At 39.0% G+C, this 107,571-nt stretch overlaps 11 protein-coding genes and 2 non-coding genes across 18 annotated transcripts; 7 read left to right on the top strand and 6 right to left on the bottom strand.

The window, feature by feature from the left end:
- Positions 1-4,691: 4,691 nt before the first annotated feature.
- On the bottom strand, positions 4,692-7,450 carry LOC120728898 (gamma-gliadin-like). The gene is given in 11 exon segments (XM_040024163.1): positions 4,692-4,843; positions 4,985-5,068; positions 5,175-5,207; positions 6,102-6,224; positions 6,316-6,372; positions 6,502-6,593; positions 6,596-6,764; positions 6,902-6,949; positions 7,037-7,072; positions 7,160-7,225; positions 7,328-7,450. Coding segments are annotated over 10 exon segments (738 nt in total). The 5' UTR covers positions 7,220-7,225; positions 7,328-7,450; the 3' UTR covers positions 4,692-4,807.
- Positions 7,451-8,737: 1,287 nt separating this feature from the next.
- scpp9 (secretory calcium-binding phosphoprotein 9) lies at positions 8,738-10,170 on the bottom strand. The gene is made up of 8 exons (XM_040023627.1): positions 10,034-10,170; positions 9,936-9,950; positions 9,664-9,843; positions 9,487-9,570; positions 9,340-9,405; positions 9,201-9,266; positions 9,082-9,114; positions 8,738-8,970 (listed from the first exon to the last, which is right to left on the bottom strand). The coding sequence occupies exons 1-8, from the start codon at positions 10,076-10,078 to the stop codon at positions 8,911-8,913; spliced, it is 549 nt and encodes a 182-aa protein (XP_039879561.1). The 5' UTR covers positions 10,079-10,170; the 3' UTR covers positions 8,738-8,910.
- A 1,647-nt stretch (positions 10,171-11,817) lies between these two features.
- sparcl1 (SPARC-like 1) lies at positions 11,818-20,866 on the bottom strand. Its single transcript, XM_040024162.1, has 11 exons — positions 20,364-20,866; positions 19,239-19,294; positions 19,060-19,125; positions 17,920-18,957; positions 17,123-17,231; positions 16,298-16,419; positions 15,696-15,816; positions 15,456-15,592; positions 15,220-15,368; positions 13,832-13,980; positions 11,818-13,572 (listed from the first exon to the last, which is right to left on the bottom strand). Exons 1-11 carry the CDS (start codon positions 20,482-20,484, stop codon positions 13,544-13,546), a joined length of 2,097 nt encoding a protein of 698 aa, XP_039880096.1. The 5' UTR covers positions 20,485-20,866; the 3' UTR covers positions 11,818-13,543.
- Positions 20,867-27,075: 6,209 nt separating this feature from the next.
- On the top strand, positions 27,076-30,000 carry scpp1 (secretory calcium-binding phosphoprotein 1). The gene is made up of 9 exons (XM_040024161.1): positions 27,076-27,272; positions 27,523-27,577; positions 27,958-28,005; positions 28,577-28,630; positions 28,746-28,772; positions 28,881-28,979; positions 29,178-29,210; positions 29,295-29,354; positions 29,454-30,000. The coding sequence occupies exons 2-9, from the start codon at positions 27,524-27,526 to the stop codon at positions 29,886-29,888; spliced, it is 810 nt and encodes a 269-aa protein (XP_039880095.1). The 5' UTR covers positions 27,076-27,272; position 27,523; the 3' UTR covers positions 29,889-30,000.
- A 3,823-nt stretch (positions 30,001-33,823) lies between these two features.
- On the top strand, positions 33,824-33,897 carry trnai-aau. The gene has a single exon. It is a non-coding gene; the product is annotated as a tRNA-Ile (tRNA).
- A 1,406-nt stretch (positions 33,898-35,303) lies between these two features.
- On the bottom strand, positions 35,304-39,568 carry aptx (aprataxin). 3 transcript variants are annotated; one of them, XM_040024157.1, is made up of 7 exons: positions 39,401-39,558; positions 38,326-38,372; positions 37,926-38,204; positions 37,775-37,840; positions 37,456-37,682; positions 35,909-36,012; positions 35,304-35,800 (listed from the first exon to the last, which is right to left on the bottom strand). In XM_040024157.1, the coding sequence occupies exons 1-7, from the start codon at positions 39,528-39,530 to the stop codon at positions 35,652-35,654; spliced, it is 1,002 nt and encodes a 333-aa protein (XP_039880091.1). In that variant the 5' UTR covers positions 39,531-39,558; the 3' UTR covers positions 35,304-35,651. The 3 variants fall into 3 exon arrangements, with proteins under 3 accessions (XP_039880091.1, XP_039880092.1, XP_039880094.1); XM_040024158.1 differs by having other exon boundaries at positions 37,775-37,834; XM_040024160.1 differs by lacking the exon at positions 38,326-38,372 and having other exon boundaries at positions 37,926-38,087; positions 39,401-39,568.
- A 59-nt stretch (positions 39,569-39,627) lies between these two features.
- dnaja1 (DnaJ heat shock protein family (Hsp40) member A1) lies at positions 39,628-47,580 on the top strand. Of its 2 annotated transcripts, XM_040024156.1 has the most exons (9): positions 39,628-39,733; positions 41,011-41,157; positions 41,251-41,440; positions 42,698-42,802; positions 42,910-43,137; positions 43,234-43,348; positions 43,578-43,693; positions 44,269-44,369; positions 44,610-47,580. In XM_040024156.1, exons 2-9 carry the CDS (start codon positions 41,026-41,028, stop codon positions 44,841-44,843), a joined length of 1,221 nt encoding a protein of 406 aa, XP_039880090.1. In that variant the 5' UTR covers positions 39,628-39,733; positions 41,011-41,025; the 3' UTR covers positions 44,844-47,580. The 2 variants fall into 2 exon arrangements, with proteins under 2 accessions (XP_039880090.1, XP_039880089.1); XM_040024155.1 differs by having other exon boundaries at positions 41,011-41,440.
- Positions 47,581-48,605: 1,025 nt separating this feature from the next.
- On the bottom strand, positions 48,606-59,079 carry LOC120728893 (WD40 repeat-containing protein SMU1-like). The gene is made up of 12 exons (XM_040024154.1): positions 58,867-59,079; positions 57,606-57,816; positions 57,375-57,527; positions 57,178-57,294; positions 55,992-56,114; positions 54,569-54,688; positions 54,327-54,443; positions 54,059-54,186; positions 52,688-52,814; positions 52,381-52,542; positions 51,448-51,597; positions 48,606-49,737 (listed from the first exon to the last, which is right to left on the bottom strand). Exons 1-12 carry the CDS (start codon positions 58,890-58,892, stop codon positions 49,639-49,641), a joined length of 1,533 nt encoding a protein of 510 aa, XP_039880088.1. The 5' UTR covers positions 58,893-59,079; the 3' UTR covers positions 48,606-49,638.
- Positions 59,080-59,935: 856 nt separating this feature from the next.
- On the top strand, positions 59,936-60,017 carry trnas-cga. The gene has a single exon. It is a non-coding gene; the product is annotated as a tRNA-Ser (tRNA).
- Positions 60,018-60,300: 283 nt separating this feature from the next.
- LOC120728892 (perilipin-2-like) lies at positions 60,301-62,836 on the top strand. Of its 2 annotated transcripts, XM_040024152.1 has the most exons (6): positions 60,301-60,443; positions 60,603-60,807; positions 61,567-61,649; positions 61,753-61,966; positions 62,053-62,186; positions 62,462-62,836. In XM_040024152.1, the coding sequence occupies exons 1-6, from the start codon at positions 60,423-60,425 to the stop codon at positions 62,723-62,725; spliced, it is 921 nt and encodes a 306-aa protein (XP_039880086.1). In that variant the 5' UTR covers positions 60,301-60,422; the 3' UTR covers positions 62,726-62,836. The 2 variants fall into 2 exon arrangements, with proteins under 2 accessions (XP_039880086.1, XP_039880087.1); XM_040024153.1 differs by lacking the exon at positions 62,053-62,186 and having other exon boundaries at positions 62,462-62,726.
- Positions 62,837-66,416: 3,580 nt separating this feature from the next.
- rps6 (ribosomal protein S6) lies at positions 66,417-76,442 on the bottom strand. 2 transcript variants are annotated; one of them, XM_040024149.1, is made up of 6 exons: positions 70,816-70,899; positions 70,080-70,211; positions 69,508-69,718; positions 68,339-68,485; positions 67,000-67,157; positions 66,417-66,545 (listed from the first exon to the last, which is right to left on the bottom strand). In XM_040024149.1, the coding sequence occupies exons 1-6, from the start codon at positions 70,819-70,821 to the stop codon at positions 66,450-66,452; spliced, it is 750 nt and encodes a 249-aa protein (XP_039880083.1). In that variant the 5' UTR covers positions 70,822-70,899; the 3' UTR covers positions 66,417-66,449. The 2 variants fall into 2 exon arrangements, with proteins under 2 accessions (XP_039880083.1, XP_039880085.1); XM_040024151.1 differs by lacking the exons at positions 70,080-70,211; positions 70,816-70,899 and adding an exon at positions 76,432-76,442 and having other exon boundaries at positions 69,508-69,749.
- Positions 73,060-92,490, top strand: acer2 (alkaline ceramidase 2). The gene is made up of 6 exons (XM_040024147.1): positions 73,060-73,456; positions 73,875-73,989; positions 77,122-77,263; positions 78,335-78,472; positions 88,700-88,837; positions 90,010-92,490. Exons 1-6 carry the CDS (start codon positions 73,343-73,345, stop codon positions 90,191-90,193), a joined length of 831 nt encoding a protein of 276 aa, XP_039880081.1. The 5' UTR covers positions 73,060-73,342; the 3' UTR covers positions 90,194-92,490.
- Positions 92,491-94,489: 1,999 nt separating this feature from the next.
- LOC120728890 (tetraspanin-5) lies at positions 94,490-105,792 on the top strand. Its single transcript, XM_040024148.1, has 10 exons — positions 94,490-94,917; positions 97,510-97,560; positions 99,480-99,626; positions 99,723-99,893; positions 99,969-100,094; positions 101,503-101,550; positions 102,191-102,307; positions 102,389-102,450; positions 104,143-104,195; positions 104,282-105,792. Exons 1-9 carry the CDS (start codon positions 94,834-94,836, stop codon positions 104,153-104,155), a joined length of 819 nt encoding a protein of 272 aa, XP_039880082.1. The 5' UTR covers positions 94,490-94,833; the 3' UTR covers positions 104,156-104,195; positions 104,282-105,792.
- Positions 105,793-107,571: the final 1,779 nt, after the last annotated feature.

Genomic DNA, 107,571 nt, shown 5'->3' with positions numbered 1-107,571 from the left:
TTGCTTAAGAGACAATACTTTTTGTCCTTATTTGTTGAGAACATAATGTGAAAATGTGAAAAGGTGTAATATATTAAAGGTCATTCATTATGACTGGTACTTTTTACTAAGTTATTCTTGTTGTTTTGTTTTGTTTTAAATATCATCATTAAAATTATCATGTGAATATGTTGCACTTATTTTATATTCACCTGCATCAGAATAATGCATTTTCTTAGACTGAAATATGAACATAATGAAAAGATTACAGGATTTCAGGGAATTAATTGCCGTTATGAATCAAGCTAGTCAATCAAGTTTAAACAGTAAACCTACTTAGGTATTAGCAAACACCTTGTCAAACTGTAGTCGTAACTAAAACCACAGAGAAGACAATGGTAAGGCATTAAGTCCAAAATAGCAATTATTGTTTTACTGCAAGAGGGGCTGTTAGAATCATTAGGAAATATGTGTTTCTTAATATGTCTGATACAAGTATCAACACATGATATCACCAGATTGGCTTAAAAAATATTTTTGTATTTTACTTTGCTTGTTCTCATGTCTTTATTAAGCTTTTGCTTGTGCTCAATATTAAAGAATATATTAGATAATTAATGTTGCATTGGATATGCTGAAGATTGCAACAGTATGTTAAATTGTATTCATTATATTAGTTGATTTCACTTACCGTATTTTTCTGACCATAAGGCACACCGGCTTATAAGGCGTGCTGTCAATGAATGGGTCTGTTTTATACATAAGGCGTACTGGATTATAAGGCGCATTAAGCGAAACAAAACAGTCAGATAAGTCAAACTTTACTCAACTCATTCTTCTTGCTTTCTCCATTTCTGTACCATTGATTCATTAATGTTGAATTCTCTCACAGCTGCTCTATTCCCATGTTGTTGTAGTATATTAATGACTAACCTTGTATTGTGGATGGATTATCTCAGTTGTTCTCCTGACTGAAGTTTGGTCCATTTACAGCAGCGGTCCACAACCTTTTTTGCACCACGGACTGGTTTATGTCCAACAAGACTTTCATGAACTGGCCTTTAAGGTGTTGCAGCTAAATACAACAAAATAAAACCAGTACCAGCTAGTCCAACTTAGTAACCGCACAAACATCACTGCTGTTTAGTTTTCTCTCTTCATTTATGTTGGAAGTGATAGCAGAGCAGTACGTTTGAATTTTTTCAGAAATCTCTCAGTCAGAACATGCTATAGCATGTTTGGGTGGAAACTAGCAAGCTAACTTTCTGCTAACTTCTAGCTCCGTTAATTTAATAAATTCTGTTTTCATGGACACCTGGATGTTAAACTTAATTGTTACACCTGGTTAAGCAACAATGCTGATCATGATATTAAAGATTAAATAATTTAGACAGTTTTTAACTCTCAGTGGAGCTGCAGTGTTCGTTTGACTTTGGGACCTGAAGCAGACAGAGTTTTGGACCCAGATTACTCTGCGAGGCTCCTGACTACGGTAGCCGTAATGCTCCAACAATCCACCAAGTTGTGCGACTTTGTAGCTTACCAAAGTTTTTTGGACAGATTTTTGAGCGCCGTGTACCACATAAAATTGGTTCAAGGTCAGTAAGCACAACCAGAATTCATACATAAGGCACATCGATGTCGATTTTTGAGTCTGTGAAGGTTCTCAGTCATCCAGGACATCGTAGTCCAAGGAGCTTGGAAAGAAAAGTGTCTGGACTTCTTTAAGTTGCTTGAAGACGTTTTACCTCTAATCCAAGAAGCTTCTTTAGTTCTAGGGTCAAATGGTGGAGAGTCCCAGATTTAAGCCCTGTGGTAGTGTCCCCCTGTTAGGTCTGCACTCGCAGGCCTCGCTGACTCAGAGACTTATCCCCATGAATGAAGCAAGACACTCAGAGCTTAGTCCATTTTAACTTCCAAGAGAAGCCGGTCCGGTCAGGATCCAGAACTTCAAGCTCCTCAGCTGAGCTCAGCCCAGCGTCCCCTAGCAGCCTTTTATTCAGTGACAACAGCTACAGAAACACCCCATTGTAAAACCCATATGGTGTGTTGTAAAAGTTGCGAGCATGTGAGTGAATGTGTATGTGTGTGCGTGTGTATGTGTGTGTGTCTCTGTATACGTGACTTCCTGGTTAGAAATGTTTAACAACATCTCTAGTCATAAAAAAGGGTCATCTCTATCCTATAGAGCACCTTTGAGATGTGGTGGAATGGAAGATTCACATCACTGATGTGCAACCAAATGTGCGGTAATTTTGTGATGCTATCATGGCAGTGTGGACCAAATACTCTCAGGAATATTTCCAGCACTGTGTGGAATCTGCACCGTAAAGATTTAAAGCAGTTGTGAAGACAAAGGTAGGTCCAATTCATTACTAGGAAGCAATACCTAATAATGTATATTGTCCTTCACTTTAATTTTTTCTAAAACATATTAATGTTATATTGGGCTGTTACATTTTAATTGTTGGTGCAGTGCTGTCAAAGAAATTATTTTTAAAAAACTCATTTAACTTTTGGTTGTTTTTGTGGCGTCATCTTTAATGAGAGTCTTCTTAGTAAAAATACTCATACTCCTCTATGGGGAAACTTTGCCCCCTCCCCTTTCATCCGTCCTCCTGGCTTCAGAAAATAAATAAATCAGCATTACCAGGATAAACTGATCCTGGTTCATCCAGTTTATTGTGCATATTTTCTAGGACATACAGAGAACAGGCACCAGGAACCCTAAATCCAATGTAAGGTCTTCACAGCTACCTGATAGCTTGATAGTCTTATTAAGAGAAGTAGAAAATACTTCTAGTGTCTGATTCATCAACAGTATGGTGCAAAAAGACCTCACATAGCCCACAGAAAGGCTACATCTGTCAATCTGTGGAACCAGCAATGAATACAGGAAGTCTGGATCGGCTCTTTGTTGAAAAAGTCCAGTCTTTGATAATATGAGTATTACCCAGTAGTGCAGAGCTTGGATGAGGACGATGGGTGAGGGGACTCACCCAGTTCTAACTGCCTCTATCCTCAGGATGTCTACCCTGCCTTTTGTACTTTAATACAACTTATTAGTAATTCCATCACATATGAATGTTCAGTTACATATGAATTCATTTCCCTTGATGTTTCATTCATTTTATAGCATTTTACTTCAATTGTCTCAATCTCACATGAACATCCATTTATAACATGATACCTTTTTAACTAATTTAAAAGAGTACTTTTCCTCACTTTTTCTCTTCAAACCTCTGTGTTTATTAATCACAATAGCATTAGCTGTAGCTGTATGACTTAGTGAGGCTTTAGTCTAGTTAATGTTATCACCATGCTTCCTTGTTTAGTTGTAATTTCCAGTTTCCTGTGTAAGTCTGTCTTGTCCTCAATGCATGACTTTTAGTTATGCCCATGCCTCATCCTCCTTATGTTCCGTTCCTTTCCATCTCCCCAGTCTGTCATGTGTTTCATGTCTGTGTTTTTTTTCATGTCCTATTGTCAAGCTCATGTTGTCACAGTCTTCATCTCATTATGTTTCTTGTTTTATTTTAAGCAGTCTCATGTTTCCATGTTCAGTGTATTTAGTTTTGCTTCCCCTGTGGCGTCATGTTCATTTGTGTCAGCTGCGTTCCCCAGGTGTTCCCCTTTCCTCATTACCTTTCTGTGTATTTAGGTCCTCTGTTTCCCTTTGTTCAGTGTTGGGTCATTTGTTTATCTCGTCTCATGGCTATAGATTTTATGTCACTTCAGGTCTCAGGTTTTTCATGCTCCTGTTATGGTTTCCTCACGTCTTTGTTTTTGCATGCTCCTGTTCAGATTTATGTTCATGTTCATGTCTAGTTCTAACTGTTCCCATTTTAGGTTATCATTTATTCTTTGCCTCTGTTTGTCTTTGCCTTTGTTTTTGTTTTTTTCCTCTACCTCTAGCTTATTTTATTCAATTATACATGTCAAAATCAGACATTCTCTGAATGTTTCCTTAGTCATTTTGACCGAACACTAATAGCCTCAGACAAGATCTAGGCTGTGTGCCATGTTTGCATTCCCCACTGGTTCAAACAATCCCAGCCCAGAAACACACACACAGAAAAAAACAGTAAAAGGCCAGAAAGTCAGGTGTTAGAAACATTTCACTACTCAAACTGCATTTCTCATTAATCACATTAATCAGACTTACATTTTTATATATTTGATCAAGAATATAGACTATTTACATTTTGCAAAAGCACATAGATAAACTCTGTGATCGCACTCTTTAGTCATTTTGTACCTAAAAGGCTAGTTGATAAGTCCTTTCTCAGATGTAATGAAAGGTAAACCACTGCACTTCACTGTCTTGCGATCCCACCTTTCTCGACACCCCATAATGGTCCTAGTTGGATAAGCCATGGTGAAAATGGATAGATGGCATCTCACTGAATTAGTTCTCTTGTTCTCATGCTGCCATTCACCAAGGCTTTCTGTCACAATGTGCATCTTATCAAACAATTTTGCTATCTTAGACCTTAGACCTTAGAACAGAACCTGACTCAGAATTTACTGACTAATATTAACTATGTTGCTTGTTTTGCATTTTCCTTACAAAAAAGTTTGATTGTTAACTTTTTTTAAATCTTTGTTATTTGTGATATATTCAGAACATTATTCCTGCAATTCAAGCTTTTATTTCTGTGTACAACAATGAACTTTCTGACACAAATTTATCTGACAAACGTCTTTATTTAACATGGTATGAAAGCACTGGGGAAAAAAAACAGTAGAATTTCTGCAAGTTTCAGTCAGGCTGTGGCCAAATACAGAGTATCTCATTTGTTGCCTAATGATCTTACGGCTGTGACATCTAAGGCTCAAACAGGAATGGGAAGTTAACCTGGCCCTAGAGAAATTAGAAAAAGGTATATTACTGAAAATCAAATTTCCCAAATGACATCAATGAAGGACTCTATGAATATGCAACATGCATTAATTCCTGTGCATGTGAAGCCTTTAAAGGGTCTGTACTTGTATAAAATCATACCTCATCAACCCCAGGGCCAGATGCATCACCACGAGGATCAGGAGGAACTGTGGCAGACTCTTTCTTTGACCCCAGTGGCCATGTCTGTCACAGAGCAAAGTACAAACATGAAGCAGTTAAACAAAATGTCTTCTTTTTTTTTTTATTCTAATGTTTAATTTAGGTGAAATAAATAGCAGAGAACACTCACATGTTCTGTCTGTGGCTTTGGCTTGGAAGCCTGCTGAAATTAGATGATAAGCATAAACATTAGATTACAAGCTTCAAAAGTCATAGCAGAACATGCCATAAACAGTAATTAAGTAGCAGCATTATTTTTTTTTTAAATACCCATTAAACTGTCAATGAATTATATGCATCATTTGCATAAAAGTAGCAGGAAATGAGCTCTGCCATGAAACAAAATAAACTTACATAAGTTGCACTGATAAATAATTACATGTGTGAGTTGTCACCCAGCACTGAAGTGCTGATGTGCCACTGCGCTGGCATGAATTCAGCAGTTATCTGCTAAGACAGACTGACAGTGTGGTCAGTATGCCAGACAGCAGTCATTGCATAACAGCTAATGTACCCACACAGTCATGATTCATCTGCAGCTATGTTATTATCATCAAGCCTTGCCTTAGACTCATCATTGTCTGTAGGTCTTAAACTTCAAAGTAGTACAGATGCTTGGAGCAGCATTTTCCATCATTTTGGTTTGTTATACTAGCGGCTGTTTTTGCTGAATACATCTGTGCAAAGTCAGTAGAGTGAGAAGATGTGTTTGGTCTTATATCAGGTAAAAATGTTGGTCCAGTTTTCCCTAAGATGCTTATAGTAAGAGTAGAAACATTAGAATGATTTAAGTACAAGCAGACACTGCAATAGTTGTACACCCTTAATATCTGCATGTCCTTTTCCAGAGAAAACAATTTTATTATATTTATTTTAGATAGATAGATAGATAGATAGATAGATAGATATTGTATTATTTAATACTCTTGGTACTTTAACCTTTTTGCTACTGTCCTTACTGTCTTGGAGCAACTGTGACCACATAACTTCTCCTGGTTTTAATAAAATATTATTCCTCAAAATTTCTGTACTCCAGCTTGTATTTATCATGTCTGACCTGCAGAGGGAGCTGTGGTCTCTGTGTCGTTCTTTCCAGGTTCTGCTGACCGTTGTTGGGCTGCAGCCCTGCATTATTCCTCTGCTGGGGATAGCCATAAGCTGGTACAAAGTAAGGGAAACCCTGTGGACGACAGAAACAATTTAAATCTCCACTGAGCATGTAAATAAATGTATTAACTCTTGCAAAGAGGGCAGGATGTTTGATTTCATACCTGAGGCCTATGAAATTGAGGAAATCTGTAAGATGGATACTGAAACTGTGGAAACATCTGAAAATAAAAGTTTAAAAGGAATGGTTAATTTCTAATTTTTAGATGGAAAATAAATTTCAGCACATCCAATCACATCACAAATCAATGATAAAAACAGAAATGTGTTTTTAGCCTGCCATATTCTACCTGCATAGGGTTTTGTGCCTGCTGAGGAATGTTAGGATTGTTGGGGTCCGGTTGAGGTCCAAGCTGCTCTTGTTGACCGTTGGGGAAAACATGGGTGTAAACTGGTTTCCCTGGTTGGGGACCAGTAGTTGGGGTCCCTGTGGACCAAAAGGGCCTGCCACTTGAGGGTTTAAGTTCACCACCTGTGGGGTAAGCAGCACCTCAGGCTGCTGCTGCTGCAGCACAAACTGGGGCAATATTGAAGAGCCCTGCAGAAAGAGTGTCTGCTCATGTCAACATCAATGTTTTTGTTTGTTTTTTTTAATGCAGATATTTTAACATTTTACTGGAGAAGGCACAGAGTTAGTCAAGGCAACAAAGAGCTGCATGGTAATTGGCATCTCATAAGCACGATGCATACCTGCGCTTGTCCCATAGCTGCAAGAGCTAATGCATTCAGTCTCAGGATCTGAATATACAAGAAGAGCAGAATTATTATGACTAATGTTGTTTCTTTAGCTGCCCAACACATAGAAAGGCTTTAGAAGCTCATTACCTCATTGCTATTGCTCGCAATAATTCCAATCTGGACCTATTGTCAAAGAAACAGCTGTCAAAACATAAAATGTGATGTTTAACACAGCACTTTATGTAGATACACTATAAAGCTATAACTTACTGGCAGAGCAAAGCTTGTCCTAAACAGACAAATCAGCAGTAGAGCAGTGTGCAGCTTCATGATGTCCTGCAGTGTGTACAGACAAAAGTTTGCTGAGCATCATACAATCACATACATTTCACAAAGAATATATCCACAGAAGCAACGAGCACCAAAAGCTCATGTTACCTTTCCTCTGGTTCTGTGTCCTCTTTCTGCGTCTGCCTCCCGACCTTCTCTGCATCACGTTTAAATTCCTCCCATCTGAGCTGATATAGTCCACCACCGACCCATCCAAACAATATGCGGTCAGTGTGACAGACATTTCTCATGGCAACAGACTCAGACACTTACAACACAGAGCAGGTAAGTGTGTAATTAGGTGTAAGTCATGTCTCTAAATACCATGACACATTCTGTTTCAAGTTGTTAAAAAGAGTCCAAATAATCTCAGTTTAAAACTTTATGCAAATACAGAAATTACAAAATCACCAGAGCTGCATGTTGAGGTCATCACTGTAGCGTCCAGGTGTACTGTGTACATTCTTCACTTTGGTTCTGTGATCTCTTAAAGTAAGAAAAGCTTGTGTAAAGTGTAACACTGCATTGCATAATTATTATAATTCCAAAAGGAACTTTTGCATGTCATGAGAAAAAAAAGAAAAGCAGAAAGTTTGAGCATATATTCAAACATTTGTCACATCCCACTCAGTCTGATGTTGGCATCTAATTGGTGAATCGTTTGTACTAATGGTTGAGTGTACTCAGTGTTATGTTCACCAGGTTTCGCTTACACCAGCCATTATACCAGCCTATTTATTTATACATTGTGCTCACTAATATTTTTATTACAGTTAAAGAAGTCTTCAAATGTGCCTGGTGAAATCTCACATGTTAAAGTGTCCTTGGGAGAGATTCAGAACCCTAAATTTCCCCTCATGGACCCATTTCTGTGTGTGCACAGAATAAAAGTGGGTGTGAATATCACTTGTTTTGTAAAGAATTATATTAAAGCGCGACATAATTGCAATCCAATCCATTTGCATGGTTCAAATGGCTCCGTTTTATTCATTTGGCCACACCAGTGTGACTGTGAACAAACTTGCACAATCCTGAAAGTGAAGCAGCTTGCTTGAACTGAACCATCATCAGTTTTATGCGCACCTGTACATAATGCCAGTAACTAACACTTTTTTTATGCCACACCAGCACATCTTGTGTTCTAAGTTCTGGGAATTTGCTGATAGTGCAGAGACATAACTGTCTCTGTATGTCTGTAAAGCTGAAAAGCTGTAGGAGGAGCTGTTTGAAAAAACTTCAGAACTGCATCATGTTTGCTGTATCATGTGTGTTCACTCATTCTCCTTGACTTCAGTATATCTGTATTATCTTTATCAATGGAATTAGTGGCAAGTGGGTTGGTAGTCATTTTTGTTATTTTGATCTTTTTAAAAAATCTTATTTTATATTATTTTTGATAACATTTTATGGATGTCCGCTTCACTATCTATCTAGAGTTGTAGTTTTATGAAACATATATGTCCTTTAGATGGCAGCACAGATCCACTGATGGTCTACGGCATAAAACTCATACAAGACAAATTTTATTTAGAGTATGATTAATTTTATTAGAAAGTGAACACACTGTAACAAACCACTTTAACAAAAGTAATCAATTTATGAATAATCACAGGAGTTTACTTTTATTGTTATAATATTCAATATTTCTTGTAGATTCAATTCAAAGCTAATGTTACAGTAATGGTGTCAGCTTAAATATCCTTGTTGCAGGGTGCTGCTGTTGGTGATGCAGAAGGAGTGGAAGAAGGAATCTGAGAAAATAATAAGAGAAAAAATAGTAATTTTTCTAGCAGAATATGGTTTTTGCAAACTGTGAGTAACTTTTTAAAAAACTTTTTATGGTTTATTTTGCGCAGTCTCACCTTCACGGTGTTTTCCGCTTTTATAATCTGGCGCTGTGGAGTCACAGAGCAACATTTATCCAGTGTAGTTTTCATTCATATTGCACAGCCTTTGAGAAAAAAGATTCATTGTTTCCTACCCTGAATCTTCCGAGAGGATCAGGCTGAACTGGAAGCTGCTGTGGAGCAGCACCAGCAGGGTTCCCCTAAACAAAAACAGGAAATGTAACATTTCTGCAAACAATAACCACTGACACACTGAAGGTAAAGGTTGATTACCATCGCAGGTTGCTGAGGAGCATTCATTGGTGCCATTTGGGGTACTCCCATGAAAGGAACCTGGTACTAGAGAAGCAAGACAGATGATGCTCTTAAACCTGCAACAAGTTGTGTTGTTAACACCACAACAGTAAGTGCCTCACTAACCGCATTGACTGCAGGGACAGCAGGGAAGGGGTACACATTGCCGACCTGAGCTGGAACGACAAAAGCAGGAACTCGAGGAACAAACTGTGAGAAGGAAAAATAAGTGTTACTTAGATTCACTGCAAAATATCGGTGAAAAGTCACATTGTCGCTCAAACTTAAATCCAGTGGACTGACCTGAGCAAACTGGGGCTGCCCTATAACGCCTGCTCCGCCGCCAGCAACAATGGGTGGATTCAGACCACCAACCAGCATCCCAGGGTTTGCTCCATTTAAGAGTCCTCCATTTAAGAGTCCTCCATTTAAGAGTCCTCCATTCAACATCCCTGCATTCATAGCTGCCAGCAGCCTTGCAGTCTGCATGGAGCAGGAAAAAGACTTATTGCCTGTGGCCTAATTTCGATTATTGTGCAAAGTATGCATACATCCATAGTCTGACTGTAGCTTACCTTGCCTGCATTGACCTGAAATAAATTTAGATGAGATATACACATTAGTATAGATATATACACATATGGATAGATGGATAGATAGATTGACTACTCACATAGCTGAGGGTTGCTACAAATGCTGCGAAGAGAAAAAGCTTCATTTTGCACCTTGAATCGTGTAAAAACACACAGACCTTGCACGTTTTTGCTCTGGCTTCAACTGTTACGTGCCCAGAAAGCTGACAGTAACTCTCTGTTTCAAAGACGCCTTTTATCAGTCAAAGAGATTATTATGAGCCAGTTAGAGAGGAGAACACTGCCTTATTCACATGCTATATTTGTCACCTGCGTGTCATGGGAAGTTGCAATATGGCATCTATGGTTTCTCTACAATACAAGATTTAAAGAAATGTAATGCAGCAAAGTCCCTGTTTTCAAAGAAACTTCAGCCAGTTGACACACTGACATTGTTCTTGACAGAGCTGAGTGACCACAAAAAAATAACGCAGTGATTCATTGTCGCGGGAAGGGTTTCTAGAGGCTTCTGGAAGCTGACTTAAACCCAGCATGGACCTCGTTAATGTTGTGGGTTGTGGTTACAAGAGGCAAACAACTGACATCATAGTCATCAAGAGCTTTTGTAGATCACACTGTAAAAAATATGTGCATGTGTGTGTTTGTGTTCAGGCTTTACCCATTAAGCCTGAACAACAACATAATTGCAAGAAAATTCTAATTGTTTCTTAAACTGGAGTGTTTATTGAACCTTCTTTTTATTTTGAAAGAAATAAAATATCAATTTGCATGTATGAGTTTTAATTTGTATCATTTTTTGCTGCGTCCAGCATTTTTGTGCAATTTGTTGGTCACAGTTGATGTGTTTTAAACAAAAAGAAGTACAAATTTGGGTTTAGGGATTGTTTTTTTAAATCACGCTGATGATGTAGAGGTATCAGAACCACATGTATCTAAAAGAATACGTTATAGTGTTAAATTTAATCGAACATTTCACCTTTACTGTGTCAAGCTGCATGCAGACTGTTTATGAGAAGATGTTTGTGACTTCATGAAAACACCCGGGCATAAATGGCATCTTGTGATTTGATTCATGTCTAGAGGTATAAATGGCATGTTGCCTGCTGCTGTTTTATAATTAAAAGTTAAAATAAGTGCCTCAGACATGGCTGGGTGCCTTACTGTAATTTGTGATGACTTTATAACAGTGACAAACTTTTTATTTGCCCACCCACACGCCACACTCTCAACCAATGTACACACTCACTCACAGTGGCCCTCGGGAAATCAGTTAATCATTAATAAAATTCTGAAATTTAACAAGAAAATGAAAACAGAAAGCCTATAGCTTGTTTCACGAGCACATGTTCAGAGCCATTACATACATTACTGTTTGGTTGGATGGTTACTCTGTCATATACCAAAGCCGTCTGGGAATGTTTTTCCTTTTGCTGACTCTGCAGCTGACAGCAGACCAGGTAAACACCCTCTGTGGAAGTTTGGTCTGGAGCTAATTACACACTGTCATGCAGTTACAATTAAGAAACTATTTTTTTCTGTTTTCAGTTTTAAAGGACAAAAGGTTCTCTCTAATGCGAATGCAGTTGTTCATCTGATTTATATTATTTTAGGTACTGGTTTTTTTTTCCAAAAGAAAACAAGCTGTGCCAGGAATTTCATGCTGATGTGACGGATTTATGGTTTTCAAATGTTCAAGAGAGACCATCTGGAAGTAGCTTGAAGCTGTGTATTGTAAACAGAAGGCTGTGTGTATTTTTATCAGCCTCTTATATGAAAATAACAGCCATCAGATGGAGGCACACCCATGACCCTGCTGAATTTATTCAGTGTTTTGTTCAAGACAGACTTGACAGATTTGTTTTGTGCAATAGGAGTTCAATCATTTATTGGTCATTAGTTACAGTGATCTACAACAGTAAAGTGTCAACAGGTATTAAGGAGAACCACAATCAGTGTTTAGCAATGAATCTGTGAAAAATGCTTCGTCTCATTCCACTTGCTTCTCCTCAGTGTCTACCCCAGAGCATTCTTCCTCATCTTCAGCTGGCGTAGTCTTCATCACCGGAGACTGCGTCCTCCTGAGGCGAGCTGCGACTGACCGCCGAAACCTCAGCTTGCCGCTCGGCTTTGCAGCACCAACAACACCGCCCAAGGGTTGTGGGTTATTTGGCCCGACTGCTGACATCAGCTGCACTTGGCCAGGGGTCAACACAATATTCTGAGGCCCTCCGCCGACATTTCTCTGTGGCAGCACTGCAAACAGCCCACCTCCAGCTTGCTGCGTCCCTGGCCCTTGCAGATTCATGGTGGCTCCTCCTGCCTGGCCCATGAGAAAAGCTCCACCTTGTGGGAGAACTGCAACTGGAATTAGTTGTTGTGGTGGAGCCTGACCTACAGGGTTCCCAAGTGGCTGGATAAACAAAGTATTACCAACTTGGACTACTTGTGCCACAAAGGGCTGACCAGTCAGTGGAACCCCATTTTGAGCCCCAGCGTTTGCACCGTTGGCAGCTCCTGGTCCTCCATTGTTCTTCACTCCCCTATTGGCAAGTGCCTCAGCACTCCCTGAAGACACACCACTCTCCACCACGAGGGCCAGGCTCTGAAAGATAACCCACAGCATGCAGTACATGTTTTAGCTCAGTGCAAGCAGCAGATGATCAGCAGGTGAAGCGCCGCTTCTTTCTTTACTTATATAGAAGGCGTCAGACTCGGCGATCACCAGAAAAGGTCCAATCAGAATGCTTTATCTCATAAAAACGAGATGCCGTAATCATCATGACCAAGCAGCAGGTTATTTTTTGCTTTGTCGCCTTACAGCAGGCCATTATTTAGGATCAAGCGGCAAACCAAAATCAACTACCAGTGACTTGCATTCTTAAAAACCATTGTTGAAGAGCTATTCATCTCATGAAGTAACACAAACACACGCAAAAAAGAAAAGGAATGAAGAAAAGATATCAGAACATGAAATGATATTTACCAGAGTCTTTTTGTAGGAGACTTTATTTCAGCACAAACATCAATAAGCAACAGAGTTTACTGAAATATTCTGAAATTGTGAATTTCTTTGCTGTTTATTGCCTTTAGTTAGCAGTGTAAGGAAACATAATATATGAGGACAAACATGTACACATTTGCTACTAAGTAAGCCAATATAGGTGCTATTTTACATTTGCTAGTATCAAACAGGAATCTGCAATTGTCTGCTACTAATTGTGGTACTACCTGGCACTGTGTACTGCACAATGTTTTTTCTACCATCAAGCTGCAATAACTTTGCCCCAGTTTGGAATGCATTGTAGTAAAGATTTTGAACGCAGCCAGCAAAAAAATAACTACTTCTTTCTTCTAATAGACGGTTCTAGCAGCTCAGTCTAAATTACAGATCAGTGATTTAAATGTCCATGCTTAGCCTTACACAAAGCTTTGTTTATAGCGGGAGGTAACATGGGTTTGTTTCATCTGTACTTGTCAGAGCGTGTACTGTATCATTTTGAATAGACAGAACTTCAACAGCCAGATGTTCAAGCTACAACACTGGAGCAGCTTTTGCAAGCTTATGTAGTAGATGAGGAACAAAGCGAAGCTCAGAAAAGCAGGTTGGCATCCATGTCCTCTGCAGAGAGACAAGTTACAAAGAGTTAGAGTTTGCATTTAAATGATCAACTAACAGTACCAGAAAACATCAAATTCTGAACATATTTTAGAGCAACATGCTGGGTTTTCATCTTAAATCTTGGAAGATATATTCAGATTGGAGCATCACATTTCTGAAACCTCTACTATCTATGCAATTATATAGGCCTTGACCATGAACATACTACATCATTTATGGGAAGGTTTCTCACAAATATAAGAAACGATGAACCTCTCACCATTCCTGATATCAAAACAGGTGATCCACTCCTTAAATGATACCAGTTTGTCTTTGTCAGCATCGCACTCCTGAAAGAAGCGAGAGGTGCAGTGCTCCATTGGCACCAGGGGGACCCTGAGAGGGGCCAGCTCTGAGTGGGACAAAAACCTGTAGAGGAAAAAGAAATGTTTTTGATCACTGTGAGCAAACAGAGTGCGCAGGATGACTAAGTGTTTTCCTAACATACTAGTTATTGTTATTGTTGTTACAGGTCATTGAAGCCTTTAGACCAAAAATCGTTTGTGGGTCCTTGTTCTGGACTGAAAACTGAAGGACACCACTACATTTGAGATCTGTGCATGAAACTTTTAAAGAGCAGCTCACAACATATTTTTATAAGCTTGCTTTTAACTAGTAGATATTATTAATGTGTTTTAATAGTTGGGTTTTTGTTTGTTGATTGTTCTTGTGAAGCACTTTGCTATTCTTATCTAGACAGGTGCTATATGAATACTTTTGATTTGCTTTTGCTTACTTGTTACAGTTATTTTTGCCTATTCAATTTTTCCTCAGAAGTCAATGTGCCATATAATTGCAATAGCAATAAATTTAATAACGCTCTATATTAACAGTTGCTGCAGCTCCTGAAGCATTTGAAGTGTCGGAATGTGGAAATTTCAACATCGCTTGAAAAAACTGACCGCTAGCAACGTCCCTCTCACCAGTAGGCTAAGTGATTTTTAGCCAATTACAAGTTGAATCTGGTAGTTGGGGTTGTTAGCTAAGATACCGTCATTAAGAAGCAGTACAACTAATGTGTCTATGCAAGCTAATTTGTGATGTGCACCGCTGGCCTGGCCATTTATTTTTTAATGCACCTTCTCAGATTAATTCACTGCATGTCGTGCCCAGGGCTGGACTGGGACAAAAAATCGGCCCGGGCATTTTGACTAGAGACCGGCCCACCAGGTATTATAGGAAAAGCCATAAAGCCTTTGAATGAAAACAAACGCTGGCCAGTCCAGCTATGGTCGTGCCATCAGTTAACCCTTCCCAGGGTTGCCGACCCCTGGAGTAGGGGTTTACATATTCACCTGACATGTTCAAGGTCTCTGGTTAGAGACCATGAAGAGGCGCAAATACCCTTTGGTGTTGAAACAGGAAGGGTATCTGGTGGAAAAAGCTGCCAAATCAAGTGGTGCTATCTGTGGGGACCCCGTGTGAAAAGGGAGCAGCCAAAAGAAGCGTCTTCTTATAACTTTGTGATTAAGGATGTGTTTTTTACAGTCTGTCGGTCATCTGTGACATATATATCTTTCCATATTGTTCTATAACCAATAACTCCCCTAACTAGCTAGCTTTTTTTAAAGAAGATACTATATGCAAAACCAGTGTATAAAAATGTACCTATCAGATGGGTGCTGGTCCAGCTGAGCAAACTGCCAGTGTACTGGGTAGATGTACATGTTATAGTTCTTCTCAAAGTCCTGTGCGAGAAGCTCAACAGAGTGATTGCCTGCATGAAGGCGCCTCTCACTCTCAAAGATTTTCTTCACCTGAAGAATACAGGAGACCACACTTTGGCTGGTTTCAGTCACTTAAACACAGTAGTTGTAAAGAGCTGTTGGAGTAGTAAGCCTTACTCTGAAACGCTGTTTAGGAGTGAGGAAGCCAGGAGTTATGGAGTCATGTTCGTAGAGCTGGAGCAGCACGTTTTTGAGCCAATCTCTCATTCGTAGAGGAAACTGCACCCGCTCATTGTCCACACATGGAGGTATCACTGAGACAGAGAGGACAGGAAAAAAAGCATCAGATGTTTTAATTAGTTCTTTCTTCACCATACTAAATTATACAGTTTGAACAGTGTTTAAATACAGTCTCACATTTGCATGGCCCAGTGTAGTCTAGGTGAAGTCTGTGTCCTTTCTTAGTGCCCTCTAAGTTGCATTTAGTAGCAAAGAGTTCACATGATGTGTCATACGTTTTGTTGTCTGTCCCACAAACCTAAACAAAAACAAAAGTGTTTAAATAAATGAAGAGAGAAGATCAACTTTTAGCCACTGTCCTCGAAGAGTTTATGCAGGCAGGACTTGTGAGGAAAGGAAGACACAATACAAAGATAAAATTCCATATTTGTGGTTTACAGCTCACCTTCAGCCTACTATCAGACCCTTGACCTTCTCACAACAAGCAATCTGGGTCAAATAATATGAAAAGAAAACCTGCTGGCTCACCATAACAGGCAGGGTAGTTAGAGCTAATATTAAAACAAAAGTGTTCTCTGCTTTGTCTTTCAATTAGGTCAAAATGCCCACAATGACATCTGTACTTTTTCCTTTTTCTCCTCAATAAACAATATGAAAGCTTCACAAGGCTGCTGCAGACAAGTGTGTCACAACCACAGAGCATCACATAAAACGTATGAGCATAAATGAATAACAATATGTAAGTGTGACATTTCTTTTATAGGCATCAACATACTTACATAGTCAAACTCATTCACACTGGGAGGGCACTCTGACGGTTCTTGACACACACACCCTGGCTTATTGTCCGCATCAAGTTTGCATGTTTTTCCACGTTTGCAACGGAAGTTTTCACATGAATCTTTAAGAAAACACAAGCACCGGTTGGATCTCTGACCCATATTTCACTTGATTTCTAGAAACAGTGAGATAAATTATTTATTTTCCTAGCTTGTTTTAAAGTTTTTCTTGCAATAGAGCCCAGTACGCTACAATAAGCTCACATCATCCTCTACATTCCTTTAGTATAGAGTTGGTATAGCGATTAAATTCGACTTGATCTCTCTTATTCACTTTTAAGCCTGCAGAGCTGTGTTTTGGTAGTGACTGTGAAGCAGAGAGGCACTATTCATGCGGAAGTTTAAGCAAAATGATTCAGTCAGCAGATTCCCCGTGTGAGACTATTCGGATGGTGCATTAGTCAGTATATAGTGAATGCTGCTGCTGACCAGACACTCCGCAGTTCTATACTGTAAGAATAACACGTTATATGAACGATAACGTTAAATTTAAAACAATGTTAAATTTCCTTGAAGTGGAGCCTTTCACCAGCCTGTATTATTTACATTTATTTCTAGTCTTGTGTTAAATTAGAGATGTTGATAATTCCTTTTATCTTTATCATATCATGATAAAGATAAAATATCATATCATCTTTTGCTTACATAACTGTCAACTTACAGAAAGTATCTGGCTTTATTAATGGACCTAGAAATACCAGTAATCATGTCACAGAAGGCTAAGGAGGAAGCCTTCAACAGAAACAATCAACAGAAAAAAATAACCAGTAGGGGTTTCTGGGAGTTGTATGTCTCCGCCAAGAGAGGGCCTGGACCTTGGGTACAGTTCGGCTGCGGCTCTTATCTGCACCGGATTCACACCAACTAAAGGACCCTGGGAAAGTACAAAAAGACATGTAAAGGCAGACTCATGCATGTATAAAATCCTTCTCCTTTTCCTCCTCCTAGTACTAATAATATTAGTAATAACGTGAAGGTACTATAGAAAGAGAAAAAACAAAGGTCAAGTTGCCCCAATGAAAACTGCAATATCAGCTTTTTTGTAAACTTTGGGCTGATTAGTGCTGCTAAATGTTGCCAATGCTGTCAAAGGTTAGCCGTAAACTTGCAGAGAGCTTTAAAGGCCTTAAACTTGCAAGTGAAATCTTTTTTTTACTTGCACTGCACTGATCTCTAGCAGGCTAATTAGCTGGATCAGTTTCACAAATGAAAAAAAGCCCACTGACAGGGAGATATATCTCCTTTAACCACTTCAAGATATACACAGGTGATTTGTAGATGCAGTGTGCAGGGCAGATTATGTCCTCTGTTACCTCCTTACCAAAGAAATTACTCCAGCTTAAACTCAATAATTAATTTTAACTATCAGTTCTTAAAACATTTTCACTGTGGGCTGATTTTAAAATGGCACCAAGAGGGTTTGAGTCTAAACTTGTCTTCCTCTCTTTCTCTTTCCCTGCTTTCCTGTCTTTCTATCTTTATCCAATGATGCCTGAACGGCCAAAATAATAATAATGATAATCTACTGTAAAGAAAGAAAATATAGGTAATATAAGCATTACCCATTTTCCTGCCCTTCTCCTCTTTGTCTTTTGGTCTGTATTGTCAGTGCTGCTGCTCTCAGACTCAGGATCCTGTCGGCCCTCTTCTTGTCCGGGTTGTGTTTCCTCCCTGTCCGGAGAGTGCTTCCTTGACCTTTGGTTTTTCTTTTGCTTCCTCGTTTTTGCCTTAGTGTGACTTGCACCCACATTCTTACTCTTCTCTTCCTCCTTTCCAGATAGAGTGGCCCTCAATTCAAGCTCTGCATCGCCCTTTGGCTCTGGATGATCCACATTTGCTTCAGGTTCTTTCTTGGCGCTTACGTCTTGGTCTGAGGAATCTTTGTCCTGTGTCTGGTCAGACACCTCCTCGCTGTGTGCTGCCTCTGTGTTTTGCATGCCAGGTTCATAGTCATCAGCGATATTGGCCATTTCTTTCCCACTGGTTTCTTTCTCTCTGATGTCTGTTTTTGAAGTAGGCTTGGTGTCATCAGAGTGGGTTTTGTCGTTAGCTGACGCAGTCTGTAGAGGTTGTAGGAGGCTACTATCAGCAGCATAGTCCAGATCGACTGGAATCACTGATTCTGTGCTGCCATCTTCCTCTAGCAGTGCTTCAGTAGGCTCTTCCTTCCTTTCTGAATGAGTCATCTTCTGCACCTTCTCCTCTATCACATCTTCCACACTGTCTTCTTTCACTTCTTCCTCATCCAGCAAATGTTTCTTTGTCTCTGAATTCTCATCCAACTTCTCCTGATCCTCAGCGACCTCAACCACCTCACTAGACTCAACCTTGGCTTTGTCACCTTCTACTGCTTCCTCCTCCAGCTCTCTTACTTCAGCTTCATCTTCCTCTTCAGCCTCTTTCGTCAGGAGGTCTACCAGTTCTTCTTCACTCAACAGAACTGCAGTGCTTTTCTCTCGCTTTTCAGCCCTCTCTCCATCTTCCTTGTTAGCGTTGTCTTCGGAACTCAGTTCCTCGTCTTCCTGCTCCTGGCTGCTGGCCTCAAATGTGACTAGAGTGGGTAAGATCTTTGGCTTATTGGCTTCCACTGTGATAGCATCCTGAAGCAGGAGAAAAGGAAAATTATTTATCGACTGTATAAAATGACACGATACGTTTAGTATTAGAATTTAAAACTCTAGATGAAGAAGATGTTACTGTACCTTTTCTTTGGTTGTGTGCAAACTCTTATGCAACCCATGATGCTTTCCATGAGGTTTACTTTTCACCTGAAGATAATGAGAAACATCTGTAATATTTATTGTATGGTGAACACATTATCATATTGTCTTTGATCATTTTTACTCATTGATTTAAGAAGAAGAATATCTTTACTACTCACAGACAGAGCAAATGTTGCTGCCAGTAAGCAAAGGAATACTAAGCAGGCCTTCATACCTGTAAGATCAAAGTGAATCGTTTAAACCTTGGATAAATTGTCTAAAAATGGATAACATGTAAGTTTTTAGATTTTGAAACCACTGCAGAATTGAATATTTCAGAAAAATATTACACTAAAGGCTAAAAAGCTGTTCATAAGCTATCAGTACACTCTACTCTGGCTTCTCCATTTTCACAACAAAGATGTGAACTTGGCACATCTTTCAAAGTGGAAACAACTGAATGCATCTGTATGCTGCCAGCACATTCATGACGAGCAGAGCTGTGGGCCCAGCCTCCACTATCGCCAAGGTTACAGGCCTCTGATATGCACCTCGCTCTCAAAAGTCACATTCAGAGCTAAAGTAAACACCAGAAGCTACCAGACTGGAAAAATTTGACTAAGTCCACAAACTTTTTGTGTCTCTGGAGCCCAACGACAAAGATATTAATGGGTCTGTCTGGTAAAATAGCTCTCAGCACAGTTCTGAGATGTGAAAGTAATGCTGGGGAGAAGGTGTACACACCAAAGCGATAAATTAGTCTTTATACTTTGAATAATTTAAAAGTTACCAAAGACACTATTATAACTACTCTATTACATGATTGCTCCATCTTTAATAAAAATTAATAGACATTATAAAAACATTTAGATATGATATTTCTCTAAATTATATGCACCAAATTAGTACTTCCAAATATGGAGCACATATTAAATAGTGCCACCACTTTCTGCAAAAGTATCAAAGCATCGCCATCAATAGCTCACCAGCATAAAGCTGTGGCCCTAAGTAATCAAGCCAGCAGTCGCACATACAGCAAGCAATAGTTTAAATGCAGTAACTAGTTAGTGAACAAGATGAATGTCAAACACACATTACTGTTTTGCTATATATAAATGGAGTTGCAAAGCACTATTAATTCCAGCTATTTTATTGGTTCTTTTATTGCTGTAATTTCAATATGTGTGTCTGAAACAGGTCTGTCTTGTAAAGAAGACATTGAGCCTCAGTAGAACTAACTGTATAAATAAAGGTAAAATAAATGAGAAATGAAACTCTGTGTGTCACAGAAATTAGGATTTTACCTGAGGCTGGCAGTCGCAAGAAAAAGTATCCCGCAAAAACAGCAGCGTGCCTGTGCTGAACCTGTGAAGATGTCCTTTTGTATTTGAGACAGTGCACACTCTGTCCACACAAACTAAGCATTCAACACACACACACACACATACAGTTTTTTTTTCCAGGGTTTAGGATGCCACTGCTAACTTTGGGAGGGCCTTTGGGAAACAGAGATAAAGCGAGAGGCGGACAAAGGGATCCCACTCCCACACTGAGCTTCTGTTGGGCGATATACTTCAAAAAAATAGTGTGTCTGTTTCCCAAAAAATGAAAATAAGTTTAAAAAAGAACGCTCCAGGGTTCATAACAGATTTTGACAGGTTTCAATTTTTGTTACTGAAGATAATTTGCATGCATGTATAGAGGAGTTCAGGAGAGTGGGCAACAGAGTCTACAGCCATCTGTTAAACACTACTCTGTTATGGTTTGGGCAGCATTTCAGCCAGTGGTGTTGGGGATCTTGTAAAAATTAATTTATTTACAAGCACAGAAAAGTGCTGTCAGATTTTTGATCTACCATCCAGTACAATCTGGTTCATTTGTCAGCAAATGATCCCAAAAGCACTACTGCAGTAAAAGCATATCTGTATAGAAAAACATGCTGTAGAACACTGGACATATGGATTGTTCTCCCCAGAACCCAGACCTCAACATTACTGAAGCAGTGTGAGCTCATCCTGACAGAGAACAGAACAAAAGGCAGCCAACATCAAATAAAGAGCTTTGAATGTTCTTCATGAAGCCTGGAGTACTATTCCCAAAGACTGCTTAAAGAAATGACAAGAAAGGTTGTCTAAGAGAGTTTAGGCTCTTTTGAGGAATAAAGAGGGTCAAACCAAATATTGACTTTAACCCATTTAATCCCACAGGCAACAATTGTTGCCATTTTAACCCCCTATTACGTTAACAAAATTTATTATTTTGCAGTGAAAAATTTGGGATTAAATGGGTTAAAGCTTTTTAGAATTGTACAGACTCTGTTTTTGCAATGATTTTATCATCTACTGAAAAGCAGCACCAGTACAGGGCTTGGCATGATGCTGATCCTGAGAGAAGGGCTTCATATTCATATGTGTCCTGTCAGTAATGTTTCTTTGTTTGTCAGCTGTATTCATCCTTGATGACATCAGCCAACAGAAAATTCATTATCAAACTCAAACTTCAGATTTCCATATCAGTTAGACAGAAAACCTCAAATCCCTGGTGAATAGACTCAATTAACCAGGGGTGGGGAACTCCAGGCCTTGAGGGCCGATGACCTGCAGGTTTTGGGCTCGGATGCACCAGTTGTTCTCACTGAGGCCTCCCCACCAAATTTTAATTTCTCTTTTTCTATTAGAAGTGGTAAGAGAGGTGGTGGGACTGCATCTTTAGCCAACAACACACTCACCACCAAACAAATTTTATTTGATCATTTTACCACTTTTGAATTCCATGCTATTGTTTTCAGCAGCCCTCCAGTTTTATCTGTCACAATTTATAGACCACCTAAAGACAGCGCTGCTTTTATCAAGGAATTCTCAGAATTTTTAACAAACATACATTCAAAATATAACATGATAATTTTAACCGGTGATTTTAACCTGCACATAGATAATCCTTCTGACCCTGCAACAAAAGAATTCTTAAACATTCTTCACTGTTTGGATTTTATCCAGCACGTCACGCAGCCGACTCACAACAGAGGACACACTCTGGACCTGGTCATCACCCATGGGCTGTCCACCAGCGTGTCCTCTGTTGTTGACTTGGCTGTCTCTGACCACTACTGTGTGTTTTTTAACATCACCGGTTTTATTCAGCGGGAGACCTCGGTGCGAACTGTGAGGAGGCGCTATCTAACCTCTGAAGTGGCTGCAAATTTTACCAGGGTTTTAGTCAAATGCCCCCCTGTGATTTTACCTGCACCCTGCGATTTGATTTTTAGTTATTTTAACAGCAAACTGAAGAAAAGCCTTGACTCCGTTGCTCCACTCACCACCAAAAAGATTAACGTAAAACATGCATCACCCTGGAGAAACGAAGAAGTCAAAAAACTCAAAAGAAATTGCAGGGCAGCAGAAAGGAGATGGAGGAAAAATAAAAATAATATCAACCATCAAATATTTTCCGAGCAACTTAAAATGTACAATAATACATTAAGGAAGTCAAGAAATTCATACTTCGCCAAAATAATCAGTAATAACAAAAATAATCCCAAGGTCCTCTTTTCCACCATAGATCATTTATTTAACCCTGATTTTAAAAGCTCCAAAAGAACCCCCACAGACTCGCTCTGTGAGCAGTTTGCAGACCACTTCAGGGGAAAGATCAGCGCCATCAGATCTGATATTTTATCTAATCGCGATATGTTTGTAAAAACATCTGAGGGCTCGATTGTACCTGAGGAGACACTGGACAGCTTTGTCCTGGTTAATGCTGAGAACTTTCAGAAGGTTTTCTCCACAGTGAGACCCACCACATGTCTTTTAGATCCAATTCCTTCTTCACTCTTTAAAACACTTTATGGATTTTTTGAGGCTGAGCTTTTATACATGATGAATTGCTCTCTTCAGTTGGGTGTCTTCCCTGCTGCCTTTAAAACGGCGGTGGTGAGGCCCCTTCTGAAGAAGAGCAATTTGGATTGTAATGATTTTAATAACTACAGACCTGTATCCAACTTACCATTTTTAAGTAAAGTCTTAGAAAAACTTGTTTTTACTCAGATTACTGATTTTCTCAATGATAGACAGATCCTGGAGATATTCCAGTCTGGATTTAGGGTGAACCACAGCACAGAGACTGCTATCCTAAAGGTTTTAAATGATCTTAGATGTAACTGGGACGCCCAAAAGCTCTCAGTCCTGGTGCTACTGGATCTAAGCGCAGCCTTTGATACAGTAGACCACGCTATTCTTTTAAACAGACTGAAACACATGGTGGGCCTCTCTGGTGCTGTACACAACTGGTTCACTTCCTATCTCTCTGACAGATCTTTTATGGTGTGTATGGATACATGCTCCTCTAAGATCCATAAAATGACATGTGGTGTGCCTCAAGGGTCGGTTCTAGGCCCTGTACTTTTTAATTTGTATATGTTGCCTCTCGGCAGTGTCATCAGGAGGCATGGAGTGAACTTCCACAGTTACGCTGATGACACGCAGCTGTACATCTCCGTGTCTCCTGATGACACCAGACCAATGGATGCCCTTTTTAACTGTATCTTGGATATAAGATCTTGGATGGCAGAAAACTTTTTACAGCTTAACCAGGACAAAACTGAAGTTTTAATTGTCGGTCCTGAGGCTCAGAGAGAGAAACTCTTGTCTAAATTAGAGGCATTTTCACTATGTCCTTCGCTACAAGTGAAAAACCTGGGTGTTATTTTTGACTCTGAGCTTGGTTTTATCCCACATGTTAAACATGTAACCAAAATTGGATTTTATCATCTAAAAAATATAGCCAGAGTCCGCCCTATTCTCTCTCGGGCCAACACAGAGATGCTGATGCATGCTTTTATTACCAGTCGCATTGATTACTGTAATGCCCTGCTCTCTGGTCTTCCTAAGAAGAATATTTCAACTTTACAACTTTTGCAAAACTTGGCAGCTCGTGTGCTGACGAAGACCAGAGGGCGGGCCCACATTACACCGGTTTTAGAATCGCTGCACTGGCTCCCCGTGTGTTTCAGGATCGATTTTAAAGTTCTTTTATTGGTTTTTAAATGTCTTAATGGTCTTGGGCCTTATTATCTCTCAGATCTGCTTTTACCATACGAACCCTCGCGGACCCTGAGGTCCTCTGGTACTGGCCTTTTGATTGTCCCTAAAGTCAGGACACATACTCACGGAGAGGCAGCTTTTCAGTGGTATGGTCCTCGTCTGTGGAACAGCCTGCCGGAGGAGCTCAGGGCCGCAGAGAACGTACATGTTTTTAAGAACAGGCTCAAGACCCACCTTTTTAATTTAGCTTTTACTTAGCGTTTATTTATTTTTTATGCTTATTTATTCTATCCTGTTATTCTATTATTAATTTAGGATTTACCTAATATTTATTGATTTTATTCTTATTCATTTTTTAATCTTCTTACTCTATTTATATTTATATTTATATTGTATCCTGTTCTTATTTATTTTATCATTTTACCCTGTATATATCGTATTGCGTCATATCTCCAGTGTTTCCTCGGAGGGCGCTCTCTGCACCGGGGCTGTTATTGACCGTGGCTGCTGGGTCTCTGGGGTCCTCTCAGCCTGGTTGGGGGGCTCCTTGGCCTCCCTCCTGCTGTGTGCCCAGCCCGGAGGCTGCGGTCTGTGACCGGCTCCCGGTGCAGACGGCTCTCTGTTATAATGTTTCCTCACTTGGCTCATGCGAGCCCAGCCCAATTTTTACTCTTTAAGCGTGCGCGTGTGTGTATGTGTGTGTGGGTGGGGGTGGGGGGATATATGTGTATTGAGAGTGTGGGGAGTGCGTTGGAGGGTGGGGTGGGCTGCTTTTAACTATGTAAAGCACTTTGTGCTACATTTTTTCTGTATGAAAAGTGCTTTATAAATAAAGATTGATTGATTGATTGATTGATTGATATATTCTTGATCCAACACAGCTGATTTAAACGGCTAAATGACCTCCTCAGCATGTCTTAAAGTTCTCCAGAGGCCTGGTAATAAATTAATCATTTGATTCAGGTGTCTTGACCCAGGGTGATATCTAAAACCTGCAGGACACCGGCCCTTGAGGCCTAGAATCCCCCACCCCTGCAATAAACAAACACGCTTGTTCAGATGTGTAGTATTTCTTCGTTGACACATTTTTGTGTATTACACCGCTGACAAAATAATGAATTCAATTTTATTTATATAGATGTAAATCAGATGTTTACTTTCAGTTGAATATCTCAGCAATCATTGGAGCATTCATTGTGCTTTCTATTGAATGGATTTTGCACACTTTTGGGTATCCTGTGGAAACAATTGGATTAGTTAACAAACAAGTATAAGTGTAACAAAAAATGTACCCCTGATAATGGATGGATAAGCCTCATAATGAACATAATTTCTGTTGTTTGTGAAAATTTGAAAAAGTACTATGGGCAGGTTGTTTATGGCAGAATGGACCCAGTCCAAACCAACATGACCACATTGTTTTAGGACAGAAACAATATATACTTTTGGCCACTAGATGTCATAAAAACTAAAGTCTGTACTCTTAAAGAGGCTAAGAAACTGCAGTATAATGAGGGTAAATGATGAGAGTAGCAAGGACATGACAAAATCACTCAAAAAGTGCAGTTTTACCTTAATTAATTGATATTCAAAGAATCAACACACCAGCTTTAAACACAAGCCTCTTCATTGAAAAAATACACTGCTTTGTAACACTGTTCATCAAAGCTGGGAAGTACAAGCTTTGATTTATATTACATAATGTTGTAAATCTATCAGTCAATTCCACGAGGCATTGATGGAAATATGCTATCTTATTTTATACAATGCAGAGTAAAAAAATACACGATGTGGCATCAATCATGGTGTTGTTTTTAGTAAAATCATATTTCACTATTCATCACTAACTTGCATTACTGCACTGTTTTCCCTTAATTAGCAACTAATTCAAACATATTTAGGCAAAAAAAAATAGAAGAAAATGATTACACTGCACGCAGTCTCAAGGATCACACTGGTGATGCACCAGTGTGACAAATGCCTAGTTTCATTAAGAATATTAATACCACAGATGCATCCAACGCCTGTCTGACAAAGATAATTACATTATTAAACCTTAAGTAACGTTAAGGTGAACGTGCAGACACTGTTGACTGTCTGCGTATCACAACAAGCATCAATCATCTCCTCCTCCACTCCTACCCTGTGGTTTTGGTGGAGAGCGCTGGACTGGTGAACATTCAGTCTAATTACAGGTTTCTTTTGCTTAGCTGAAATCCAAAGTGAGGTTAAACAAGGAATTCTGAAAGCTTATTTTGGGCCTGGCCATATAAGTATATCCAGGAAGCGATTATATACCACAGGATGGAAATATATATAGAAGCCTTTACTTGTACATACTGTACATGCTTAATGTTCCAAAAACACAATTTCCAATAACATCATTTAGCAGTGAAGGCAAAATATGGTTTGTTCTTGTTTTAATAGACTGAATTAATATTGTACTTTGTCACAGTGTGCGTGTATATGTGTGGGCGTGTGTGTGTATCTGAAGTTAATCCATTTATGTGAAGTTTTTATAAAAGGCAGTGTTTAATTTTCTCAATTTAAACCAACCTTATATTGAAAACTTTATAGCCCTCGCACTTGTACTACTTGTAACCTGTTCCATGTAATCCATCATCTGACAAAAACAAAATTCCAAATAGAAAGGGAAGGAGGGGAAAAGGAAAAGAAAAAAAAAGTTTCACCGGAAACAAGCATGAAACTGTCTAGCCCTCTTTTCCTCTCTGAGTGGGTGAGTTTATTTTTTCAACAGGCCACAAACCCTATAGTTTAGTGAGTTAAATTATATTTCACTAAAGACGTGAGAGGGGGTGTAGGAAATTTTGTGACTGGATAAAAGAGCACACAGTATCTATGTGTGTGTGTGTGTGTGTACAATCATCATCACGCCACTGTGTGTTTTCTGAACTCCCTCTCCGGAACAAATACACCTTCGCATGACGACAAAAAAGACACATCCGGAAGGAAGTGATGCAATCACCTTAAATGAGAATACTTATATACAGTAGTCCTGGGAGTTCCCTCCAGCATATCCACACATCGTGATTTTACTTCAACTGCAAGCTTCCATTCGAGGTTCAGGACAGACTCCGGATTCTCCTGTTTGCTGCCTTATAGACTAAACGAGGAGCACCAGCTGCATCTTTTTTTATTATCTCTGAAACTGAGGTAGAGTAAATGATTATGTAGTATTATTATTATTACTTTTGATCACAACTCTTACTTTAGTGATCACAACTTTGAAAGTTTTGAATTGTCAGTTTGGTTTGTAGTAACTTAACATCTAGAAGTTTAAACCCAAGAGCAAATGGATGTGACCCTATTTTGGGGGGAGTTTCTTTTGCTAATGCACCATAGTAGTTACTCTTACACTGAACTGAACTTAATGAGAATAATAATTACATACTTTTTTTTACAGAATGAAGGTTCCCATCATTACATTTTGCCTGATTGGAGCAGTCTTTTCCAACCCGGTGAGTATGAAAGCAGAAAACAAAAATCAATTATTAAAAAGGTCTCAATTTTGAAAGATTTTTTCACCGTAATTTTTTTTTTACATAACTTTCAGATAGACGAAATATTCTCCCATCTTCCATGCTGTGTATTTTTGTTTATTTGAAAGTATTACTGAGGTTCAAGGACACGGTTACAACAAAAAAATCAATAATACTAGGTACAAATAAGCATAATGTTACTTGCTATTAGTAAAATAATAGGTGACATGGAACTAAAGCATGTCATAACTATATGTATTTTTAGAAATAATAATAATAATAATAATAATAATAATAATAATAATAATAATAATAAAGTGTCCATTAAATAACCATCTGTTCCATTTTCATTCTGACAGATTTTGCACACTGTTGTTTCAGTATCAAGCAAGGTTGCATCAAACTCAGTAAGTAGCATTTTCAAAACACAAATCATTTTTTAATATTTTTTCCCAAATGCTAAATCACAGTTGTATTAGACCTTGTTTCTGGTACTAGGAAAGAGAGAGAAAAAAGAAAGCAAATAATTCCATAATAATTCAAAGTTTAACTTAATAATTTAAAATTTCAAGTTTTGTTTTTATTTATAGATGTTTAAATTAGTAAGTTTAAATTTGGCAATGATTTTCTTTTCATATATTTGAGCTTCTGTACGTTTGAGTATATTTCAGGAACTATACATAAACTACTAAACTATATAGTCTGCCTGCAGTAAAGCTGAATTCCTTGAAGACAGTCAGCAGGAAAAGCTAACAATGGGCGTGGGTACTGGAAGTTTCTCCAGACCTCAAGATGATTCCCATTTCAGAAACTATTGTTTACTATACTTTATGTCTGCTTCCATTCCGGCAGTAATAGCTTGCCCAAGCAAGGGTTGACAAGAATGAAATCTAAATGAATGATGATTGTTGATGCGGCAGTTAAAGCATATAATTAAAATACATTTTTCTCTGTGCTTACTTTGTTTTGTTTACCCAGACTGAAAGTGTGTCTGTTTCACAATCGTCTGAAAATGACACCTCAGAGCTTCAGGTAATGTGTACATTTATTTCAGTAATGAGTAAATGGTTATTTTTCCTGACTCTTTCCATCACATTTGATTGCTGAGTTTCATCCACATGACTCTTTGTTCCTGTCTGTGTTGCAGAGCACAGAGGAAAACACCTCAAATCAGGTGAGTTATTTTGGTTCTGATATGTCTTCAGAAAACCTTCATCCTAACACACAGATCAAAATCATTTTTCTGTTTACTGAAAATGTCTCTGTTTTTTTTTATATACAGAGCTCAGAGTCAGAATCATTAGAATCCACAGACAACACATTGGAGGACACATCAGAGGACACTTCAGAGGACACTTCAGAGGACACATCAGAGGACACGGTGGGTCCTATTAGCAATCCGTGTAATATTTTACTGTTATCCTTCAACAAGGTTGCTATTTCCATTTCATAATCTTTAAAGCATTAGCAAATTGTTAGGATTTCTGGGTGTAACCTTGGATATCAGATGATACAAATGAATAAACCTGGAATAAATCTGATATTTGCATCCTTAAATGGGTTTCATTTCCACAAACAGACTTCAGAAGAGAGTGACAGTCAGTCGGATGAGGTAAGATGAAGTAAAACAACTTCTTTTACTTAGTGTATTATGTGTAGTACAGAATTACACTGTTTCTTCACCTCTGTTCCACAGATGGACTCCATGCCTGACACCAAAGATGATAGTATGGGCAGTGAAGAGAATGTCAGAAAGGTGCGATAAATCTTTTACGTTATCAAATTATTTCATTTAACCTGCTTAAGTAGAGGTTACAGTTAGTTAACACAGTGCTCTCTTTATTCACCGCTTTAGAGCTGGGTGCGAGTGTTTACAAATACAGTGAAAGCCCTTAGCGCAGAGGACAGCAATGAGCTGCCCAACACAAACCTGCTGGTGAACCCCACAGACAGCAGTGACAGCACCAGTGACAGCATAGAAACCACAACTGCCACCAATGACAGCAATGAAAGCAAAGACAGCTCCAGCAGCGAGAGCAGTGAGAGCAACGAGAGCAACGAGACCAAAGACAGCAGCGACAGCAGTGACACCAGCATGAGTACAGAGGACAGCAATGCCAGTGACAGCACCGAGCTGAAACAACTGAAAGCCAGGGACTGTGTGAATGGCACTCAGAGCTGCGAAAGTGAGGAGCGTTTCTTCCAGAGTGTAGGAGATGATGCTCATTTCTCAGTGGATAATCTGATGGTGCCAGATGAGGATGACAGGGAGTTAATGCTGCGAAGATGATGACATGCTCTTGTGCAGCCTCTCATTTCCCTCTATGAACTCTAGCACTATGACTAGCCTGAACACTTCAGGATGATAGATTTTGTTTTATAGATTGCTTTATGTTTATAATGACATAATGCTACATGCAGCTGATTTTTGTGTGAAAATTATCGAGGTGATATTATCCTAAGTGTTTACTTTGTTTTTATAATAATAAATAAATAATATAATCATGGATTTGGGGCTTGTGGTGTGTTGGCATACCATTTTAATCAAGGATTTATCCATCATGCAATTTTATAACAGGCCAATACATAAAACTGTACTCTCTACTTTTTAAAATATTTAGAAAATTATAGTAAAATACATATAATAACTGCCTTGCAAATTCATATTTTGCATGCACATTATGTAGCTTTTAAAATTACTAGAGATGGCACGATACCACTTTTTAATGTCCGATACCGATTCCGATATCATAAATTTGGATATCTGCCGATACCAATATGAATCCGATATAGCATATTCTGTAATCAATAAAACTGTTTTTTATAAATATCTTGCTGCATTTTGTATAAGTTCATACTCAAGTTTTAAAAAACGAGACTGAAGCTATTCTGTTATACCTGTATGCAAAAAATACACTCCACCCAAAACATTTTATAGTTCAGCAACACAGATCAATCTAATAAATTTAAACCTACACCATCCTCCCTATTCTGGTACTTACCTACCTAACTAATAGGGTTGCCAACTCCCAGCAAAAATATTAGGGAACCACCCCCCGCCCTTAATCGATGTAATCAACTTTAATTTAATGCAAGTGTAAAACAAATGCACAGAAATCAATTATTTTTCTACAATAATTAAATAGATTCAACATCTTTCTTCAACAGAATTGCAGACTGCACAGATGGTACCTTCCCAAAGGAAAAAATACTATAGCTTACTAGGGTGTATATTAGACTTATTAGTTACTATATACAATAATGGATTTCTATACATTTAATCAGATGACCAGTTTTGTTGTAAGATTCAGATAATTATTTATTCAAAGTTTTTAAATGACATAACAAAGAAAAATATTTCTTTGTGCCCCCCTTTCCGTTAATGCCCTACCTGGCCCCGACAAAACTTTGCTAGACCCGCCCCTGCACAGTTACCAGCTGTCAGCTACTTAGAAAAGGATCCTGGTGTTATTTGTCTCTCAGAAACAGTTCATAACTTCCCTTCAACTCATTCATGTCACCTAAAAGGTAAACCTGTTTCTCCATCACCTGCTCAGCTCTGATGATTCAGTAAGGACATCTCCTGGTTTCATCTTCATGTTTCCCTCTCACCGCAAACGGATATCATGACCAGCAGCTTTTACAGCCATGGCTCCAGCAAACCTCAGCTGATACTAGAAAGTAATATTAAATACGTTCTAACAACAGCTTATCAGGCAGCGGATAAACAACGTGCTGCTGTCGTTCATCCGCTGGGGTCCGTTCTTCGTACCTCGCTAAGTAAGTTAGCTGGATTTGATTGTTGACGATTTCGCGTGATCTTGGATTGTTCGGTTCCCGAAGCTCATCCGGGACTTGCTGTCATAGCAACAGAGCCGTAAGCGTAAACCTGCTCGGGAGCAGGCTTACTTTATGTAAACAGGATTAGATCGCGGCCACGCAGGTATGTCAGCTTCATTTATACGAAAGCAACAGCGATATTCCACCACTGTTTCACCATAAATAAATAACATCAATGTAACTAAAGATAATGCAGCACTTGATCCTTTTATTGATTTCACACAGATACATACAGGTCATATCCTAAAAAGGGGAAATGTACTATTAACATTCTATTACATGTAGTTGATTATTACAGATGTAATTCATATTTCAGAGTAGTAATTGCAAATTACTTCGTGTAATCAAGATGGGAGACCACGGCTATAAAAGCGAAGGTGGATTTGGGAAGCCTGTCGCAGCCATGTCCTGTCCGTTTACGCGAGCCACCCATTGCGGAAGGTGCAAGATTGATAAGGAGAGTCCTCAGAATCCAGCGTATATTGCGGGACAGACAGGATCCTTTAGCTCAGCGCGACAGTGTGCTCATTGAGAGATATCGATTTTCCCGTGAGGGTATTATTCACTTAACCAACTTGTTGACGAGGGGGTGCAGGACCACCACCTGTCTTTGTTTGCTCTGCCCTTTTCTTGGTTGCTGTTATGAACAAACAAACACATTATTTCAGGGTCTCTTTCCAAGAGACGAAAAGCAATATAAGTGATAAATATTACCATTCTGTGGAATATTCTTATATTTCACTTTTACTTGTTCCCATGTTCTAGTGGGTCCTGTTGTGGCTCTAATGTGAAAGGGGATATAATATAACATAATATAATATAATATAATGTAATATAATATTGGATAATATAGTGTGATATGAAATTACTTACGAGTTTAATTTGTCAGCAACTTTCTGCCAGCCCTCTCTCCTTGCTTTTGCAGCCTTTGCAGTGTTCCCTTGCGTTCTGATTAAACTCTGAAACTCCTGAAATCCCTCACTCAGGAGTTCTTGCTCTGCTGCCGAAAATTACCGAACGCGCTCCTTCGACATTTTCGCCGACCAATCAAAGGGTTGCCGATCAATGTTTCTACTATCGATGCGTAGCCCCTTTTACGACACCCAGTGATCTCACATTACTTCATCCAGCTGTACTAATCGTCAACAGCAGGTGTGTTCGGAGAACCGGATTAGCGAGCTCAGAGTTAGCGCGATGATTTGGTCTTGGATGTGTCATTTGATCTTGGATGTAGTAAGCGACGTACGAAGAACGGGCCCCTGGTCTCCTCTTTCTAGCGCAAAGTGGGCGATAAAAACAAACAAGATGGGACTTGCTGCAGAAGATCAGCTGATCATTGATCAGTTTCATGTTTGAAGTAATAACAGGAGAGGAAGGGGGAGTGAATGAGAGAAATAGATGCAACTGCGCTGCAAAGACAGAATAACTCCAGCTTTGTGTCTATTTTTTAATTCTAGCTGATGTAAGGGACAAATCGCTTCCTTTTCACCTCAAACTGGAACTCAAATGACCAGTCCAGCTGTGGCTCAATATATCAGTTGTTAAGCTTAACGTGGAGATACTATGCAAACATTCAGGGATGAACTTACACACTTGCTTTACTTCTCTGGGATAGTTTTCGCAGAGATGAAATGCTGCTGTTAGGAAGCACGTAGCAGCTCCAAATGCTCCAACAGACGCTGACAGGGCATACTGCTCCGATGTGCCGAGCTGGGTACGCCAAGTAGCGCGTTTTGTGATACTTCGGATGGGATTACATTTTTGATTTCTCTCTGATATCCGATCCAGTAATTTAAGTCAGTATCGGACAGATACCGATAGGTAATATCAGATCGGTCCATCTCTAAAAATTACAATTAGCTACTGAAAAATAGTGGCAGGACAGCTGAATAAACAAAGAATAAAAATTTTAAGCTGAGTGCACCTCTACAATAATACATTTTTAAGCAAAATGCTGTCCTGCATATTAGAGGTGGGCGAATTGATCCACATATTGATAGTATGAAAACAACTTTTTGTGTTTACTATCACGTCTCTTTTATTAATGGTCTATAACACATTTAAACCACAGGATTGTTACAGCCATTTAGAGGTCATTAAAATATGTTCCAAATTTGGCTAATGAATGCTGGTTAGGCTAATCTCACAGCCTAAATCACGAGGTACTGTTCTCCCCTACATAAACTCCCTTTATAGGTTAAAAGTATTGTTATTGGTATCGGATCACTAGCAAAGACAGCATTGTCGCAGAGTATTGCTGTTTATTACTGAGACTTCTTAAATGAAATACTAGCACATAATACTTGCCTTGTAGTCGAATGTGAAACTACGACGTGTGATATGTATGACTCTCTATATAAATGGTACTTTCTCATTCGCAGACGTGGCCGGTTAGCTCAGTTGGTTAGAGCGTGGTGCTAATAACGCCAAGGTCGCGGGTTCGATCCCCGTACGGGCCACTACAGCCTTTTTTGTTTAATTTATTTTTACATTTCTGTTGTACTGGTTGATGACGATATTACCCTAAAAATACTGAATATCGTGTGGAGAAGTAGTTCGTCATTAGACAAATCTTGAAAACTGTCGCGGCTTATATGAAAAGTCCCCACTAGATGGTACCAAATCTTCATGTTGTATTGTGTACTAATGCAAATTACGTTTTTATAATCTTTCTTGAGGAAAAGGGCGAAACCATATACAACAATCTGGAAAAACGCCAGGAAAAACAAATACAATATAAAATTTGATATACTGCACAGAATCAGTCACAAAGCATAGCGAAGACTAAAGGAAATTTCCAGTTGATTCACATTGTCCACCAGCAAAATATGTCTGCCAATGTCCAGGAGACAATTCACCCATATTTATGGTCTAAATATGTTCTCCTCACCGAGAAGGTCACCAATAATCTGTTTAATGACCATGTCAACATAACTGTCTGATTCAATATCATAGTACACCTGGTTTTCCATAATTTACTGAGATTTATGACAACAAACTGTGAGGCAAAAAGCGCTTTTGGGTTTTCTGGCAGACAGTTTAATTACAAATTTTATAAGATGGTAGTGAGACCTGCTATTATGTGTGGTTTGGGGGAAAAAAAGACAAGAGGTGGAGCTGAAGATGCTGAGATCATCGGACCAGGATGGGTGGGATTAGAAATGATCATCAGAGGGACAGCTCAGGTCGAACAGTCCAGAGAATCAAGGATCAGATGGTTTGGACATGTGCAGAGGAGGGAGATGTATTGTACAAAGCATGTTGAATATGGAGCTTCAAGGCAGGAGAACACGAAGGAAGGCCACAGAAGAGGTTCTTGAATGTAGTGAAGGAGGATATGCAAATGATTGGTGTGACTAGAGATACTGCGAGTGTGCGGGTGTAAAGAGGCTGTGCTCTGGTAATGGTTTAAACAGATTTCTCAATCACATAATTAGAATGAGAATCAAAATACGGAGACGTAGGTATTAGCAGTAGGTGGCTGAGCAAGCTTTAACTGTTATTTGCTAAAGGAGTACTGTAATAGCTGCAAAGAAAAAGTACAAAAAGTTCTCCCAAGTACCAATGTGTTATTTGACTGTCTGCTACTATTTCAACACATCAAAGCAGTACAGTTTTTTTTTCCAGCAAGCTATTTTTCCTTATATAAAAACCTGTAAGTTCGAAAGGTTTCTTTTATACTTTTTGAAACAAATGCTGATTTCTGTGGTAGCTGTGCCGGCTCTGAAAGCGAGTTAATGCATTCCCAGTACAATACATCGACAGCTTCCTTTGTTTTCTGTAAATCTGCATTAAAAATCAGTCTAAACTTGATGCACTGCAGGACTTAAAAGAGGCAACTTTAATTGAAAAGATATAGGCAGTATTTAGTTCTTAGAAAATATTTATTGCAAAATATTTTAACATGTTTGAAATGGTATTAACACTAAATGAAATCCATGACCTTGCATTACACTGATGGCATTTACCTTGAACGTTTTGTAGCTTGACACTCAATTTCCTATTAAACTGGAAAACCCTAAAAAGCTGAAAAAGCAACAAACATTGAAGACCTTTGGAATTTGTAATCAGGCCAATAATTATGGAACCTACAGGAACTTAACATTGTACAAAAGAATGAATCTATACTATAAAAAAAAAAAAAAAGTTAACATGAGATATGTGATCAATGAAAACCCAGAGCATGAGCATGAGTTACAGTCACATTGTTATCTCAGAAATGAGACTTCAGGTGTTCCTTCAGTGCCGGTATAGTGGGAAGCTCTTTGCGACACACGTGGCAGCGGAGAGGTAGCTTCAACAACTCACTGGTGCCTTCTTTCACAGTGACTTTTCCATCAGTTTCAAGCATCTGAATGACATCTGCAGGAAGAAAAACACAAAGTATTTTGAGTCCACAGTATAAATGATTTGCTCTAAAGCCAAATTATTTCTAAGCAGGTGTTAAAAATAAACTAGAACTGTTCTTACCCTTAGAGTCAATGAAGTAATCTGTTGTAAATGAGTTCCAATGCTTTTTGTTCTTTAAACAAGGTGAGTCAAAGTCTTGGCTGATCACGTGGAGGTGAACATGGCTGAAAGAGAGAACATTTCAAAGCCACATTAAAAACCTGTTTAAGATTAGAAAGTAAAGTCTGAAGCGTTTACATTTCAGATCTTAGCCACAAGATGGCAGCAGATGTCCAAAACAGCTTCTAGCTTCAAGTTTCGTGGCACTTTTATTCCAAAATAATGTGGGAAGAATCTAGACCAGGGGTACCCAATCTCAGTCCACGAGGGCCGGTGTCCCTGCAGGTTTTAGATCTCACCCTGGGTCAACACACCTGAATCACATGATTAGCTCATTACCAGGCCTCTGGAGAACTTCCAAGACATGTTGAGGAGGTAATTTATCCATTTAAATCAGCTGTGATGGATCAAGGACACATCTAAAACCTGCAGGGACACCGGCCCTCGTGGACTGGGATTGGGGACCCCTGATCTAGACACTCACACAGTATGTAGTAGTTATTTTAAGGTAATGATTGTTGTTTATGTGTCAGACGTTGGGACCACACTACAATTTATTAGATTCATTTTTTAAATACAATAATACATCTGCATCACATTTCTCTTTAATGGTTTTAAAGATGTTTTACATGTTCATATGAAAAATTAAAGCCAGATCAGAAGAACAGGATGAAACATTAAAAACGCAAATTTGAAAAATCAGAGCCTTTGTAAATGAAAACATAAAAAACAGACAAATAAAAGTAAACGTTCAATGCGGAAATGATGAGCAATTAAGGTTCATTTACACTAAGCGTAAACATGAAATGTACTTATTTTAAGCATAGAGAAGTTTGCACAGTTTTTTTTAAATTAACATTTATTCCCAGAAAGTTAGGATTCCCTTTCAAAATTGCTTCCAAATGTATTCTGTTGACGCTTTTGTTTTTTAGCTTATAACAACCACGTGATTGATTTCACAAGCTTTTGAGTCAGAATGAAAATCCTTAACCCTAACCTCTTAAAAGTCATTAACTTCAGAGCTTCTTTAACCTTGAGTACCACATTAACTGGAGCTCGGTGTCTACCTGGTAAACAAACAAACAAACAAAAAATGCTTACTTTGATTTTTAATTGACTTCGAACTGTCTTTCATTTCCTGAATTTCTCTCTACAATTTATTGGTCTTAATTTTTAGTTTATTCTGCCCTGTACTTCTTTATTTCATTCAGTCTTTGTTTTATTTTGCTGCTCTCTGAAGCACTTTTTAAGGTAGATTCTGAAAAATTCTCTATAAAACCAACAATTACTATCATTATTATCACTATTCTTATTCTAATTTAAAACTATATGTTTTTTGTTGTTTTTAATTGTTTGTTATAGCAGTCTCAATAAACACATCCACTAAAGCCTCATCAGTCAAATTGTAGTAAAAGGACCAAGTCTAAGCATATTACCTCCATATTTTTAGTTTAGTTTAGTTACTCTCCCAAGTTCACAAAATCATTTCATATAGTCTAAATTTTTACCTCATGCTTGGGATGGCGTGGTATCCCGTGCGGAACTGCACCGAACTACAATCTGGGCGCTGTTGAATCATTTGGTCAGCAACTTTCTGCATGTGTTTCACCAGATCACAGTGCTCAGTGCGCAAAGCCTTCAGGCTGGGAATTGACTGCCACGGGAGCACAAGCCAGTGGTGGCGAGCTTTGGGGTATTTATCTTTAATAACGACCACTTTATCATCCTTGTACACCTAGTTTAAAAAAGTTAAAAATTGGATATTAGAGACAAAATCCAGTTCTCCAGTCAACATCACATCGTGAGTCTCTTTTATAGAACGGCTACCTGCATCTTGGGGTCTTGCATTGATGTCTTAAGGCCTTGACTCCAGTGTCCAGCATTTTCCTGCAACCGATATTAGGGGACATGTTTCTTCTGGATAATGTATTCCTTCAAACTCAAAACATGAAAACAATCCAAACATTTTTTTTCTTACATTTGTTTTTGGGGAATCAGCGTGACTGACTGACACTGAGATCCTTTCTGTTTGTTTGTCTGTTTTCATACTCTGAGCGTCCCTCTGACTCTCTCGGTCCTCTGAAGTGGACTCTCGCTGCCTTTTTGTTCCACTTTGGCTGCCAGTGGGATCCTCTTTGAACTGTACAGTGTAGGGGTAAAGCTGATTGACAATATGAAGGTGCTGTCCAGGCTTTATTTTGACCTCACTGTCTTTACCGACCACCACGGAGTCTACAGAGGTGGGGTTTAAGCCCAGCTTTGGAATAAAAATGGGGATATAAAAGACAGATTGTAAGATTATATAGTAAAAAGTGGAAGATGGGAAAAAGTTTAACCTCTTTATAGATATTCAAATTATGAATGTGTAAGTATCTTACCTGTTTAACTTTGACATAACCTTTGTTGCATTCTGCTTTCAGCTCCACTGGTTGGAAAAGACATTTGCAAAAGTCACACTTTCCACATGTTAATGATAAAATCTTTGGGAAATTTATAATAGTTTAGAAAGTCAATTAAAAATGCTGTAAATGGGTTTGGGCTTCCTATGGGTCCTCCAGCTTCCTCCCACAGTCCAAAGATATACATGTTAGTGGTGATTCTAATATACCCATGGATGTGAGGCAGATACGCTGTTTGTAGTGTATAGTTTAATGTATGGTTTTGGCTTTGTGTGCTCAGTAAGACGCTTAATAAGTGCTTAACCTCAATATTACAGAAATGCATTCGGCCCTTCAGTTGATCCATCAACTATTAATCAAAGCCTCATCAGAAATGGTCTCACTGGAGAGGTGACAGTCATGAAAGAAAGAAGGGAAATGGGGAGAAAGGGTTTCAGTTCAGGTTGAGAACTGGAATGAAAAATCAAGGGCGACGGGTATTATGGCGTGTCAAATCCAAATTTAAACATTTTGGTTCAATTTGTTACTAATATGTAAGAAGGAGGTCAGGAGAAACACAACAGTAAATGTCTACAGGCATATGTAAAACACAGTGGAGGCTCGGTCTGCGTTTCAGCCAGTGTTGCTGAGATCTTATCAAAATTGATGGAATTATGAATGCAGAGAAGTACCATCACATTTTGATTCACCTTGCATCTGGAAAGCACCTGATTGGCAACAGCTAAATTTTTCAGCATCAGCTATCATCCTTGTTAAAGCAGTCTGTGATCACCTTGATTGAGAACGAAACAAAAGGCGGCCAACATCTAAAGAAGAGATTTGAATGTCATTCAAGAAGCCTGCAGTTCTCCAGGCTTCTTGAAGATCGCTTAAACAGATTACAAGAACACCTGCCTAAGAGAGCTCAGGCTGTGTTGACGTGGCCATAACCTTAGCGGTCATACAATACATCTCTTTTTTAATCTTTCTTTTTTATTTTGATAAAAAAAAAAAAAACTTCAATAGTTGATCTAATTGTTAACACTGCTAGTGTTTCAGACTGAGATGCTGTTACCTTGCTGCCGAGAGCATTTTTTGTCTTTGATGGTTGTTTCTGGCCCTCGCCCCAACACAACAGTCTGTAAATGAGGGAGCTGAATGGGTTTATGATTCCCCTCCTCGCTAATAAGCCAACAGAGTGGCATTTTATCATCGTTTGTCTTCGGCCTCGCAACCAGGGTTTCTGTTTCCAACAGTTCACGCTTGTTTGGGTGACTGGGGGCTCCGTCGCAGGAAATAAACGTCACCGGACGCGACTTTCATTTACGATAGAGGCGGGTTAGAAGAACCTTCTAGAAGAGTTGCTGTGAGCGGAGGTTGTGAGGCGACATCATTGTCTTCATATAAGGTTGGAAAACAGTAATTATCTGTTCACACGGTGTTTATCACAAGTGTCATGTGTATTTTTTGGTCGGTGTTTAAGTTGAGAAAACAACAAAGCTAACCTTTTTTTTTTTCCCTTAGCCGGGCTAAGTAGCTCAAATAGCCTCGTAGGGCCCGAGCAGCCCCAGTTTGTGCCCCTCATGTAACAGCATACATTTAACCACTGGATTATGTAAAACCTAAGTAACTGGAGATGTCTGAAAAGTACCAAAAGGAGCGTTCGACAACAGTACGAGTTGTTTTTTATTGATTTATAAACACCTCTGAAACCAACTGGATACAAACATCTTGTTCAAATATACTGTGATCTTTTATTCCCACTAATAAAAGATTACAAATAGTTGAGTCGCCAAGTTTTACTATCGCTTCTAAAACAAATATGGCAGCGTTGAGTAAACAAATTACTCAACGCCGGACAGAAAGTGAAGGCACTACTGGTCTTTGCTCCTTTTTACAACGGAAAAGGTCTTGTGTAGGACTTGCTAGTTATCTGACTGTTTTTAAAAGGGCTGGATTGAGGCTGTATTTGTGTGGTGCTGGTAACTGGTAGCTAATTCTTTGAATCCCCACCCCCACCCACCCCCCGTGAAGGGATTTAGTGACTCTGTTATGATAATAAGGAATAAGTTGCTGGTTTGGATCTACTTCACCCTTTAGAGTAGGGATGCCAGACTCGATTCACATTGTGAACTCCAGTTTGAGCTTGAGTGGGCCAGATTGGTGAAAGTAAAATAATAAAAATGCTGCTGTAGTGAAATCTGTCAGCAGGTCTTTTTAGGCTTAAAGAAATGTGTCAAATTAACAGAAAAGGTAAGTCATTGAGTGTCTGGCAATTATTTTGTTAACAGAAACTGTATTAGATGGTGAAAAAACAGGAACGTTTTTGTCATTTAGTTCGTTACTTACTACTCTGACGTACTATAAATGGCCATGAACGTATGAAAATACAATTAGAAGTCCAAAATTAACGTCTGTGTGCACATTTTCTAAAGCTCTCCGGAGGGCTAGGTTGAAGTCTTTGCTGGGCTGATTGTGGCCCACAAGCTTTATGTTTGAGTCATCACCTCCCATCTAATCACGAAGTATTTCCAGGTTGATAGTTTAGGGTGACAGTGGCCATGCAGATCACATGCAATGTCCTCTATGGTCACAAGATCTCAGCCCAGCTCAGCTCAGATTCACCAGAAGCTGAACATTTATGAACTTTATTTTATTTATGAATATTTTATTTATTTATTTCAGTTTCTCAAGGCAAATATGGTCAAAGAAACAGGTTTTTACGACACTTTGGGTGTGCCACCCAGCTCAACTCCAGATGAGCTGAAAAAGGCCTATCGCAAACTGGCTTTGAAATATCACCCTGATAAAAATCCCACAGAAGGAGAGAAGGTGTGTAGTATTTTCTTACTGTCATTAACATCAACAGGTGAGGCACACATGTCTTCTGACACAGTCTGTCTTCTCTTTTTTCTTTTCTTCAAGTTCAAGCAGATCTCACAGGCCTATGAGATTTTGTCAGATCCGAAGAAGAGAGAGATTTATGACCGGGGAGGTGAAAAGGCTATAAAAGAAGGAGGAACTGGCGGTGGAGGTGGTGGGGGCTTTGCATCACCCATGGATATCTTTGACTTGTTTTTTGGTGGAGGCAGCCGGATGCATAGAGAGCGAAAAGGTAGGCAAATTTTGAGAGGATATAGCAGTGAAATAATATGTAAAGCCATTTAGTTTGCCTGTGTTAAATATGTTCTCTGATGCAATGCGATATGAAAGAAAACTGGTTCTAAAGACTCAGACACAAAGAGTTTGAATCTGTTAAATCATACTGTGGCTTGGTGCTGTATGATCTTTAATACACCCCCACCCCTAATTGTGATGTAGAGTTTTTGTTTTTTTTACAAGTACACTTTTTTACACTAGAGGTCAGTCATGATACAGATAACACAGGTCTGCAACCTAAAAACTGCACGGGATTCTTTGACTGTTTCTTATAGATTTTTACTCACTGAAACCGGGGAAAATATTTTTAAAATTCAATCTCGTCATGTTTTCTTGCAAAACTCGTGTTTTTAGTGTAATTAAGCACACAATTTCCCCTTTTCAACTGAAATCTGGTATCCTATACTTGAGTCAAAAAAGCGTATCTAATAATGATGTCTTACATTCATTTAATATTTCTAAGAGTGAGACTCAAGAGAAATACAAATAGAAAATACGAGGAATTGAGTGAGGTAAGTGGAGGGTTATTTTCTTCATGGCGAAAGGTAGGGAATCTTTAAAAAATATGTTTAGTTAATTGTAATAAAACATTTTTAATTGAATTTTTCTTTTATCACTGTTGTGCTTTTTTTATGTAAACTCCTCATGTTTTGCAAAAACTCTGTACGTGATGGAGGGAAATGGAGATCGTTTTTGGATTCAGCACTCTAAAAACAATAACATTTACCAAAAATATCACATGCAGCTGAAAAATCTTTTTTTTTTTTTGGCAGACTTGTGTAATTGGCAGAGCCAGAGAATGCCAAGCAAACAAAGATTATCTCTGCACTTATAGTTCTAGCTGAGATAAAGTAGAACAGTCTTTAAAGGCTTGAAAGTTCATGCTCATACCGTAAGAGACCTGTTAGTCACGGGTACACTTGCCCCTAAAGCATGCCTGATTTATGCTCTGTTTTGCTCTAGATGGCTTTAGAATTACAAAGAGACAGTGTGAGAAATGCTTTCTGAAAAAATGCCTCACTCTTCGAACGTAGAGAGTGTGAATGTTTGAGTTTGGGGATTTTTTTTCTACTTATTACTGCATTTAAAATGTACAGCAAAATGATTGAATTATTGAAAGCTTGTCTTAGTGGTTTCTCTGGGAGACCTCTCAGGCTTAAGTGTTACTGCTGAAATCTGTGATATAACTAACTGCAATATTGTTGCCCCCCAGGGAAGAATATTGTTCATCAGATTACAGTGACACTAGAAGAGCTTTATAATGGAGCAACAAGAAAACTTGCTGTCCCAAAGAATACCATTTGTGACAGATGTGAAGGTATGTTTCTCTTAAAAAGTTGCTTAGATGTTAGTGAGATGTGCGTCACATCAGTCTGGTGCAAGTTATCTAACCAAACTGTTTCTCCTGCATTATTCATTTGGCAGGTCGTGGAGGTCGTAAAGGAGCGGTACAGGTGTGCATGTCTTGTCATGGCACAGGGATGCAAGTCCGCGTACACCAGTTACTTCCAGGTATGGTACAGCAGATGTCCACAGTGTGCCACAGCTGCCAAGGACAAGGAAAAAGAATCAGCCAAAAGGACCGCTGCAAAGCATGCGGAGGCCGGAAGATCCTACGACAGAAGAAGATCTTGGAGGTCCACATTGACAAAGGTGAGAGAAATGTAAAACTTTTTTTTGCGTCTGTTTGGTGTGCAAACAACGAAAACAGTAAACCTGTACATATGTTACCCGGTGACATTTACACAGGAATGAGAGATGGCCAGAAAATTGTTTTACATGGAGAGGGAGACCAGGAGCCGGGACTCGAGCCAGGCGACATCATCATTGTTTTAGATCAGCGAGACCATGCACAATTCACCAGGTAAAAAGAAGCCGCTCTTCAGTGTCTTTTTGTTGTTTTGAATGTTAACTAGGATGATAAACCAAAGTTGGTGCTTTACCATCACCCTCTCATCCTTTTGTGCAATAAAAAATAAAAGTAATTTCCATGTCCGTGCTGTAGGCTGACATTTGACTTTCTTTTTGCTTTTTTCTTTTTGTTTTTTTTTTGTTTGTTTTTTTGTTTGTTTTTTCCATTTTTGTCTAACTAGGAAAGGAGAGGACCTCATCATGTCCATGGAGTTGCAGCTGGTTGAGGCTTTATGTGGTTTCAAGAACCCCATTCAGACACTGGACAACAGAACTCTCCTCATCACATCACATCCAGGTAAATCAAAGTGGGAAATGCTTTTTGGGAGTTACTTTGATTGGCAACCAGATTAGTGTATGAAAATATTCTTAGCATCAGCAGGTTCAGGTCCATTTTTGTTTTTTGTTTTTTTTTATTGTTCTGCTTTAGAGGATATGAATGTATTATTGAAAAAATGCATCCAATGAATAACACATATTGAATTTAGAAACTGTCATAGCGCTTTTTAAAATAATTCCAGGTGATGTTTGAAAGATTTCTCTGTGAGATGTGAACCGTGTTTTAGATGTGTTGTGTCATTGTGATGTCCTCCTTTTCCAGAACAGTTAAAATCATTTTATTTGAAAAATATGAATAAACAGTGATGATTTTTTTTGTTTAGATTGACTTAATTTGTAATGGGCCTAATGTTATTGTCAGCCAAGCAAACCACATTTGGTGTGGCTTGTACTTCACAGTGAAACTAGGCCACCTTGTCAAGACCACTGGACCTCTACTGTACAGTAGTTAAAATAAACTACAAACTCATTCTTACTCAGTTAATTTATTTTGATGTTGTATATATTTGTTTGTTTGTTTTTTTTAAATTACAGGGGAGTTGATCAGGCCTGGCGACACTAAGTGTGTCCTGAATGAAGGGATGCCCACGTATCGCAGGCCGTTTGAGAAGGGGCGTCTCATTATTCACTTCTCGGTAAGAATCTCTTTGGCATTTATTGTTTATTTTGTTTTTGTTTTTTTTTTTAATGCCTTTGTCTTTTATATTTTTATGACTAAATTACGCATAAGTAAGCAAAGCAGCTGATGAGGCCCATATTTGCAAACATTGACACCATTAAAATAACATAAAGTGTTAGCATTTTTCTGCATTATAATATGCGTGTATGGTCTATTGTGGAGCTGCAACTGAATCTATTTACGGATGTTTCATTAGGTGGTGTTCCCAAAAGCTAATTTCCTCCCCGAACATAAGCTGAAGGAGCTGGAGCGCTATCTCCCAGAAAAGATGGATGCAGAGCAGCCAGACAGTATGGACGATGACCTCTACATCTATGCTGACCTGGAGGACTGTGACTTTGAGAACAGGAGAAGATACAGAAATGAGTGCTACTACATGGACGAAGACGACTACGCCACCACTGGTGGTGTTCAGTGCCAGACGTCTTAAGCAACAGCTGGCCTTTGTCTATTCCAGAAGCTTAGATCCTCATCTCCAATGCAAAGCACCTTTTTTTTGGTTATCTGTGCACTTTTAACTTTATTTTCCTTAAAAATCAATTAGTCTCTTTAGCTTGTTTGAAGTTGGTTCATAAAATGGTTTCCCAGTGCCCTGTGAATGTTAAAATTGCAGGACTTGAACTTAGATGCAGTTCAGTGGAATTCCTTTTCATCTAGGACCTTTTTTCTTTCTTTCTTCTTCTTCTTCTGTCATTCACACTGTGATTAAAGATGAGGGCTGGTATAACAGGCTTCAGGGAAAAGCGTGACGGCCTGCTTTTTGTGCAGTTACACTAAAACTGATGACAATAATAGGTAAATAACCTATATATCTATATAGAGAGAGAGAGAAATCTAAATCAGGCGTTGAAAACCACTTTTTGAAGACTCATCCATTTTTGGTGTCTGTAGCCCTTTCAGACATGAAATTTGTAACAGCGCTGAATCTGTCAGTCTCTTAAAGTAACAGCATACTGTCTTTCAGTCAATGTTCCTCATGCCTTCATTCAGACATCCCTGTGACTGTGACGGAGAGAGCCACGGTATGTGCACGATATCAGCTTTATTTGTAAAAGTCTTTGTATTTACGGGGACGTGCGTTGTCAGTATTGAATCTAGCAAAGTCTAATGACAATTGTCATTAAGAGCAAGGACATCATCCCCAACCCTTTTCACAGAGGCTAGAAAACTTTATCACAGAGGAAATTTTTCTCTCTGAGCAGTTTAGAAACTGAGCTGGTGTTTTGCGTTCTATAGTGAGCTGATCGGCCCACAGAGCTACAACAGAGACGTGCACGCTTGTAATAGTGTGGGTGTCTCTCTGTTGTGACTGCATGCAGTCAGCCAAATACACATATTTTCTGACCTAGTGCGTTTGCTGCTGTAACTTTAACTCTTTACCCTTTAAAGCCTACTAAGAGTAATCCTTGGAGTTCTTTTGTGAAGAGTGGTCACATTTCTGGTTACAGTACAGAATCACAGCGACACTTCAGAAAAACAGGAAACTATTTTAATGATTGTAAAACCACATCTTAATTGATATACAGTGAGATGTCAAAACTCGTTAAGGGAACATGTGAGGTCATCAGATGTCGTCTTTATGGGGGAAAGAGTTAATGAAAAAGCGATCAGAGTGCTGATTTATACAGCTCAGGCGTGTTTGTCTGAAAGGGGCTCACGAGGACCAGATGGTGGTGGAGGTGCTTGGAAACTTGATTTAAAACATTAAAGCTGTTGTACCCTTTCAAGGGCTATTTTTTCAGACTTTTTATGAAAAAACGTGTGACAGGTTTGAAATCAGTGTAGTCATGATTAAAACAGGGAAACGGGAAGTTCAAGCCACTTAATTTCCAACTAATGTTTGAGTTTAGCGTTTTGTTTAGTTTTTTCCTGAGCTGCAGTCAGTTGTCTGTGACGATGCCGCGCTCGTCTAGTATAGTGTAAGTGTGAGAGTGTGCAAAGGTATGTGCAATCACCTTATATTTTGAAAGGCTATTTATGATTCTTGTTATACTCATTTACATTTCATAATTCTTTTTTTTTTTTTTTTTTTAAACTAGAATAGGTTTACATGCTAATATTAAAAAAACTAAACACAACGTATTCTTCCGTGCCCCGCTCCATATTGCCGCTACGCCACAGTTCATCCTCTTCCTGAAATGCTCATCCTGAAAGGTCCAGCCTGCTCTGATTGGTCAGAAAAAGCTGTCTGTGGATTAAGTCTCAAGTTTCTCAGGAGCTGGGAGTGCATGAAGACTCCTGCATTCAATCATTGTGACAGTAACAGAACATTTTGTGTGCTTTGCCTATGACTGAGACATTTTAGAGACATTTCTTTCTGTGGAAAGAAGAGAATAACTTCCTTGTGGTCCTTCTCTTTCTTACCCGTGTGTGTTCCCTGACATTTTTTCCCTATCACTGGACCCGTTTTCATTTTATAAAACAAAGCATAAGCAGGGCTATTTTGAATAGGTATGATTTTTCTTTGGAAACAGTGGCATGGTTGTGGCAACATTGTACTCGAAAAGGTTTCTAATGTCTGCCTGTTTAGTTTTGTTGTGAGTTTAAAATCATTGGAAGACAATGAGATCAGACTCCAAAATCTAGAGTTTAAATGACAAATGAAACCAGATATTAATATTTTTCCATATTCCTTGTGAACCTTGTAAAAGCCAAAATGAGTAATGGGAGTTTATGGATGGGCTTTTAAAATAGATAAACCTGCAAACTTTATACCTCATTAAAGTGTCTGCCTGTTTGAAAGCCTTTTCATAACTTAACTTGAAGTTACTTGATAATGCAGTTTTATTTTTCTTTCTTTTATCTCAATGGTGTTTGCCTTGGATGTTGTAAAACGGTCATGCTCACAGAAGCAAGGGTCTCCTTAAATAATGTAAGTAGTTCTTGAATGCAGATGTGAATTTGAGCGCTCATAATGTAAGGGGATTTCAATGCAAAGAGTAATTCAAGTAAATGTTGCCAAGGTTTTAAATTAACTTGATGCATGTTTGGACCAGTGGTCTACTTGTTTGTGTTCATGTTTTCTAAATAAATGTGATTTAATGGTCTTTCTAAGTTTCTGTGTAAAAGTGCTTAATATCTTTTAGAAAATCTGTCTCTGCTGTTTTTCATTAAACTGGATTTTTATACCCAGATATTAAAATTCAGACACCCTGTTACAATCTAAACCACTGGCTCAAAGTATTTTTTTCCTCTTTCTCTGTACATCTCACACTCTAGTCATTATTCAGTTGGATAGAAATTAATATAAAAATAGGGGTTTTTTTTTTTCTAAAATTGAATATTTGCTGGGTTTTAATCTACAGTGACCATATATCGGGTACAGTTGCGATAGCATGCCCTTTTTTTCTCCCCAGTTCGAAGATTTTACATATGAGGGTTTTTTGTTTTGTTTTTTTTAATCTCCTGGTCCTTAGCGGGTTCTGAAATTAGGTAAATACAACCTTAAAATTCCAAATTATTTAACAAAAACTAAGACAAAACACAAAAATGGTGTGTGAAAGATGAGGTATACGCCATGATTCAGTAGTTTGTACAACCACATGTTGCAGCTTTGAGTCATTTGTTTATGCACAGCAGTCTCAATCAGGTTTTTATCCCTTCTGTTGTAGATTTGCTGCTGTGTTTAGGATCATTGTCCTGTTGCATGAAGTAATCTGAGGCAAGTTTGAGCTGCCTCACATTTGAATCTAGATATACAGAGGAGTTTATGGTTGACTCATTGACTGCAAGGTCCTGTACCATTATGTTGTTCATCATTTGTAGTTAATGTTAGAATGATTGTTATTATGTTTTGATATGCAAAACATTAGAACTGAAAGAGAATGTACTCTCTTTTTACTATATATATATATATAGTTAAACAGGGAAAAAAATGGATGATATTCTTTTGGACTTTGAAAATATTTTTTTCATCCGTTTCACAAAAATTTTGACTACAAGAACATGGCAACAAAAAGTGGCTTAGGAAGATATAATAGTTCATACTTTGTAATACAACTTACAAACCCATCGGGTTCAACAACCAATCCTGTTACTTCCAGTTTTATTAATTCTTCCACATCTGGAAACTTGTTAGTGCCGAGCAACAAAAGATTCAAATTGACTGTCCTTTAAAAAAAAAAAAATGCTGCAGATACAGTACTTGGATAAATTGCCACGTTGGGAACAAATCTAGCACTAAAGCGTATTATTATGAAATAACACAAACACCAGGTTTTTAATTTTATTATCATTTGTCATGTGGTTGGAGATGTTATGTACAGCATAATGAATATACCAAAAATAAATAATTCAGTTGCTAAACAATATCTCGCAGTGATAAATGACGACAGTACCAGGTAGTACGAACAGTTACCGCTAGAGGAAGTCTGTTGCAGGTACATTTACCCTATCTATGCACAGGAACATCAGACACAGGACAATAAATGTGTAAAATACATTTGTTGTTTACGCACAGGATACAGAATGTGTCACTGGAGCTCTGTACAGGGTTATCAGTCATCATGCATATTTTAAAGGACTACAAAAATTACTGTAGAGACACATGTAGGCAGTGCACTGAGGTAGCATGCAGGGAACGCAGAGAACAAATAAATCATGACATCAGAATCGTTATTTGGATAAAATCTAAAAATTAAGAATAAAAAACCATTATTATAAACCAAAGCAAATCAATCATATACCTGATATTGTTTGTTTATGCCCAAACAAGAGGCGATTTCTATTATAACTATTTTCACAACAGTTCACCATCATGCATTTTCATGTCTAATAAAGACAGAAGAGATGAAAATGGGGATTCAAACTGGTGAAGTTGGATTCATGAGGAAGAAGGTGTAAGTTATGGAGGACCTAAACAGCGTTGCAAATGCTAATGAATTACAAATAAATTACTCAAAATCAAAATATGGAAGGAAAAAACATGTTTAAAGTGCAGCTACTTTAGATTTTTTTTTTTGTTGAGAATTTGCTGAGTTAAAGAAAATCTGAATATTGGCATTCTTACCTTAAATTTTTCACAAGGAATTAAAAAAAAAGAAACCAACATACAGAATCCTTTAAAGTGGGGGGAAAAACTTTGATTGGTAAATTTATTTATAATTTAAAGGTGGTTTTTCATATTCATTGATTGTTTTTTCAAAGCATTTTTATGGCACAAATAGATTTTAATACACCATGTCAACAGTTGTGTAGGTCCTCCACAATATAATGCAGGTGACACTTTAAGGCTTCCATAGCCTCAGCAGACCGTCTTCACTGTACGTGGCAATCAGATTCTCATGTGGGTGGTGAGTGATGCCAATTACGTCTTTCTCGTGAACCTGTGAGTGCAGGGATGACAGATCAGCACACATTCTCCATCACCCATCAGTTGCTCCCACCCACCCCTTACCCTGTTATTGTTACTCAGCAGCAGTGACATAGCTAAACAATAACAACACTTAAAAAAAACTGCTGCGAAGATCGTGGAAATCATTTACAGTAATATAATGTCACTTTGATGCTACAGATGGGCAATTTTACACATTACTAGGTGATTTCTAGACATCAGTGTGCCAGGCCTGGTTGGAAACTAACAGAGATTTTGTGTATTAAGGTAAGATTGTGTGTTTAGACTGTGATTGATATGGATGTGTAATGGGTTTTTTCCTCTAGTGGATTGCCTAGGAACACCTTTAAAGTTTAGCCAGCATTATTACATCTGGCCAGCATTCACCTTAGACTAGTTGTGAAAATCCATTTCTCTAAATGTGCAGTAAGAAGAGTAAGTAATATGCAACAGAGCTGAATGCTTGTAACACCTCAAGAAAGGCAAAAAATAATTGTTAACAACTTGCAACAAGATGCACTGGCAAAGATGTGCAGCTATATTTTACGGTGACAAACAGTTTTAGGAGGTCACAGTAGAAACACTGAAATAACAGTGATAACTGGTTGAGACCAACAGCTGACAGTAGAGCAGGGCGATATGACCAAAAATATTTATCACGATATACATTTGAAAATTTGCGATAACGATATAACTGAGCCACCATCAATGTATTTTCATTTAAACAAGCAGCTGTTTTATATGTGCATTAAAGTTATATAAAAATGTAACAGTGCAAAATCCTTGCTGACAGTTTAACCAAAAGGCATTTCCAGTGGAAATTGGCCGACATATCCTCAGCATAACCATGTATAATATCCACAAAACTTAAAAAGAGGTTATACAAACACAATACGGTAATATTATGTTGAAGCACAGTACGTATCACTCCGCGAGGCTCCTGCCTACGATAGCCATAATGCACCGACAATCCATCAAGCGGTGCGGCTTCGTAGCTTAGCAAAGTCGTACTGAAACATTTGACAGATTTTCGAGCACCGTGTACGACATAAAATCGTTTCGAGGTCAGTAAACACAACCAGAGTTCATACATAAGGCACACGGGATTATAAGGGGCACTGTCGATTTTCAGAAAAATCAAAGGATTGATTTTAAGTGTGCCGTATTTTCCAAAAACACGGTAATAACGACGGCCCGCTAGCATGCTCTACCAAAAATAGTGCTTTGTTGTGTATCTGACGGACGAAAGCCAAACCAGTTCCACACCACTGAAGTTGCAGCATTTTTACAAACCAATTCTGATTCATCCTTTTCATTCAATGTTCTGCTTTCACCCTTCTCATTCTCCGTCGCCACCATGCTTTTTCCGCCATGTGCGTATGAAAACAAAGGCACTGCGCATGCGCGTTTTACCCATATTCTATGGCGATATTTCATTTTCTTATTGTTGCCCAACATTATACCGGTATTACCGTGAAAGGTATGATATGGCCCAGCCCTAGCTGACAGTATGCAGTAAAGCTCATTTTCTACACAGCATGTTTTGGACAGTAAGTAAATAAAAGTTTCAAGCTGCCAAATCTACTTTTTTGTAACCTAACATAGAAGCTTATTAGAGTGTAGACGAAAAACACTAGCAGCCCAAATTTTAATAGATGCAAAACAGTTTTAATAATAAGTGAATATTAGCAGCAGCACTTACAGTCAGCGTTTTCTCCAGCCTTCCTGTTGTATAGCTGAAGCAGTAGAGCACTAAGTCCTCCCCCACACAGTAAATCCACTCCCCGCGGGGTGACAGGGTGCAACACACAAAGTCTGCTCCTTTTCTGTCTGAACTGAAGGTCTTCACAGTCTGAGGAGATGAGAGAGAGAGATGTTAAGCTTCCACAAATATATTCAAGTGTGAATCTAAAACACCAACAAAAGGTTGAGATAAACAATACATTGTAAGTAACTTTGAAAATGCATTGTCTTTTCAGTTAAAAGAACCATATGGGGGTGATTGTTTTGGGGGGAACAAAACAATCACCTTCAACTTTACCTTCAATTCAGATTTGCTCATTCATTTTAAGGAGCTAATATGCAGGTTTTGTTACATTTTGACAAAGGCTAGAGAGTTTTTCTTGCATTTCCTGTCATAGACTAGTGGATTTGTCCACTAGAGATGTTATTCACTTTTTGCAAACTACTTTTCTGAAGTCTTCAATTGAGTGTGTAAGCCATCATCTGCTGCTTTGTAGTATATTTTACTGCTAAAAGTACCACAAATTACAAAATGAGATGTATTTGAAGCAAACTTAAAACTGCTAACGAAGATCATAAACGGATTAGGAAAGTGTTTACTGAGACCGAATAAGTCACCCCACACTGGCCATTAGAGAAAATGTAGGTTTATGACATCTCCACAGAGGAGCAGCATTTTTGTACTGTAAGTCAAACAACTATTGATAAGTCATCACCTTTAGTCATACAATTTTTTTTACAATTTTCTGATGACTAATTGAAAATTAATTAGTAGATGAAACAGTAATAATAACACTGTGTAATGCAGCTGTAATTGCATTAATAATAGCATAGCAAAGTCTCGTTCTTTAGATTTAAATGAGGTTCTATGAGAAGAGTAAGTTGCTCTCACCTGGCCACGCATGCTCATGACAACCACAGCGTTGGAGTGGTTACAAACCACAAAGTGCTCTGGATTTTGGGGGAGAGGGATCACGTTGTTGACGGGGACATCCAATGTCCTCGACAGACATTTAAAAGTGTGGATGCACTCACAGGATTTTGTGTTCCAAATCTGAACAATACAGGAGAAAAATCTCAGATTTTAGAGTAGCTCAGCACTTTCTCAGCTGTCGTGTGTAATGACACCAATCAGAACAGATCTGAATGACTTTCTAGAGTCTTCTGATGTGGCGCCACGCTGTTAATGCAAATTGTACCTTCACAGTGCCATCTGATGAGGCGCTGATGATGTGAAATCCATCTTGAGTGAAGAACACATCGTTTACGAATGATGAATGGCCATTTAACTCCTTTAGCGTCTTGCCTGACTTCAGCTCATGGACTCTGGAGATGACATTGTTGAGGAATTGATTGAGATAAAGGACACTGAAATGAATTAAAAGGGCATTGCTGAGTCATTTTAACAATCCCCTCTTCAACTCAAAGAGGGGATTTTACTCGACAGCGGATGAAATGTGCCAGCAGCTGATGTGCTATTTTTAGCTCCTCTGTGTGGCTGGGTGCAGATTTACTTAAACCGTGACAAAACGCATAATGCCTACTGATTCGCTTCCTGTCCTGCAGGACGATATATCATTTGTAAACAATCCACCCCGCGTGTGGAATTTCAAGCAGAGGAACACGTTGCAGCTTTGTGCCTGAGCACATGGTTCCTCGGCTACACCCACACAGCACATGTGCTTCCAACACTGCGGAGAGGCTCAGCCCACACCCCCAGGAGTCAGAAATAACATTCAGCTCCACAACGGTGATGGGGATTCAGTGCGTGCATGAGGGTGGGAGCGAAAGGAAGACATCTTTGTGCTTTGTAGGCACTGCGTATTTACAGGTGCACAATGTATGTGAACAACTGGCATCTTGCACTTTTAGTTGAGCATGTTTTTTTATGGCTTTTGGGGGGAAAAGTATGATTTCCAAACACAGATTTTGCAGCTAAAGTGGAAAAATGCAGAGTCACTGTAGGCACAATTTCCAAAATGTGCTCTAGCAGACAGTTTAGAAAGCATTAAAGGATTTAAACTGCCAATTCTACTTTTCAGTTTTTTGCTAATCAGCTGTGGGATGTAGAAAGAGACCGCTGCTTTCCTCCTGCTGAAGTGACGCCCATGTGTGCACCTTCAAAACTTTTGTGAATCATGTCTGAGGGCAGTCAGATCTCTCGCTTGCCTCCCACAGTAGATGAGGCAACTCTTGCCACAAGGCTCTCAATTTAAATGGTTTCCTCTTTGCTTTTGATATGTCTCTAAATGTTTTTTTGTTAATAAGAGCAGATTTTCTTTTTCATTTCATTTTTAAATTAGTACAATTTTAAGCTATTTGTGTGGAGGGCTTTACATCAACCACAAATATATTTTTAAATGTGAATATATTACTTATGTGAATACAGTCAGTGTTAACCCTGCAAATTTAAACTTATAATTTTAACAATGTTACATGTAAGTTATGTTAATAATGTAATAAAATATAAACACACACACACAAATTCTCTACATTATGTTGTGCAAGAGGAATAGCTGCAGTCTGCAGCGTGTTCACTACACAGAAACCACGACAACATCGAATCCAACCTGATGGTGTGGTCGAAGGAGGCACTGAGGATCTGGTTGCCGTCTTTGGAAAAGCCCAGACAGGCCACGCCTTTGTTGTGAGCATGCTCAAACCTACGCATACACAAGCCGCTCTGGATCTTCCACACCTTCCCCAACAACACACACACATTTCAAAAGAAAAATCAAAAGATAGATGACGTCAGCAATATATTCATAAATCATATGGATACAGTTATTGATCGTTTATTTTATCTGGAAAGTACACACAAATATGAACCCATCCAACCTTTATTTTGCCATTCTGAGCTCCAGTAGCCAGTAGATCTGTATCCTGACTGAAGCACATGCACAGCACAGCATCATCCATCATCATGAAGCTGTCTTGGGCCTGATATTTTAAATCCTGGTTCATTCATTCAGCAATGAAAACACAAAATTAGGAAAATGTGGTATTACACAGTATGTAGGAGGTGATGTGTTTAAAATCAATCTTAGTATTTTTAGTTTCCTGATTTGAAATATATTCACCTTGCTAATTTTTCCACTGTTGAAGTTCCAGACCTCAATAAAGCCATCTACTGACCCCGTAATTAAATACTTTCCATCGGGTGAGAAACGGGCACATTCCACGTGTGACCGCCGCCCAAACTGCACACACAGAAAAGCTTATTAATGCTTGCAGCACACATGTTTTCCTGTTTGATTTGCAGCCTGAGATTCACACTCAGACAAGGAAATAAGGCACTAATTAATATTAGGAGACTCCAGGGAGACGTAAAGTTTTTCAATAGCCTGCTGTTGTGTGGGCTGACTATTCTCACTTAATGACCTTGGGCAGAGAATAAGCATGGATGAGCAACTCAGGCTGCTCCATCTGGATAGAAGTGATGAGAGCACAGCTAGAGACTAGATGAAGTGCCTTCAGGTGCACAAAGTAATTAGTTTGCGGTGTTTTTGTGTGTATGTATTGGGATAATAACCAAGGAAATAACAACCTCTTCTTTAACCTTCAAATGATGGACAATAATTTGTACAGTTATGATATATTCAATCGTACAAATGTGTCCTGTTATTCATTTTTCTGCCTACTTCTCCAACCACTTGTTGTGAAGCTGTTTTTTTTTATTATAGGTGTTAATTTTATTTGAATTCTCCATTTTTAATCAGTATATTGTAATGTTTTGCAGTGAAAGATCCAATTCAGTTAGTACACGTTGTTTAACAACAGCCAAATAGACAAGTAGGTTTCGGGGATATTTGGACAATGTCTGTAGGCTTGTTGCCCAGATAATATATTGCCAGAGGCGATCTTTGTGTGGATAAACAGCTGCGTGCAGAGGCAGGTGCACTTTCATGTAGTACATCCCTTCTAAACCAACCAAGCATAAAGATCTGGTGAAGCTGTGATGCCAAAATTCCTTTGGAATGGATGATTAGGAGTAATGAGTTTTGGTGTCTTTTAGAATTCTGAAAAAAGTCACATTTCTGGCAAAATCAGTCAGTATTCTGAAAAAAGAATTCAGTTTTTGAGAACAATTTGAAATTATAAGAAGAAAGTCTGTATTTTGATTTTAAAAAAGTCAGAATTTGGGTGCAGAGGGGGTTTCAGAATTCTGAGAAAAAAGTCCAAATTATGATCCCCCCCCCACAGAATTTAAAAAAGCCATGACCTCACGTATTTTTTTTCCAGTGGCCCTAATCAACTTCCATGATTTTTGCCTAGAAAATACTGAAAATTGTCACTAATTATATTATAACATGTTAGAGTATCTGCACATAAAGGAAACAGTGTCAGAATGATAAACACAAAAAGAGCCATAAAAAAGTTCTCCTGTATAAAATGTAACAGTGTGATAAATCACCCCAATGGATCATTTAGTTGTTAAAATAAATTTGGTCACTTGAGTGCTCTGCTAGAAAACAAAATCATTTTCCAAGTGCCATTACAGACCTTGATGTGGCGGTACAGCTGGTTTGGAAACGTCTCTTTCTCCACATATTTCTCTTTGCAGGCAGATTTATCAATGGTCATATCAGGGGAGAGGTGATCTGTATACTGCTGTAGTTTCATAGACTGCAGGACGGTGAAAAAGAGTCAGCAGAAAAAATAAAACAGTGAAAATCTCAATAAAATCAAGAATACTAAGAACTACCAAATTATTTTTTTTATTTTCATGCTGTGTCCAATAATGTAATGCAACTTCTGGCAGCAAGAACACAAGTTTCCCACTTTGAAATATTGTCCAAGTCCAGTTTCTTTCTTGTTTTTTCCCTTATTTTTAACATGACTGTTATTAGCCTCCTGGATTAGACAAGTTATAACTTAAAGTGAATGGAGGCTATTCAGAACTTTGGTGTAGCTGGCAGCACTTGTGTAACAGCTCACTAACAAAAATAGCATCTTGCACAGGAGGATGTACAGTACAGTATGTCTCTGAGAATGTAGAAACTCAGTCTTGAGAAACTCACTATGTTGCCACGTCAATCACTCAAATTAAAGAATATAACTGAGCTTGTTAACATGTCAGGGATGAAATTGCTAAAGAAAATATAAAAGAAAAAAAAATGTTAAATATAAATACAAATGAGGGTCTTGCTCTTGTTTTACGACTGGTTTACTGTTCTTTTGTTGTTGTTTTTGTAGCTTACCTGCATCCTTTAAACTTTAAATCTCTCAAAAAATGGTTTCAAATTTACATTACTTTTTGACTAAATGTGCAGAATTTGGAGGTATAAAAACGTTAATACATTTTTCAGTATTTCACACAGAAAGAACTCTGTTAAAGGTCCTGATCAGAAGACACAAAAGTGTGTGTGTGATCTATTTCACCTGGAAAGCAAACAGCCCAGTGACTGTTATGTTTTACTGGGATTTAACCAAAACTGTCTGTTTAAAGTGAAATTCTGTGTCCAAGTAAGACACTCAGAAAGTTGGAAGGACTGCAGAAAAGTGTTTGTTGCCCTCAGGAAACCCTAATTAAAGTGGTGCTGTTGTATAAAAAAAATACATAAAACTGAGGTATTTGTTTGGTATCTTTGACAAACTATCACACAGTGTTGTCTCCATTGATTAAGAAGTGTTACTTGCCCTGTAATTAGAGCGGGTTTTTCAGAAGGATAACGATCAGTGCACTTACACCAACTTGTTCCAGGAGTCCTATGAGGCGGGAGGGGGGCACCACGCTGACCTCCCTCACCAGAGCCTCAGCTATGGCTCTGCGCCGCTTCTCCTTGCTGCTTCCTTTTGGGTACGCCTGCAGTGGGATTGAAAGGATGTTAGCTATACCTATGAAGCGCTCTCTGACGCAGCTGTCCGAGCACTTTGCTTTCTTACCTCACGAGGGTCAAAGTAGGAACAGGTTAGCAGGTTCTCCAGGTGGCCGTACCTTTCTGGCTGGGTCTGCTTCAACATGATCATCGGGTCGGTTTGCCTGAGGAGCGAGCGAGCTGCGCCCACCTCCCTCATTTCAATGAGCTCCATAACAACCTGTTGAAGAGAACGTGATCAATTACAAATAAACAAATGAAGCCAAGGAAAGCATTAGCTGAACATCCAAAGACTTACCTGCTCATAAAGGTCAATAAGTATGTTGTCAGGCAACTTGAGAGATTCAATAGCCAGCAGGACAGAGTCCCAGTGACCCTTGTTTATATCTGCAATAAAGCTTTCGATGCTTTCCACTGTGTTGAGGGAGACGGTGGTTTCCTCCTGTAATGTGGTCAGCGTCCGGTAGAGGTTGTTCTCTTTGAGGTACTGCATTATCAGGCGGATCACACTACAGAGACAAAGGGGAAATGTTCAACAATATCTGATTTGGGATGGTGCCACACGTGGGCACAGCCTTAAAAGGAAAAGGTCGCAGCACAAAAGGCCTGTCTCATGTGGACTTTTGTTCCACTTTAGAGCCACCTGCTGGGCATAAAGCTGTCCTATCCACAATCAGAATCAGGATATTTGATCAATCCCAGAGGAAACTGTGTGGTCACAGTTGCTCCAAGACAGTAAGAACAGTAACTAAGTAAACTAAATTAAATAATACAATATACAACAAAGCTACAAAACAAATATACTAACTACAAATAACTCTAATTATAAATATGCCAGTATATTACAAATTTAAATTTATACAATTGACAGTCAAGGTGCCCCTTTTATCTTCCTCTCTGCTGGACGTTCATTTTTATGGTTTCACGTGCACCAGTGGCACCTGCAGATTAAACGAACCTCACCCACTGATTCTACGAGCCAGTGCTTTTGTACTAAATTAACTCCACTTTAAGCAACACAAAAATTTGACATTCCTGCAGTTGTCTATTCCTGCACTCCCCACAGGAATGACTAACCACCACCAACAACAACAACAACAAAAAGCACACCCACGCCTTTACCAGGGGGGCGGAGATCGTCTTAGATCAACAGGCACATGTGGAGGAAGGAGCCCCTGACTGCAAAACAGTCCGAACCCCCCTCACATACACACACGCACACAGCACGACTACAACCATTTGAGCAGCCTCACGAGTCAAATTAACCATACTGGTCGCATTAAACTGGGTATCAATAACACAGGAGGTTTCACAGCAGACAGGACAGCAAAAACAGCGCAGTTTCGAACACAAACTCTAAAGGCTCCGTTTACGCGGCTTATTTTAAAAGGGGAAATAAGCAACGATCCCACACACCGACGCAAAGATATGTCACCTAATAAGCGATGGAGCGCATGACAGCAAATAAACCTTATTATTTTCTCTTAAAGTCAAACAGGTGGCACAGTCCGATCACTTTTTTGTGCACACAAACAAAGGCAAACAGAGAGCGCACTTACTCCGCGGGCTCCATCTCCACAGTCATACTGATGCTGATGTTGTCTCTCTGCTGCTGCAGCACCGGACTGACTGTTGTGACGGCTCAGCTCTCCTCTATAAGCCACGTGAAAGCTGTGTGCTGAGGACCACCCACTCCACGTGCTTCTCCTGTCTCCCAATATCTTATTTTATTATTATTTATTTATTTTTGCGTTAGGGTAGGCACCATTCCCAAACCCTGTGATACTCCCCCCCCCCCCACACACACACAAACACTCCCTCCCTAGGAGTTGGGGGGGGGGGACTGAAAAAAAAACTGTTTCGGAGCACGTCGCGTGCAGGAGACGCGTCTGCCGCAGCCACAGCAGCAGCAGCGCTACAGACAGAACCTCGTGGCTCAGAGCGTGCTCCTCTGTGGGGGCCAAAACATCACTCTTCATCACTCTGGCCGTCCTCTAACGGAAACCGCCTTTTTGTCCTCAACTCATCGGTATGCGCGCACAGACCTGAGTGCGCATACGAGCATCTTTACAGTACCAGTCCCCGTAGAGCACACGCGGTGATTAACTTGCCTTCCCTATAATTAGGCGCTACGGTTATAAAGCTTTTCCCTGGCAGTGGGTGTAAATCAGCCGCGACATTTGCTTTGTTTAAACGTTTAGTTTTTTACAGCCTGCTTTTCGGCATATAGGTACACATTGCACAGATCTGCGAAACAAACTCGTCGGAAAGCCTCGTTAATCCATAATTGGGTGTTTACCCTCATTAATTCTGCGGCGCATTGGGAAAACTAATAACCTCCCAGAGCTCGATTATCAAACAAGCAATCTGTGGCAGCTCACAAGTAAAGAAAAATACCTAATTCTTCTCACATTTACGTAATATTGTAAGTATTTAGGCCTTTATTTCACTCTCTTATTTTGACAGCAGGCCTGAGGTGATTAAAGCAATAAATGAATCCCATAATATGATTTTGGCTAATATTTAGAGTTAGGTATGAACATGCGGCTACTGCTGACTCCCGTTGTCTGCCCCATGTGGTATTCTTCTTCTTCCTGTTTAATTGGTTGACGTTTTTGCTGACACATAGCTGTGATGGCCGAGTGGTTAAGGCGTTGGACTCGAAATCCAATGGGGTTTCCCCGCGCAGGTTCAAATCCTGCTCACAGCGTTCGGGTCCTCCACCGGACAGGTGAAGTATTGCAAAGTCACCCTTTAATGTCGGAGATCAATGAAAAAAAGCGGCATTAAAAAAAGCGTCTGTATTATTATTCTCTGTAACAACATTAATTAAAAGTCCTGCGGGTGATTCTCACAATTGTGGAGCTTACGCCAGTATGGCTATCGTGAGCAGACGTTTAATTTGTGACCTTATTCTTGCTATGAAATCACGCGAGATTACAAGGAGAGTTAAGAACAGGTGGGCCACTAATTGACTCTCCCACACTATTTGAGCGGGGGTTTTCGCCCTGGTTGCTTTATTTCATTTTAGCCTTTACACTGAATATGTGAAGTTTCCGAAAAAGATTTACATTTTAAATTGTTTTTGTTCTTGTTTTCTCAAAGTGTACAAAAGATGACTGTAAACAACAACCAGGTGAGTACAATCAAACACCCTAAGTCCTATACTTTTACCGAAACTCCAAGTGTTTTTTATGCTCATTTGGCATTTAAACGCGAAAGAAATGAAAACACTTCTTTCACCATGGCTTTCACACCAACTTGGCTTTCCAACGCTCTTCTGTCTCTTTTGCAGAAAGCACCCAGTGCAGCTGCCAGGCTGGCGAATCTGCCCGTCGTTCGTTCGGCTTGTGCCAGACTATCGGTCTTGTACACGGGCACAAAATCCAGGCATCCCGGCCTGAAGTCTGCGTGTGAAGTGCTGGAGAGCAGCGTGACAGCTGTAGGCAGAGCAGCCTGTTACAGAGCGTCACCTGTCATTGTTAAACTGGAGCCCCAGAGTAAGTAGCTACTGTTAGGACTCTTCCATAAAGATGTAGGAAATGACATTAGAGCATCTGGTTTTCTCCATCTTTCAACTACCTTAATCTGTACAAAAAATGGTGTAAACACCCAGATCCTTCTGCAATGCAAAGGGTTTTTGTGAACACTTTTTAAAAAACAGTTTTATTCGGATTTTCTCGCACAACGAGCTGTCTAAAGTCGGGTTTGGAGTTGGAGAAATTTTAACCAGCACTCACTGCCACTTTATTAAGTACTGCTGTGGCCCAGCTGCTTCAAGGTCCAAGGTAGTGCATTTCAGATGATCGTTACTGTCCTCTTCCTGTGGCATTAACAAGGCATTTTCATCCAGAGTTGTTTCTTTTTTCTATTCACTGTTGTGTGGGGAAAAATCCCAGTAGTTCAGCAGTTTCTGAAATACTCAGACCAGCCCGCCAGGCACTACCATCATGCCATATTCAAAGTAATTTCAATCATCTTTTGTGCTGGGTTTGAACTTCAGCAGATCGTACTGACATCCCTACATGCTTGAATTTGTTTTGCTGCCATGTTGGGCAGCAAAACAAATCAATCAATAAAGATTGATTGATTGATTAGGTATTTGTTTACAAGCAGTTGAACAAGTTAACCTGACAGATTGCAGCATCAGGATACAATGCATTACATTAGAGATGAGACTGAAATGACATTTTTCATTGACCATCAGGTCAAAGTTGCTTTTTGGATAAACACCAACACTATTCATGGGTATGTTTCAGTTTCCTATGCAAATGATGTTGCCTGCAAGAGTCTCGACTGGCTGGAGGCTTCATTCTCTGTAATTGTGTCATCCACAGAGCAGGTAACATTTCCTCTCCTCGTTTAAGTCCTTATAACTCACAACAGGTCTATAAAGTCTGGAATAATAAAATATTTTATGTTGTGATTTAATTTTCTTTGCTCAGATTGTTATCCCTGCCAAAACCAAAATGAATGAGATTCAGGCTGGGATGAGCATTGCAGCCAATCAAACCATTGACTGGGTGATGAGGAGGATGAATGATGGCATTAACCGATCACCTCTGAAGACGGTCGTTGGTGTGACAACTGTGGGACTGGACACAGCTCTGAGCTTGTCAGAGGCTCTGGTGGACCAAATGCTTCCCCCAACACAAGAAGGTAACCTAAAATTCATTTATTAGCTTTCTGTGTGATTTTTGCCATTTGGTTCAATTTAGATGCCTTTCTTTTCTTTGTATCTCTAGAAGAAGCTCGCTTGATGCAAGGTTTTGAAGTGGTCATGCTCAGGGGCCATTACCCTGAGCGACTGTGCTCACTCACTGCTAAAATGTGTAGAAGGCTTTACCATGAAGCTGGGTCCAAGATTCAAGCTGTTCAGGTATGCTGTGAGCTGTTCTTGATGTGTTTAGCACAGAAAATGCATATAAAACATTAACCTAAGTATCTCTACCTCCCACTCTGCATGTATGTTTTTACTTCCCAATGTCTCCAAAGTGCTTGCTCGTAGGGGGTTGTCTGATTGTTAGGGTCTTCTCTCTATTATTGTAGGGCCTTTACCTTACAATATAAAGTGCCTTGAGGCAACTGTTATTGTGATGTGGCTCTGTACAAATAAAATCTAATTGAACTTGTTGAAATTTGTTTCTTACTCAGGAGGTAATGAAGAGTTCACCTGGGCCTTCAGCTCTGGTTCAGAACTTGCAGACCAGCTGGCTGAGTGTCCAACGGCTGCCTCAGTACCTGCAGAATCAGGCGTTCTCTGGGTTTTTCTTCGTCATTCAGATGTACAACTTAAACTCCTTGCCAACCCAGAAGAAGCAATCTAATCAAGGCAGAGGTTATCTTCGTACCTCCATGCCTCAAAGGGGTGTAGCCCAGAAGGGGAGGGCTACCAAGAGGTCTGGATTTGACAGCTAATGTAACATTAAGTAATGCATGCGTCATTGATGTCATTTACTGTAACTTTTTGATATATGTGAGCTGAATTTGTCATCTTACTGGTCTAAAATAAATATCTGAAGATTCATAGACTTTGATCTTGTCCTTTCAGTTGGATAGCTGCTCTGCAAACAATCACTCAGTGGCAGCTTCTCCAGTTGCTAAGCTTATAAATGACTCTGTTCTTGGCATTTAATGTGCTTATAAACTAAGGCACCTTAATTGGCACAGACTGAGACCATAATTAACTGGAGGACATCCTCCCAAAGCCCTGTTCATACAAACCAGCTGACTGCCAATTTGGGAGGCAGTCGGATATATTTCTAATCTTTCCAACTTTCTTGCTGAGTAAAGACAATAATAGTAAAAGGAAGCTGAAGTTTGTTATTATGGCTGCACGCAATAGTCCTTATATACTCATGTAGTCTGTTATTTCTGCTGCTGTTCTGTCTGGTAGCAGTCTTTGGGTTTCAGTAGGGATGCATCCATAGACTGGCACACTTGATTTAGCCCATATCTGACAATTCCAGCTTTTTTTTTTTTTTTTTTTTTTTTTTTTTTTAAAACATAGCTGGCAACCCTCCCCCTTTTCTCAAAACATACTGAAGTTTCATTTTCTTTGTAGTTTTGATGATCACCAAAATCTGAAAAATGTTTTGACAGGGTGTAACTTTTACTGATGGAGACATACTAACCTCATTTGACTATATTGAAAAGCTTTCCTTCACATACACTGAATAAAACCAGACTCCAGAAAAGAGTGTCTCCTGCAGAGCCAGTGAAAATGCGGAACAGTTGGTAAGGAATATGAATTGTGTGCAGAACACACCATCGCAGCATGTGCAAATGTACTAACCAGGCATAGACATTAAATCTGTTGTCTATGATAATATACTCATTAAAGAGATGTAAAATAAACTACACACTAAAAGTGACTGTGAGCAACAATAATGATGATGATACTGTTGTTGTTTACTGACACCTCTCAGCATTTGGCTGATTGTTTTTTGTTTTTTTTCTGTCCCTCTCTGCTACACATTTACTTTTTATCTGGTCTGCGTGTCTGATAATACTGCTTTCCTGTCAAAAGAGAAGGGCTACATGGCCGCTTCTTTACTCGCCATGGAGACTGGAGAGGCAGGAAGTAGTCTGTGATGAGTCGTGCCAGGCTCAGGTCCTTTGGGGTGTGGAGAACCTTACATGTCACAGTGATGGCGTGTGCAATCTTTTGTTTGTGGTAACACGGAGAGAGACAAAAAGCAGTTTTAATAGAAGGTGAAGAAGGCCAGCTCTTCCCCCTACACCCATAGAAGAGTTTAGTGAGAGGGGGATGTTAGCCAAGCACATGTCCATTATGGACAGTACCGCTCACCCACTGCATGAAACTGTAGAGCAGGGGTGGGCAACTCCAGGCCTCAAGGGCCGGTATCCTGCAGGTTTTAGATGTGTCCTTGAACCAACACAGCTGATTTAAATGGCTAAATTAGCTCCTCAACATGTCCTGAAGTTCCCCAGAGGCCTGGTAACGAACTAATCATGTGATTCAGGTGTGTTGACCCAAGGTGAGATCTAAAACCTGCAGGACACCGGCCCTCGAGGCCTGGAATTGCCCACCCCTGCCATAGAGGCTGGGAGCAGCTCCTTCAGCATTACTGTATGTATGTATTATCAGTCCCACTGAACTTTATGTGCACAGAGAAAAAAAATCATAACTGGAATTTCCCCAGTGAGAGATTAATAAAGTCTACATCATGTCGTAAGTGACAATTTAGCACATGACCCAGTTTAATTATTGAAGAGGTTAAACTTTTTCTACCCAGCATGAAACAAAACATTACCGGCAGTAACATTACTTATTTTGATCCAGCTTGTTAAAACACAAGACAGCGTTGCAGACAGCCTAATTTCAATCCAGCTCCTACACACCTTTACCCTGTTTGCAGGCAGTCTCTAGTGGGGGTAGGGTATGAAGCCCTCCACCACAGTGAGCCTGCATCAGTGTAAACTTTACCCAGTCAATGAGGGTTCAGCACTGACACACACACTGCAGATATTCTGAAAATATTGTTTATTCATTTGAGATTCTTAAGTTTAGATATTTAAGATACATAATTCTTCCCCTGATTTACAGAATATGAGCTTTCAATATTCATTCAGATGTGTTCTAGTTCTAATTGTTCTTTTATTATTAGACAGTTTTTCTTATGTAACTTTTCAAGATGTTCAGTATCTTGAATATCTGAGAAAAATATTAGAGATTTGCAGACATTCAGAAGTAGGTTCTTCATTGCGAGGATCAAACAATGATGAAGGTTCTTCATTTGGAAGAACATCTGACATTGGCAGACTTGAAGATGTTATATATGTGGTTCTTTGCTACATCGGAAACTGTCTTGAGCAGCACTGGTGCAAAGTTTGCAATGTTGTTAAGTAGAATTTCTTGAGGATATTTCCCTGATTTCTGTCAGGATGCTCTGGACTATGTCATCTCTGATGGAGCGGAAGAAGACAGCCTGAAATTTCCATCACTGTGAGTTTTGGAGACGCAAAAGTGGCCTTGGTAACACTTTTTGGAGAGTATGCTCAAACTCTGGAAAGGCCATGTTCAAGACCAGTGGGGTCAGGAGTAAATTGGATTTAGTCACCGTCTGTGGCAAATAAATTCAATTTACTACCAGAAAAAGACAGAAATGGTAGTAATACTTTTTAAAAACACCTAATGACCCAAATCAGGTCACTTAGGTACCTGCTTAACTTCAACTTAAAGTGGGTCACGAAATGGCCTCTGTGCGATGAAGTATTAAGTTCTAATAGTGACTAGCAGAAAACCACCACACTCACACTGAAAATAGGGTACACAAGATTTGGTTTACCTCCAAAGCAGACTAGAGGCAGAAGACATTTCTGTCCTGCAATCCAAGGCCCAAAGCCACCACATTCAGAACTGTTAGTCTCGTCAGGCCTTGTGTTGTTAGGGAGTGGGTTTCCACACCAGATCCTAGGACTTAAATTTCTCAAGCTCTTCCTCTCGAAGTTTTGAGCAATTTCCTCTCATTGATTACCTCCTTTTTTGTTTCGGGAGTTGTCAAGCAATGATGGTGCATTACTACCAACTGGCTTCGGGTGTGGACAATTCACTCACACCAAATAATACTATTGCAGTACAGTATAATAGCAACCACTAAACTGAGGCTGTATCATGCACGACTGTAGACTCAGTGTAGACCAATTTCTAATTTCCACAGTTCATTCATCAAACTTTAAGCGTGGTAAACTCTTCTCCCCATAGTTGTCACCCTGCTAAATCAAGGCCTTGATAGTTGTTTGATCTCCAGTGAGGGCAGTAACACAAATAACCACAGTGTTTGATCTCCAGTGTCTACTTTTCTAAATTGTTCCATTTAAATTGTTTCGTACTTTCATATACTTTTGTTAATACTTCTGTGTAGTTTCCTTGACTAAAAAACAAAACAGGCATTTATACATTTGACTTCCATATAGTCTAACTCAAGAGTTAAAACCCTTCAGGCCAGATTATCCACCACTAACTTAAATTTCTTGTTGCATCCGCATGCATGTAGGTACGCAAGGGACTGACAAAAATAGTCTAATGCGTCACTTCATAGGCGGATATCTGGAAGAGAAAATAAGTGACAACTGCACAACACCGTTTCAGCAAAACATGACTTTATTTGATTCCATTTTACTTCTGGCTGGACTCTGACTTGGATGTGGATGCCCTCAGAGAGGAAAGACGGCGCCTCTTGGCAATCTGTTCCTGACGCTTCTCCTTGGCCTCCTGTTTACAAGAACAAATGTGTGTCAAACAGTTTCCACATGTCCTACTTTATGTCTCTTTAACATTTCACCATCACGTACTCGAATGTTTTTCCAGAGGCAAACCATAATCTGCTGAATGCCATTACAGCTATATCATGTAAGGCAACTCAAAATGATAACGATAAAAAACACAATCCTATACTTTAAATTTCAAGTGAATAAAGATTCAATCATAACTTAAAGTGTATTTAAGGAAATTTATTACAATATGTTGTTAAGGCACAATGTAGCTGATGTAATACAGCCACTCCAACACTAGTGGAAATATCACACCTGCCAGAAATTATTTGTCACATTATATTCATTGATCTAAACCACTAGAACATTTTTTTGTGTTCAGCTACATGACAAAAGCAGAGTAGTGTGATCTTTGATGCTGGTTAAGGATAATAAAGGCCTAGATTAACACATACCTTCATCCTCTTGGCCAGCAGCTTTGCGTACTCTGAGGCCTCCTCCTTGTTCTTCTGGGTGCGCTGTCTCTTCAGTGCGATGCGGCGGCGCTTGTGCTGCAGCACACGAGGAGTCACCAGTCTCTGGATCTTGGGAGCCTTAGTTCTGGGCTTCTTACCTAACAAAGCGAGAGGATTGAAAGAGTCAGTGCTGACACAGTTCAAGGTCAAGTGTGGTAATGAGAAAGAAGCTTAATGTACCTAATTTCTATGTCTGTACACACAACTCGTACTGTACTACCTCAAAGGAAGCACATTCCTTACTGTCCAACTGTACAAAAACACTAACTTTGATCTGTCTGCATGCTGGCACCCTGCATTAATCAAAGCCTTGCTGATGATTCATTACTAGGCAGAACAATTCACACAAACAGCACACCTGGGAGTTACCTGCAGTCTCCACTTCTGCTGAATCAAGTTTATTATCATAAAGTTCATTTTTCAGCTTGTTCCTGATCTCAGCTCTTTCACCCCAAATTTGAATAACCACGTGCTCATCAAGAAGACTATATTTAACGGCACTCTCTTTTTAGTGATGAGTTGAAATGGCTTTACCACAAACACAATCTTACAAGCACAGACATCACACAAACTCCAGAACAAACAAATGCTTACACAACGAAAGTAATGTTTATTACTTCTTTACATACACTGGTCAGAATCCATACAGAAACTTCCACAACTCAGTTTTAATCTGCCTCACGCTTATTACATACAACACGTCTATCTTCTTCATCTCACCAAGGTTGTGTTTACATAATGGAGTCCTAAAAAAGTCTACAGATGCACTCACCGGCAGATGAGCATCAAAGATCTGTTTTTATAACTGTTCCCGCTCTTAAACTTCAAAAAAAGGAAGGAATTAAAAGGACCTCCTACTGCACAACTGTCGAGTTTGTCCAGAGTTAAACCAACTCTACAAGAGCCAAAGTGGGAAAAGAAAGCACTTACACCTCCAAAAATCCCAGAAAACAAGACATTGTACTGACCACCCTAGTTAAACCCCACCTCCATAAATTTTAGTCAAAAGACATTTATGTAGGACCTTAAGCCCACTTTTAGTTTATTCTGAATGCTACAGTAATCGCCAATATAGACGTGCCGTTGCGATTTTCTGGAAAACCTTTAACATTCAATATGTGCTCCATACTATCATTATCATTAGACTGGTCAATATTTAAATACACAGTCAGCATTATAGTGCCACCTGCTGCTCTGGCATGCTTCTGACAGCGCTTTACATCATAATTTTGTTTCCACATGGAGGGAGACATTTCTCAAAATGAAAAAAGTGTCTTACCTTCTTTAGTCAGGGGTCTCCTCACAACATACTGCCTAACATCATCCTCCTTGGACAAGTTGAAGAGCTTGCGGATCTTGCTGGCCCTCTTGGGACCAAGGCGGCGAGGGACAGTGCTGTCGGTCAGCCCGGGAATGTCCTTCTCACCTGTGAGTAACAAAGACAAGGATGGTCAATCAAGTCCGAAGAATTCTTAAAAGTATTTCTAGCACCAACAGAACAGGATTGTAACAGTCCTAAATACTACGAGTGTCAAATGGCTGAACTTACTATCCAGTTCACCGTTTAACAAACTAATACTTGAAAAGCAGTGAAGCTTAGTTTTAACAGAACGAGAGAAAAGCCACAACAATTTGGGCAGTGTTGAGGCATAAAATGCTCAAAGTAAACATGTCAGATTTTCCTACCATGTACCAGAATTTGGGTGTCTTAGCAGTTACAGGAAGATATGAGGTTTTATCGAAATAAATGACAAATGATTTGTCCACCAATACAGAAGAACAGAGACAGCAAACCTCGTCAGTCAGATTATGGAAAACCCTCCTAGCCAAATTTAATGAAGCTTAATGTAGCATTGGTGAAAAAAAACAACCCACTTAAATTGAATTACTTTAAAATGATCACTTGAAGTTTATGCATTTGTTTAGTTTTGTCTTGTATTCTGAGCATCACACCAAACCAAAAGTTAACTTATGACAGTTAAAGAGACTCAAATAGATAAAGCTTAAAATACTATATCTGTATATGTTCTCAGTCATCAAGGTCATGGTAGTCTAAGAAGCTTGGAAAGGAAGTGACAGGAGTTCTTTATGCTTCACCTCATCCAAGACGCTTGTAGTTCTGCATTTTAAGAAACCTCTTTAAGTCAAGTCTCTTTCTTTCCAAGCTTTTTAAGCTTTAAAAATACAAGTTTCATTTTTACCATATTATTATGGCAGCAGTTAAAACAATGGGAGAGCATTGCAGTTCAACCATCCACTGTTACTAGGACTGGTCGCATCTGGTGAGCAGCTTCACAGTTACTCTGGCAACACACACTGTCCCCCCTTAATGAATACAGGAAAATCCAAAAGGGTCTGCTGGCGTGCCATCATGCATCATTTACACGCGACTCCAAAGAGATAATCAAAATTATGTGACATATAATGCGCGCACACTAAGCATGTTACCTTTCTTGACGATGACCAAGTTGAGAACGCTGAGGTTGGCATCAACGATGCAACCACGCACAGATTTGCGCTTGCGTTCACCAGTCCTGCGGGGACGGTAGCAGGAGTGGCCCTTGCTGAGGAGCAGGCGCACACGGCCGGTGGTCAGCACACCTTGCTTCATGGGGAAACCCTGCTTGTCGTTTCCTCCGCTGATGCGCACTACATAGCCCTGCAAAAGCATAGATATGTTGCTTCACATCCTTTCTAGGAATTTCATTTCATAGCAAATCTGCCAGGATGATTAAGGTCAAATTCTCATTGACTACACAAGCAAACTACACTTTTGGCAGGGTCATATCTTGCTTTTCTTTCCACATAATCACTCACATATAATCCAAGTTAACTTCATTAAAAATTGAGGGAGCACAGCTGTTTCAATCAGCCATGGTTATATGGGCTGGTTGCATCTGAAAGCAGCTCCACTGTTCCTCTGGCAACACGCCGTCCCCCCTTAACGACTACGGGTCAGTCAGAAAGGGTCTGCTGGTGTGCCATGCCACGTATTTACCAAACGTCACACAAAAACTCACCTTCCACTCATCTCCCAGAGGGTCAGCAGACACCTCAGTGGCCATTCGCTTCTCATAGAAGGTACGCAGCTTTCGCTCATCATCAACTTCAAGCAGCTTCTGGCAGCCAGTAGCGGGAAATGAGATGTTCAGCTGAAAAAGAGGAGCAGTTACCACGTTACTGGATGTGCACACAGGTAACAGCGAGTCAAGGTGCATCTGAATGTTGCGAACTGAGCTGCTAAAGCTTTTAATTATTTTAATGTCGCTAAAAACAAACAAACAAAAACATTGCTGACGAGAAGCAGCGGTTACCGACATCGTGAGCCTGTCTGACGTGAGCTAATGTTTGAATCAGGGGGTAGTGAGAAGGTGGCTCGGGGGCCTGTTAGCTTCTCTGCCGGCTCAAAGCTCAGAAAACTCCGGCTTTAACTTTTGACACAGCCGGCTCAGTTGGTAACATTATCACAGCGCAGGGGAGAGAACGCAAATGTATAACAACGTTTCATTTGAGTAAAACGAGACTTAAACTGGACCCACATTTCGCTCAGAGTGCGGCCATGTTTCCACAGCGTTCTCCGACAGACTCGTCAGCTAGCTCCCATTTTCATAATCAAAGCTCATCCTGAGCGGCCGAGCCACCATTCCTGCTTTAAATCAGCCCGCATTAAAGTTTACATGGTCAGCTTTCACCATATCGTAATATTTAAGAGAAAGCAACAACACGACGAGAAACACAGTTAAAGGATTACGTTACCTTCATTTTGCCAAACCGACCCTCCGACGGTCCGCCACGAAAAAGAGACCGGATATCCGCCTCGTGGTCTCACATAGACCTGAAATGCTATCGCGATAACTGGTTCGCTGAAAAATTTAGGGTTATTAAAATGTCATACTAACTTATGTTATACAAGAATTTATATGTTATACTATAAAGTATTGTGTAACTGTGTTCATTTCCTAATATATATATAAAATCCAAAAAATCTCAAAGACAGGCACATAAATGACAAAGAATAGAATATGTATTAATCCTTGTTACAGTGGAGATGTTGTGGATTTAAAACAATCTGCATTGGGGATTATTATTGAGCCACGGAGCATGCGTCGGCCAGAGGGTGCCAGAGAGTGCATAAGGAGCTGAGATATTAAGATCATTCCCATCCCAGTCTGGTGAGAGATACATTCTTTGAATACTGGCCTAATCAGCTTTAAAATAAACAGACTGTATCTCTTTGAAAAACACTTAGCCAGTTTGATAAAGGCTACCATAATTAACTGCTCACTTGTACAACACCCTTAGAAAAATACTGATAAAAATAGGCATGCAGCTATGTTAGCTGTTCATGCAGCTTCTGAACAAAGTTACTCATTTTTATTGTGCGATGACAGGCCTTTATTACCCTTTACTGAAAACTTGATATTATCAATTAATACAGCAAAGGTGTTTTGTTTTTTTTTTTTGTTTTTTTAAAGAGGTGCAATCTAAAGGCAAGTCAAGATAGTCCTCCACAATGTCAACACTCAATCCAGGGGGTCAGTGTTGACATTGTGGAGGACTATAAATACCTTGGAGTACACATTGACAATAAACTGGACTGGGCTAAAAACACCACAGCACTTTACAGGAAGGGCCAGAGTCGTCTCTATTTTTTGAGGCGACTGAGGTCCTTCAACATCTGCCAGAAAATGCTCAGGATTTTCTATGAGTCTGTTGTGGCCAGTGCAATCCTCTATGCTGTTGCATGCTGGGGGAGCAGGCTGAGGGTCGCAGATGCCAACAGACTCAATAAACTAATTCGTAAGGCCAGTAATGTTGTGGGAATGGAGCTGGACTCCCTCAAGGTGGTGTCGGAGAGGCGGATGCTGTCCAAGATAAAGACAATGTTGGATAACACCTCCCACCCACTCCATGACATGCTGGTCAGTCACAGGAGCACGTTCAGTGAGAGACTGAGATTACCGAAAAGCACCACTGAACGACACAGGAAATCTTTCCTGCCTGTGGCCATCTCCCTGTACAACGCATCCACTTAACACACTGGTTACTGCTACAACTACACATGTTTCTTTTCCAGCTATTTATTAATGAGTGTGCACAATAATAGGGCTGTCCCACACAAAATTGAGCAGAAAGAATAGACCAGGAGTGTCAAACATATTGCACAGAGGTTGGACAGGGCCTGCTAATTTACTCAGCCATAGCTTTTGATAGCTTGACTGAGTCAATTATGTGTGTACATTTTGGATTTGTAACTGTATTTAGATCAGTTTTAAAGTCTTACAAAGACATCACCCACCTTTCACACCAAATGTATAAAGTAATAGTTATGTCATTTTTGTTAGTATTCTGTTATTTTTATTTATTTAACAGGGACAACGCATATGAATGGACACTAGTAGATGAAAATACAACATGTAAACATTACATTTTAGCAAAACGTCTAATTTCCAGGCACATTACATAAAATTTACACAAAAAAACATACAGATATAGAAAATATAGCATATCATGAAAACACTAGTTATTTTATTGTATTTTTTATTTTGTTTTTGTTTTTCTTACTTTGGTCTACTTTTAAAGAACAATAAAGCTGTGGATTTGGTTCAGTTTGGTATGGAAGCTTGTTGCTAATAAAAAACAAAACAGATAGAAATAAGTCAAAATTTAAAAAAATATAGGGAAAAAAAGGAAAGCTCGATTTGCTTATGGAAGGGAAAAGGGTAGAAATGTATTATTGTCATTCAGTATTCTCGAGAAAATCGAAATTTGGAGATCTTAACTGTAATTCTGTTTTAGAGACAGCAAAAACAAAAGAAAGAAAGAAAGAAAGAAAAAAGTATTCTTTGACTACTGCTGACTTGAACATACAAACTTTAAGTATCCCCCCCCCCACTACCGTACTCTTTTTTTTTTTTAATTACCGTGACAAAAATAAGTAAACTCTTCCTTCCTGACCTACGTTTGACCGAAGAAGGAAGCAGGCAGGAGTGACTTCTCTTGCAGCCTGAGCACTCTTTGAGTCGCAGACCGAGCAGCTGTCAGTGGACGAAGCAGAGCGTCACGACGAGCAGGAGGCTTTGTGGAAGAAGGACGTTCTCAAAATGCAGCTCCATAACGATTTCCCCAGTGTGTCACAGGCTCGAGTGGCCGATACGTGCCACGACTCAGACGTTAGGATCTAGCGTGCAGCCAGCGAGCCGACGGATAGCGACTTTCCCCTCCTCGGTTGTTTTATGTGCTGTCTGCTCGGCGCTGTCCATCCGACAGAACTAGTTCAGACATGAGTAACGTTAATGTGATGTTTTGGGACCAGTTGCAGGCTGGTAGCTCCGAGGTGGACTGGTGTGAAGGCAATTACCTTATTTACCCCAGCATCGCTGAGTTTTACAACACGGTCGGTTCTGAGAACAGGGCTTGTTGTTGTTGTTTTTCTCGCTATTTTGCACATTACAGTTTTGTTTACAGTCAAAGCCTTTCTGCATTTCCTCTTCTTGCTGTTGTCTCCGTTGCACTGCTTGTTTTGTTTTACTCCCCTTTCCTTTCTTTCTTTTGTAGTTTAATGGCTTCTTTGCGCTATACAAATACAGGCCATTCACCATTTACTTCCCTGGTTAACGACTGCTTAGCTGAGCAGTCTGGCTGCTTTTCAGCTTCAGCATCATGATATTTATTGTTAGTAGCAGTTTACAGGTTTTGCATGCCAGTTTCTGCACAGCCACCGAGGCCCGCACACTGATCAACTTTTGACGGGCATTGCTGGCTCTTTGCTGCGGGATCAGTGACAAAGACTTTTCTGTTGTTTATCATTTCAGATCAGCAACATTTTGTTTTTTGTTTTGCCGCCGATATTAATGTGCCTGTTCCGCCAGTATGCAAAACATTTCAACAGTGGGATTTACCTCATATGGATACTGCTAGTTGTGGTCGGTAAGTTGGCTGCTGACCTCTCTTAACCCTTCATTTTTATTTATTTATTTTTCATTTCTCATCTGTACACGTGGTACATAAAGCAAGCGTCAGATAGGGAGGCTTCAAATAAATAAATAAATAAAATAGTGGATGTCATACAGATCACCAGTTGTCAGGCATCTTGGGAAGATTTGCCAGTTTTCTGTTGTTTAGTCTGTCTCTTCCTTAATCTCAAACTCTGAGATGTTGAGATCAAGGATCTGCGTGGGGGCCTGACCATCTGTTGCAGGGCTCCTTGTTTGATCGTTGCCATTTTTGGGCTTTATATGTGGGTTTGTTGATAGAGGTTTGCATACATAAGGAGACTCACTAGAAAAACACATCAGCATAATTCAGTTGAGTACATAAGTGCCACTAACACTGCTATGACTGTAAAAAGAAAAGGATCATTATAGGATTCATAAAGGAGGCCTCTATAGCTGGGCTGCTACATCAGATTGCATTAGATTAAGTGTTAAGTTGTTAACCCTAACATACTGTTCATATTCACTGTCTTCATAGTATACATATAGTATTTGGCATTAATAAATGTATGACTAATCCTTACTTTGTGTATTAGAGAGCAGACAGTGTTTTGTTATTTATTTATATTTTTTTGTTTAGGTTTTACAACATTTGTTTATGGAAAAAAATATCTAATATCTCACACTCATGTCAAGTTTTACCCAAGACACGAAAACGTAACAGCCATATTCATCTAAATATATTCGAACTGAGTTGATCATCGTTACTGTCATTGTGCAGATGCCAAAAGTTATCAAATTTGAAGCTAAATAAGGCCATTTGAGGTATTTTTACTGCTGTCAAAACGGGTCAAATGAATGTGTAAGTAAGGGTTAAGGGACTGAGTAAATAGTCCTTACACAAACCAATTTCAAAAAGAATTGTGTATTCCTGTAGGACTTTATTCACAGCAAAAAAATATTATTTTTTTCCTTTATTTTTTATGAGAGTAAGCAAAGTATCTGAGGGGTTTGCACTGTTAACTAGTACAAACCAGAAGGTTAAAGTATGTCGACTTGGTCTCTAGGCAGTTACGATGGACATTTAATTTGAACTAGTTTCCAGGTTTTAGACCAAAGGAGTGATCTGTATACACTTGTACTGCAGTGGCACTGTTGGGGTGCACAGTTTCTCAGCTGTGGCCTCTATCACCATCTTTAGATTGATTTTGAATTCATTATGTCCCATTCAATATTTAGGCCTTTAATGGTGCTTCTTCATGTACACAGTTCAATAGAGAGCCTTTCCCCATCGATGCTGTTTTGCAAACGCTCGGATTGCCCTGTCAGCAAAGATAACCCGAGAGCAACCCCACCTCTGTTCCAAGGAGGTGACCTTGGTGGGTGTCCGGAAAAAAAAAGTAGTTGAAAAAGATTTGCATAACTGTCAGATTTAAAGAACTCGAGCTGGGTGTTTTCCTCTGTGGCCCATGTGTGGTCCAATGTAAAGGGAAATAAACGCAGTCTCCTGGCTTTGTTGGAGCCTCTCAGACAGTTGAACATTCTTGGTCCATACGTGTTGCCATACCATAAATCCTTATCTGTGTATCTTGGACTGCATCCATTTTCTTTTCTTTGATTCTGGAGGCTTTTTAAAACAAAGCCAGTGCCAGCAACGGGTCACATGGTTTCATGCCGTTTCCTCTGTTTCAGCAGTTATGGTGAACTTTGACTGGAATAGAAAAGCAAGCCTATAGTTTCTAGTTCAAAAACAACATCCAGCTCCTTTTTATTTCAACTTAGCCTCAGCAGTGTGTGCAAATATAGTTTGGCTACTTTGCATCCATATTTTGACCTGTCAGCAGATCAAAAATAAGAACGTGTAAATTAAGGCTTTGAATTAAGAAATTACACTCCTCACTAGGGCTGTTCGATATAACGATATATATCGGATGACGATATAAAAACGTCTATCGTTTCATTTTACGCTATCGTTTGTTTCGTGGTGTCGCAAAATAAACTGTTTACGGCAATATTTTTTCATCGTTTTGATGGTCACTGTAGTGGCTATATTAATTTCTTAAAGTTCTCTCTTTCTCTTATATTTAATATAACCACACTATGGATGGACAAGCGCCTCATTTTATGCGTTGTGGTTAGCAACAACGACGGTAAAACCATCGCGTGTCCGCTTGTTTATGTTCCACATAAACCTTTCACAATAAAGCTCAAGATCCTGTTGAGACTTTTCAAAGTAAACTGAATCACGTGAAAGAGCAGATTATTTACAGATGAGTATTAAAAAAGAGCCGCCAGGTGCTAATAAATAGACCTTAGACTCAAAAGTTAGAACAGGCTTTTCCCTGCAGCACGCTGTGTAATAAATACTCACAAAGAAAACGGCGGCCGTTACAACTTATGTCTAAAAATGTATAGTTTCATACATCGGTTAAAACACTCAACTCCAGCTACATGACGCACTGCTGGAAACACTTCCCGCAAGTCTAGATTCACAGAATTGACAGAAAATGTTACATTTTTGTGATTTATATCGTTATCGGACGATAGAATTCTTATATCGGGATATGAGATATAACAACTGAGTGGGAGCAACATTTGATAAGAAGTCTGCTGAAATGTTGCACCTGATAATAAAAAGTCTGTTCTACCGTGATAAACAAGGAGGGGAAAGTGACTGCTGCATGTCTCTGCAGCATTTCAAGGCTTCATTTCTAAATAACTTTGCAAATTAAAGGCCAACAAAAGAGGCCTTTACATTCACTGTTACACAATGACTGCCTTTCCTCATAAAACATTTGGCAAACATTTGCACAATAACTTGAAACCCACATGTTTAGCAGCTTGAAAACGGCTTTCAAAGTTCCCATCGTAGATAACAGCCGGTCCTGTTCGATGTGTGATGATTGTGGCGTTCCAACTGTGCTCTGTTTTTCGGTTATTGTTTTGAACTCGTCGTTTTAGAGGGGGAATATTTTAACTCTACGTTTGCTATTCTCAGTTATGTTCTGATGTTATAAAAGAGAGAGGGAGCACGTAACAAAACACAGACTGTCTCATTTATCCTGCCCTTTGAATACAAAACTTAAACATCTATCACTGTCCTTCTGTGTCTCTTCCTTTCTCCAAGGTATTGGATCAACTTATTTTCATGCCACCCTCAGCTTTCTTGGCCAAATGCTGGACGAGCTAGCCATATTATGGGTGCTCATGTGTGCCATAGCTATGTGGTTTCCAAAGAGGTATTTACCCAGGATATTCAGGAGGGATCGGTATGTTGATAACAACAACTATTATTATTTATTATTATTATTATTATTATTATTGTAAAAAAAGATCTTAAACTATGTGCATGTGTAGATATGTAGTCCTGTGAAAAACTATTTACTCCTTTCCTAATTGGGTTTTCTTTTTCTGCAATATTTGGCACAATAAAATGTTTCCCATCATCAAACAAAGTTACAGTCTTTTACATCACTTTGGAGGAATTTTGGCCCTCTCTTCTTTGCAGAATTGTTTTAATTCAGTCACACTGGAGGATTTTCGAGCATGGTTTAAGGTCATGTCAAAGCAACTCAATCAGATTTAAGGTGCAGCCCTTGTCTAGGCCACTCCAAAACCTTCATTTTGGGGTTGTTTGAGACATTCAGAGGTGAACTTGCTGGTGTGTTTTAGATTATTGTCCTGCTGCTTTTGAGCTCGTTTAGCCTACCGGTACTTCATTTTGTCAGACAGGTTCTATTTAAGTGATTTCTTAATTCAGAAGCTCTACCAGTAATCAGGCCTGAGGCCTATCCTTCATGCTCTTAACTCTTAATTATCATTCAAGCAGCTAAAAGTGTTTAGCTCTGACTGGAATTATTCACAGCTGGTGGCATCTGATGGTAGTGGCAATAATTAAGAATAAACGCTAAAGCAGATACAGTGTAGGTTTGTCCCGTGCAAGGCAGGGCAAATTTTTTTTTTTTTCCACATGGTCAAATATGTAGCATATGCATTTAGTACATTTAGCTCACTGTTGTCACATGATATCTCAGCTGCTGTGACACTCCTGTTTAATAATAGTCCTTTCTAAGATAGCTGACACCAGTAAAAGCTGCATCACATGTCTTTACTTCTCCTTGCATTGTCACCAAGCTGTCACAGCTGCTTGCTCTCACTTCAGGCTGCTACTTGTTTTGCCCAGCCTTTAGAGCTGAGCGTGTTTGTTATGTGCACCTTAAGTGGGTCATAATAATTTCTGGAGCACATCTGAGTCATCCAAACCCTCCCTCTGTATTTTACAATCATGTTCATGGAGTATTGCAGCAATATCTGTCTGTTTTGTTCATTAATCCATCTAGGTCGAGATTCAAAGTGGTCATCGGCATCTTATCAGGGATCACCACGGGGCTGGCCTTTGTGAAACCTGTTGTCAACTCACTGTCACTGATGACTCTGGGAATCCCATGTACCGTGCTGCTCATTACTGAGCTGAAAAGGTAAGACGGAAGAGTATGACTGTGTGTGTGTTTGTTTAAACAGCATAGATGAGTGTAAGTAGCCGAGTAGGTCTGAGCCAGAAGTGGCACACTGAGTAAACTACATGGACTATGTATCAAATGTGGACATGCTCTGAGCATCAAAAGAGGGAAGACGATGCAGAAATTTTTAAACCTAAAGTAAGTAAAGTAAAAGTTTATTTTTATAAACCCCTTACAGGAAGCAGGTGGTGAATCTGTTGGCTGATTTATAAAAAGATGTGTGATTGTGCAGAAGTCTGTGAGAAAATGATCTTACTCAACTCACGCAAGTTATGACCACATGTTCCTAATGGGTTTGTGGTCTCAGCCACTAGTTTGAAGTCTCCTTTAACACAGCTTGATGTTTATTTAGCAAATTATGGTGCCTTCCTGAGTGTCTCTCATGATAAAGCAGAGTATTTCTAAGGGCCTAGTTATGTGTGCAATGTCATAGTCTTATTCTCAATCAAATCTAACCCTTACTAGTCATGTCCAGTTGAAAAACACTTAAAAACATGCACTCACACACAAAAGATCACTGCCAAAAGGCTTAAAATGTCACTAAGGGCCACATTTGCTCAGTGGGGATAGTATCACAAAAACAAACCCCTGGAAGTGGAAAGCTTTGCTCTCTCTCTCTCCACTTTGAAATCCTGTCTCAGGCTACGTCCACACTAATGCGTTTAGTTTTCTCTCCGTTTTGGCCTCCTGTCCACACTGAGACGGCGTTTTGGCTCATGGAAAACGCAGCGTTTTGGAAACGCTCTCAAAAACGCATACATTTGAAAACGGTGCTTTCGCGTCGCAGTGTGGACAGCCAAAATGGAGACTTTCTAAAATGATGAGCATGTTAGTCATGTGATGCAGTCATGTGACCAATTAAACTAAGATAGTGTAGGGCATTGTTGTTTTGTTTGCTCTCAAGCCCTATTAAAGATTAATATCAGTCTGTACATGCTCCAGTTAACTTTTCTTCAAATTTTTTAACTCTCACTCGCAGTTGCAACTTTATGCTTTTGTGTTACTCGCAGCAACAACTCCACCTCATTGTTAGTCCATTTAAAAAACTCGGTGCTTTTCCTCAACATTTTGCCGCGACGTTTCAAAGAGCCGGAAAGTAAATAAGCAGCAGACAGAAATGAGGCCGGTCGAATCTTCTTGCGCTTCACGCATCCGCAGTACTGGAACGTAAGCGTTTTCGGCCGTTTCAATGTAGGCACGCAACTCTGTGAAAATGACTGAAAACGCTAGTGTGGACGCGGAGCGTTTTCAGATGAAAACGCCATTTTCAATTCTATCCGGGCTAGTGTGGACGTAGCCTGAATCTCAAAACCTCCTGAAATTTACTCACTCTGATTGTCTTCCAGCTTAATAGGTATTTTGGTTTATTCTTATTGTTTTTATTCTTTTATTCTTCTTGTAACCAACATAATTTCCTTAAGTATTATTAAAGTATTCTGATAACTCTTCTGTTTGGGTGGTTTCGAGTGCACACTACTTCAGCTGCAGGAAAGTTGATAGAATTTCACTATACAGGCTAACTTTTCTGTTAGGAATTTATGGGGATTTCTAAAATATGTGTGTTAAAAGCTGAAAGCTGCTCTGCGTTGCTGGAAAACGTAACTGCCTGTGGCATGCGCTGTATGCGTCTTGTACTAGGCAGCTATTGTCCCCCTCCCTCTGACAGCCTGCTTTGTTAGTGAAAGTTACAGTTTTATTCTAACAGAAATATGAGTGGCTCGGCTCTAAAGCAGCTTTCTGTGGTGATGAAGACTCTTTTTCTGTGAAAGTCAACGCAAACCATGTGAAGTCAATGATTTAGTTCTCGTTCACCAACATAACTGAGTCTCACTTAGAAGTGAGAAAGTCCAGCAGTGCTGAAACTTTGGATTGTTTTATATGTTTTGGTTTTATGCAATCACGTTACTTAGCACCCACCTAAATGTTGTCGTCTTCTATAGTGACTCACAGGATGGCTGTAGATCAGGCTATTGGCAGAGGTTTGTTTGGCGGAAACGCCTGGTATGTGCCCAACTGGAAATAACATTGGCGGTAAATAAGAAGCGACTGCAGCATCAAAGGATGTAGCATAAATCACAAAAAATTCATTTTTATCAGCCCCAAATAATGTAAACCAGCAGTCCTCTATGAAGTCTCCGGCTTTGTTTCAGTCATGCCTTTATAGGCAGGGAAATGTTCCAGAGTTGATGCATGGGAAGTATGATAACCTGACTTATCAACAATGTGCTTTATCACCTCTTTAAGTCTTGAACTGTTTAAATAACAGAAATCAAATAGTGAAGTCGGTGCATTGTTAACATGCCACCTTTCACCTTTTTGTACTGTCTGGTGTGTCTGTTCCAAACTTATTATGGGGAAGAAAGTTCCTGAAAGCACAACAAGCCTTTCACTCTGTTTTTCTGCATGTTTGTGTCCTTAATGCTTCCTAGCTGTCACAGTAACGTGGACGTATGTTCCGTTGCTTCCGTTTCCCATAACCCTAACTCAACACCATCAGTCCCCAAAATTCCTCTATTGTTCAACCTGTTAGTAATTCTTCACATTACTGCCAGTGCCAGTCATCCATTGAAACTGCTTGTTTTTGTTGTTCCAAGTGTGAGAGAGTTCCTGTTGCCCCGACTGATGGACTTTTGCCCTCAGAAAGGACAGAAAACTTAGTTGTTGGTTTCAATCCAAGTCAACTTTCAGGCCAGCAAGAACAACATGTTCTGTGAGTCAACTGTGAGCATGCAGAGGGTTTCTGAAATGAAAAGTATATAAAATTACAAAACTGGAATACTTTAATACTATTATAACTAGCCTGCAGCGTTTTTTCAGAGTGGTGTGTAGAAGAAAATTCCATCACAATTTTTAGTGACTGCAAAGTTACGTATGCAATGTACACTGAGCGTGATGCGTGAAACCAATGCAAATGGAGAACATTGTTAGTATTATAGTAAGTTTTAAGATCTTATTATGAATTTGATGTATGTGAAACAGCTCATGGAACGTATCACAGATAATAAGGTTAAATAATAACATGCTTGGGGGAGGAAATAAAAGCATCCTGTTTCTGTTACAAGATGGATGTAGGCACCGTGAAGTCACCCACTGGTGTTTCGACTCCACATATTGAAGCTTCAGTGTTATTTATGACCACTTTATTAGGTATACCTTTCTAATAACCGTTTTCTTTCAAGCAGAGGTTCCGCCCTGTACTAGAGAGGTTTTATTTTTATTTATTTAACCTTTAGTCCCATTGAGACTGAACGTCTCATTAACAAGAAAGACCTATTTTATTTGTGGCAAAGATTCAACAAGGTTCAGCCAAGCAATTTTGGTCCATATTTAGGAAAAAAAAATAGTTGTTCATCAGCTTTGAAACGATCCACAGGAATGGGAGTCGCTGAAACTTGAGTGATAAATTTAATTAGTGTCGAGCTTTGTGTCACGTATGCCACAGACCTCTGTTTTGTACAGTCGAGTGCGAGGAGAGTCACATCAGGGCTCCACCCTTATCTTTGCCTCCCACAATTATACTCCTCAGATTCCCCAGCACTTTCTCTCAAAGCAGAAGCACTAATCTAATGTCATGTATCTTATCTCACATCCTTCTATAATCTCCTGGCTGATGGGAGCAGTTTTCCAGATATCCGGCTATGTGGTGACGTTTTTGTCAACATATATTTGCTGGCAGGACAGGGCGTTGGCTCGATAAGAATAATTTATGTAAAATATTTCAGGCCAACTGACTTGATGTATAAGGTTTACAACAGAAGTGAGCATAGTTCTGTCCATATGATGACGTAAGCAGTTCAATATTTACTCTTTCTTTTCTTTTTTCTACTAAAAAAGTGTTTATTGGGGATTTCTTAGAGATGATTCTCATAGCTGCTCTTTGCTGCTGCTTTATTGCTCCATGTTTATGATTAAAATGCCACATTTTTTTTACTTGTTTACTGAAGCATATTCTAAGTAAAGTTATATAATGGGCGTGGACATAATGTGTAGACTCACAGCTTTCATTTGAGGGTATCCACATTCAGATTGGATGTAGGGTTTAGGAGTTTCAGCTCCTCAACATGTGCCACCCTTTTTTTTTTTTTTTTTTTTTTTAAGGGGCCAAATGTAATTGGACAATTGACTCAATTTCATTGGGAGGTGTGGGCAGTTGATTTGAGGTGTAGTTCTTGTATTTAGAAGATTTTGCTGTGACCAGACAGTAGACAGTGGAGAGCTACTTGGCCTTGTTTTCAAAGGAGCTCTCCATGGAGGTGAAACAAGCCATCCTTAAGCTGCGAAAACAGAAAAAAAAACCCATCTCAGAAATTGCTACAATAGTAGAACATTGGTGAATGATCACAAAATCATTCCCATGGTGAAGAGAAACTCCTTCACAACAGCCAACCAGGTGTACAATACTCTTCAGGAGATTGACCTTTTGATATCCAAGAAGACTGTGTGAAAGTAAATACAGAGGGTTCACTGCAAGGTGCAAGCCACTCATCTCCCCCAGAAAGGCCAGATTGGACATTGCTAAAAATCATCTAAAAAGCCAGCACAGTTCTGGAAAAACATTCTTCGGACGGATGAAACCAAGATCAGAATAGAGTGGTGAGAATGATGACAAGAAAAAATTATGGAGAAGGTGTGGAACAGCTCATGATCCAAAGCCTACCACATCATCTGTAAAACACAGCGGAGGCAGTGTGATGGCATTGGGGTGCATGGCTGCCAGCTGCACTGGGATTCTAGTGTTTATTGATGATGTGACACAGGACAGAAGCAGCCAAATGAATTCTGGGGTGTTCAGAGACAAGCTGTCTGCTCAAAACCAGCTAAATCCAGTCAAGTTGTTTGGTCGGTGTTTCATAATACAGATGGACCATGACCTAAAACATATAGCCAAAGAAACCCAGGAGTTTATTCAAGCAAAGAAGTGGAATATTTTTGAAGATCCAAGTCAGTCACCTGATCTTAACACAGTCGAGCATGCATTTCACTTGTTGAAGATTAAATTTTGGACAGAAAGGGCCACAAACAAACAGCAACAAGCAGCAGGTTGCTGCAGTAAAGGCCTGCCAGAGCATTAAAACGGAGGGTACCAGCATCTGCCGATGTCCATGATTTCAAGACTTCAGGCTGTCATTGCCAGCAAAGGGTTTTCAACTAAGTATTAGAAATAAACATTTTATTTTCAGTTATTTAATTTGTCAAAGGAATGTGTTAATAATGTATGTCGTTTGAAAGCGCTTTCCCCTATTGTTCAGTAATGTTTTTTTATCTTGCTAGACAGCAAGCGAGTTTGTTTGTTTTTGTTTTTGTTTTGTTTTTTAAATGACGCTATCCACAGAGGTTGTTGTTGGGGTTTTTTTGCACTGCATGTCATAATCTCTAATCTGCCAAGTCTGAAGGGCACGCCTGTCTGTCTTTCAGAGGCTTGTTATTCAACTGAAGCACTATGTGCAGCATAATTTCCATTAGGACGTCACAGTGGCTCTAATAGCAGTGTTGTGTCTCCCCCTGTACTTCCTGATTACTAGCCCATCTGTGCTTCTTCTAAGTTTTAATCGGTTACTGATCTTCCTGTAGCTCATTTTTCATCATTACAAAGTCTCAGAATAAGATTTCTTATATTCCTTTGGTAATTCTTATCCATAGGGAACCGAATCGTGCAGATATACGGATAGAAACTCCTGTTCTATGGTCATTTTATGAACAAATTCATGCAGCTGAAGAGAAATAATCATTTTCCCCCAGTTTTGATTCAATGAATCAGAAGGTTTTTTTCTACCTTTGCCAGCAGTGCTCACAGGTGTTTTTCTAGTCTGTTTCATTGACTTTCTGTTTTGAGGCCTGTGCATTTTTAATGCATAAGCCCCATATTAAGCTTTCTTTTCTTGCTTTCACATATCTTGTCGTCACATCTTCACAGTTATTGATTAGTTTATATTTTTTAAGCACTTTGACACTTAAATTGTAATATAAAGACGTATAGCCACTCTTTTTGTGTTCTGTGATTAACTGGAACAATCAGTTTTTACAGTATTGATGACAATTTAATGACCCACTTCCCAGTGGGAAGATGCATCACTGGCCATCTATTTTTGTACTTCCTGTTGCCGGTTCATAGCTGTGACACCCTTTTTTCCTGCCTCTCTCTGGGCAAGTTATGTAATATACGCAGTTTACCAGTTCAGTTCACCAGCGCACTTACTTTAAAATAAGAAAGCTTTAATTCTGGTGTGATGGGTAAATGTTGCAATTTCTGTAGCTGTTATTATTTTTAAATAAAAGATGTAGAAAAATAAAGATGTAGCACCATTTCTCACTGCTTCCAGGGAGTCATCCACTTCTGAATATACAGTATGCAGATAAATGTACGGGTCCACCGACGTGTTACATCTACAGGAATTGCTCGGCCATGGAGCTCCCAGCACACAGTTTTTGGGCTGATGTTAATGCCAGAAAAAGTCTGGAGCTCTGCAGTTAATGAATCAGCAGAGCGTTTGCGACTTTTGCGCTCTATGCCCCCTAGCACTCGTCAGCCGTGCTCCGTAACTGAGTTGACTTAATCCAGTGGTGGCATCCTATTACAGTTTCATGCTGAAATACAGTGAGTTCTTTAGAATAACCCATTCTTTCACCAATCTTTACAAAGTGTAAAGGCAGATTGAATGGCCAAGTGCTTGATTTTATACACCTATGACAGTGGGACTGAATGAAATGCCTGAATTCAAAGGTTAAGAGGTGTGGTCTAGTACTTCTGTCCAATGCTGGCAACCTTAGTATTCCTTACTGGCCAAATTCCACATTTCCACAGGCTTATGATTACAGTGTAAATTAATTAAATAGGAAAAGTGTTGCTCCCATTAAGGTGAAGGTTATCTCTGGAAGGAAAAAGTCTCCATGGAGAAACTCCACACTGGTGAAAAATGAAAAAAGAGAGTGTAGGAAAGCTGAGCGCAGATGGAGAAAAACAAATCTCCAGGTTCATTATGACATCTATAAAGAGAAACTTCACAATTATAATTTACAACTGAGGAGTGCAAGAAGGTCCTACTTCTCTGACATCATCACTAAAAACAGTCATAATGCTCGGGTCTTATTTTCTACAGTTGACAGGCTAACAAACCCTCCTGTGTCAGTGGCAGCTGAACTTCATTCGACCATGGCCTGCAATGACTTTGCCAAATTCTTCACAGAAAAAAATCCAAAAAATTAGACATCAACAGCAGATCCAGGATATGTACTGTGTCCACCAAAAAACTAAAAACTGCTGTAATCAAACCTATACTGAAAAAGGACAATCTTGACAAGACACAAATGAACAACTACAGGCCGATCTCCAATCTCCCATTTTTAAGTAAGATCATTGAAAAAGCAGTTTCTCAACAGCTCAGTTACTTCTTAAAACAGAATAACTGCTACGATGCCTTCCAGTCAGGTTTTAGACAGAACCACAGCACTGAAACCGCTCTGACCAAAGTGTTTAATGACATATGTCTGAACACAGACAGTGGAAAAATGTCAGTCTTAGTTTTACTGGATCTCAGTGCAGCATTTGATACAGTTGACCACAACATATTACTCAAACGACTGGAGAACTGGACAGGTCTTTCAGGAACTGTACTAAACTGGTTCAAAACATACTTAGAAAACAGGAAATACTTTGTATCAATAGGTAACTTCGCATCTGAACAGACAAGTATCACATGTGGAGTTCCCCAAGGTTCCATCTTGGGACCCCTTCTGTTTAACATTTACATGCTCCCACTGGCACAGATTATAAAGAACAACAAAATAAACTATCATAGCTATGCAGATGACACACAAATATATATCACAATGTCACCAGGAGACCGAGGCCCTGTACAGGCTCTTGGTAAATGCATTGAGGAAATTAATGACTGGTTGTGCCACAATTTTCTCCAGCTAAACAAAAACAAAACTGAGGTAATAGTCTTTGGCGCCAAAGAAAAACGATTACAGGTCACCAGAGAACTTCAATCTATACATCTAAAAACCACAAACCAGGCGAGAAATTTGGGTGTAGTGATGGATGCAGACCTAAACTTAGAAAAACACATTAAGACAATAACAAAGTCAGCTTACTATCACCTCAAGAATATTTCAAGGATAAAAGATCTGATGTCTCAACAGGATCTGGAAAGACTAGTCCATGCATTCATCTTTAGTAGGCTTGATTACTGTAACAGCATCTTTACAGGTCTACCTAAAAAATCAGTCAGACAACTACAGCTCATTCAGAACTCTGCTGCTCGAGTCCTCACTAAGACCAAAAAAGTGGACCACATCAGTCCAGCTCTGAGGTCTTTACACTGGCTGCCTGTCCGTCAGAGGATAGACTTTAAAGTTCTGATGCTGGTCTATAAAGCTCTGAATGGTTTAGGACCAAAATACATCAGTGACCTCCTGACCCAGTATGAACCTTCCAGATCCCTCAGGTCATTTGGATCCGGTCTTTTATCAGTTCCCAGAGTCAGAACCAGACACGGAGAAGCTGCATTCAGCTTTTATGCTCCTTATATCTGGAACAAACTCCCAGAAAGCCTCAGATCAGCTGAAACACTCAGTTTATTTAAATCCAGGTTGAAGACTCACCTATTCTCAGCTGCATTTGAATAAAGCACCAAATCCACACTTTTAAGCTTAAATTTCAAAACTTACATTAACTACTGATTTTATCTACTGTTCTGATTTTATCTGTTTTGATTTTATATACTGTTTTGTTTGTTTGTTTTGCTTGTTTTAATCAATTTTAAATCATGCTTTTTATTTGTTTTTGTTTCTAATGTCTCTGTAAAGCACTTTGAATCACCTTGTTGTTGAATTGTGCTATACAAATAAATTTGCCTTGCCTTGCCTTGCCTTTTTGTTTAAATAAAAATAAGTGTTCTCCACATGGTTTTGGGGCTCTGAAGGTCAGTGACAAATGTCACATTCATGGTGTCAGAGCTTTCGGAGCTTTTTCGCTTGAATGACTCCCACATTCCCTGAGACCAGACCGCCTTTATCAGTCAGTGTGATCGCAACTGACTGCTAATTAATCTAATCTCTGCTTTCACTGTCAGTGTAAAGTTGTTCACGTCTGCTTACAAAGATTCCTGAGCCTCTGCGTGAGAGTGATGTTTGCCGTTTAGCTCAATCCGGTTATGTTGCTGAGCTGGAAAGGTTCTGTGTCATCCATGGATTCGTGTCACCTTGAAACAATGGTGACTCAAAGGTAGAGGCTTCTTAAATGGTTTGACTTCATCAAATGCACTGACCTAAGGGCAGGTGACAAACTGCCAGTCCTGTATCGTCAGCACCGTTTAGTCACAGTCAGGCTTCTGTGTCCCCCTCTTTGTCTCTGCACTCTGTTTGGCCTGGCTCTGACTGGTGTGCCTAAGGAGGGCAAGACTAAGAATAGTTTGGCAGTGGCACTCTGGATTAGCACATCTCTGTAGGTCAGAGGTGTATCCATGAGGATATTTGTGCAGATAAATCTAGCTGGAGCAATCATCGTTGCCATTAAAATCGCTAAAATCCTCCTGCTTTTAGAGCACCAAAATTGGGCAAAAAGGCCAGTACATCCTGGAAGCGACCGCGTGAGGAGGCCCAGAGGTTTAAGATTCTTTAGGCAAGAAATAAGATTTTCAGAAGTATTTTATTGATAAAAAGAAATGTAAACATGAGGATCAATATTTTAATGTTAGTTTGCTAAAACTGAGAAAATTTCCACTATGATTTTGTAGTATTTTTATATTACAGTGGATTAAATGATTATGTAAGTGAATGTCATTGGGAGAATTGGCAGCTGAAGAGCTAGATATTAGATAATGGAGTTATTTTAAGACAGAAATGCAAACGTGTGCCTCAAAATAAATGTGGTAAAATAAATGTTAATGTTTGTCTGTATAATCTGGATGTGAAAGAGGAAGAGGAATAAATGATGAATATATATGCTGCCCACAAGTGGCCAACGTGGGTTTAGCAGCAATGTACTTTACATATATGATTAATTGCATTTATTTAGTAAATATTTCAGATTGTTTCGAGAAAATCAATATAATCTGTAATTCTAGGAAATGTATTGCTATTTTAACAAAATTGAACTGTTTCTATTTATATGCTGAATAAATCATCAAGTTGGCTGCATTTGTATTTTCACAGCTCACATTGTTCTTCACTGTGTCATCGCAGGTGTGAAAACCCACGTGTGTTCAAGCTGGGCCTGATCTCAGGGATCTGGTGGGCGCTGGCTCTGCTTTGCTGGATCAGTGACAGGATATTCTGCGAAGTGTGGTCATCTGTCAACTTTCCCTACCTACACTGTGCTTGGTAAGCTCAAAGTCGACTCAAAGTCAAACTCAGTGCTGTATAAGGTGTTAATGGTATCATTTATTCACAATGTGTATTTTATCCTGTGAGACTAAAAGGCAAAATAAGTGTTACAAGACAGTTACAGTTGCACTGTATACTTTTTTTCTTAAAACAAATGAATAAAAAATGTCAACCAGTTTTCATTTCAGGTGATTTATGTGTTTTATATGAGGAGGAATGGGGAGGGGAACTAGGCAGTAGCTTCAATAGACTGAAGGTAAATCAAACAGAAAAGAGGAATTTGAGAAATTAAGTCACGTGAAATAGAAATTTGTAAAAACCACCTTTCAGCATTAACTTGAATAACTTGTTTTCCGTATGACTTTATCAGCCTCTCACATCATTGTGGGGGAACTTTGGCCTAGCGTTCTTTACAGTGTGGCTTTATTTAATTGAGGTTTGTGGGTATTTATGCACAGCTCTCTTAAGATCATGCCACAGCATGCTGTCATGGACTTTTTTGAGATAAGGGACTTTCTGCTTCACAGAGTGAATGGGTTAAATGCAGAGAGGAATTTCCCCACGGGGATCAATAAAGTATACGTTATTATTATTATAATTATTATTATAATGTCTTGAACTTTAACATGTGATATGCTAAATGCAGTTCTGAGATGTAGCTGTTGTTATTTTGCAATTTCTCTGCATGGTCTCAGGTGAATTGGCTGTCATTGTGAGAACCAATACCTGAATGTTTTAGACCAGCAAACTGTCAAAACTTCTGGTTTTATAGAAGTGTTCACACTTACTGGTAATTAGTTAATCAAGTGCAATTGTTTACCAGAACCTGACTGTTACTTACCCTCTGAATTCCTATGAAAGCCATACAAGTTTGCTTATTTTAATGTTTTATTTTTCAAACTGCATAGAGTCCTGCGAAAACTTTCTTTTTTCACATGGCTGCAGAAGTAGTTGGAAAAATCCCAAAAAGTTGATTCTGTTCATCTGGATGTAGCATTTTCAGTGGGAGAAACCTTTTGTCACTCATTCAAGTGACTTTTTCAGTCTGAGCTCACTGCAGGTTTCCCCAGATTTGTTTTAGGGAAAACAAGACACTGTTAAACTTTTACAGCTGTGCCTGTAAATCATTTCAGAGGTTAGGCTTATTCATGATCATTTTGCTCTTACAGGCACATCCTCATCTGTCTGGCTTCCTATTTGGGTTGCGTTTGCTTCGCCTACTTTGATGTTGCTACCGAGGCACCGGAGCGAGGTCCCGTCATCATGTTCTGGCCCAGTGAGAAGTGGGCCTTCATTGGTGTGCCATATGTCTCCCTACTCTGCGCGCATAAGTCTACTATAAAGGTGACTTAAAGCAACGCTGATGCGTTCACACCGAGACACAGCATCTGTGACTCATCTTGCATCAACTGGTGCTCTTGTGACTTGAGGATATACGTGATGCACGTCTTGGCCGACCGAAAGGATTTTGTATTTGGCTCATGTTTATGCAACTCAGTCAAAGAACAACAGGTTGTTTTAGACGATACACAACTACTCTTAAATATCAAAGCCAAGAAACCTTTACAGTGTTACAAACGTATCTCAGGCTTTGCATAAGAGGTATTTAAAATCTCTTAAGAGTTTAAGTGTTAGTATTTTACATTTCATACTTCTTTAAAGAGAAGATTTTCTACATTTTCTGGGAACTGAGAAAACCTCACTGTAAAGAGTTATGTTGCCTTTACAAGAGTAAAAAACATAGCACCTCATGAGTGCAGTCATGAAACCATGTTTAGAAACAATAAAGCACTGGATTTATTAACTGTGATTAATGCGTCACGCATTAAAGCGTCACGTTGCTAATACAATCAGCAAATCAACAGCAAGCTTTATTGGTTCATGAAATGTTACTAAAGCGTTACACAAAGGTCATTTATGCAAAGCCTTGTGCTGTACGCCTGCCCGCCCGTGCTTTCAGGCTTTTTGCTGAAAAACGTCAGAAACACATGGGACATTTCTGCTACAGATCTGTTCAGTTTTACTTTAAGGATGCTACTGTAATTTTTCTTTTTTTTAGAATAGTAAATGAGGAAAGTGTTTAATATATACCTGTATATATTTCCTAATTAAATAGGCAATAATACTCTCAAGAAAATAATACCATTCATATATTAGTGAATGACCAGGTACCTTTTTAATATTGGCACCCAATGTAGAAACCCAAAAATCTGAATGTGACGTGAACGTAGCATTTTAAGATATAATATCTACATTTATTTAATCAAACAATTATCTTGCTTGTGTTTAGCCTCTAATCCCGAATGTTTTTGCCCTCAACCCAGACTTCTCAACTGACCTTCAGGGCTATTATTATTTCAAACTTTGTTTGGCTTTAAACACTAAATAATGGATTCCAAAGAAGAATGAAGGTGATTGTGCTTTGCAATTTTAGAAAATGTTTGGAAAGAAGATGCCAAACCATCTGGTATCTGCTAGCAGTTGTTGTCTTTGGAGGTATGATTTGTTAATTTCTCCGTCCAAAAGCTAAAACTTTAATTTTCTTTTTGTTTGGCAAAAAAGGAAAAAAATGCATACAGGATACAAAAGGGATGTATTTTGAATGCTGCAGACCAAATCCCTGAAACACAAAGCTCTCCAAAGCATTTTTTTTTCTTTTTTACTTTGTTGGACATGTTCCTGAAATCTGCCTCTAGCCTTTTAACTAATATCATTTTACCCCTGTCCTCCCACAGAGGACTCTGGGAACTCAAACAACCAAAATAACTTGTGCAATCATGAAAGGTCAAATGAATCATGTTTTACAAAGAAAACAAGTATTTTGGTGATATTCTGAAGCAATAGTTTTGTAACAACATGATGTATTTTCTTATTATAAACCGTTTATATTTTTCTACGTGAAGTGCAGCCAAAGGTGAAGGTGAATAATTTTGATATAGCATTATTACTAACTTTGTTGATGAACATTTTTAATGTATCTTCATGAGAAGCCTTTTGGGTGGAATGGAAAATGTGAACAATGCAATGAGTACATAAAACTGTGCTGCAAATTATACAGGGAAACGATGACGGTGGGTTTGTTGAGTGATGATACTTGGGAAGTAAGTCAGTGAATTAGTATCAGATCAAGGACTTTGAAAGCAGCAGCCTCTTTCTGTCTGCATCATGAAGGTTGTCTTGGCTATGACTTAATGTGTTTTTATTAACCTACATGTATATAGATCTCAGCATTTCTCTGCCTGCTTTGACAGTGCAAATAAACTGCACAGAAATATTTATTTTCATTAATGATCCTTTTTTTGTAAATGAATATGTGTAATAGATTAGATAATTAATATATTATTTTATGCAATAAAACTCAATAAATCCCCCAAATGACTGTTTGTGTCTATTCCGTGTTTATCTTGGAATAAATACTTTATCAGAAGTGCTTGTTTCACTGTACACTTTTGCCACTCTAGTAGGTTTTCAGCAGGCTGACTTACAGTGATGCAGAACACAATTTTAGTCACTAGGGGGCGAAATTTCCCCACATCTAATTAAATAAATCTATAGAACTGTCACTTTTCAATATAAGTGAATAAAATAAATAATAAAAATTGTCATTGAAGAAATATTTGATTAATTCAATTTCATACCAAAAGTAGTACATGTGAACAGATTTTCTTTTTAAAATGACAAATCCAATAATATGCATGGCAATATAAAGTCATGTGAACAACTAACAGCATTCTTACTTGTTCAACAACATTAGCCAGGTGCTGCTAATCAAATCCACTTGATTAAATAAATTAACAATTGCGAGCGCCTCTATAAAAGCAGGCCTCATTTAGCATGTTAAATGATAGTAAAAAGGGGTGGGGGTCTGGCATTGTTTGAAAGGGTTGCCTCTTCTCTATAATACGGTAGAATTATTATATATATATATATATATATATATATATATATATATATATATATATATATATATAAGAGAATGGTTTAGGTTTGCAAATTCAAGAATGCCGATTCTGTTCATTCTATCCCTTTCTCTGTGAAAGAAACATTTTGTCACTCATCCAGGTGACTTCTTCAAGTCTTCTTCAGACTGAAGAATTCACTTGGATGAGTGATGAGACATTTCTCCAGCTGAAAACATAATGTTCAGATGAACAGCTTTCTGGGATTTCCTTACCTGGATGATCGAGCATACATCTAGAGATTAGACTTGCAGGTTTGCAAGTTTCATCTAAGAAAAGTGCAAGACTTCTCCTTTGGATAGAGGAGGCTAGCTAGTTAAAGCTTGGTCCAAATTGTGCCACACAACAGCACAATGATCCTGAGCGCAGCAGCAAATCTATAACAGAATAGCTGAAAAGGAAAAGAATCAAGGTCCAGTCAAAGCCCAGACCTCAGGCTGACTGTAACAGTGAGGTGGGACCTTAAGTGAGTGGTGCACAAGTCGATGCCTGCAAATTTCCATGAACTGAAGCAACGCTGTAAAGAAGAGTGGGACACAATTCCTCCACAATGCTGTGAGAGACTGATGAAGTCACATTTATTGCTGCTGCAGGTGGTTGTACAAGCTACTGAATCATGAGGATGCTTATTTTTTCACATGTATATTTGCCCTAATCCACATGTACATTATAATAAAGGCCAAATGTATTTTAACAGTATGCCACGCTGATCTACTGTAAAGTTAAATGTAATTTCTAAGAAGGTACCGATGTTTAAAACAGCAAAATTACAAGTTCAAAAGAACACTGTAAATAAAAGGGACAGTTACACCCTCCAAAAGGCGTAAACATCACATCCACCTTATAAAGATTAAGCCTAAGAAAGTAGAAAATTTAAGTGCGTTTTGAAAATAAACAATAAAGAAGCATCGCATCTAGGCAGTTTGTGTCTCATTAAACTGGAACTTTATTTTGTTTTTCTTTGCTGACATTTAAACACAAGAGTGAAACATGAGATCCAGCCTGCTTTATTTCGGTGTTCTCTGGAGTTCTTTCTTCATCAGGACTAAACAAGTCTTTGGAAAAGACAATGTGAGGTAATGTGTTAAAAACATGAAATCTTAAATATTCAATAAAAACCTTCAAGTAACTAAAGAAAACACTTAATTTATATTTTCTGTAACTACACTTGTAATTATACTCTTTATACTTTCTATTTCAATTCTTGTTAATAAAAGCATAAAGTTCGCATTACAAAATGACCTGTAATAAAGTCTGGTGAAGCAACTCAATCCTGTTTCTGTCTCAAAAATATATTAATTTTAATATTTAACATCAACTAAGATGTCCATGTTTATTAGTCTTTAACTTATTGATTGATTTAATACCCCGCAGCCTCAAAAAACTGCATGAATGAATTATTATTTATTCCACTTCAACTTGAATTACTATTTCAAGCCTTATAGCCTTATTATTGCCTAATAGCCTGATGGTTGTGATGAAGTTTACTTATGTATTCCTGTCGTATATCATACACGTATTTAGTTAATGGGTAATAAATTCCGCTATAAATGATTAACTACCTCGTAACCAGTACTATCTGCCACTGTAATGGGGCTAGAGACCCTCTCATGGAGGAAGTCCCGCCTTCTCAGATCACTAAAAGAAATCATTGGTTCCTAGACATGGCAATCAAATAACAGCCATGTCTAGATTACGGGTCAGATAGGAGACCGTCGGTTTTAATCTGGTTGACTTTCACTGTGGTTTATTTCAGCGTTACACCTCTGAGGATCTACGTAGGGTAAAAGCTGAGATCTGTAGAGGGACGCCGACGGACTGTGAACGCTCCCCGACGGCTTCATCTGCGACTTTTATCCGCACAAAATCAAGATGGTGTTAATAATTAGACGCTAGAAACGGCGGCATGTGTTGAGCCCTTAAAAAAATTATTAAAGGGTGTTTCCAGAGGATCCCGGCTGCCAAACACAGAACAGCTGCAAATGTGATTCCTGCTTGTTGCAGAGGCGGCGAAGGAAAACAAAATCCATCCAGATGATGTCAGGAAAGCATTTCAAGGCTCACGAAGTGAGCTGCTGCATCAAGTATTTCATTTTCGGATTCAACATTATATTCTGGGTAAGTCCCCCGTCTGCTGTTTGCGACTTCAGGCCTGCCATCGTCAGTTTAACACGCTGACACGCTCTTTGTTCCCAATCAGCAGCTGTGAGGTGCATTTATGTGTGCGTATGTGTTTGTTGTTGTGTCTATGTTGTCCTGGGTTTCGATTCGCTTCCACTTTCTCTTTTGCTCCTGTGCACTTGCTCCCTGTCACCCATCAGCCCGCTTTGTTTTCGTGTGTCCTCCATCAGAGTGAGAACAGCTCTCTCTCTCGGCATCATCGCGTGTTTACATGACCGTAGCTTTCAGCTGAGGCCTTTTTTTCTTCTTTTTTTTGTGGTGATGTTTAGGTTGAGAAAACAGCCGTCACCTTTTCTATGCATGAGTGAAACCGCAGGGGGAAAAAAAACAAACATTCCGTCTTTTAAACCCACAGTCACCGTGGGCCGCCACTTCCTGGCTTGAAACAATAACCTGCATGGGTGCTTTTTTCACAGGTTGTTGATGAGGGAAGGTGGGGTAGGCTTTACTAATGGTTAGTTAAGTTATTAACAGAGCGATGCTCTCGTAGAACCGCAGCGATTAATCGATTTAAACAGTGACTGTTTTGATCGATTCATTGTTTTATCTCATTTAAAGCAAAAACGCTGTCAGTGAGTCCAAGTGTTAATTGTTTGATATTGGCTGCCTCTCCGGTACTTGCATTAAAGTAAGTAGAATAATCAGAGGATTTAGAGGATTGGTCGCAGAAAACAATGCCTAACTTATAAGTGATGTATGAAATAGTGTGGCCTGGTTTGAATAAGAGACAGCAGGGACATTATGCTCGTCATTGATTGTTCTGTCATATTTTTTTAACCGTCTGTCAGTCAATAAAGAGTTTGGTTGAAATAGTAGAATAAAACTTCACATAATGTAGTGATCCAAGACGCTCAAGAAAACGTTGAGAGTAAGAATTTTATTTGAGGGTGTATCGGCAGAGCTATGCAGCATTAACCTTTTTGGATAACAGGAGCTCCTTTGTAAAACATGCACTGGCCACTCAGAAGGGTCATACCTGCGTTTGAACCCAGGATTGTCTGGCCTTGAGGCCATAGTGCTAACCACTGAGCCTGGTGCTGCCTGAGACATTTGTTCATTATCATATTTGGTGCCAACAAATGAACTGCTTGCTCCACAGCATCATATACGGCATGTTCTTTGGATGGATTAAATATGGGCATATCTACTTTTGTCTACATACAAATACAAATACAGATACAGTAAATTGCAGCAGTCCTACTGATAGGCACCGTTGGCCATATAAGGCCTTTTTAACAGCAGGGATTTTGTCTTGTTATTGTGGGGAAAACACAGATGCTGACAACATCTCTGATGATATTAGTAACAGTTCAAGTGTCCTGGTAAGTCATTGTGGTGTGGGAGTGTGGGACTTTCGGCCAAAGCCCCTATCTTTTTTTATTCACCTATTTATATCAGAAATTTTGACTTGTGCTAACTGACATAAAAAAATTAAATAAAACAAAGAAGCTAAAAAAATACACTAAATTCAGCACATGCTACTTAAGCCATGAATGGCATTGGTGTGCCCAGTGGTTCTTCACGTATCGGGGACTGATAGAGACAAAGGCCTTTGGGCTGTGGAAAAGCTCTCAGCCAACTGTACAGCAATCGGCCCCTTTGAGCTTTGTGTCATTCAGGTAACAGCTGCTTATGTCACAAACAACTGTTCCCCTGCCTTAACAGCTGTCTCACAAACAAATACTTGAGATGGTCTGTAAAGTTCATTATCTTTAATCTAAAAAAAGTCCTTAGTGCTTCTATCTGGTGAATAAATGTGTCTAATTCAACAAAAGACTTCAGTTAAAATCAGTTATTCAAAAACCTATTATTTCTCATCTTTATTTTAGTGCTTCTTAAAGTCCTGGTAAGTTAGTGGGGTTTTAATTTTATTAGTGAAGGTGTTCTTGGATAAAAACATATCCAACAACAATAATTGTTGTTGAAATCCTCACAAATGAAGTGGCTTATAAAGTATACTGTTTTTCTCAAGTTTCTCTTGTCATGGTTTGTCAGTGAAGATGTATCACAGTAGACACTGAAGAGTAAATATTTTTTACCGAGTTTGTCTCTATGCTTTTTTTTTTAAAGTGCATTGTGGTGAGTAGGATGTAAAAAAGTTATTTCAAATAGAAAACCAAAACTCATTGCAAGTGAATGTGAAAGTAACAAAAGGCATGGAAATGTGACAATTAAATAAGGTGTTTATTAAAAACATATTAAAGTAATTAGCACAAGATTTAAAAAGTCTTGTAAACACAAACTACCATAAAATATTAAATCATAATACTGTCATAGTAATAATATTCCCGATTACTGCTTCTACACTGCGGCATACAGTTATGTACAGTCAAGCTGTTTAAAGATGCTTTCTAATGTGGAAGCCTCCTGCTGATCCTGCAGACTGGGATGAGAAATATTTAGTAATGGACCACTGCCAGGAAAATCTCTCTGTGGTTTCTGTCAGTGTGCGTCTGTGTGATGACTACATGTAGCAGTCACAGCAAAATAATCCTGCTCTCTTGTTTCTCTCTTTTCTGCCTCTGTCAGTTCCTTGGAGTAGCGTTTCTTGCCATTGGTTTGTGGGCATGGAGTGAAAAGGTTAGTCGTATATTAATGTGTAATAACAAGTTGCAGGACTTATTTCTGTGAAGCTTTTTACTTACAGGTATCTGCAAATATTCCACAAACCCGGCATATCGTTGTGGTTTATACTCGACTGTGTGCAAGGAATGGTCACCATGGCTTTACTGAATCAGAAAGGAATGCTGTGCTTTCCTGTGGGACTCATGAACAATGGGCTATGAATTGATCTGATGCATTTCACAGATTTGTTCATTGTGTACTGAGAGTGCAAAAAGCAGACAATCTACTGAGAGCACTTTTTCACCAAAGTACATTTGAAGATCTTGATTGTTATCTCATCCTACATACATGACTACAACTAATATTATTTAATTATTTGTTAATTGCTAACTTATTATAATGGGTTGATTAACTTTAAGATTAATATAATGTCAAATGTATGGTGTAAAAAGTGTGGGTTAAATTAGACTGTTACCTTTGGACAAAAACAAACAGCTAGCCAGGCTCTATCTAGAGGTAAGAAAATCTACATACAGCATCATGGGCTTGAATGTGTTCTTTTTCCAGCACAGAATTATTGTACAGTATGTACCTTTAATCTTCAGAAAAAAATAATGGCACAGGTTTAAATTTTATTTGGATTTTCTCTAATCCACACAGGGTCAAAAGTATAAATGCAGGTTCAAATATATACATATTTATAATATCTGGTCAAATGTCCCTTAGTTGCACCTTGGTAGCCATCAACAAGCTTCTGCCATAATTCTGCCTGAATATTTGATCATTCACCTTGGCAGAATTGGTAAAGTTCCTGGCATGGACCTGGCTTTTAAGCTTAGTCCATAAATACCCAAAAGGGTTGAGGTCAGGCTTTGGGAAGGCCACTCCAGAAGCTTAATGTTAGCCTGCTTTATCTATCCCAAAACCACTTTTGATGTGTATTTGGATCATTGCCCTTTTGACTTGTCAAAAGCTGCAAATTTCAATTGAGCTTGAAAGTGTTGATTTTGGACCAGGGGCTTCTTTCTGTGATGAAACACTCGCTTGACTGGAGACAGTGACGCTGGTGTTTCAGCAGTTTCCAGTCCATAGCAGGCTTGAACCTTAATTTTTGAACATCCTAACCAACTACCGTTCATCCGAGTGTGACGGCTTGGATCTTCTACCAGACTTTAGCTGGAACTGGTGGATGTGGTGACACATTCAAATAACTTATACTTACATAGAATTGTTTGAACTGATAGTCTTGAAATGTGAAGTTGTTTAGAAATGACTTCAAGAGATCTACCCAATTTGAATTCCTTCGATTTTTACGCTGTTGTATTGAAGAATTCAGTGAGTGCTGTCAAACAAATCATTTTTATGCTGATAAAGTTGTGATCTAGTTGTGGTCAGTCATGATCACTACCAAGTTAATAGGCCTAGACTTTGCTATACAATCATTCTACCCTGGTAAAAGAGCAGTTCAAAGAAAACAATACCAACACTACCATGGCATTCATGCTAATGATAGGTGCATGTCAACTTCTGACACAACTTTAATAGCATATCTATAGCTCACTGGTTTACATGCTAGAGCTTGTTTGTTTCGTCACTGCAGAAATTGAAAAATCAAATTAGGTTGGTTAGCTTTGTACAGATCCAGGAAGCTAACCGTAGCTAATATATGATAAGCTAAGTCAATTAAAACATATTTACATTTGCTCGCTCTGAGCAAGAGTAAATTAGCTTGTTCCCAAAAATCAAAAACAATTGACAATTTTATTATTAAATTCTTTTAAATAATTGCTTACATTGGTTTGGATTGTACTTTATGAAATTTGGTTTTTAAACATGCTTACAAAATGATTACTTTACCTGGGAAGAATGTTAGCAATGTGATGATATTTCAGTGGTTTTTCAGTTGAGTTTGACCTCACGTGCTTTGCTCCCAGGGTGTTCTGTCCAACATCTCATCCATCACTGACCTGGGGGGCTTTGACCCTGTCTGGCTCTTCCTTGTCGTGGGTGGTGTGATGTTCATTCTCGGGTTTGCTGGTTGCATTGGAGCGCTGCGGGAAAACTCTTTCCTGCTCAAGTTTGTATGTTTGTTAAAGGCTTTCTCAGAAATCTATAATTCTTTATATTTCTTGTTTTCATAACAGTTATTATATTCAGAAAATTCTCATGTTTTTCAGTTCTCCGTGTTCCTGGGCATCATTTTCTTTCTTGAGCTGACTGCTGGAGTCCTGGCCTTTGTCTTCAAAGACTGGATCAAGGACCAGCTCAATTTTTTCATTAATAACAACATTCGGGCCTACAGAGATGACATTGATCTGCAGAACCTGATCGACTTCACCCAGGAATATGTAAGCAACGTTTCTTTATTTGTGGCACCGATTTCTTTCTAGTATTTTTACCTTGTATTTTATATGTTATTGCAGTGGGAGTGTTGTGGAGCTTTTGGGGCTGATGACTGGAATTTGAACATCTACTTCAACTGTACTGATTCAAACCCGAGTCGTGAGAAATGTGGAGTGCCCTTTTCCTGCTGCACCAAAGATCCAGCGGTATGTCTCTCTATCACAAGATAACGTTGTGGCTGTTGGTGTTTTTGTGTCCTTTGTTAGAGTTTAAAATAATTTTTAACATGCTGAAACTACAAGACTTGAGGGAAAGTTTTGAAGGGCTTTCTTGTCACAGACAGCTTGTTATCTATGTTCTCCAGAAGAAGCAGTGACGCTATCAGCGACGATGGCTTGCATCCAACAGGACGCTCAGGACGCTGTGTTTAGTCGTGTCAGGCCCTGACTGCAAGTCAGAGTCTGAAAGCGGATGGGTGGGACTCTGGACCGAGGCATTTTTTGGCAGAAAAATACTCTTAACTGCTGCTTACTGTGCGCAGCAGTGACAGCATTTTTCTTCAGAAAAACAGACTCAGGAAGGGTTTTATTTGACAATCCAAGGACACGCTGTCCCACCAAGGTCATTCTCTATAAGGGAAAAAAAAGGAAACACTTGGATTTAAAAAAGTTGTTTTTCAAAAGCACCGTGTGCTCTTAATGTGTCTACCATATCAAAAATTTTCATTTTTTTCATTTTAATTGTTTAGTTGGGTTGTGCAGCAGGTGTCTTTTGTGGTTATATTTCAGGTCAGGTCTTTATCAGCCAGTTTCAAGTCAGTTGAAAGTTGTTGTTTTTTTTGCTGCTAGCTTTCCATCAAAAAGTATTAATTTAAAATAAAAGGTGACATTTAAAAATTAGTTTTGTTAGCATCTTTAAATGCCATAAAAATGACATCCAAAAGCTGAAATGCTTTTAGTGTTTGTTTTTTTACATTGCTACAAATGCTGCTGGAAGTTTGACTTCTTTTAAACATTTTCCTCTGCTCTATGGATCTAAGGAAAAGGCAAAGGTTTACCAGAAACCTCTGCCAAGCAATCCCTCTGTCTGTGACGCCACATCCAGTGAAGCCATTTCATTTTGGCTGACCATTAAGGAAAAGATTTCCACCAGACTTTATTCTCAAACATTGCCCTTTGTCAGCGGTGTTTTACACATTTTATTTTAATGATCTGCCCACTAAAGTTTTTATTTGTTGTTTTCAGAAGTCTAAGAGAACAAAATTTGACTTCTGGGAGTTAAATGTTACTGTAGCCCAAGTTTCTGCAGCTGTGGTCCCACACAGTCTTATAAAGGTTAACCTGACCAGAAAGGCAGATGCATCCTTGCACACAAAACTTGGAGTCGTTTAATCTTCACAAGTAGAATATAATAGGCAAGCAAACATAAACAAATCCTTGGTTTATATGCAAAAATCTTCACAGTAACTGTATAACCATGGATTGGTGAGTTTTACTCATGATCATCTAGTTTTACAGTTTTTAATGTGTATGCATGTTTTATTGTTTTTCACTGTAAAGGCCAGTCTAGAATCTCTAGCTAATCTAAAAATGCATGTGTGTCTTCTCTTCGCAGGAGGACGTCATTAACACTCAGTGTGGATACGACATCCGAGCAAAACCGGTGAGCTACAAACGGAAACTTAAATTTATCACCGAGACTGAGACCCTGATGTAAAAAGTAAAAGGAATAGAAAAGACTAGAAAGCATGAATTGTTCTGGCTTATTTTGCCTCAGGGAGGTTTATATGGCTATATGAGGTCGTCAGTTGCTCCACCCTGGACACAATATTCCTCTTTCAGTATGTTTCTCAACTCCTCACTCGTGAAAATACAGCAGCTGGCTCTCCATCAACACTTTGGGCCTTGTGGCATTACTCATGCAGCAGCAATGCAATGGGAATTGAAATCCCCTCCCCCGCCTGTCATTAGCTTTGGCCTTACTGCACGGCCAGCGTAATGTAAGGAAAAAAGGCTCTGTTTGTTTTCTTGACTTTAAATGTGAGCCAGAGTGAAGCAGTTTTAACAAGAGTCAGAGGAGGAAAACAGTCAGCCGAGTGTGTGTTAACGACTACGTAACACTGGATCAGAGGCATTTTGCTGTGGAGGGCTTTAGGTGAAACCGCAAAATGAAAAGGGGAATCATGTGCTATTAAAAATAACTGTGTTGTTAAGTGTCGTGGAGCAAAATAAAACCAAATATATTTCAGATGAACTTGACTATCACGCTGTAGTATTGGTTTGACTTGTAATTGTTTTGACAGGACTCTGACCAGAGGTCATTCATCTATATCAAAGGCTGCGTACCACAGTTTGAGAAGTGGCTTCAAGATAACCTGACAGTGGTGGCAGGCATATTTATTGGGATTGCATTACTGCAGGTGGGGATCAGTTTGTCCTAAACATCTGAGCTTTTGTAATTTTTTTCCATTACCTAACAATTTGTTTTCCTTTTTTTTTAGATTTTTGGCATCTGTTTAGCGCAAAATCTCGTGAGCGACATCGAGGCTGTGAGAGAGAGTTGGTAGGTAGCAAGGGTCATCAGGGTGACGCGTCAAATTTTGTGTCTGAGTGCATAATTTTTGTAAATCAGTTCACGGCTTGTAGGGGTTTATTTTGTAATTTAACTTAACATATCAACCTACATGAGTTAAATTTAGCGGCTCCATATTTAAGAGAGCATTAAAAACCTCTTCAGACAGCCATAAAGACCCGATGGGCAGGGCTGCTTGTGTATTATGAAATATCCTTTTGACTATTATTACTTTTGTATGTAAACCTTCATAATAAAAGTCTCACGATTATGGTTGCAACACCCTGACATGGAAGAACATACAAATTATTGGACAGTTGCACAAAAGCTTTAATTATTTGAAAAGCTTTACAACTATTGGTATTTATAAATTTGGACTATATTAACACTTAAAAATTAAAAAAAAGCACAACAAAGTATTTTTCTTTAAACTATACTATAATTCTTGTGTTTAGTATCATTTCAATTTTTCTTAGTCCTCTCTAAAATGACAGTTACACCTGACTATAATGATCATAGCGTATCTTTGCTTTTATGTGTCATGTTCAACATACGTAACTCAGTGGTGACGATAATTTGTATCGGCAACAAAATTTTATTTAGTCACAACTAAATATGGAAAGATGAATCGCACAAAGTGCAGCAAGCCTGGCAAAAGCGTTCCGTCTCTGTTTTTACTAGATATTGTAGTATCTACCGAAAATGTTTTGGAACTAAAAAAAGGTTTAACAGAATAAACTCCTACTGTCATGAATTATTTTAATCTAAAATGATGCATTATGTGTGTCACGTCAATAACTTATAAGCATGATTTCGTTGTTAAAAATTAGTTGGCGGCTGTAGAGTTGGCTTTGGGTGTATTATGGTTCAGAATAAAATAAACATGTAATATAATAATAAATGTAACAACGTTTTGAAAACACATTCCAGGTCCACAAATGAAGTCCTGAATTTGAAATTGCCTGAGTTTCCCTGTATTAACACCAGCAGGTTGATATCTTTGCTTCCAAGTGAGATAACTGTGTGAATTGTCACATACTGAGTTGCTTTGTGGTAACTGATGGGTTTAGATTTTATTATTGTCATTTGTAGTAGGAAATATTTAACCATATATGCTTAGAGGTGTATAATTGATTGTGTAGTGATAGGATGTGTGGGAGCATGGGAGAGGTCAGTAACTTTGGTTATTCAGGGACTTTCTGCAAAGCACCACCGTCAGGCTAGAAAGGCGCCCTGATGAAAAAATTAAACATTGTTGCAAACATCTTGAACTTAAAAACAAAAAGAATCACAAACAGCCTCATCGGTATTACATCATTAGTGCTAATGGCAAGTGTAATGTAAGGAAACAAGCTGCCCCAGTTATTCTAAAACTTAAAAAACATCCACCCAATTGGAAACTTGAAAATGTGCTGCAGCCCACACAAACCTCTAAATACCACCATCACCCGCTGCATTGCAAAGTCCTGCTTTGAAGGTTGACTATTTAGTCAGCGTTTTCCTGTCGCCATCTTGGTTATTTATTTCATTCTATATGGGATCATAATTCACAAAATAAGCATCTTGTATTAACTAACCCTCTGCTTCTCAGTGTTGCAAACAAAGCTTATTTTGCTTGTGCTTTTTATTGTCTTGGTTGTTTTATTGTTCCGATTCATAAATCTGCTTCCTGTTTTTGTGCAGTTTGTTTACCTAAGACCTCCAGAGAGTTTTCAAAGGCAAGAAAGATATACAAGGTAAGCGCTTTGAGATCAATATAGCAGTATAAATTATCGATCTCCTCCGATGTTTTTTATTTTTTTATTTTATTTAATTTTTACAGGACTGCGGCTCGGATGCCAGCGTTGAAGGGAAGTACTTTAGTCACCTAAAATGTGCAGTATGAAGAGTCTCGCTCATATGTAAATAGTAAATTTAGAATTATTTTTAGAGTTACTGTATTTTAAATGAAGCACCCCCCCTCTGAAATATACTACTATACACACAAAAACAATGGAAAATAATATTTCAGTATAAGCTACAGTTACAGTAAAGGCTGTGTTGAAGAAGCCAGGAAGGTAATGTGTTTTGCCCAGATAACAAGCGGAGACGGCGTTTCTCTGAGGTAGTGCTTCATTTAGAATATGGTCTGTGGTTTTATATGTCTCACAGCTGCAGTTTTTTAACAGCTGCATGTAAAGGGTGTGTAAGAAGATAAAAGTGATTCTGGAAATGCACTGCATGCCTTTTGTCTCTTGATAGGACATCGGCTTCTAACTGTGTTAAGTATTTTAAAGTATTTGTAAAATAGTAATTTCGATTGAATCGGCTGGTTAGCACTTTGTTGAATGTTTGATGGAGTCTACTTAAGAGAACGAACTTTAGATGTGGACACTGTTACAGATTGCAGTTTGACTTATGGGGGATGTAGTCACCGTGTAGTTTCACGAAGAGACGTGATGGATGTGTTCGGCTTTGTAAACTTGCTTTTCTTGGAAAGAATGACAAAATAATGTAATACATGTACTGAGAGAAACCCAACAATGTGGCATCTAATCAAAACTCAGCCTTAAGCACTTTAATCTTCACAGAGGACAGAGGATAATGAAGTTCATTTCAGCTGTTCGGCTTTTTGTCATGACAGACTGTTATCTGGTTAAGCAGCAGCCACTGGAGGGGGCACTTTCCATAATATGCTTATGTAACATCCTGGTACTTCATAAGTGTCACCTTGAAAATGGGTTTGGGGACTTTTTTAGTGTAGTCACCTTCTTTGCACACAATCTTTTTGTCCATTAGTGTTCTGTCATACCTTCATTAATTTGCCTTTATTTTTAGTTGTGGCCAGTGTGTTGAAATCGTGAAAACCCTTATTTGTTAGATTTTTACTTTTTTTTACTGCTTGTTGGCACTTAATTGAACATAGAAATAAATTATTTAATCTACAAATGCAGAGTACTTGAAAGTAGAGCGCGCAAGCTCTGTCATCAGCATTTATTAAAAATTCAGTGATATTAAACAATAACACAAAGTTTTCTCTTAACAGAGTGAAAAAAGCCATTTAATGTAAAGGACATGTGAACCTGTGAACTTTTCCTCTGCAGCTGATGACAAAATGATATTAATCAATGTATTTCTGGTTTCTACCACATGTATAATCTTATACTGAGAAAATGTTAGAATGCCAAAATGGTATCAGATATCTGTTTACCTACCACTTAGTGCCATATTTGCGATTTCTACATACTCCCGATTATAACCACACTTTTCTTTCACGTGTACTCCTGATTCTTGTAAATGACTGGATTGTGATAAGATGTAGATACATCTGAATAAATGTTGTTCTTTGTATTATTTTGTCTATTTCTGTGTATACTTTGTCTGGATAATATGTTACACTGATACCGCACTTACCTCAGACTAAAATTAATGGTAGCGCTGCAGAGGAATTGTACTCCAGTGTGACTGGGTGAATGACAACTCACTACCTCCATCTTGTGTTTAAAACAAAATATATGTTGGACCTTTTTTTCACTGTAACCCTCCAACTGGTCTCCAGTTGTGGGTATCACATATTTTTAGGTTTAATTTGCGTACGGTTTTCATATACTGAAACTAAAGGCGTGGTACACTCAAGCAATAATAATAATATTAAAACATATGCTGGGGTCGACAACCCCGGGATTATGAGCTCACTGAGGTCATAATGTTAGCAGAGAAGTGAGCCTGTTATGGGTGGGAAAGAAAAAATAGGAAAAGCACTGCTGTGGCTTGTGTCAAGAAAATGACTCCCCAGTTACTTCATTAGTCACACTTTGCTCGTACCAGGTTGGACCTTCAGCTCCTTTAATTCTTTGTGGCACAGAATCAGTAAGGTGCTCAGGTCCTCAGAGGTTTTAGTCCATATTAACATGATAGCATCGCACAGTTGATGCAGATTTGTCAGCTGTATACATGATGTAAAGTTCCTGTCCCACCACCTTCCACAGGTACTCTTTCGGATTGAGCTCTGTTGACTATGAAGGCCGTTTGAGTACAGTGAACTCATTGTCATGTTCAGCAAACCAGTTTGAGATGACCTGAGCTTTGTGATAATGTGTGTTATCTTGCTGGAAGAGCCATCAGAAGATGGGAACAATGTGGTCATAAAGAGATGGACATGGTCAGCAACAACACTCAGGTAGGCTGTGGGGTTTAAAATATATTTAGCTGATACTAAAAGGCCAAACGTGTGTCAAGAAATTCTGATCCAAATCTTACAGTAGAAATCAAAACTGCTTTTTAACTCATCTGTTGTTCGATTTTGGTGAATCTGTGAATTGTAGCCTCAGTTTTCTGATGTTTGCTGACAGGAGTGGCACCTGGTGTGGTCTTCTGCTGCAGTAGCTGCTTCAAGATTTAAAAGGTTATGTGTTCAGAGATGTTCTTCTGCAGACCTTGGTTGCAACAAGGGGTTATTTGAGCTACTGTTACCTTCCTATCAGCTAAAAGCAGTTGGGTCATTCTCCTCCAACAAGGCATCTTCACGCAGAGAACTGCCGCTCATTTTCTCTGTTTCAGACCATTCTCTGTAAACCCCTAGAGATGGTTGTGTGGAGAAATTTCAGTATATCAACAGTTTCTGAAATACTGAGATCAGCCTGTCTGACACCATCAACCATGCCACGTTCAGAATCACTTAAATCACTTTTTTGTCCCCATTCTGATGATGTTGAAGCTTAAAAAATGCATCATAAAGTATTAAAGTGTTGCTGTAGCTTCAGCCTCGTTAGAATATTGATCTTTTTCACACAGCTTTGAAGTAGGTGAAGTCGAGCCAGAAATTTAACTTTTGGTTCCCCATTCTGATGCTCAGTTTGAACTTCGGCAGGTCATCTTGACCAATGTCAACGTGCCTAACGAGAAGCTGAAAAGGGCTGCCTAATAAGGTAGCTGGTGAGTATGAAAACATACAACGTACACATACACTCCAATGTGGCTTAGCTGCTGCCATTGTTGTTCACTAGCCAGCAATCACCAGTACATTATGTGTTCTCAGTTGTGCTACTCAGTAATTATTTATGATTACATTTTAGCTATTACAAATGCTAAAATTAGGTGTGTATATATGATGTTAGCCTTCAGATGAGTTAG

The sequence above is a fragment of the Simochromis diagramma genome, unplaced genomic scaffold (genome assembly GCF_900408965.1).
Source record: "Simochromis diagramma unplaced genomic scaffold, fSimDia1.1 OVJJ01000302.1, whole genome shotgun sequence".
Classification (NCBI taxonomy): Eukaryota; Metazoa; Chordata; class Actinopteri; order Cichliformes; family Cichlidae; genus Simochromis; species Simochromis diagramma.
The sequence above is the reverse complement of the archived record's forward strand: the minus strand, read 5'-3'. Positions and strand labels throughout refer to the sequence as shown.

Coding starts and splice junctions, on each gene's coding strand:
- scpp9 (XM_040023627.1), bottom strand. CDS start 10,078: ATGAAGCTTTTTCTCTTCGCAGCATTTGTAGCAACCCTCAGCTAT. Junction 9,115..9,200: donor ATCCTCTCGGAAGATTCAGG/GTAGGAAACAAT, acceptor GTGACTCCACAG/CGCCAGATTATAAAAGCGGA. Junction 8,971..9,081: donor AAGCGGAAAACACCGTGAAG/GTGAGACTGCGC, acceptor TTATTTTCTCAG/ATTCCTTCTTCCACTCCTTC.
- sparcl1 (XM_040024162.1), bottom strand. CDS start 20,484: ATGCTTAGTTTGTGTGGACAGAGTGTGCACTGTCTCAAATACAAAAGG. Junction 17,232..17,919: donor GGAGAAGGGCAGGAAAATGG/GTAATGCTTATA, acceptor GTACTTTCCCAG/GGTCCTTTAGTTGGTGTGAA. Junction 13,573..13,831: donor CTGTTTTGATATCAGGAATG/GTGAGAGGTTCA, acceptor GTCTCTCTGCAG/AGGACATGGATGCCAACCTG.
- scpp1 (XM_040024161.1), top strand. CDS start 27,524: ATGAAGGTTCCCATCATTACATTTTGCCTGATTGGAGCAGTCTTTTCC. Junction 28,006..28,576: donor GCAAGGTTGCATCAAACTCA/GTAAGTAGCATT, acceptor TTGTTTACCCAG/ACTGAAAGTGTGTCTGTTTC. Junction 28,631..28,745: donor ATGACACCTCAGAGCTTCAG/GTAATGTGTACA, acceptor TCTGTGTTGCAG/AGCACAGAGGAAAACACCTC.
- aptx (XM_040024157.1), bottom strand. CDS start 39,530: ATGCCACTCTGTTGGCTTATTAGCGAGGAGGGGAATCATAAACCCATT. Junction 38,373..39,400: donor AAAATGCTCTCGGCAGCAAG/GTAACAGCATCT, acceptor TTTTCCAACCAG/TGGAGCTGAAAGCAGAATGC. Junction 35,801..35,908: donor TTACTTCATTGACTCTAAGG/GTAAGAACAGTT, acceptor TTCTTCCTGCAG/ATGTCATTCAGATGCTTGAA.
- dnaja1 (XM_040024155.1), top strand. CDS start 41,026: ATGGTCAAAGAAACAGGTTTTTACGACACTTTGGGTGTGCCACCCAGC. Junction 43,138..43,233: donor GGAGGTCCACATTGACAAAG/GTGAGAGAAATG, acceptor ACATTTACACAG/GAATGAGAGATGGCCAGAAA. Junction 43,349..43,577: donor GACCATGCACAATTCACCAG/GTAAAAAGAAGC, acceptor TTGTCTAACTAG/GAAAGGAGAGGACCTCATCA.
- LOC120728893 (XM_040024154.1), bottom strand. CDS start 58,892: ATGACTGTGGAGATGGAGCCCGCGGA. Junction 54,689..55,991: donor AGCTGTACCGCCACATCAAG/GTCTGTAATGGC, acceptor CTGTGTGTGCAG/TTTGGGCGGCGGTCACACGT. Junction 54,444..54,568: donor ACAGTGGAAAAATTAGCAAG/GTGAATATATTT, acceptor TGAATGAACCAG/GATTTAAAATATCAGGCCCA.
- LOC120728892 (XM_040024152.1), top strand. CDS start 60,423: ATGACTGTAAACAACAACCAG. Junction 60,808..61,566: donor TGTTAAACTGGAGCCCCAGA/GTAAGTAGCTAC, acceptor GGTATGTTTCAG/TTTCCTATGCAAATGATGTT. Junction 62,187..62,461: donor CCAAGATTCAAGCTGTTCAG/GTATGCTGTGAG, acceptor TTTCTTACTCAG/GAGGTAATGAAGAGTTCACC.
- rps6 (XM_040024149.1), bottom strand. Junction 68,486..69,507: donor CTTGGTCATCGTCAAGAAAG/GTAACATGCTTA, acceptor TGTTACTCACAG/GTGAGAAGGACATTCCCGGG. Junction 66,546..66,999: donor TGCTGGCCAAGAGGATGAAG/GTATGTGTTAAT, acceptor TCTTGTAAACAG/GAGGCCAAGGAGAAGCGTCA.
- acer2 (XM_040024147.1), top strand. CDS start 73,343: ATGAGTAACGTTAATGTGATGTTTTGGGACCAGTTGCAGGCTGGTAGC. Junction 73,990..77,121: donor GATACTGCTAGTTGTGGTCG/GTAAGTTGGCTG, acceptor CCTTTCTCCAAG/GTATTGGATCAACTTATTTT. Junction 88,838..90,009: donor CCCTACCTACACTGTGCTTG/GTAAGCTCAAAG, acceptor TTGCTCTTACAG/GCACATCCTCATCTGTCTGG.
- LOC120728890 (XM_040024148.1), top strand. CDS start 94,834: ATGATGTCAGGAAAGCATTTCAAGGCTCACGAAGTGAGCTGCTGCATC. Junction 94,918..97,509: donor GATTCAACATTATATTCTGG/GTAAGTCCCCCG, acceptor TGCCTCTGTCAG/TTCCTTGGAGTAGCGTTTCT. Junction 97,561..99,479: donor TGTGGGCATGGAGTGAAAAG/GTTAGTCGTATA, acceptor CTTTGCTCCCAG/GGTGTTCTGTCCAACATCTC.